Source organism: Cynocephalus volans, chromosome 12 (genome assembly GCF_027409185.1).
Source record: "Cynocephalus volans isolate mCynVol1 chromosome 12, mCynVol1.pri, whole genome shotgun sequence".
NCBI lineage: Eukaryota > Metazoa > Chordata > Mammalia > Dermoptera > Cynocephalidae > Cynocephalus > Cynocephalus volans.
Window position 1 is genome coordinate 63895677 of NC_084471.1, and position 136580 is coordinate 64032256.

General features: G+C 46.7%; 11 protein-coding genes across 27 annotated transcripts in view; 5 read left to right on the plus strand and 6 right to left on the minus strand.

Annotated features, from left to right (window-relative positions):
• The first annotated feature begins 3541 nt into the window (after positions 1-3541).
• Positions 3542-8928, plus strand: MMP19 (matrix metallopeptidase 19). 3 transcript variants are annotated; one of them, XM_063076045.1, is made up of 9 exons: positions 3542-3631; positions 3919-4004; positions 4977-5107; positions 5336-5551; positions 6027-6272; positions 6711-6839; positions 7451-7615; positions 7776-7903; positions 8085-8928. In XM_063076045.1, the coding sequence occupies exons 1-9, from the start codon at positions 3542-3544 to the stop codon at positions 8502-8504; spliced, it is 1611 nt and encodes a 536-aa protein (XP_062932115.1). In that variant the 3' UTR covers positions 8505-8928. The 3 variants fall into 3 exon arrangements, with proteins under 3 accessions (XP_062932115.1, XP_062932116.1, XP_062932117.1); XM_063076046.1 differs by having other exon boundaries at positions 3542-3628; XM_063076047.1 differs by lacking the exon at positions 6027-6272 and having other exon boundaries at positions 3542-3628.
• A 295-nt stretch (positions 8929-9223) lies between these two features.
• Positions 9224-13926, minus strand: LOC134360819 (transmembrane protein 198-like). 4 transcript variants are annotated; one of them, XM_063075639.1, is made up of 5 exons: positions 13702-13926; positions 12428-12687; positions 11275-11856; positions 10458-10636; positions 9224-10329 (listed from the first exon to the last, which is right to left on the minus strand). In XM_063075639.1, the coding sequence occupies exons 2-5, from the start codon at positions 12600-12602 to the stop codon at positions 10192-10194; spliced, it is 1074 nt and encodes a 357-aa protein (XP_062931709.1). In that variant the 5' UTR covers positions 12603-12687; positions 13702-13926; the 3' UTR covers positions 9224-10191. The 4 variants fall into 4 exon arrangements, with proteins under 4 accessions (XP_062931709.1, XP_062931708.1, XP_062931710.1 ...); XM_063075638.1 differs by having other exon boundaries at positions 10458-10639; XM_063075640.1 differs by lacking the exon at positions 12428-12687 and having other exon boundaries at positions 10458-10639.
• A 350-nt stretch (positions 13927-14276) lies between these two features.
• Positions 14277-21828, plus strand: DNAJC14 (DnaJ heat shock protein family (Hsp40) member C14). 6 transcript variants are annotated; one of them, XM_063075590.1, is made up of 8 exons: positions 14277-14403; positions 15187-15933; positions 16020-17446; positions 19373-19479; positions 19689-19808; positions 20161-20321; positions 20427-20529; positions 20722-21828. In XM_063075590.1, exons 2-8 carry the CDS (start codon positions 15669-15671, stop codon positions 20930-20932), a joined length of 2394 nt encoding a protein of 797 aa, XP_062931660.1. In that variant the 5' UTR covers positions 14277-14403; positions 15187-15668; the 3' UTR covers positions 20933-21828. The 6 variants fall into 6 exon arrangements, with proteins under 6 accessions (XP_062931660.1, XP_062931663.1, XP_062931662.1 ...); XM_063075593.1 differs by having other exon boundaries at positions 15187-15538; positions 15793-17446; XM_063075592.1 differs by having other exon boundaries at positions 15187-15345; positions 15793-17446.
• A 197-nt stretch (positions 21829-22025) lies between these two features.
• Positions 22026-24697, minus strand: ORMDL2 (ORMDL sphingolipid biosynthesis regulator 2). Of its 2 annotated transcripts, none has more exons than XM_063075597.1 (4): positions 24609-24697; positions 23448-23622; positions 23135-23286; positions 22026-22523 (listed from the first exon to the last, which is right to left on the minus strand). In XM_063075597.1, exons 2-4 carry the CDS (start codon positions 23619-23621, stop codon positions 22388-22390), a joined length of 462 nt encoding a protein of 153 aa, XP_062931667.1. In that variant the 5' UTR covers position 23622; positions 24609-24697; the 3' UTR covers positions 22026-22387. The 2 variants fall into 2 exon arrangements, with proteins under 2 accessions (XP_062931667.1, XP_062931666.1); XM_063075596.1 differs by having other exon boundaries at positions 23448-23811.
• Positions 24698-24976: 279 nt separating this feature from the next.
• Positions 24977-71225, plus strand: SARNP (SAP domain containing ribonucleoprotein). The gene is made up of 11 exons (XM_063075730.1): positions 24977-25053; positions 36557-36656; positions 39568-39614; positions 39802-39869; positions 43457-43508; positions 44360-44433; positions 44890-44918; positions 47792-47817; positions 49304-49372; positions 68560-68649; positions 70949-71225. The coding sequence occupies exons 1-11, from the start codon at positions 25018-25020 to the stop codon at positions 70988-70990; spliced, it is 633 nt and encodes a 210-aa protein (XP_062931800.1). The 5' UTR covers positions 24977-25017; the 3' UTR covers positions 70991-71225.
• A 6912-nt stretch (positions 71226-78137) lies between these two features.
• Positions 78138-84201, minus strand: GDF11 (growth differentiation factor 11). Its single transcript, XM_063076104.1, has 3 exons — positions 83769-84201; positions 79197-79594; positions 78138-78658 (listed from the first exon to the last, which is right to left on the minus strand). The coding sequence occupies exons 1-3, from the start codon at positions 84199-84201 to the stop codon at positions 78278-78280; spliced, it is 1212 nt and encodes a 403-aa protein (XP_062932174.1). The 3' UTR covers positions 78138-78277.
• A 14352-nt stretch (positions 84202-98553) lies between these two features.
• Positions 98554-101850, plus strand: CD63 (CD63 molecule). The gene is made up of 8 exons (XM_063075238.1): positions 98554-98670; positions 99240-99316; positions 100292-100480; positions 100681-100755; positions 100850-100942; positions 101051-101191; positions 101416-101499; positions 101693-101850. Exons 2-8 carry the CDS (start codon positions 99251-99253, stop codon positions 101756-101758), a joined length of 714 nt encoding a protein of 237 aa, XP_062931308.1. The 5' UTR covers positions 98554-98670; positions 99240-99250; the 3' UTR covers positions 101759-101850.
• Positions 101851-102797: 947 nt separating this feature from the next.
• RDH5 (retinol dehydrogenase 5) lies at positions 102798-105836 on the minus strand. The gene is made up of 4 exons (XM_063075883.1): positions 105527-105836; positions 105094-105352; positions 103397-103560; positions 102798-103099 (listed from the first exon to the last, which is right to left on the minus strand). Exons 1-4 carry the CDS (start codon positions 105834-105836, stop codon positions 102876-102878), a joined length of 957 nt encoding a protein of 318 aa, XP_062931953.1. The 3' UTR covers positions 102798-102875.
• Positions 105837-107270: 1434 nt separating this feature from the next.
• On the minus strand, positions 107271-110981 carry BLOC1S1 (biogenesis of lysosomal organelles complex 1 subunit 1). The gene is made up of 4 exons (XM_063075743.1): positions 110803-110981; positions 109993-110065; positions 107751-107883; positions 107271-107476 (listed from the first exon to the last, which is right to left on the minus strand). Exons 1-4 carry the CDS (start codon positions 110861-110863, stop codon positions 107366-107368), a joined length of 378 nt encoding a protein of 125 aa, XP_062931813.1. The 5' UTR covers positions 110864-110981; the 3' UTR covers positions 107271-107365.
• Positions 110982-117157: 6176 nt separating this feature from the next.
• ITGA7 (integrin subunit alpha 7) overlaps positions 117158-136580 on the plus strand; it is a 19823-nt gene continuing 400 nt past the window's right edge. The window contains exons 1-27 of one of the 6 annotated variants that reach the window (XM_063115483.1): positions 117158-117599; positions 121906-122033; positions 122133-122212; positions 123199-123454; positions 123956-124087; positions 124370-124489; positions 125410-125617; positions 125739-125932; positions 126300-126388; positions 126502-126629; positions 126787-126882; positions 127067-127128; positions 127274-127443; positions 127877-128026; positions 128685-128800; positions 129348-129540; positions 129622-129702; positions 129793-129872; positions 129970-130044; positions 130180-130282; positions 130817-130993; positions 131158-131289; positions 133507-133620; positions 133850-133948; positions 134036-134161; positions 134879-134991; positions 136284-136434. In XM_063115483.1, the coding sequence (XP_062971553.1) occupies positions 117394-117599; positions 121906-122033; positions 122133-122212; positions 123199-123454; positions 123956-124087; positions 124370-124489; positions 125410-125617; positions 125739-125932; positions 126300-126388; positions 126502-126629; positions 126787-126882; positions 127067-127128; positions 127274-127443; positions 127877-128026; positions 128685-128800; positions 129348-129540; positions 129622-129702; positions 129793-129872; positions 129970-130044; positions 130180-130282; positions 130817-130993; positions 131158-131289; positions 133507-133620; positions 133850-133948; positions 134036-134161; positions 134879-134991; positions 136284-136344 (3489 nt within the window). In that variant the 5' untranslated portion in view covers positions 117158-117393 and the 3' untranslated portion in view covers positions 136345-136434. Of the gene's footprint in view, positions 117600-121905; positions 122034-122132; positions 122213-123198; positions 123455-123520; positions 123785-123955; positions 124088-124369; positions 124490-125409; positions 125618-125738; positions 125933-126299; positions 126389-126501; positions 126630-126786; positions 126883-127066; positions 127129-127273; positions 127444-127876; positions 128027-128684; positions 128801-129347; positions 129541-129621; positions 129703-129792; positions 129873-129969; positions 130045-130179; positions 130283-130816; positions 130994-131157; positions 131290-133506; positions 133621-133849; positions 133949-134035; positions 134162-134878; positions 135001-136283 lie in introns of those variants that run through there. The other 5 variants (XM_063115485.1, XM_063115482.1, XM_063115486.1 and 2 more) reach the window with 5 other exon arrangements.
• Positions 135740-136580, minus strand: part of TMT1B (thiol methyltransferase 1B) — a 3786-nt gene continuing 2945 nt past the window's right edge. The window contains exon 2 of the mRNA XM_063115489.1: positions 135740-136580. This exon is cut by the window's right edge and continues 1171 nt beyond it. The gene's annotated coding sequence lies outside the window, so the exon portion shown is untranslated.

Below are 136580 nucleotides of genomic sequence, written 5' to 3' on the forward strand. Positions count from 1 at the left end.
GGTTCTGAGGGGAAAACAGGCCCGAGGCCACCACCACCCCCTCTCACATTTCTCTAGATTAAGGGCAGGGTCTGGCCAGCTCTAACTTGGTTACAACTCATGTTTTTCTCACTTTCAGATTCCAGTTTCAGGCCCTAAACTTGCCCTTTATATGCTAGGATGTCCAGTTTTCCAGACCACCCCATTCCTATTTCTCCAGCTTCTTCCTGCCCCCACCTCCACAGGCTAAGGTTGATGGTTTAGAGATTTGCTTTTCCTGGGCTTAGAAACTTCTACAAACTTTTGCCTTCCACCCATAGCCCCATGGCCCCTGATCATTAGAAAATAATCTCAGAAGCTTACTCTACGCCCTTCTGCAACAGTTAAAATATTTTAATTAAAAATATTTCTATACAGGGCTGAGCCTGTGGCGCACTCGGGAGAGTGCGGCGCTGGGAGCGCAGCGACGCTCCCGCCGCGGTTCGGATCCTATATGGGAATGGCCGGTGCACTCACTGGCTGAGTGCCGGTCACGAAAAAGACAAAAAAAAAAAAAAAATTTCTATACAAACTCTTCTGCCACAGTTTGTGGGCAGAGGGGTAAACCAGTTTGCCAGAAGGGAGCAGGAAGCCAAAGAACTCAGGAGTTTTTTCTCTCAGAATCAAGTTCTCTCTCTGGCACAGGCAGGCCACATGTTCTAACCCTTCGCACATATTTCCGCATCTCCCCCAGTGAGAGATGACAAATTCAGAGGGAAAAAGAGCTGGGTCAGCCTGGCTCAGGGGTTGGGGGCTGGTAGAAGAGCTGGTCATGCTGCAGTGGTGGGAACAGTTAGTCATGCATGTCCTTGCACAAATGTCCAGCCTGCAGCTCCTTGCTGTTGGGGATTGTATTTGGGTGCCTGTGGGAACTATGGGTGGCTGAAGAGTGCCATGCAAAGATCAGAGCTTTAGAGCCTGTGGCTCTGCTGCTTCCTGGCTGTGACCTGAAGCAGCCTATTAGAGACTTGGCACCCTTTTCTGTAAAAAGGTGATAATACCAGCTCACAGAGTTGTTGTTGAGATTTAAACAAGGTAAAGTATTTGGCAGCTTTTTTACTATTTTATTCTACCCTCTTCTGTCATTGCCATGTCTTTTGAGGCCAGAGTGCCTGCCCACACCTCACCTTACAGTAACTACCTTCTCTTACCATCTCTCTTGCTAACATACACTATTTTTTTTCGTACATGAAGCACCTAAGGAGAAGGAATAATTTGCTATCATATTCATCTTACCTTACTCCTTTCCCTTGCGTCTTGCTTGTCTGTGTCCTCCTCTCCCTTCACCACCCTCAGCTCTTGCCCCTCCCCCATTATCCTCACCAGTTCCTGTAACTTTCTCTTCCATCCCATCCACAGTTTCTTCCACTCCCAACTGCAGAGCCTGGGCAGGCAGAGCTGGAGCTGAACCCAGGTCCACAGACAGTTTCAAGTAAATGCATCAAAGTGTTACTAGTGGTTCACTTTTGGGTAGAATTTACTAGTGGTTTTCATTTTTCTCCTTGTTTATTTTGGTATTTTCCAAATTTATTACAATGAGTGATGGAGAGCTATTATTCAGAGAAAAACAAAATGGGAAAACTAGAATCAGAAAAAAATCATGTTTCAATTGGTCCATGTCCTTTTCTCAAAAGGAGAGGGATTGAAAGGTGGGGGTAGAAAAAGGAGAAAAAAGGGACAAGAAAGGGCCCTGCAGGGGGCTGAGAAGGAGCTGGTCCCCAAACTCCGTCATTTCCTGGGTCCACCAGCCTTGGTGATGGTCTCTGTCACTCATCACTCAGAAGCTCTCTGTCCTTTCCTGCCTGTCACTGGTCATTCGGGACTTAGTCACCCAATTGTCATGCAGTTGGGTGATGGGTGTTTCAGGGGGATCAGCATCACTGGGGGCAGCAATATGAGTCAGAAATATCCCCCACCTTGATCCTGGGGTGTGAAGGATTTCCCTGTGGCCTCCCAGCCTTTCAGCCTGGGGTATCGGGAAGGGCTGAGAACTGAGGTCTTACTGAGAACTTGAGTCCAGTAATCCTTTCCCTCATTCCTATGCCTACTTCACTGTGCACTTGAATGATATGCAAATGTTGTGTGATGATGCATAAATGATAGTGGAAACTTCAGTGGCTCCTAACCCCTTAAAGAACAGAGTTCTAAGAGTCAGTGTGGTGCATGCGAAGAGCATGAGCTATGGAGTCAGCAGAGGGATTTGAATATAGGCCAGGCTAGTTAGGAGCTCCATGTCCTTGATCAAGTTTCCTTCTCTGGGTCTCCATTTCCTCTTATAAAAAATGGCCAGAATAATTTCTCCCTCACAGGACACTTGTGAGAATTAATTGAGATAATATACAGAGCATCCAGTACACAGTAAATATTTTCAAATGTAAGTATTTCTTCTTTTTCCTACGTAGCATTCAAGGCCCTCTCTAAACTCTGGCTCCCAACCACTCTCCCTCCTTGGTTATTCATTTGATAAAGGTTTATTAAGCACTGCTTCTAAAGCACGGAGCTGGCCTGGGCCAGACACTAGGGATTCAGTGGCGAATGAAGCAGTCCCGACCTTTCAGATTTACTCTCTGAGCACAGCAGGTTCTAAGCTCTGCGCTTTTACCCAAGACCTGTATTGTCTGTGTCTCTCAGTGCTTTTACCCCCTCTCACTCTTAGCCAGCCTTCAAAGCCCAGCTCAAAGCCTGCCTTCTCAGCAAGACTCCCCTAGCCCTGTGACCCCTAGGATGGATTACCTCCTGCCTGGCATCCCAGCTCTGCTCCTTCCAGGTGCTGAGGTCTGCCTCATCCATCTATAAACTCTTTCAGGGCAGGCTCCAGACCCTTTACATCTTCATGCTCTTGTTAAACCCCACCTCCACCCACACATTCCAGGCTCATTAAATGCTTGAAATAATGACTTTTTATTAAAATAGACATAGTAGGCTTCAAGATCACTCAAATTCCCAACTTGGTTTTGGGTGAAAAGAAAGTAAGAATTTACCCTTGATTCCTTCATCTGAAACCCAAGCTACCTTTAGCTACCTCCCGCCTCTTAGCTTTTACTTTTTTCCCTGTTCTAGAGCAGAGAGGGAGACTTGAAGGTTGAAGCTGGAGAATTTGCTGGCTCAGGGTCCCTGGGGCCCAGGACTGTTCAACTCCAGCGCATGTCCATGGACCCTATCCCTAGTCTCTCCAGAGATTCTGCTTCTCATCCTGCCAGGATATCTACCCCAGGGCAGTATGAAAAGTCCTCCCACCTCTGTCAGAGGACTCTGAGGGAGGGGGTTCAGGGATCTTCCTGGCTTCTGCTCTCTGGTAGGGCAAGGGTTAATGGTAAATTGCAACATATCTCTGGGCTGAGTCACCTCCCTCCGCCCCTCCCCCCAATTCCCTTCAGTTGAAGTTTTATAAAGAGGACCAGAAGCTGGAGAGTGAAAAGAACTGGAGGTAAGAGTCCCCCAGCCTAGCCCTGCTCCCCCAGGTTCCCAGAAATATCAGGTCAGAGGGCACAGACAACCTCAAGAGCTCTTGTCTGGTGGGACCATGAACTGGCAGCAGCTGTGGCTGGGCTTCCTACTCCCCATGACAGTCTCAGGCCGTGCCCTGGGGCCTGCAGAGAAGGAGGCAGCTGTGGTGAGTCCCCTGGGAAAGAGAGGCCCGGGCCAGGGGAGAGGCAGGGGTTACTGCTCCACATCCCATCCAAGCCTCCCTGCTGACCTTAAACTGTCTACCTTCCTTCCTCTACCCTGCCCATCTCTGACTGCTTCCCCTTGTTCCACCTGAGCCCCTTCGCTAAGGTGCTTCTCCTTGAGTCCTTCCATATCTGTCCCCTCCTCTCCTGATGGGCTTCTTAGCTCATTTAGAAACTTTACCCAGAGACTAACCTTCTTTTTATCCTGCTTACCTCCAACCCATCATAGGATTATCTGTTGCAATATGGGTACCTACAGAGGCCTCTAGAAGGACCTGATGACTTCAGGTCAGAAGATATCACAGAAGCTCTGAGGTGAGAGGTCATAAGGCACATGCCTTCAGAGCTGAGGTTGCAAGGTCTTTCTCCCTCTTCACATCCCTTCCTCTCCAGCCCCACCTCTGCCTGACCAAAATCCATGCTGGGGATCTAGAGGATGGGTGGCTATCATTGTTAGGGTAGTGGGATAAAGGGTGACATGGGGATTCAAAGATGAGGAGTACAGTCATTGATCTTTCTAGGCCCTAAGTGCTCCTTTGAAGGCTCTACCCCATATCATATCCAAAATACTATTATTTAGTTATAGCCCAATGAAGCATAATTTATACATAAAACAATGAATTGAGTTGAGTCGAAGTTGAGTTGTTGACATGATATTATCTTTTGTGGACATTTAATTCAGCATTTAATAGTTTCTATTTTGTAGTTTTCTTTTATATTTTGGATGTAATAGATTGTTTTTCTTTCTGTTCTCAGATATGTTCAGGTCTTTTGAAAAGCACATAGGCCCTATGATAGTCCATAGGTAGGTGAAATTTCCCCAGAGCAGGCTGGGCTGGGAGGGGGATTCAGCCAAGAAGGGAGAAGGCTGAGGGAGGACAGGCCCTCAGATGGGAGCATTGGTGGGAGAATCTCCAGAGGATGGGGCTGGACACTTCCCCAAGAGCAGAAATTTAGAAATTGTAGTAGAGAGAAACAAAACAAAACAAATCAAAAAAAGAAAGAAATTGCAGTAGAGGAGAAAGCCTATACCTGAGGGCAAACTTAATCAAATAAAAGAGATTGCAAATGGGCAGATGAAAATTGAAGTGTTGCTGTTTCTGCAGAACAGAAAAGAAAGTCCCAATTACGAGGACTGGAGGCTGGAGTGACCCTGACAATTTCAGAGATCCTGTGCTGTTCTCGGCCACCACCCTGGGCAGCAAGAGGCCAAAGAACCATATCCCCAATTCCCAATCATTCCAGATGCCCCTGCCCAGGTGGACCCATCCTTTTTCCTCTTTTCAGAGCTTTTCAGGAAGCATCTGAGCTGCCAGTCTCAGGTCAGCTGGATGATGCCACAAGGACCCGAATGAGGCAGCCTCGTTGTGGCCTGGAGGACCCCTTCAACCAGAAGACCCTTAAATATCTGCTGCTGGGTGAGGACTGAACCTGGGAAAGGGAGGGAGTGGAGAGGGTGGTGTGGCTCTGGAGCGTGGGTGGCATCGGGACAGCCTGGACCAGCTTTAGTGTTGAATGGATGATCACCTGGTGATTACCTGGTTTTTACCTGCCTGGAGGGGTTGTGACTGCCCAGACCCAGGGGAGCTTTCTGGGGCTGGCAGAAGGATCTGTGTTTCTAATCTATTTTCTGATCCTTTAACCAGGCCGCTGGAGAAAGAAACACTTGACCTTCCACATCTTGAACCTGCCCTCCACCCTCCCACCCCACACAGCCCGGGCAGCCCTACTTCAAGCCTTCAAGTACTGGAGCAGTGTGGCTCCCCTAACCTTCCAGGAGGTGAAGGCTGGAAGGGCTGACATCCGCCTCTCTTTCCATGGCCGCCAAAGCCCGAACTGCTCCAATACCTTCGATGGACCTGGTAGGCACCTGTTCTCAGCTCTCACCTCACAGACCTCTGAGATTTAGTTAATTCCAGAGCCAGTGGCTCTGGAATTTTTATGTTTAGGTTGTCCTTTACGCCCATACACTCTCCAACCACTTCTCACATTGCCTCGGGGAAGAGTTGGTCTCCTACCTGGGGCCTTACCAAGCCTCTTCTTCGAAGCTTATGCCTCCTTCTCTGGCTTAAGTTCCCCTACTCAAGGTACACCTCAGAGAGGATTGGGCCAGAGAGGATGGGGTGGCTGTGGAGATAGTGGGACAGTAATGGGCATCTCCGAGAAAATTGGGTGATGACAGGGGAATCTGAAAGGAGAGGAAGAAGCATCTAAGAGACAGTGAATATAGCTGGGGGGCTTTTAAGGGAATGGAGTCATTAGAGTTTATAATAGGTGGGATATGCTCCAGCCTAGTGGGCTCTGACTTCCTTCCTATCCACCTCTGCCTTTTTCCAGGGAGAGTCCTGGCCCATGCTGACATCCCAGAGCTGGGCAGTGTGCACTTCGATGAAGATGAGCTCTGGACTGAGGGGACCTACTGGGGAGTGAATCTGCGCATCATTGCAGCCCATGAACTGGGCCATGCCCTGGGGCTTGGGCACTCCCGATACACCCAGGCCCTCATGGCCCCTGTCTATGCTGGCTACCGGCCCTACTTCAAGCTGCATCCAGATGATGTGGCAGGGATCCAGGCTCTCTATGGTCAGTCCATCTCCCTAGTGAGTGTGAGGGTCAGTCTGACCAGCATCTCTCCAGGCTTGAAGAGACAGATCTAGCCACCATGGAGTTAAATGGCTTGGCTTTTTTGCTTCCTCTGGCCCAGATGTTCACTCTTCTTCATTTTTAGGAACTGTTTTGATTCTTCTGAGTGTAATTTTCCTTCCAGGTCTCTCTCCCCTCATGTCCATTCTTGGAGGTGGAGAATGCACATTCCAGCAAACCTCTTTCCAGCTTTCTGGTGTCTCTCAAAACTAAAACATATCTCCTGCTGATATCAATATGAGCCTACCACTAAGGGAAACTCTTCTAGGACTCCCTTTTTCCCTCTCCATGGAGCCTCTGAGCAGAACTTACAGTAGATGGGTGGGGAGGCCATGCACTATGAGTTCTCTCCCTGAGCAGCATTACTTCACCTTGCAGGCAAGAAGAGCCCAGAGATAAAAGATGAGGAAGAAGAAAAGACAGAGCTACCCACTGTATCCCCAGTGCCCACGGAACCCAGTCCCATGCCAGACCCCTGCAGTGGTGAACTGGATGCCGTGATGCTGGGTGAGGCCCTTCTCCTGCAGGCTGTAGGCATGTAGTGGGGGCAGCCCGTTGATCCTGAGGCCTGGACAAATGGGAATGATGTGAGACTTTAGCATGAGCAATGGAAGTTCGACCCCAGGCAGAAGTTGTGACTATGTAAGAAGACATGTGGCATGGAAAGGGAGGATTCAGAGCCGAATTAAAGGTGGGCCAGGCAGGCACTTACCAAGGTTGCCACCTATAAGGGCCACTAGAACACATCTGGAAATGTAGCAAGATTGAGAAAACTATATTAACTGGAATGCCTATTGGAGAGAGTGTTGCACGTGGTTGGAAGGACAACTTGGAAGCCACCTGGAGGGGAGAGTGAGATTCTCCAAAGAGAAACAGATATATCTGCAGGGCTTTTGTTTTGTTGAGTGGACCAGAGCTGAAATACTCTTAACAACAAAGGAGAGGCTGAGTACTGGGTCTTCCTTCTCTGCCTTTTATTTTCTCCTTGAATTAGAATTGAATGAATTTTTGAAGAATTAGTCTGTGGGAGGAGGGCAAATTATCAGCCTGCCTGAGACATCCACAAGTATCTATTTGACTCCTGTCTTTTTGACTTGTTGACACACCTTTGCTCTCAGGGCCCCGAGGGAAGACCTATGCCTTCAAGGGGGACTATGTGTGGACCATGACAGATTCAGGGCTGGGCCCCTTGTTCCGAGTGTCTGCCCTTTGGGAGGGGCTCCCAGGAAACCTGGATGCTGCTGTCTACTCTCCTCGAACACAATGGATTCATTTTTTTAAGGGTAAGGGGGCTAGTTACAGTGTCTTACCTAAGGAGGGTCTAGTCTTAAAGAAGCCATAAAAGGGAGGGAGAGACAAGAAGTTTCTGAAAGAGTGGAATGAAGGGACTTCAAGCTATCACCTGAGGTGGAGGTGACTTGTTCTTTCCTCATATACTCTCAGGAGACAAGGTGTGGCGCTACATTAATTTCAAGATGTCTCCTGGCTTCCCCAAGAAGCTGAATAGGGTAGAGCCCAACCTCGATGCAGCTCTCTATTGGCCTCTCAATCAAAAGGTGTTCCTCTTTAAGGTATAAAGTTCAAAGCAAGGGCAAATCCCTTCTTATGAGAGGCGGGTTACCTCATACTGAGAAGCCAAGAGTCGCTCTTGAGGGGAGATCTTCTGCGGCTGCAGTGGGCTGGGGGTAGATCTCTGGGTGTCCCTAAGCTCTCTCCTCACCCTCCCTTTCTCTCCAACCACCCCATACCTAGGGCTCTGGGTACTGGCAGTGGGACGAGCTGGCCCGAACTGACTTCAGTCGCTACCCCAAACCAATCAAGGGGTTGTTTACGGGAGTGCCAGACCGGCCCTCGGCTGCTATGAGTTGGCGGGATGACCGTGTCTACTTCTTCAAGGGTAAAGAGTACTGGCGCCTCAACCAGCAGCTTCGAGTAGAGAAAGGCTATCCCAGAAATATCGCCCACAACTGGATGCACTGTCGTCCCGCAGCCCCAGATACTACCCCATCAGGTGGGGATACCATTCCTTCAGCTACAGGTACAACCTCAGATACCATAGATACCACCTTCAAAGCTGGCCACTCACCCAGACACAATCTTGGACATTACCCCTCAGCCACAGACACCACCACCCTTTCATTCCCTGTTAATGTCACCCTTCCAGAGGCCTAAAACCAGAATGAAATGTCTGCTTGCTAGAACTATGCAGGTGCTGCAGCAGGAGCATGAACCATAGACCTCGGGCTTCTAAAAGTTCCAGCTCTAGCCACCACTCGCCTGTGCTGTTTCCCTCCTGGGAAGTGCCCCACTAGCTGATTTAGCCCCCACCACCATCCATTTTCTCCCCATCCTTAGATAGCACTTCCAACTGTGCCTTCGACTGTCTGGAGGACAATGGTGGAGGGAGTTGTCAATCAAACGTTTAGCTGATAGGAGGCAATACCTGGGGAAGTTGGATGCCTGGTCCTGTTCTTCCTAGATAAAGTGCAAGAAAACAACATGGCCAGTAAAATGAGCAAGGGCTTTGGAATCCTGGAAAATCACACTTACTTGCTTATGACTTTGGGCAAGCTAATTAACTTTGTCGAACCTTGAATTCCCCATTTGTAAAATAAGATTAACACCAATCCTGCAGGGTTGTTGCACTGAATGAAATACTATATGTGAAGTGTCTGGCACAGTGTCTGGCACACCTGTGTTTAATAAAGGCTAACTCCATGTTCATAACAGCTCCTCCTCTGGCTATCTGACTATGTAACTCCTACAGTAGTCTATCTAATAAGGGTACCATATCAGACCTTTAGGGGACAAAGGATTTGTCAGTATGGCTAACTCTTTAATTTTGGGGTGCAGAGAAAGAAAAGAGCAACAACAGCAGAGGCCAGACTACCTGGTTTAGTATTCAATGCCATTTTATTCACGTGCTCCCACGTTCTTCCTCCCTCCCATCATAGCCTTGCTGCCCAGGGGAGGGATATAACTTCCTTCATGCTGTCTGGGGAACCAAGGAACAGATCTTGGGCAGGAGAATCAGAGGGGAGAGAGTCAGAATGGTTAAGTGGCTGGAACAAAGTACTGGTTAAGGAGGAAATTAGTATCACTCAGAATGGGAGGCAGAGAAGGCACTTGTCTTCCATGTAGCCCTGAAGACCAGGCTCCTTGGGGCAAAAGGGCAAGACTGTGGCATGCCAGCCAATGTTCTCTCCTTGGAGCAAGAAGTCAGCTTTTGGGGGAAGCAGGTGCTGAGGCAGGCACTGCCTTGTGGTCTCCCCCAGGTTAAGAAGGAGAGAAGGGGAAGCACCATGGAGGACAGTGCTCCTGACTGAGGTAGAAGGGGACTCAAGCCTATGGAGTCTGGGGGGAAAGGCCAACCAGAAACCCACCTATCCCCTAATGAGGCACCTGGGGACTGGGGGGATCCTGAACTTCCTCTGTACCCTTCTCCCCATCAAAAAGCTATCAAATGCCTTGGAGGCTCCCTGATTTTCTATAGGTCCTACAAAAACAAACCCCCTTATTTTACCATTATGAGGCACATTCAGGTGGGTAAAAGGCTATTTGGGTAAGGGCCGTCCTTGGTTTGGAGGGAATTAGGAAGCCAGTTTCTCTGGTGACTAGGGCACATCTATTCTTGGACAGACATAGGAACTCATAATTCCCTTCCTGCCCCTTCCCCACAAGATTCCCCTCTATCTGTCCCTGAAACATATCCCTATGGTTCTGGTCTGTGTTGGACCACAGATCCTATCCCCAAGTCCAAGAGGTGGAGAAATTTGTGTGTGGGTCCTGTGGGATCAGACCCTGCCCACCTAGTGTTCCTAGGCCCTCACTAGGTAGGGACATCAGTGGAGGTTTAGGCTTAGGACTGGATGGAACCAGAGGGTATGGTGAGGGGTACAGTGGAACCATAGTCAGAATCCAGGTCCAAGATGGTGTGGGGGGTTGTAGCCTGGGTGCCTGGTCCCAGTTGGTGCTCTCGAAGACTCTGGAGATAACTCTGGAGGGGCACAGGGCAGAGAGGGTGGAAGGAGGGGCCTGGGTCAGAACCCTCTTCCCACCCTGACCATCCCCATATGCCCTCTGCCCCATCCCCCCAGGTTGCTCCATCCCCACCCCCACACTCACTGGAGCCAGACTGTCCGCAGGGCTCCGAGTGTTGGAGGGGGGCTGGCGAGTGTTGGAGGGGGGCTGGCGTCGATAGCTGCCCTCACAAAGCCCCACCCCAGAGGGGGTCCGGTGCCACTTGGCCTCTTGCTGACGGATCCGAAGGAGTTGGAGATGCCTTCGCTGGTGACTCAAGACCACTGCTTGGGAGGGGGCAACACAGATTCAAGGAGGCCTCTTTAGACCCTGAATCCCACCCCTAAACACACTCACACTCTAGAGAAACCCATCTGACCTTCCTGTTAGATTCTCTCAAGCCTCATCTTTGCTCCGGTTATTCTAAAACAAACCCTTCTTTGGAATTTTCATACTCTTTCCCCCTGGACTTCCCTGAGATCCTTCCTTCCTTCCATTACAGTTCCCAATAACTCCTCCCTGCTTCCCCTGGCAATTTCTCTTCTCCTTCTTACCCAGACCTACTTTGGTTCCTTTAAAGAGTTAAGTTCTTTTAAAGGAACTTTATTTTTTTTTTAAAGGATGACCGGCAAGGGGATCTTAACCCTTGACTAGGTGTTGTCAGCACCACGCTCTCCCAGGTGAACTAACTGGCCATCCCTATATAGGGATCCAAACCCGTGGCCTTGATGTTATCAGCACTACGCTCTCCCAAGTGAGTCACGGTCTGGCCCTTAACTCTAACTTTTTTCCAATGCCCTATCCCATTCACTTTGAACATCCTCTCCCATCCTCCTCCCTCAAGTGTATTTCTCCCCTTCCCCTCCTCAAGTCTAGGAATTGGGGACAAATTGGCTGCTTCTGTACCACAGTACTAACTCACCATTGGCGTGGCTTCCATGTTCCTCAGCCATGAGCTTCCATTGGGCCAGGGCCCCAAGGGCCCCCAAAGCAGGCCAGGTCCCCAGTAAGACCCAGCTATACCAGCAGAGAGGAGGCAAGACTGGAAGTGCCTGCAGGCGTTGGCCCAGCCGACTACCCAGTGCCAGCCTCTCCAGGAAGTAGTCAGCACAGGCCACCAGCACTGCAGCACCAAGTAGAGCTGTGCCTAGAACTGTGAATGGACGTGGCCACCGAAGCGTGAGCAGGGCTCCCAGCAGTGCCAGCCCCACCAGCCCCCCAGCTGGCACCCAGGCTGAAGGTGGTTGGTAGATGGGCTCGGTGCCCAGCAGGGCCCCGGCACCTAGGGTCAGGCCTAGCAGAAGACCAGTCAGGAAGAGCCCAACACTGCGAACCAGCATGGTGACCAGGCCGCAGAGGAGTCCGATCCCCAGCGCAATGCCTGCGCTCACCTCCAGGCTCAGCTGTGTCTCCAGCACCCGTTCCTTGTGGCACAGAAGGAAGATCACCAGAGCTCCTGACAGCAGGCCCGAGAGAAACATCACTGCCTTGAAGCAGCGGTAGCCTGAGAAAGGAGGTAAGAGGCACTGAGAAGCAGAAAGGGGGTTCTATGGGGATGGCTCTTATTAACTGGGAAGGAGAGAAGTGGCTAACCAGAGGAGCAGAAGATAGGAGCAGCACACCAAGGGACCTCAAGGAAAGGGGCAGAAAGGGATAATCTCAAGGTGGAACTGTGAGGGAATGGGGAAAGTCAGAAGCCAAGATGAATGCATTGAGGGCAGTAGGTACAGAAAGAAGGTCTAGCCTTCCAGGGATGGCAGATGGGAAAAAATTAGCACAGGCTGATCCAGGTTTTTGGGGAAGAGTGCAGAAGGCTTGAGCATGGAGGATAATTGGGGAATGGAGTTTTGAGGTAGGAGGCAAGAGGAGAGCAAATGATAGATGCCAGAGATCGGAGCTGAAGGGCATGGGTGTGTGCACGGGCAAAGCTGGCACAAGCAACATGGACCACACTGTAGGTAGGCATCCCCTGGTAGAGGAGGCAAGGTGGCCCAGGAGCAAGGAAGAAGTTGGCGTCATCCTTGAGGGTGACAATCTTGGGCAGCTGCCCCCCAGGACCTTTGCCCTGCCCTCACCAAAGCAGCAGTAGATGATTCCAAAGCAGCAGCAAAGGGCACACACCAGGGCGGGTGCCAGTTTAGGATTGTCCTGGGGTTCCAAAACACATCTTGCGTTTGGAGGCTCTGGGAGTTGTTGATTAAAGGGCCTGGGGTCAGATGTCATAGTCAGGGGCAGCAAGGTTTCCTCCATGGTCGAAGAGAAGGTGGTCACAGAATGGGAGGTCAGTGTCAGCTCCCCTCATCCATCCATGAATGTCTTGAGGGAGTCGGGAAACCTACAAGGGAGTAGGGAGCAGAAACTCAGGCACCCATGAGTCTTGAAGACTCTGGGACTTCTCTTTCTTTTGAAGAATAGCAGATTTCAGGAGACAGCATGGCCCTATTGGGGTAACTGAAGAAATCTACAGGATTGGGTTGAGGGGAGAAGGATGTTTCTTTACCATCCTCTGAGAAAAGGACGCTAGGTGAAACTTGAACTTAAAAATTTCATAAGGTAATGAGCCTTTGTCTGCCCCCTAGATTTCCAGGGTGAGGGTGGGAGTAGTAAACCCTGGTTCTTTGGAGGGAGGGGCAAAGGGGCACTGATGGGACTGGGGGCTAAAGTCCCAGCGGCCTATTTCTGAAAAGAAAGTTTGCTCCACCTGCAGCTGGGACTCAGGACTACCCCCATTGGATTGGGAAGGGTGGAGTTAATAGAGAGGGGAGAGGGAGGAGGAAGAGGAGAGAATGAGCCATGGTGGGGTCTCCCGACAGCTGCTCCAACCCAAGGGAAGAAAAGGGGGTGGGGAACAGACACCGAGAAAGAGTTTGGGACAAGGAATTAAGTAGAGACAGTCTCACCCACAGTTTATCAGGGTTTTGAAGCCTCAGCTTCACGCTGAGACGGAGTTGTTAGGGAAAGGGGCGTCCAGCCACAGTCCAAATCCCTCGCCCCTCATGGAATAAGCAGGCGCTTGCCCACAGACATCGCACATCCTGGTAGCCACTTGCTCCTCCCCTCAAGACACTGGTGAGACTTTTGCTACCCCTCCCTTTCCCCAGGGGTGTCAGGGCTGCCAGTGGGATTTGAATTCAGATCCTGAAAGGAGAACACCAAGGACGGTCTGGCATTTGGGGCACTGTGGAAGTGGGGTGGCAGGCACTTTCCTCCAAATGCCTTTTGGACATCAAGGTTCTAACAGGCTGGAGAGTTGGCTTGAGGAATTCCTGGGGTTCTTCTCCTCAATCCACTTGGAAGGCTGGGGACCCTAAAACAAGGAGAGGTTGGGGAGGGAGTGTTAACTACTCACCACCCTGCCAGGGCTGAGAGGAGGGAGTGGAAGTGCTTCCCTAGTCCCCCAGCTGCATCCCCGCCCGGAGGTCCTAGGCGCCGGGGTGGCCGTCGGGGGTGGGCACCCCCAGGGCCACTCTGTTCGTTGCCCCCTAAACTCTTCCAAGTCGTAGCCCAATCCCTGTGAGCTAAATGTAACTAGCTTGGGGGTGGAGGAAGAGTACAGTGTGTGTGTGCGCGTGCGTGCGTGCGTGCGTGCGTGCGTGTGTGTGTGTGTGTGTGTGTGTGTGTGTGTGTGTGTGTCTTGGGGGGGTGACATCACGGGGCGGGCCCCTTCAACCCTTTCCCCTTGTGTGTGGGGGGAAACAGGTTGCCTACTGCTCTAGTCCAGGACGAAAGACCCCCAACCACAGCAGGGAAGGGTCTTAGAGGGTACCGCAAGAAATTTGAGGAAAGGTCTCTGAATATTTAGGAGATGACCCCAAAACTTGAAGCTCAAAAACCCCAACTGGAATCCAAGCGCCCCCTTAGCTCCGGCTTGGTTTCTTCCACTTCCCTGAGAATTGGAGTATTGTCTTCTTGTCTTCTGGAGAACCGGGTGGTCGGGATCGGGAACCCAGGGAAAAGGCTTTTACTGGCTTGGGAGCGCCGGCGGGGGGTTCACCAGTGGAAAAACTTGCGGAGCAAGACGGGGCCTGGAAGGGGCACTGACAAGAGCGCTGTAAGGCTAGAAGCGTGTGCAGAGGAGGGGACCGACAGAGAGGGGGTCCTGCGTGGGGGCGGGGGCGGGTGTAAACCAAAGACTCGGTATGCTAATGAGATGCAAAGCAGCATGCAGATGAGTGCAGTGTTCTTTGGCACTCCGCTACGGTTTTGAGCCCAGCGGAGCAATGCTTCCAGTACCCCGGCCCCACTTTATGACCTAGCCTGGGAGTTGCATCCAGAGGGGCGGATTCCGGGCCGTGGGAGCTGCGGTTATAATGCGCAGCTCGCCAGCTGGGTCAGGCCCGGGGGAGGCCGAGCTTTGCTGGGAAAGGAGAGGCAGCGCTTCGGGGAGAGAGCGGGGGTTAGCCCGGGGCACCCTCTCCTCTGCTCCACCTCCGCAGTATACAAGGGAGCTTCTGTCCTCTCTGGAGGCCGCAGGGAAGAAATAAGGGCGGTGGCTCCTCTGAGCTCCCTGGTTTTGTCTGAAAAGGAAACAACTGTGTGTGGTTAGGTGGCTGTTCTCCATCTCCCATTCTCGGCATAAGCCGGGAATATAGCCAGAGCAACGCTGAGTCAGCTCCCGGTCCGCAGGCTTGTTGCAGAGGCCACTTGCTTCGCTTCCAGCGGTGCAACCTGCGAGGATCCCATTCCAGCACGAGGAGGGAGGCAACAGAGGGCCCTTTAAGGGGCGGGGCCAGTGCTTCCCTAGGCCCACCTCCTCTGATTTGACTCAGTGCTTGCGGGACTGGCTCTTGGTTCTGCCAGCCGCTTTTTCTTTTCCTTCCCGTCTCTTCCCTAGTGACCCGGAAGCGGAAGTAGGTACAGGTCGGCGGCCGCGGCGGGGACGGAAGGCGGAAGCAGAGCGGGAGCGGGAGGCGGAGCCGGAGGAGCTGCTCTTGTGGCTCCGCCTGGCCCCAGGCCCAGCTGCTCGAGGGGGAGGAGTTACCGCCGCTCTTCAGTACATTACCTTTGCCCCTTCTATCCAGCCCGTGGGTTCCCTGGTTGTCTTTCTCAGGGGCAACTCTAAGCTCTGCCCCCAGGTTTTCCTTAAGGGCCGCAAGGTCTCCTCCCTTTTCTGGCAGTCTGCGGCCCCCTTTTCCGGCAGTCTTTCCCTTTTTCGTAAGAGTGACTCTTGGACCACACCCTTTGCGGTACCTTCCTCTTTCCCTGATTGAAGATTATAGCTTTCTGGGGAAAGAAAAAAAACTAAGAAGATTTGGAGGAGGGGGAGGGAGCAAGCATGGTGTGGTTAGTCTAGTTCTGGTTTATTGGGGGTAGCGGATGCCCCAAAAGAACCTGGGAAAAAAAGGGAAGTGGGTGCATAAGTATGTCCCCAATTTAAGATTATTTAACTCGTCTCTTGGTTCCATCCTTGACCATCCTCACCTTGATATCTTTGTTACAGGCATCAGAACATACCATGATGGGGCCGGCCCGTGGCTCACTCGGGAGAGTGTGGTGCTGAGAACACCAAGGCCCCGGGTTCGGATCCCATATACGGATGGCCGGTTCGCTCACTGGCTGACCGTGGTGCTCACAACACCAAGTAAGATCCCCTTACCGGTCATCTTTTAAAAAAAAAAAAAAAAAAAAAAAGAACATACCATGATGGCTGTGACCTAAAACCCTCAGGAAGCCCCTGGGTCATGGCCCAGAAGCACCCCGGAGAAAGAGGGTTGTGTGGAGCCCACCACAGGAGTGGTGCCTCCCTCAGGACTTCAGGACCTTCCGTGGACCCTGAAATACTTTCATTCTCAGGACTCAGGGACTCAGCAGGGAATGCTCCTAATGGTACCAGCTGCCTCACAGAGCACTCTGGTCCTAAGTACACACAGCCCCCAAACCCAGCCCACTGGTCGGATCCAAGCCATGGCCCCCCAAGGGGTCCAGGACCACCTAGGGATGGAGAGGAACCTGATCAGAGTGAGGCATCTTCAGAAGAAGAGTCAGGAGTGGACCATGAACTCTCAAGAGAGAATGAGGCTGGGTACCAGGAGGATGGGAATCCTTCTTTTCTTTCCATTCCATCTGTTTGCAACTGCCAGGGAGCCCTTGGAATCCCTGAAGGTCCTTACTCTGAGGGAGGAGATGGCTCTTCTAGCAACTTTTGCCACCATTGTACCTCTCCAGCCTTGGGGGAAGATGAAGAGTTGGAAGAGGAATATGATGATGAAGAACCTCTTAAGTTCCCCCGTGACTTTTCACGTGTGTCCAGTGGAAAGAAACCCCCATCCCGGAAACAGCGGCATCGCTTTCCAACCAAGGAGGATACTCGGGAGGGTGGACGTAGAGATCCCAGGTCCCCTGGTCGACATCGTCTGGGCCGGAAACGAAGTCAGGCAGATAAACGCAGAGGCCTGGGATTGTGGGGAGCAGAGGAACTATGTCAGCTTGGACAGGCAGGCTTCTGGTGGCTGATTGAACTGCTGGTATTGGTGGGAGAGTACGTGGAAACTTGTGGCCATCTCATCTATGCATGCAGGCAACTGAAAGGCAGTGATCTGGACCTTTTTCGAGTTTGGGTGGGAGTGTGGGCAGGGTGGCTGGGGGGCTGGGCCCAGGTGATGTTCCAGTTTCTAAGCCAGGGGTTTTACTATGGGGCAGGGCTATTAACCCGTTTTCTTAGGCTAATAGGTGCTCTGTTACTCCTGGCTCTGGCCCTCTTTTTGGGCTGTCTACAGTTGGCCTGGAGGTTTCTGGTGGGGCTGGGTGACCGGTTAGGCTGGAGGGATAAGGCCACCTGGCTCTTCTCTTGGTTGGATTCTCTGGCCTTGCAGCGTTGTGTGACTCTACTGAGACATAGCAGGCCATGGCAGCGGCTGGTAAGAATAGTTCAGTGGGGTTGGCTGGAATTACCTTGGGTCAAGCAGAGGTATAATAGGCAGGGGACTGCACCTGCAGCTAGTGGGCGCTACTGCCAGCCTGAAGAGGAAGTGGCTAGACTCTTGACCATGGCTGGGGTTCCTGAGGATGAGCTAAACCCTTTCCACGTGCTGGGGGTTGAAGCCACAGCATCAGATGTTGAACTGAAGAAGGCCTATAGGCAGCTGGCAGTGATGGTGAGTACTCTTCCCGTTTCCTGTCTCTTTTGCCCCCATATTTTATTTTCTATTCCAATTTTAGGGAGAGTGGAATAAAGGGAAGGCAGAGTGGAAAGTCAGCTTGAAGCTGAAGAGTAACATGTTCTTAGGAAAGTGTCGTGAAGCCTTTTTCCCCTCTGCTATGGGATCTGACCTTTCCTCCATTTTGTTTTTTGTCATAAGATTTTTTTGTTGTTGAATCTGGTATATCAGGCAGTACTGAACTAACTCACTCTGGAATATCTAGAAGTCCCTCTAAATAGGGTGGAGAAGAGTCCTCCTAGTCAGAGAGCATTTCAGCTGTTCTTCCCTGAACAAATGAGGGTTTTTTAAACATGGGGAAACCCAACTGTTTCTCTCAGAGAGGCAAATATGGACCTAGTGTGGGAGGGTTTAGGGAGTGCATGTGAGTGATTATTCCAGAACTAAGTAGAAGAAAACAGTCTATTTCAAGACCAGCAACCGAGAATAGGAAAGGGAAGGAAAATGGAACATAAATCATAGAGAAGTGTACGCATATGTATGTCATACATGAAAATATGGTTGCTTTTATTGATAAGGGGGTGTGTAGGTGGGAGTTGTAATGAACCATATGCTTGAGGTAAATAGTTTAATACAAGCATGCAGTCAAATTGCTATTAGGTTGCTATTATTAGATATATGATTGTTATTGCTATTTCTATACAAGTAAAACTATATTATGAATATTAGTAATGTGTGTAAATTGCATTAGAGGTCTATTTTTACTGAGTATATGGAGCTGGACTGGTAAAGTGTGCAAATTATCTTAATGGCTGCATCACACCAAAGAGGGAAGGGCAACCAAGGTTTCCATTAACGATTAAAAGTACAGTAAACCACCAGGCCTGTAACTTACCAAAGGACTCAATTAATTTGGTGGGAAATGCATGCCCCTTAGTTGATAGCCTGGGATATTCTTAGAGTATCAGCTGCTTACCCTCAAGTTATTACTAATAGTAGAGCTCTTTTCTCACTTTCATGTCTTTTAGCATACATCCTCTTGGGGATTATTATTCTTACAAAATTCTCAATTTTCAACTTCTCTTGGAGTACAGGTGTAGTTAAGTTTTCCCACCTTCAACAAACATACTTCTACCCCTACAGTTCTCTCTTGCCCTGGGCCAGAGTGTCTGTGGGTTTCTTTTATAGAACTCTTACTAGGCCCCAGTGTGAACATGACTAAAAGGCTGTTCTATTAGTTTTGGAATTCTGTTTATATGGCATTGTTAGGAGATTAATTTTATCTCTGTATTTTTTGAGAGTGGGGACGGGAACAATCAGAAGCAGAAAGGAAGAGCAGATATTATTTGTCTTTGGAGAAAAGGCTGAAAAGTGTATAAAAAGTCCCGGAGATCATAATAGTTTGTTTTATTTCTGGGAAGGAAGTTTTAGATATGAGAATTTTCTAGTTAGAAAAGAATGAGTTTGAGGATGTAACATCTTTGGGACTCTTACTTTATGACTGATAAAATTAAAAGGGGCTTAGTATGTATGTCAGGTAGTATGACCAACCATCCCTATTTACCTGGGATTGAAGGGTTTCCTGAGACTTGGGACTTTTCAGTACTAAAAGCAGGACAGTCCCAGGAAAACCGGGATGGTGGATCATCCTTGTGCCAGATTCTGTTCCATATACTTCATATGTGTTCTTATTTAATTTTCCCAGCAATCCCTGATAGATAAAATATTCAAGGTCACATAGCTAATAAGTGACATAGCTGGGACTTGAACCCAGATCTGTCTGTAGAGCCAGAGCAATTAATCATTAAGTTATATTGACTCTCCAGAAGGGTGATGAAAGAGAACCCTGTGATATGAGAATAGACCCAAGATGGGGAGAGGCTTGGAATGGATTTGTGATGAAATTTCTCTTTGTTTTGGTAGGTTCATCCTGACAAAAATCATCATCCTCGGGCTGAGGAGGCCTTCAAGGTTTTGAGAGCTGCTTGGGACATTGTCAGCAACCCTGAAAGGCGGAAGGAATATGAGATGTAAGTTGCAGATGGGAAATTATCAGGTGAAGCAAATGAAAAATCTTCAATAGGAGAGGCCCCTGGACTTGTGGGTGGAGGCCCTCTGAGGAAGAGAGAACTAAAGTTGTTTTTCTTTCTAGCTAGCCAGGGGTCTCAAGAGGCCATTAGATCTGTCTTCTCTTGTTTCTCTCTCAATATCCTGACTTACAAAGCCTTTCTTCTCTTAGGAAACAAATGGCAGAGAATGAGTTGAGCCGGTCAGTGAATGAGTTTCTGTCCAAGCTGCAAGATGACCTCAAAGAGGCAATGAATACTATGATGTGTAGCCGATGCCAAGGAAAGCATAGGTATGAAATAGGAGGGAAGGGATGGGACAGCCACAGCTCAGGGATTGGGTAACCAAAGACCTTCCTTGTGAATATTATTGGTAACTGTGGGACACAAATGAATAAAAAGACCCTGAGGTTTCTACCTATCTTTGCCTTACTGTCAAGAGACTGAGGATTTGAATTAACAGTAAGAAAAAGAAATTGGCTTTAAAGATAGAAGGTTGAGGACAGGGTGTACATAGGCATATGAAACAACTAAATGGAAATAATTTTAGATGTTTCAGCCATATTTGTGAGTAGTGAGACTACTAGCAATGCCCTAGGTAGGCTTGACAAATTATGAAGGAACTACCCTTTTGTTGGGTTGCAGGAGGTTTGAAATGGACCGGGAACCTAAGAGTGCCAGATACTGTGCCGAGTGTAATAAACTGCATCCTGCTGAGGAAGGAGACTTTTGGGCAGAATCAAGTATGTTGGGCCTCAAGATCACCTACTTTGCACTGATGGATGGAAAGGTGTATGACATTACAGGTACCCTTCTGTCCTCTACAAATATGGGCTTATTACTTCCTGATTTCATATGTGCTATGTGCTCTAAACTGTGGCGTTTTGGCTAATAATTTCTCATGTTTGCAGAATGGGCTGGGTGTCAACGTGTGGGAATCTCCCCAGATACCCACAGAGTCCCCTATCACATCTCATTTGGTTCTCGGATCCCAGGCACCAGTGGGCGGCAGAGGTAGGTGGTATTTTTCTCAATAATCTATCTGCTATTCCAGTTTTGAATATGGTTTCTGATAACCAGATGTTTAGGACACCTAGGTGCCTCACTGTCTAGGCAGTTTGGGAACTGACTCAGTATTATCTTTAACTTTGGTAACCATATGCTTCTAACATTTCTTGCCTTATTATCTCTTCTGTTTTCTCTCAGAGCCACCCCAGATGCCCCTCCTGCTGACCTTCAGGATTTCTTGAACCGTATCTTTCAAGTACCCCCAGGCCAGATGTCCAATGGGAACTTCTTTGCAGCTCCTCAGCCTGGCCCTGGGGCCACGGCAGCCTCCAAGCCCAACAGTACAGTACCCAAGGGAGAAGCCAAACCGAAGCGGCGAAAGAAAGTGAGGAGGCCCTTCCAACGTTGACACCCCTTTTCTTCTCTTTAAATCAATGTCAGGGAGTCAAAAGGGCTGTGTACAGCACAGGATGGAGTTTGATTTGTTTATTTTTAAATATTTTAAAAAGGGAAAATTTTAAGCTTAAATCGTTCACTCAGTACTTGTAAGAACCCTTCCCGCCCCCCTCCCCAGTACCCGGGAACTGAATCTTGTCTTCTGACAATACCAAAGAAATAGGGGGTGGCTACAGCAAAGAACCTAGGGCCTGGACCTGGGCTGGACAATATATCCCTTTGAGGTGTAGAATCAGTATTTCCTTGGGGTCTGTATGCCTTTGTCTTGTTGTTTGCTTTTAGAGCAGGTGATACTTCACCTTTCCCCCTCCCTTTTTAAAAAACAATGAGTCTATCTTATTTCTTGATCCATTTCAGGAGGGAGTCCCTTCCTTTACTATGATATACGAGAGAGTTAGAAGAGAGAACAAGGAAGCATGTAGCCCTAATTATGGGAGATGTGTGGAGTTCAGAGTGGAAACTCTGAATTTTTCCTTACTTTCACACTGTGGGTAAATCACCCAACTTCAAGCTTATTGCTAAAAGGAAGGCCAAAATTAGTAATTTTTTTTTTAAAAGATGACCAGTAAGGGGATCTTAACCCTTGACTTGGTGGTGTCAGCACCATGCTCTCCCAAGTGAGCCACGGGCTGGCCCTTAAAATTAGTAATTTTTAAAACACAGACTTATGCCCTCTGCCCTTGAGTGAGGGGAAGTGATAAGGGGGTTCCTAAAAGCCCCCTTGTGATCAAAGGGTATTTTTTTAGGTTTGTTTATATTTGTATGTACATATCTATTTAAAGCCAGGGGATTATCTTTCTATAAATATATAACTGGCAACCTGTATCTTCCCTCTCTTTGCCCATATAGTGGGAGCCCTTTTTCTCATTTGAGAATTATTTCCCTAAGTGTTTGCTTGAAAGTGAAGGGCACCTCCTACTGGACCAAAGGAGAGGGGATAAAAAATTGCTTAAAGCTTTGTATAGTAAGTCAGGATTCCATCTTTCTTCCCCAGCCTTATGAGGATATCTCCCTACCCTTCCTGCTGATCAAATTGCAGCCATAACTAAAAAAATGACCTTTATTATAAGGAAATACACAGCAAAACAGAGCTGGAAAGTGGTAGGTGTGGAAGATAGGGAGAAATGTAATCACCAAAGAAGCTGCTCAAGCGGCTTCCTGCTGTGGAGCAGCGTGATTTGTCCCTTACCTCACCTGTCTTTCCAGAGTCAAAGAAACTTGCCCCTAGCAGGGCTGGGCCTAGGATCCCCATTTTCCAATCTCTTCTCTTCCTGGGAGTTTGGGAAAAGTTGTACAGTTCTCTGGCTTTCAAAATATAGAAGACAGTATGGAGAAGAAGGGAAGGATGTTATAGCCCTTTGTTCCAATGCCTTCCCCATTCCTGTGGAGCTGTCCTCAGCCTCATCCCTCAGTATTTGTTGATGCCAAAGAGACGAACTCCATGGAACTGTGGCAACTTAGGCAGTAGTACACTGAGCAAGGAGGCTGTGTTGATGAGGAAGTGAGCAGCATCATACTTGGTGTAGAAGCTGGCCAGGAGGTAGCTGGAGAAAGAAAAAATTGGATGAGAATGGCTTTCCCTATCCATATTCATGCATTTCCAGTGACCTTCTCTTCTATTTTAAATGACCGGTTTTATTACATGTAGGATATCTGAAAATATTCCAGCTATGTCAACAGTATTTACTTTGGGGTTGACGAGATAATCAGATAGCACCTTTAACTGGAAATTATAAGTCAGTTTGTTTCTTAATTGTTAATGACATGGGAAATGACAACTGAAGCTGTTTCAGCCTGTATGACTGTTACAGTCCTTTTTGCTTCCACTCCCCACAGTTTTTGAAGATTAAGATCAGTTCTGCATTTATCTATTCACTTCTTTTGGAAGTGTAAAATAACTAGGTTTTACTTGGCATTTTATCTTTTCTCAGCCCCTTCTCCATTTCCCTACTACCAAGAAGGCAGCAGGGAATGCTTCTGAATACTGTCTTCTACTTTTTACTGATCTCTGTAGTCTCAAAACTAGTATCCCATAACATCTTCAAAGGGTCTTAGATGGCTAGTCTGCTTTCTTAAAGCTTCCCCATGGGCCTTTCTACCTGGCTCTTGGAGCGCTTTCTAAGTCAACCTCTCCCCTTATCCCTTATAGACTCACAGTACAATAGGAGAGATGCTGAGGAACTTGCGGGACGAGGTAAACTGGAGCCCATAGTCCATTTGTTCCCAGTGTGTCAATAGTCGAGCCTTTCCTTGGTCAGGGGTCTCAAAGGGTGTACCTTTTACCGTGTGGAGGAAGACATACATTGCCTGGGAAGACAGAAGTGTGAGAAGCAGAAAGTAGTCCTTCACCTCAAGAATTATGCTAAGATCCCAAAAGGAAGACATAAACCCCCAAACAATTGGTGACTTTATTTTGTTTTTGGTTGGGAAAAACCTGGGGTGGGTACAGGGTGTGATTTAGTGCTTACCAAGTTATGGATGACGTTGGTCAGGGTCCAGACAACAGGAATGCTGAAGAAGGGGATGCTGAGTAGAACCACATGCAGCAGTCCTACCAAGATGATGTAGGCCAGCCAGATGCCCCGGCTATTCATCACTCGAGTGTTGGGGTTTACTTCACTGTGTGCCACCCCCACATTCATCCTACCATAGTGGGGGATCAGGTAGGAGTCCAACTCAATTTCCTCTGAACCTCTCTTTGAGCTGTTCCCCCCAGTTGTCTCCTGAATAACCCAAATCTCCTGAATCTATTAGGAATGAAAGAACTTCCCCATCATGCAGAAGGGAAAACTGAAGACTTGGAAAAACTTTAAAAGGCAAGGAGAGTTCTCCCTACATTAAAAAAAAAAAAAAAAAAAAAAAAAAAAAAATATATATATATATATATGTACATACTATTTATTTTTATTGAGACATAATTGATTCTCCCTACATTTTAGAGACATGGTAATTTTTACTTCAGCTGTAAGATGAAAGAGTAAGCCTAGGTTTGGGGCACCCACTTAAAGGAGCAAAGGAAACAGGGGTATCTCACTTTACTTTCCTTAAGAAGTTAATAAGGAACCATTAAGAGGTTGCATACACCCAGAATTCCAGAAGGGAGTCATGGACTCAATCAAGGAACCACTAAGAAGAGATGAGAGTAAAGCTAACTCTTGTCCCCACCTTTTTCTATGGGATTTGTCCGCCCTGTCACCCTCTTGGCATGTAAGCAGCCAGCAGCCCCGTTCCTTCTCTCAAGCGTGGGACTGCAAGAACTTGCGCAGAGCTTCTGGACTGGGCTAGGAAGGTCCCTTCCTGAGCTCAACGCCTCGCGAGATGGACCCTAGCCCTGACCCCACGGGCGGCTCTGATCGTCTAAACTAGGCTCTTTAAAATCTAGCTCGAAAGCTGATGATGCCTAATTAGGAAACAGCCCTTCCTCGCCCCTCTCTACCTAAAATTCCTTAGACTCTGGTCCTGAACACGTCCCATGCTCCTCCCAGCTTCCCTCTCTCGTTCGTCGGTTCCTTTCAGGGATCTCTTCAGCGCTCCCCTCGCGGTGTTTTAACTCGCAATCTTCCCACCGCCCCTTTCACCTCCCACCGTTTTCCCTCAGCAACCTTTTCCAGTCTCTGGGCAGCCCCTACCTGCCACCTTCAGAAGCCCGTCCGGCTAGGGGCGCGGCGCTCGCTTCCACACCTGTGCTCTCTAGAAAGTAGCCGCCCCCATCTGCGCTCTCCCTCCAGGCGGAACAGAATCAGAGCTGCCGCCGCCCGTTGGTTAGCAGTCTGCAATAGGGACGCACAATTGGTTGCCATTTCTGTCGTTCGAACGATGCAAAACCCGCCCTTCTCCCTGTCCCACCCTCTGAGAGGTGAAGAAAGCTGCCGAGAGGATTGAGAGCGAAGCCAGCTACTGACCAATGGGAAGAGCTGTTGGTATAGGGTGGGAGTATGAGGGACTGCGATTGGCCGGCTCTGGTTCTCCTCGCCCAGGCGGGAGCCCCTGGAGGCGGAGGCAGCGGGCGGGAGCCCGGCGGGGTTGAGGGGCACCAAGATGGCGGCGGAGACAGTGGAGCTCCATAAGCTGAAGGTACCGTGAAGCGGGGAAAGGGCTGAGGCGGACTATTCTGGGAACTAAATTCTGCAGGGTGGCTTGCGCCTTCTCGTAAGTGTTCTCCTTGAAGGCTTTCCCACTTCGTTTCTCGGCTCTCGCCGTAGTTCTTTTCCTTTGTGCCTCCCTACCCCACTACGCCTTTCCTAATTTCCCATTGCTCTTCACGGCTTTACTGCTGTCTTTGTTATTTCGGCTTCCTTCTTCATCGTTGTGTCGTCCGTCACCCTTTCCAACCGGACTCTGTAAGTGTCTTCTACCAGTTATACTCTTCGTTTCTTCTCAGTGCTGCATTACGTCAGTGGTCCCTCCTCTTTGCCACAAGCCGCACCCAGGACCCCTTTTTCTTCCCTGGGTTGCTTTCCCGTCTGTTGTCCAAAGCTGAGAAGCGCCTGTTAACAGACGATGGTATTTTTGTGTATTTCTATCTGAATCGGTCCTAAACGTGATCAGAAAATGCTTCCGCTCCCTTTTTCTAGGTAGGGTTACGTCCCCGGGGCGAGTTTTGAAACCTGGGAAAGGCTCCAGTAGATAGGCTTCCCCATAGAAGCCTGGGGTTGAGGAGGCCTCAAGAATTAGTAAAATTACAGATACTTCAAATTTAAAAGTTTTTCGAATTCTCTCACGCGGTTCTCAGCCCGCCCGCTGACTTCCCCTAACGCCACTCCCTATCACCACCAGAGAGAGTACTCATAGCCGCAGTATTTTGGAAGAACGATTCCAAGGTTAGGGTTATCTCTGTCCCATTTTAGATCGCGGATGGACCCTGCATCTCTTGGTGTCACCACTGGGTGACACTACGAATCGTAGAAGCTATTTTAAGTTGTGTATTTGGGAATCTTGGTTGCTTTCTCACAATTATTTTCGTGGAAGAAGACAGTAGTTTCTTTTAGGGTGAATTATTAGAATATGTTGATTAGTTGTCTATTTGTGGTTTCACAAGTAGTTTTCCCATTAGATATTTTGGTCACATCATCTTGGGAACCTCGGACAAACCAGGCTGATTTAGCTGAAACTGAAAACTGATCCTTCAAAGCTTGATGAGCTTTTTAAGTTAAGGAAAGTAAGGGTAGGGTCCTTTCTTTAGTCACTTATTACTTGACACCAACTTATCTTTCTGTGAAAGCTGATATATTTCTTACTCTTGGATTCTAAACTGTACTAGTGGGTTTTTTTTTTTTTTTTAAAGATGACCGGTAAGGGGATCTCAACCCTTGGCTTGGTGTTGTCAGCACCACGCTCAGCCAGTGAGCAAACCGGCCATCCGTATATAGGATCCGAACCCGTTGCTTTGGTGTTATCAGCACCACACTCTACCGAGTGAGCCACGGGCCGGCCTTAGTGGGTTTTTGTTTTTCTAGAGTTACTGTTAACTTGGTGGTACTGAAATGTGTACATTAGATCAGTGGTCTCCTAATATTTATTGTGATGAGTAAAAAAAAAAAAAAAAAAAAGAGCAAGCACCACCATTGTATATGTGCTTATCACTACAAATTATGTACTTTGGTACTGTTACGTATGTTATAAAGCATATGAGGATGGTTCAGAAAGTTCGTGGAAAAACGGAATTAAAAGATAATATAAATCCTTCCGTGAACTTTTTGAAGACCCTCTCATACCCAAAAAAGGAATTTTTGAATGAATGAGATAAAAGGAAATATGAATAGAAGATCTAATGTTTTCTTCCTATTTGTCCCATTTTGGGGATCCCTGGAATAAGTCACTAGCTGCTCTGTGACTTGCCTGTATGGATTTTGTGTTGGTTTATGGATTTCCTCCTTCCATCAAATCTGTATTTATCAGGTCTATATTAAATTTGCATATGCTTGGATAAGTCACTTTTACTTAATGTCCTCTGATCAGGTATTACAGTCTAAGAGATGAGGTGCCCCTGACAGCCTAAAAAGGACTCACTCTTTAATCACATTTGCTTGTCTTTGCTTTTTCTCTAGAGTACTTCTTAACCTTTTGGAGGTCACAGATATCTTTGAAACTCTGATGAAAGGTATGGACCCTCTCCCCAGAAAAAGGCATGTACACATACTTTGCATGCGATTTGAGGGTCTTCATAAAACTATCTCATAGCCCTGAGGAGTCCATGCCTTTAATTCTGACTTCTGAAACAGTTAATGTTGGTTTTACTTGTGGTCTTTATGGAGTGATCCTGACTTTTGGGTTGACTTAGGGTTTTAATGCCTTTAAAAAATATCTTTCCACTTTTTTTTTTTTTTTTTTTCTTTTTCTTTTGGTGTTTGGTGAGCATGGGGATCTGAACCCTTGACCTTGGTATTATCAGGTATTTCCACTTTATTTATAAAGATAATTTGAGGCTTTCGTGTGGGACCTCAGAGGAAAGGAATAAACTTTGAAGTAGGAAGGGAAAATATTATGTTATCTATCTGAATTGATATGTAAGTCCATATCAACTGCAAATTTATGAAGATTTTGTAGAAATGCAGTCATTCTAACACAGTTGGAAAGAAAGCTTGAACTGTGTATGAAAATAACTTGAACTGTAACAGTACCACATTTCCAATGAAACATGAGAAAAGGGTTTTTGCCAAGGAGAGAATGAGAAAGATGTAGTGTTAGTGTTGAGAACAGTGAAACATTTGTATTATTGAAAGAAAAAGTGCATATCTGTTGGTAGTTTAAGATAGTTTGAAAGGAAAGTAGGTGAACCGTGACTATAAAGGTAAATTGGAGTGATATTTAAAAGGGCCTTTTAAGTTGCATAAGGAGTTCTGGCTCTTGTCATGTAGTCATAAGCAAGATTGGCAACCTTTGGAAATTTGAAAGAAGGAGCCTGATGTGATCAGTTTGTGTTCTTTTGGCAGTATGGAGGATGGGATCTGGAGGGGAGGGATATCACCAGTTAGATGTTTATTATAGTAGTCTGATTATTATAGTAGTCATTCCTCTGCTTAAAACCTTTTAATTATATCCCTGCCAATCTCTCAAGCTTAGTTTCTCACATTCCAGTTACAGTGGGCTTATTTTATTTCATTTCCTCAGAATGGCCATGTGCATTAATTGCTAACACTTACATAGCATTTACTATGTGGCAGGCACTGGTTGACGCTATTTACATATATTAACTGATTTAATTCTCACAATAACCCTATAAGGTGAATACATCTACTATTCGCATTTCAAAATTAGAAAAACGGAAGTTCAGAGAGAATAGTAACTGATGGAGTAACTTGTCCTATGTCACACGGGTATTAAGTGGTGTATCAAATCCAGGCAGTCTGTCTCCAAAATTCATGTTCTTAATCACTGTGTACCACCTCTCTCATCTCAGAATCCAGAACCTTCACAAATGCTGCACTTGAAGTTTTCTTCTGGCTGCAGTGCTCCTTGCCCTGCCCCCTTTTATCTAATTAACTTCTAGTCACTCTTCAGATAGTAGTCAAACACCGTTTACCCAAAGAAGCCTTCCCTGTTCTCCCTATCCACATTATGGTCAGGCCACTTTTGTATGCTTTCATAGGATCGTGTACTTTTTTTTTTAATCAGTTAAACATTATATGATCATTGATTGCCTGTTCTCCTACTAGATTATAAGCTCTGTGTGGGCAAGGACTCTCTGTTTTGTTCATGTTTATTTCCTTGTACCTAAGATAATGCTTGACACACAGTAGGTACTCAATAATATTTGTCAAGTGAATAAACATATTAAGACCTGAAGTAAGAAGTGGCATTAGAATGGGAATGAATTTGAAAGAAATTTTGGATGTAGAATTTTAAGTATTTATAGATCAGTTAGATGTGGGAGGAATGAAAGGTGACTTCAAGGTTTGGGTAGGTTTGGAGGAGGAGGAAGAGAAGCCAGTTTGTGCAGGAGAGATGACAAGTTCAGTTTTGGGCTTAGGTATCTGGGACATCCACTTGGAGATGTCTGATAGTTGGAAATGTGGGTTTTTCATTCAGGAGCTGAGAGCTGAAGAGAGGAGTTGGGATTTATCTAAAAAATAGTTATGGAGTGCCTGCCGTGTGCCAGTTACCATAGGTGCTAAGGATACAGCAATGAACAAAACAGACTTATAGTTCTCTCACAGACTTATAGTTTACTGGGGGGAAGGCACAATAAATAAAATGTATAGTATGTCAAATGGTGGTAATGTCTGTAGAGAAAAATAGGAAAGGGGTTAGGGAATACAGTGGGAAAAGTATTGTAATTTTAAATATGGTGACTGTTGACCTCATTGAGAAGGGAATGTTTAAGCAAAGACCTGAAGACGTGAGCCGTGTGCAAAATGTTAGAGGACTAGCACGAGGCCAGTTGGGCTTATCAAAGTGAGCAGTGGTAATAAGAGGTAATGGTGGGGGTTGGGGTGGGGGAGGAGATTGTGCAGGGCCTTGTATGTGATTATTAAGACTGGCTTTTACCTTTAATAAGGTATGAAACCAATGGATGATTTTTGAATAGAGGAGTGACATGTTCTGACTTAAAATTTCAAAGGATCACTCTGACTACTTTGTTGAGAATAAACTATAGTGAAGCAAGGGCTGAAGAGTTTTTTGTTTTCTTCTTTGCAGCTGGCCAGTAAGGGGATCTGAACCCTTGACCTTGTGGTAATAAGGGGGCGCTCTAACCAACTAAGCTAACTGGCTAGCCTAAGGGCTGAAGAGTTTTGGCAGTAATCTGTATGAGAGAAAGACCAGAGTGCTAAGTAGTGTTTGCAGTGTCGAGAGGAGATTAGATTCTGGATATATTTTGAAGATAGAACCTACTGAATTTGCCAATGATTGGATTCAGGGGAAGTGAGTAAACCTTTGATAGAAGTGGCATGAGAAGAGGAACAAAGAAGGAATCTTAGTGAATAAGGTTCACCAACCCTCATAGAGTTGGGTGGAAGAAGAGCTAAGAAGGAGGGTGAGGAGGAGAGGTAAGAGGTAAGGGTGGGGGGGAGAGAGAGAGCATGCACGTGCGCTGGCATATTTGCTCTACTATTTATATGCTATGTGATTTTAAGCAAGTTATTGAGTCTCTTTAAGCCTCGTATTCTTAATTTATAAAATGGCGTCATAATAGCAATCACATAGGTTTATTGTAAGGATTAAATTAATAATACATTCAAAGTGCTTAGCACTTTGCCTGGCACATAATAGTACTTGAAAATAAATCTGAGTTCCTATTATTATATGAAATGTAAAATGTCTCTGCCCTTAAAGGGTTTACTGTGTGGAGAGATAACAGATGAAAAAGATTTCTAATAAAGGTTTTAATCAAAATTCAAGATCAGCTTCTGGTCAAATAGACGGTTGCCAGTGTCACTCTCTCCCACAAATCAACCAATTTACTACTGTTAAAAAGCAACTACAGCCAAGCTGGGGTCACTGGAGCTTGGGGGAAGAGGAGGAGATACCGGTGGAGTTCATGAAGGCAGGAGAAGCCACGATGAGAGAAAGGATCACTTCTACCATTTTGAATTCTGGCTGCTTCAAGGCTAGAGCTGGTGAGCACATGGAGCAAGAGTCGGCAAAAGTTGCTGCTGTGCCCTTCCTCTGAAGTTGCTTGGAGGTGGCAGGGGAGGAGTGCGGGTGGTGGGGGAACGGGGCCCACTGGGGAACATCAGGGCACAGCATGGATAGCTGATCTACTCTCCAATCAGTGCAGGACTATTCAGTGGAGACTGGTCAGGAACATAGAACTGCAGGGGGAGCAGTTTGCTGAAAAGTTTCAGGCCCAAACCAGAGTTTCCACACAATCCAGGTGTACTGGATCTTATGAGACCCAGAAGTTGACAATTAAAACCTGAGCTGCACAAAAAGCCTTCCCCAGGGAATCAGCAGCAAAGCAGCAATTTAGCTCAACCACAGGGCTCAAGTGCTGGTCCCCACAGGAAGTTCTCCCATTTTAGAAGTAAGCAAAGGACAACAAATTAGTTCCAGTGTAGAGTTTAAGTGGTGGGAACAATGAATAATCCAACACAGAACTGAAAGAAAAAACAAAATATCCACAGACCAGAGAGAGAGTTTAGTTAATATCAACTAGTAAAGGTCTCACCAAAGAATACCTATGAGACCTAGAAAGACTGGAAGCCCCCTGGCCCCCAAGCCAGGGAGGGAGGAGGGTCTGGGGCCTCAGCCATGCCCCTCGACACCCACAATCAGCCCAGCAACAACCATCAAGCCACCTCAGGAAACACCTCGGGCTCCTGAGCCCGGGCAGTGAGGGGCCAAGGGCTTCGGCCACAACCCACCCCCCCAACATCTGCAAGCAGCCCAGCAACGACCACTGAATCACCACTGGAAGCCCCCTGGTCTCCCAGGCCAGGGTGGTGGGGAGCTGAGGGCTTCAGCCACACCTCTCTGACATTTGCATTTAGCCTAGCAATGACCAAGCCACTTCTGGAAGCCACCTGGTATCCCCTGCAGGAATGAGTGGGGTGCCATGGGCCTTGACCACGCCCCCCTCCTTCATCCTTCTCCCATCCTATTTCCTTTCCCCTTCCTTTCTTCCCCTCCCACCCAACTGCTCAGCAACAACTTAGAATATAAAAACAGATGGAGCTGGGGACTGACCCCTCCTCCCACGTCAAGGCACGCTCTGCTGCCACGGGGCCTGCCCAGGGTCCTGAGGTATGGAGCCAGAGCCAGCCCCTCCTCCACCAACCAGGCACGCCGCCACTGCCACAGGATCCACCTGGGGTCCTGAGGTAGGAGATGGGGACCAACCCCTCCTCCCGCAACCAGGCAAGGAGCACGACAAAAACACCACTTCCATGTAGGTGGCCCACGACAGCCACCACAATAGCCATGGCTGCTGCAAAAGCAGCTAGACACTACAACCACTGTGCAGATGCCCTCCTAGCCACTGAGTGCACTGACACAATGAGAGTCATCAGCAGAGACCAAAGAAAAGAAGAGGATGTCTCTCTCTACAAAGCCTCTTCCAGAGTGATAGAAGAAGTATCTTCTCTACAGTAATAGTGGGAGACCTAAACACACCTCTCTCAGCACTGGATAGATCATCTAGGCAACAAATCAACAGAGTAACCATTACTCTTTCAGAAGGTGAGAAGAAATCTAGGGTTATCAGAGGTGGGAGGAGGGAGGGAGAGGGGTGTGGGGAGAGATTGGATAAGGGGCATAAAGAATAAGTATGATTTGTAATCATATCTAAGGTGATAATATTGATTTGATCAACATATGTCAACATTGAACCCCCAAAATATGGATAAACAGTTATGATTCTATAAAAAATTTTAGAAAACCCAAAAAACGAAAAACCAAAAAAACAAAATTCAAGATTAGTAAACTAGAAGAAATCACAGGGCAATGAATGATTAAAGTCAAATGTACTGTGGGACCAGTAGATCTGTCTTTTTTCTCTAGGTTGTATAGGTAGAATGGAGAATGCTTCACTGATACTGGAAAAATAAGATTTTTTAAAGTTAATTTTTGAATAGATAATTCATGCGTACATTCACAATTCTAAAGGTAGAAAAGGGTATATGGTAAAAAGTTTCCTTCCTATACTCATCCCCAGCTAGCGTCCTCTTCTCAGATTCACTTAGTGTTAAGTTACTTGTTTCTTTTTCAGGCATTTTGTATGTATACATCATATATGGAGGGAATGTGTATTACTTTTTACGTGTAAATGTTAGTATCCTGTATCCAGTGTTCTATAGCTTGCTTTTTTAATAGCCTTATTGAGATATAATTCACTCAATATACCTTAAATACATTCTTTTAAAATATTTTAAAATCAAATTCATTAGAAAATGGGGTAAGCTTTATTATAAGTTCTATTTGAAGATTTAAAAGGTTTCAGTCCTACTACTAACATAATTGTGCTGAAATATATGTGAAAAGAATTACTTCATTTTCAGCTATTTTGTATTTTTAACTCATCTATTTACTTTTTAAAATAATGTGTCAGTATGTGAAAAAGAACCCACAGTATAATGAAGTAATACTACATTATGTAAAAACTGTATGAGGGTACTTTAAAAAGTTCATGGGAAGATTCATATTATCTTTTAATTCTATTTTTCCACAAACTTTTTGAAGTACGCTTGTATGTAACATTCTTGTTTGACCAGAGAGGGGACATGATGCTGATAGGACTGCTGAATGAACCAGACGACACTGGGGGTTAGGTATTGGGAACCACTGGGGGCTGAGAGAGACCTCAGTGACAGGCAATGGCAAGGTCATCAGTGACGGATGTTATCCATGCCAGTGGGGACCAGTTGTACTACTCTGTATGTCAGCTCTCAGTCTAGATCAGTTCATACTACATCAGCATCCTCTGTAAGAACCATAACTGACTCCATTTCTCTGTCACCTGAAAGACAGAGAAAGCCTATAAAAAAGGTTTTGTAAACTTGCCTATATCTAGGCACAATTTGGGGAAGAAGGAAAGAGAAGGGAGTAACAATACTATTAGAAAGCTGAATTCTATGGCAGCCTGGCTAGTTAGTTCAGTTGGTTAGGGTGTGGTGTTGATGGCACCAAGGTCAAAGGTTTGGATCCCTGTACTGGCCAGCAGCCAAAAAAACCAAAACAAATTTGTAAATGGCCCTGAGAATATCTTAACAATACTGGTCACGGTGAAATCCTGCAAAATAAGTTTCTGTAAGCTAAAGTTAATGAAAAATTATTTCAGAATGTCACTAGGTCAAGAGAAATTGTCAAACGTGGTAATTTTCTTAACTGAAAATGAGATAAGCAAAGAAATACGTTTTGAAAATATTGATGAGTTTGCTACTTTTAAAGCAAGGATAGCAAAATTATAATAAATTCTGTTTTGGTATAAATAAAGTATTTATACTTACGCAACTGCAAAAAAGGAAAGATGAATTCTCAATTGCCTGAATATTTACCAAAAAATGTTATTTAAATGGGGTGGGCTGGGGTGGGCAGAGTAATTGAGGCTTACGAGGAAGATCACGAGTTAAAGGAAATAAAGCAGCTATATTTCTTTGTGAATGAACAACCAACACAGCCCCGCCCCCCATGATATGTTTAAAATGTTAGGTGATCTCTAGGTGCTGGGATTACAAATGACTTTTATTTTCCTTTTACTTTTCAGAATTTTCTAATCTACAGTGAGCAGAGTACTTTTATAACAAACCAACAAAAAATTTTAAAGTGTAACTAGAATCAAAAGGCTGGTTCTCCAGGAAGCTGAAAGAAAATAAAGTACCAATGTGAGAAAGATCAACATTCTTACTTAAGAAATGGACCTTAAAGATCACTTAGAGTCTAGATTCTAGATTAATGTTATTTAGGGTATGGTCTGTAGGCCAGTGCTGGTCCATGAACTAGCTGTTACTGGTTAGTGATAAGTACAAAAAATTGAGAGTAAGCTTTAAGAAACATTTATAGCACTTTAATATCACTGCTACATTCAAGTGTGTGCTCATTTTTCTAATAAATGAGCACACACTTTTCTAATAAAAATCAATTATGATTTTTATTATTTTTTACAAAAGTATTGGTCCATGACCCAGTTGTTGGCATATTTTTAAAAGTAGCCCTATCAGCCTATGTATTTAAAAATACATTGATCTGTGAAATTCAGAAATCTGAGAATGAGTGACTTTGTCTAATCTTGTATAATCTCTTACCTAGTGTCTGTCTAACCCTACAAAGTACTTACTAGCTGTGAAGCACTGTTCTAAATGCTTTATCAATATTTACTGATTTATCTTCATAATAACCCTATGAGATTGGTACTGTTGTTATTCCCATTTCACAGGTAAAGATACCAAGGTGCAGAGAGGTTATGTTACTTAGCTAAGGTTACATAGCTGTAAGTGGTAAAGCTGGCATTTGAACCCAGATAATCTGGCTTCAGAGGACATGTTCTTAATAGTTTTACTTGGCAGTCATTTATTGTAGAAAGAAGCCTAAAAATAATTTTCAATGGGTGATTACCTACCATGTTTCTCAATAGAGGGTACTGTTAGCTTGTTGAATAGTACAGTTCTCTGCATAGCATCCCTGTCTGCCTGCCCCATTCACTAAATGTTCTACTTTCCCAATCATTGTGATATTTAAAAAATAAAAAATAAAAAAGGAAAAATAAAAAAGCTCCGCTCTCCATTTCCAAAGGCTCCCCTGGCTGAAAACCTTCTAGAGCTGCAGAGCATACTCCATAGTTGTAAAGTTCTTTCCTGTATAGGAATCTGCTTTCTAACATCTGCTGGATAGTCTTAGATCTGCGCTTTGAAACCAGTAACTTCTTTTAGACCAAACATCTTTTTGTGCACTGATCTGCAGATACGATTTTTGGATCCTTCCTTTTCCTGCTTGTTCTCCTTGGATCAGCATGTCATTATACTTCGTAAAATAAGGATACAGAGCCCAATAGTATCAATACATCATTTATTATGGATTCTGTATTTCAGTTACCTAGAGCTTAAAATTGTTTTGGTAGCAAATCAAACTGTTTAAACACTTAACCTAGAAAGGTATTTATCCTTTGAGTTACTGTTGAGCCAGATCTCCCTCATCCCGTTTTTATACAACTGAAGTTTTGATCTAAGTGTAGGATTTTATATGTATACCTTATTCCTTCTAAATTGAATCTTCATTTTGGCTCATTTTGTTCCCTGGAGGGTTTTTTTGTTTTGTTTTTTTTAAAACGCTTAATTCAGTCAGTAATACATCAATTCTCCCTCTTCCTATTGTCTATAAAGTTGATAAGCATACCTTTTATATCTTTAGTCAAGTTACTGATTTGAAAATCTTCAACAGAACTCTGTTGCATGCTATTAGATATTTCTTTCCATTTCGACATAGATCCTTTAATGAATTCATTGTTTGTTTTTTTTAATTTTTTTTTATTTTTTAAAAGATGACCGGTGAGGGGATCTCAACCCTTGGCTTGGTGTTGTCAGCACCATGCTCAGCCAGTGAGCAAACCGGCCATCCCTATATAGGATCCGAACCCGTGGCCTTGGTGTTATCAACACCACACTCTACTGAGTGAGCCACGGGCAGGCCCATGAATTCATTGTTGACATTAAACTAGGTAACAATCTACCTAATTCTATAGTGGTCAGACCTGTATGCATATGTATGGTAGATTATAATAAAGGATCTGGGCTAATAGGTGGTAAGGAAAGTCTACTTTTAGATCATTGAGTATTTTGCTCGAAGGTTCATTCTTTCCATGTACCAGCTAGCACTGTAAACTTTAGAATAAAACCTTTTTTCCCCTCAGAATTATTCAGAAATAGCTAACAATTTGTGATAATAAATAGGTACACAAATAGATCAGAATTTTGTTAAAGTGTGATATTTATTCTTCAAAACCTGTTGGAGAAGTTCTCTTGCATATTGGATATTGTTAGAGGAAAGAGGATCATCTCTGTGGACCTAGAGGTAGGATTAAGGGCAGTAGTTTGGGATTGAACTTTATTTTCATTATTATTATTATCATTTTCTTGTGAGAACTACCTCTTTTCATTCATTGGGGTTCATTCTGTTAACTTAGGAAAAGTTGTGTTTTTTTCCTCAGCTTGCTGAACTAAAGCAAGAATGTCTTGCACGTGGTTTGGAGACTAAGGGGATAAAACAAGATCTCATCAACCGGCTCCAGGCATATCTTGAAGAGCATGGTGAGTACTTTGTGGAGGCAGTGATGTGACTGAAAGGATTAATTTTCAGGCTCTGTCACTTAGAAGATTTCTTCTTTTTTTTAGGTCGTTGGTGATGTAAGCTCTTGATTAACAGTATCAGGAAAACTCTTGGTCATCCAAAAGAGTGGTTATAATGCAAAGAAATATCCCCTTTTTTAAAAAAGACGTAATTTTATTTCAGCATATTATTTGTTTTTGATGTTTTTAATTGACATAATTTTACATGTTTATGTATATAATTATACATATTTATGGGGTATGGAAATATTTTGATGCATGTATACAATGTGTAATGATTAAATCAGGGTGATTAGCATATCTGTCACCTCAGACATTTATTTCTTTGTGTTGGGAACATTCAAAACCCTCTCTTCTTGGCTGGTCAGTTCAGTTGGTTAGAGTGTGGTGCTGGTAACACCTAGGTGTGGGGTTTAATCCCTGTACTGGCCAGCTACCCCCTCTAAAAAACAAACAAAATCCTCTCTTCTAGCTATTTGAAAATATACAATAAATTCTTTTTTTTTTTTTTTTTTTTTTTTCTTTTCCGTGACCGGCACTCAGCCAGTGAGTGTACCGGCCATTCCTATATAGGATCCGAACCCGCGGCCGCTGGGAGCGTTGCCGCGCTCCCAGCGCAGCACCCTCCCGAGTGCGCCACAGGCTCGGCCCTACAATAAATTCTTAACAACTGTCATTCCAGTGTTATAGAATGCTAAAACCTGTTGTAATTTTATATCCATTAACCAACTTCTGCCTATCCCCGTCTTCCCCCTACCCTTCCCAGCCTCTAGTAACCACTATTCTACTCTCTACTTCTATGAGATCACTTTTCTTAGCTTCCATGTGAAGTGAGAACATGGTGTTATTTATCTTTCTGTGCCTGGCTTATTTCGCTTAATATAATGTCCTTCAGGCTCATCCATTTTGCTGCGAATGACAGGATTTCATTTTTTTTTTATGGCTGAATAGTATTCTGTTGTGTATGTATACCACATTTTCTCTATCCACTCATCTGTTACCAAGGATCTTAACCCTTGGCTTGGTGTTGTCAGTACCATGCTCAGCCAGTGAGCTAACTGGCCATGCCTATATAGGATCCGAACCCGTGGCCTTGGTGTTATCAGCACCTCACTCTCCCGAGTGAGCCAGCCCTATCCACTCATCTGTTGATGGGCATTTAGGTTGATTCTATTCCTTGGCTGTTCGGAATAGTCAACATGTTATTTAAAAGGTAGTGCGGTAATATCATTAGACTGAGTATTGAAAGACTTGAAGTGTAATTCCTTTTATGCCAGACATTTACTAGGTAACTTTGGACATTCACTGTTTGCATGCCTAAGAGTCTGTTCCTGATCTGTGAAATGAGACAAATGTCTGAACCCTTGAAATCTATAAACTGGGTAATCTCTTGTCCCTCCTAACTCTGACATTCTCCAATTCTGCCTTTTAAAAAATAAAACAAAAAAGCCCAACTTCTTTTAAAGCATATTATCATCCCAGGTTGTAGATAAGTTCCTTCTCTAATTTGTATTTATTCCCTTTTATTCCCATTCCTCATTTCACTTCTGCCTAACCTCCTTAGGCAATCATTTTAATGTGTTTGATATGTATTTTTTGTCTTTGTCCTTGTAAACCATGTAGTGTTGTTTGTTACAATATTTTCATTTATATAATTGGTAATGAGGCCATGGCCTTACTTTATTTCTCACTTTTTCACTAAGTACTAGGGTGTTGATTTTTTTTTTTTTTTGAGATGTATTCATGTGGCATGTGGCTATGTGGTCATCTAATCTATTGATATCAATTCCGACGTAGCCTTCTGTAATGTATAGCCACCATATTTTACTTAATTTACCCAGTGACAGACACCAATATTGCCTCCAAGTTCTTGCTACTATAAGTAATACTACTTATTATTAGCAATATTATACGTATTAGTACTATATGTATGTTATATGTGTAGTATACTATAATTATGAACTACTTCTTTCATGACCTTATATTTCTGTGAGAGTCTTACTGGGGGGGGGTGTGGGGTGTGTGTGTGTGTGTGTGTGTGTGTGTGTGTGTGTGTGTGTGTGTGTGTGTGTGTGTGTGTGTGTGTGTGTGTGTGTGTGTGTGTAGGAACAGTATTACTAATTACTATATGTTTGTAAAATGTATACTTAATATGGCTAAGCACCACCAAATTGTATTCCAGAATTGCTCTGTAAATCTGTACTCTCATCAACAGTGCATGAGGTTTCTTGTGTCTCCACAAACCTAAACTTGGCACTATCCTATCAAGTGGCCTAATTTTTGCTAATTTCTTGGTTGTTTTAATTAACATTTCTCTATGAAGAAAGTTTAAACATCCCTTGTGTTTGTAGTTCTTTGGATTTCTTCTTTGCGCATTTTTCTGTTGAGGTTGCCATCATTTGTTTATTGGCTTACAGGCATTTTTTCTTTTACATTCTAATAACTATTCCTTTGTTGATTTTAGAAACAGTTATCTTTGTCATTTGTCTTTTAACTTGTTCCATAGAAGTCCGTAGTTGTGAAAAATCTTAATTTTTTACCTATTTCTTTTGCTTCTGGATTTATTTTTGAACAAATCTTTCCTCACCAGCAAATCTCAAAGATATTCTCCCACATTACTTTTTAAATTAATTTTGTAGTTTGACCTCATCACATTTAGTTCTTCAGTATAGCTGGAATTCAGCTTTCTATTAATGTTAGGTAAAGATCTAGTTTTATCTTTTCCAAATGTAGCAAATTTTATGAGTATCAGTTCTGCTTTCATTATTGAATTTTATTTTGGGAAAGGAAAGTGAGTGTAATTTTAGCCTTAGTACAGTGATCAAGATGGTTTTGAAGCAGGGCTTGACCTGAATATTTTAATATTCTTTAGCTGAAGAGGAGGCAAATGAAGAAGATGTACTGGGAGATGAAACAGAGGTAAGCTGGGGAGAGTAAGGTTAGGTAATGTGTCACATTGTTTAGCATCAGTCATTGGAGTGCTTAGATGCTGATTTATTAGAGGAGCATAAGAGGGGAAGAGTGGTTCATTTTGAAGTTTTGATATTCTTCTATTGATGAGTATTCTTTTGATTTATGATAATCATCTTATTTTATTTGATTTTAGGAAGAAGAACCAAAGCCCATAGAACTGCCTGTCAAAGAGGAAGAACCTCCTGAAAAAACTGTTGATGTGTAATTATCCCTTTTTTATGATCTGAGTACAGAGTGGATAGTTCTATTTTTATTGAGTTTAATGTTTCACTCTTATTTATCTCTCACACATTCCCCTTGGTCTTTTCATTTCTGATTAGATTGTACATTTTTAGAAGGGTCTGCTTCATTCCAAGTACATGGTCCCAGTGAAGCAAAGCAGTTTGTCTCTGAGTTATGTAATAGATAATTAGAACCAGGTGACTTCAAGCCCAGACACAGTTTACTTCTTCTAACCTTTGTTCTTTTCTAGGATTACCACAATAGACTATTCTGTTACTGTATAGAGATTCTGTATGATTCTCTATATGGTGTAAAACTCTAAACTCTGCTACTCTTTATATATACTCTTTACTTTTCTGTAAAAGTGTAAAACCATATATAAAGAGTTTTCTAAGTAGGAGGTTGTTGGACAGAGGTTATGTCTTTAAAGTAACACTGTATTCTCTCTCGCCTTTTGATTTACAGTGGCTGAGGGGAAAGCAAAGTACTAGAGTGGAAAGTGGATCTTGATTTCTTTAAACTGTCCCACAGGGTTGACCATAAACATCTTTTATCTGGGGCTCTTTCTGCAAATGTCTGGCCAGTTTGTACTGTAGCACATTAAGAACAATTGAGTCCCTATTAACATTTTTGTTCCTCATAGCTATATTAATGTATTTAATTATAAAGGGCTCTGTGTACAAGTAAAAGTCAAACAGTATGTAGAGGAGTATATAAAGTAAAAATCAAGTATCCCTTGGATCCACCTGCATCTGACTTTCTAGAAGTTTTTAGTACATTTCTTTTGGAGTATTTGATATATGGGGTCTGTGTGCATGTGTGTATGTGCATATATGTATGTACATAAGTATGTATGTGTATGTAGAGATGTGTATACACACTGTGCACTCTGTTTCTTGATTTTTTTCACATCTGGAGATATATATCATCATCATCATTGTAATGTCCTTATTTAAATGTTAGTTACATGCTAGACATGGTTGTGTTTTAGATAAATTCTATTTAATCCTCCCATCAAACTTATGAGGTATGGATAATTATCCTAGTAAGTGGTAAGTCTCACTTTTTTACCTTCTTATTGTGGGAAATTGCAAATATATACAAAAGTTATGAAAATAGTATGATAGACCCTCAAGTATCCATCACCTAGGTTTAGTAGTTATCACTTAGAACCTTATTCTTTCTAGCAGCTAATAGTACAGTTGGCCCCCTGTATTCATAGGTTCCACATCCATGGATTCAACCAACCACGAATTGAAAATATTTGGAAAAAAAAATTGCAACCATACTGAACATGTATAGACATTTTTCCCTTGTCATTATTTCCTAAACAATACAGTATAACAACTATTTACATAGCATTTACATTATGTTAGGTATTATAAGTGGTCTAGAGATGACTTAAAGTATGCAGGAGGATGTGCATAGGTTATATACAAATACTACACTATTTTATATCAGGGACTTGAGCATCCTTGGATTTTGGTATCCGTGGGAGTACCTGGAACCAGTCCTCCACAGATACGGAGGGATGACTGTACTCCATTCTGTGGATGAACCGTAATTTATTTTACCAGTCTTCTGTTGATGGACATTTAGATTGTTCATAAAAGCAGAAATATGTAGTGCTTCATGTCCTAGTCTATTTTTATACTTATGCAAGTATGTCCATAGGATAAATTTCTAGCAGTGCATTTGCTGCATCATGAAGGATATGCATTTTACATTTTGATACATTCTTGTCAAATAGCACTTTCTAAAGTTATTTAGTTATCTTCTCATCATAGGAGGTTTATGATTAGTTATACAGTAGTGCCTTGAGAAAATGACTTAGTGGGATAGCTTTAAAATAGAGATGCTTTGAGGACTTCTGAAACAGGAAGGAAGATCAAATGAATACAGTGATAATTGACTTGTGTGAGTTAAAAAATAATGTTTGAGAGGGTTGGGGGCGGGGAAAAAATGTTTGAAAATTTGAAGAAGTTCATTATCCATAGAATATATAAATTATGTAGTTCTCTTGTTTGGGCTTTAGTTCTGTTAATGAGTTTCGAAACAAGGAAATTGAAAGTGTGTGGGTGGTGGTAATTTTGTTTTTTAGAGGGAAAGTTGTGGTTGGACTAAAGTATATAAAAAGTTTATTGGTCTCTTAGTTTGGGGAGTGTCTTGTATGTGACTGTGTGTAGGAGAGAAATTTTTCAGTGAAGAGTGGAAAATTCCTGTGAGTCCCAGAATGTGATGTGTATTTATTGCTGGAGTTTAATTGTGCTTAAGGGAATTGGAATAGAGCGGAAGGAAGCTTCCTCTCTGTGGTTCCCTTTCTTTCATGAGGTGTACTGCAATGATTGTGTTTCAATATGGGAATGTGGAGGAAGTCATTAGCCTGGGGTTGACAGAGAGAACTGCTCTCTTAATGGCATTGGACTTCAAGTAAAACATTAAACTTCTGTGGCCTTTTGTGTCTAAACAAGACAGAAGGGATTGGAGAAGAGTGGCCAAGAAATAAGAATTTAGACATTTTTTAAAAGTGAGAATACTCCGGACTAATTTAGGTTGTTTGAATATTCAAAAGGAGTTCCCCTTGTTTCATCTTTAGCCTGAGGTTCTCCAAGAATAAACCTCTCTAGTTTTATTTTTTTTCAGCCAAAGCAGTTAAATATTGTAAGATTTAGTTATGGTCAGCAGGGGGCACCCACTGCTTGTCTGTCAGTCCAGGGACCTCCAACAAAAGGATGGAGGACAGAGTATGAGTTCCTGTTCAGAATTGCTTCCTCTGAAAATGTCATTAAGCCATTACTACCTTTCAGGGCATCAAATGGGAAAACTGTCCGGGATATTGGAACAAAAGCCGCCCATGTCTCTAAATGAGGGACCTTAATGAGACTGGTTATGACCCACAGTTTTATGGGAGTTGTTTGGTGGAGGGTTAATGCCCTTCCATTTATCCTGGGTACTTCCGAACTTTGTCTCCCGCCCCGATGGTCCCCTCTCTTTTGTTTTCTCTTAGACCTTTTGACCAGTAACTTACCATGTTTTCCTAATTCAAACTCCCCTCTGCCTTTTATTTGTTTCACTTTGAGTGTTTAAGCTGGAGCTACAGTCCCCATGGGAGAAATAAGGGATTTGTAAAAGAAAGAAACCAGAGCTTGTAGAGCACTCGTTAATTGTTGTGATGAAAATTGAGAGCTGGTATTTATTTAAATGAGGATTGGAGGGGTAGTCATTAGTCCAAAAGTAAATTTAAAGTTCCTAAAAGCAAATAAGATGGTTTCTGATGTCTTTTGAGAGTTTCCCTTCGGTTCAATATATTTAACCAGACTTCTTTCCTGATTAATTTCTTATCCCCTAGCTAAAGTAGCTTAGTCTGTTATTTGAACTTTTTCTTCTCAGTACATGACAGTTTGAGGAACCAAAGTTCTAATGGACTTCATGTTTCTTTGAACTAAGGGGTGGCAGAGAGATATGGGGCAGAGAACATGACTCAGGTGAATTCTTATACATTTCTAAGGTTTTGGTTTAGAATATCAGTTTTTCTGATTTTTAAAAATCTCTTTCTTCTTTTCCAGGGCAGCAGAGAAGAAAGTTGTAAAAATTACATCTGAAATACCACAGACTGAGGTAGGTGTTCTGCTCCCTAGTAGAAGAACAGTCTCTGCATTTCTCTCTGTTTCTTACCCTTTATTCTATCTGCATCATCATTAAAAAATTTTTTTTCATAGGCAGAAAATCACTATTGACAGATTTTGGTGTTGTTATATTTCTCTACCAACTATTCTTTGGAAAATATTTGGGCTGGCATAGTAGGTAGTCACCTTTGCAGCTGTAGTCTTTTTGTATGTAATACTATGGTTTTGATGATAACCCTCTTTAAGATGTTTACAAACCTAGGATTAGAGTTTGGGAGGATTGTACCTTGAAAAAGTAATGGTATATGTCACTCTAAAGTAGCTACTTGCTAGCAGGTGAGATTGGAATTTTTCTGGATTCCGTATCAAGATCTGTGAAACCAGGTTCCAGTTGAGATCTTGTGTTTGGTTTTGTGCCTTGAAAGTGGAGAATTATTAAACTCTGTTAGGATGGCATAAGACAACACTGCCTCATTTCTAATGGGAAGAGTACCACTAGTACTGGAACCAAGCTGTTCCTTTGATCCCTTTTCAAAGGTCAACCAAACACAGCTTTTGTCTTCTTGGCTTCATGCAGAATGTGGGTTTTATTTTATTTTATTCATCCCTTTCGTTTTTGAGAGCTGAATGTAATAATAGTCTTTTTGTGTTTGCTTTCTGGAAAGGGCTGTTGAGTTAAGCCCTAGGATGGACACAACCTGATATCCTCCAAGAGTGCCAGTATTTTCACTTTAGACCTTAAGAAATTACTCTTGATGTTCTTAAGATACCCCCCTCTAACCAACTTTTTTAAACCACAAATTAAATTTTTCTCTTCCCCTTCTTTTGCCTATTATCACTTAGAGAATGCAGAAGAGGGCTGAACGATTTAATGTACCCGTGAGCTTGGAGAGTAAGAAAGCTGCTCGAGCAGCTAGGTGAGTGTCCCCAGCCTTTTGGACCTGAGATAGTCATGGTATGAGGGTGTGGCAGGGTGTGATCCTAGGTTTTAGATATAATTGTTGATTTTAAGTAGAATAGAGGTCTTGCTGAAAAGAAACGAACACCTTTTTTGGACCTATTCAGAACATCTCTGCTGATTTGGATATAGTAGCTACAGATTGGGCTGTTATTGAGCATGGTTTTTATAATAGGTAAAAGTCAGGAACTGACTGCTACTCCTAATTCTGATAAGGCTTCCTTTTAGCTTATTTTCTGGACTCTTGGTGAGAAGGAGAGTAAACTGAGCCTCTTTCATGGGGTTGTTAGAATTAGCTAATGATTGCAAGGCTTGAGATCACAAGCGAGAAGTGTGATATGTACGCTTGACACGGACACAGACAACTAGAAGTGTGAACAGCTTCCTAAAATTTAGCTTGCTTTTCTTTCTACAGGTTTGGGATTTCTTCAGTTCCAACAAAAGGTAGGAGTACAGAGACTTCTGAGAAAGTTATCTTTATATTCTTTCTGGCACAACAGATTTCATTTCTCCAAACTAAGGTAAACTTGTTAACTCTAGAAGCCCTAAAGAGTTTATAACATTCATCTCTTTGCTTTAGGTAAATCATACTTAAGCCTTCTTGGGCAATTAAGAGAACATACTGAAGTTATGAGAGGATGGGAGGAAGTGCCAACATTTGTCTTCCTTTTCTTGGACATCTTCAGAGATGTTTCTACTATTTTGCTTAATATTCTAGTGTCTTATCAACATAAAATTATTATGTACCTATCCAGTTTTAATGCTGGCTAATATACATGATAAAAGGGAAAAGAGTATCTTTACCTTAACAATTTTACTTCTAGGAACTTAGAAGGAAATAATCTTGGATGTGCTTAAAGATTTAGCCATGAGGATTATCACAGTATTATTTATAATTATCAATAACTACAAACAACCAAATATACAATAGAGAATTGATTAATGTGTGCTATAGTATGTTGAAGACTATACTATGTTTAAAATGATAGTGAAAAACATTTGTTCGAGAGATACTAAGTGAAAAAAATAAGTTACAAAATTATATTAACAGTATGTTCCCATTTTAGTCATAAAAGAGAACATGTATGGATAGGAAAAGAGATCAGAAGGATATATACCAAAGTGTTAGTACTCATTATCTCTGGTTGCTGGAATTTTGAGTGACTTCTTTTTGCTTGTTTGCGTTTTAAAAATTCATACAATGAATACATATTGCTTTTGTAATAAATTAGTAAAAGTTATCAGTTAAAAAAAGAACAAGCTAGGGCCGGCCTGTGGCTCACTCGGGAGAGTGTGGTGCTGATAACACCAAGGCCACGGGTTCGGGTCCCATGTAGGGATGGCCGGCTTGCTCACTGGGTGAGCGTGGTACTGACAACACCAAGTCAAGGGTTAAGAACCCCTTACCGGTCATCTTTAAAAAAAAAAAAAAAAAAAGAACAAGCTAGCTGGTTAGGTCAGGTGGTTAGAGTGTGGTGCTGATAACACCAAGATCTGGGGATCCCCTGTACTGGCCAGCAGAAAATTAGAAATAAAATAAAGAACACATCTCCTCTCTTCAGGGACTTAAAATTTAAAAGTAGTCTTCTAATCCACTTCAGTCTTCTTGGTGACTTGTCAGTTGTTTTAAGTGTGTTAAAATGTCTCCAAAGGTCTTGTGGTGTTTTGCTGTGCTTTTAAAAAGACAAGAAAAATTTTGGCCACTGTCACTTAAGTGTTTTAGAAACAGTATTTTCTGGTTCTTAGTTATACCAGGAGAGATATAAAAGTAGAATTGGTTAAGGACAACAGAAATGATTAAAGATGGTACTATTTGAGGAAAGATAAAAACTAATAATCTGAAAATGAAACCTTACAATAAAATAATGTATAGATAACATTTGCAGTGTTATTCATATAATTCTGAAGTCCTAAGAAGTACAGAATAAGAACTACAGAGTTACCTCTTAAAAGAGTAGAATTTGGGAACATTTAAAAAGAAGTATTTTTTTTTTTTTTTTTTTTTTAAAGATGACCGGTAAAGGGATCTTAACCCTTGGCTCAACCGGCCATCCCTATATAGGATCCTAACCCATGGCCTTGGTGTTATCAGCACCGCACTCTCCCGAGTGAGCCACAGGCCGGCCCAGAAGTATTGTTTTTTTTGAATGAGAACATACATGCACCTAACAGTTCCTAGCCCATGGGTCATGGTAAAAATTGAATCCATACCTGAATGTTTATAGTGGAGAGTTAGGGAACCACTTATAAGGTTGAGATTGCTTAAAATAAAATTCTGAAAAGTTTCAAATAAATAATTATTGACTAGGTTAGTGTTGGGCCTCCAGACCAATTTACTACTTGCTTCTTGGTGATTTCAGGATGATAATTTCAACTTGCTCTGCTCATTTGTCCATATATGATCGCTCTCTCTTTCTTTTTTTTTTTCGTGGCTGGCTCGTACAGGGATCTGAACCTTTGACCTTGGTGTTACTGACACCATTCTCTAACCAAGTGAGCTAACCAGCTAGTTCTCTCTTTTTTAATAGCATTACTGAGATACAGTTTATATACCATTTAATTCATTCACTTAAAGTATGTAATTTATTGTTTTTTAGTGTGTTCACAGGGTTGTACAGTCATCATCAGTCTAATTTTAGAACGTATTCATCACCTCCTAAAGAAACCGTGTGCCCATTAGCAATTTTCCCCATCCTGTTTACGCCCCCCCAGCTCTAAGCAACCACTGATTTTTTTTTTCCCTATATGTAAATTTGTCTTGATATAAATGAAGTCATATAATATGTGGGCCTTTATGACTGGCTTCTTTCACTTAGTATAATGTTTTGAAGGTTCATCCACGTTGTGGCATGTATTACTACTTCAATCCTTTTTATTGCTGAATAATATTCCATTGTATGGATATACCACATTTTATTTATCCAGTCATCAATTGGTGGATGTTTGAGTTGCTTTCACTTTTTGTCTAGATATGAATAATACTGCTGTGAACATTTGTGTACAAGTTTTTGTGTGGACGTATGTTTTCATTTCTCTTCGGTATAACTAGGAGTAGAATTGCTGGGTCATATGGTAACTCTATGGTTAACTTTTTGATACTGCCCAGCTGTTTTCCAAAGCAGTCTTACCGTTTTATGTTTCACCAAACAATGAATGTAGACATGATCTCTAGATGCAATTTTCTGCCTTTTCTTTCTCATCATAAGATAAAGGACTTTTTTGTTCTATATACTGTTTTTATGCTAATTTTTTTTTGAGGACTGTCAACTTCCTTTGTGACTTTTAGAAATATTAAACTTTTTAATTTTCTTCCTTAGGTCTGTCATCTGACACCAAGCCTATGGTAAGAAATGTTTTTTTTATTCCTTGCAGGGCCAGATCTTTTTATTATTATTATTTTTTTAAAGGTGACCGGTAAGGGGATCTTAACCTTGACTTGGTGTTGTCAGCACCAAGCTCACCCATTGAGCTAACCGGCCCATCCCTATATGGGATCCGAACCCGTGGCCTTGGTGTTATCAGCACCACACTCTCCCAAGTGAGCCACAGGCCGGCAGGGCCAGATCTTAACTTTAAAACTAACTAGTTTTAAAGTTAGAGACTTCTTGCCAGATCAGAGGAAACTCTGAGATCATGATTTTGGTGACTGTTTTTAGTACAAAGTTGTATGTCCTGAATAAAAAAAAAAAAATTGAGCGAGGGCTGGCCCGTGGCTCACTTGGGAGAGTGTGGTGCTGATAACACCAAGGCCACGGGTTTGGATCCCTATATAGGGATGGCTGGTTAGCTTGTGGTGCTGACAACACCAAGTCAAGGGTTAAGATCCCCTTAGCAGTCATCTTTTTTAAAAAAAAAAAAAATCGAGCTATTGAGAGGTCAGGAAAATTACCACATTTTCCAAATTACTGCAGACATTTTCCTACCACTTCTCTTTTTGAAAAGGTGAATGGATTTTGTTAGCTAGAGAACAATCCGTATATCCCTTTGTCTTATGGTACTGGAGGTTTAGGCCTTGTCCAGTGGCTTTAGATAATAGCTAATTCTTAATTACCACACGAGAACCTATGGAAGCAACTTATGAATTATTTTTGTAAATACTGTTATTTTTTAACCCTATCTATTAAATATAAAATCAGAGAGTAAAGAAGATAGAATAAGAATGGCCTTCTGGGCCATTGTGACTAGTGAGAATGTTTTTAGAAAAGGAAAACAAATGCTGTGGTGAAATATGTTCAACTTTATGAAATCCTGCTTTTTGAGGTTACTGTTCAATATTGTAAGTGAAAGTGAAATGTTATTATTGTTATTAATGAAAATGTCCTAAACATCTTTATGATAACAGGTCTCATATACCAAGGATTCCAAGAAAAAGGAGGGAAGAGAATTGAGTTGAGTAGTGTGGTAGATTTGTCTTCTGAAAAGGGGAGATTCTCTTTGCTTGGAGATAAGAGTTAAGGACTACTTGCAGAAACTATGCAAAGGAATTAATGTTTTTGGACTGTGAATGGTGGACTTGTTTGCAGGTGATGATTTAGACATATATTTGCTTTTTCAAGTAATGTTTAGCCTGCTTTGATCTTTAACCCTCCTTAGGCTTTCACCACCTTTGATGAATGAAGGAGACAGTGCTAAATCTTTTGCTGCATTCCAGAAGAGGCCATTTAATAATCACTGGGATGATTGGGTGCTGCCTACTTTCCTAATTCGACACATAGGATATCTTTGATGTTATAGGCTTATTTGAACTTATAGCTTTGGCCCATAGTTTCTACCTTTCTATTTTCTGTTTTGATTTTTTTTAATGTGCTTCTTTTTCTATGTTTTTTTAGGTAAACCTGGATAAGCTAAAGGAAAGAGCTCAAAGATTTGGTTTGAATGTCTCTTCAATCTCCAGAAAGGTAAACGTAGATTAGATGGAAGTGCTGTTTTTGCAACATTAGAACAGCTAGGGGGTGGAGGGGGGTGGGCAGGAGAAGGCTACATAGGCTGGAAATGACCCTCCTGAGAATTGTCGCTGGCTACTCAGCACTTAATTTCTCACAATCCTTTGAATATCACCTCCTCTCACTGGCTATTGATTACATTATAGGAATTGTTCCGCAAGCTATTTTTTTCCACAGATCGTTTTCATAGCTTTTACTCAGGCTCTTAGAGTATGGTCTATATTTCATTCTGTAAAGATGTTGAATACAGTGATGTTAAAACTTTTTACATCTGCTTTAAATTTTTTATTTTTTTTAATAGAAAGATGACGGGTAAAGGGATCTTAACCCTTGACTTGGTGTTGTCAGCACCACGCTTACCCAGTGAGCTAACCAGCCACCCCTATATGAGATCCGAACCCATGGCCTTGGTGTTAACAGCACCACACTCTCCCGAGTGAGCCACAAGCCGGCCCTGCTTTAACTTTTGATATAGGCATAATGAAAATTAAATAATAATAAGAAGATCCTGTCTTTAGGTCAGAAGTAACTAGAAACAAAACTCAGAGGTTCTGTGGAACAGTAAGAAAGTTATTTCATTCCTTCTGCCCTTCTGCTAACTGATACTGTTTAGTTTGCTAAGCAAGATGACTTTGTTGACACCGTGCTGTGTGAGGTAATCAGTTTTCCAGGGCATAGTTGTCTTTGGAGTTTTGCTAGGCACATTGGAGAAAATGATAAGAATTCTACTGTTTGCCTAGGGCAGGTGGTCTCTTACTTAGTCTTTGTTCTTTAAAGCTCGGAGCACATTTCTTGGTTGTTGAAGTGGTAGCAGAGTATTTCAAACCAGTAAAACTATCATTAAAAAAATTATTTCTGACTTGAGTATGGAAGTGTTTAGCTCTTTAGAAAGCCATTGGAAGAAACTGACCTGACTTGTTTATGTTTTTTGCTTAGGAAAAAAACATTGTTGTGCCGCTGTAGAACACATGACCTTGCACACAACTGTGCTCCATTTTTCTTCCCTTTAGGTTACATTTTTAATGTTTACCAAAAATATAACATCAGGCCCGTGTGTCTAGCATGATTCTGAGACCATAGGTGCTCAGTGGGAATACTTGCTCATTTATGTGAAATAAGAAAAAATAAGGAGTTGGGAGGTAGGCAGAGTACGTGATTCTTAAACCACATGCAGCTTAATTGGGAAGAACTGTTATAAACCAAAATAATTTGTGTTGTGATAGATGGCCAAGGAGAAGGGTACCTTTGATCTATGGCCCTGGTTCTTATCTGTTTACTTCTTTTGTACATGAGAACCCCAGCAGTAACTTTACCTCATCTTCTAGAGAATTGTGTGTGTTTGTTCCTTCAGAATTTACAAAATTGAACATGATATCTCCTACTTAGTTCATCTGGACATATTCCTGAAAGGAATTTGTCCATCCTACCATACTGTATTCCTAAGTTATTTTTTATAGTATTTCATTATAGGAATATTAGCCCTTTCTCTTCTCTACCCTAGAATCTTTCTCCATGTTTGACCTACTTTCATTTTTTGTGCATGGGAAGCTGAGTAAAAATAGAGATAGATTTATGAACTTTGTGACCCTGAGCAAATTACTGAACTTCTTTGATCCTCATCTGTAAAGCTTAGAGTAATACCTAATACCCTGGTTGTGAAGAGTAAACAATTGTATATTTGAAATTACCTAAATTGTGACACTTCAACCCTCAATAAATGTTAGGTTTTTTTCCTTAGTTCATTTCTGTCAGTAAACTGGCTTTATTACTTTAATTCAGTCAGTTAACTTCCGTGTTTTTGTTGATTACTGATAAGATTTCAGTTCCCATTTTAAATCTCTAAGGGATTGTAATCCAATAATGGTAGTTGGCAAAACTCCATGAGTGCCCTTCTCTAATTCATTGTCAAAGTATATTATGTATTTTATATATATATAATGCTTCTCAAATTATCTGTAGCAAAAGACTAGTTTTTAAAATTTCCAATCCATTGCAGATTGATACTTTTGTAAAATGTGTTTAAAATGTCACAGCAATGTTAAATTACTCTGGAAGTTTCTTAATTCTTTCAGTTTCTGGACTTATTGCAAACTGCTAACAAACAGTTTAGAGACCAGCACTAGGAGGCAGACCACATTTTGAGTAGCATTTTACTGGAATATATGTGGTTTCTTCCAGGGGCTACTTTGCTTGGAGGTTTGTGACTTTTTGAGATATACTTTGAGTCTTGGTCCCATTTACACTGATCATAAAAATTTCAGTTTTTCAGAATCATCCTGATTTCAACAGTTTGCTCTGATCTGCCCTTTAAACCATTACATTGTCCCAGAAATACTGATATTTTGCTGTCTGCACGAGCCCTGTCCAATAGAACTTATTGTAAATGGCCACATGTAGCTAGTGGCTACCATATTGGACAAATCGGGTCTAGCTTGTATCTCTCACACAGCTTTCACACTTGGAAATGGTGTAGAAATCCTTTATCAGATCACATATTTGGACCATTGTTTCTGTAGCCCAGAATTTTAAAAATATTTGTAGAAAAAAGCAGTTTCAGAGTTAATCTGTGGAAGGAGAAAAGTTGGAGGAAAGGGAGGAAGAGAAAGGAAAAGGAAGTATTATTTTTTTCATGTAACATTTTTTTCTAGAACTTAGTATTCTAGACCCAAATTCTGAAATTGCAACTGGTTACATTCTCTGGCGAGAGTTGCCTGGTTCAGTCTTGTGCTGAACTGTTGTCTATCACCAGAGATGAGTTGCTACCTAGTAATTGTTTGGTTGACTGAGGTTAATGACATGATTAGGTTTATATTTATGGAATAGTCAGATGAGCATACTTTGGTCCACCTCATTCTGGAATTCTCGATTCCAATATAACCTCATGTATAATTCGTTCTCTTGTCTTTAAGTTTTATAATTTTCTAGGCACAGATTTCATTCAGTTTGAAATGATGCAAATAGTGGAGGCTAGTAGATAGTAAGGATATGCCTCTTCTCCATCCTGCTGTTCTAAACAGGACAATGAGAAACCCACCTCCTGTCATCATGATTGCACAGAATTTTTGTTTGCTTGATCCAGCTTAAGGGCCTGCTTGCTTGCTGATTTTTCTTCTGTGGACTTGGCTTCAGACTAGTGTATATGAATAAAGTCAGATAGAATGTGAGTACACATGAGACATGTATCAAATAGTGTTTATGACTGATTTATTTTTTTAAGTGTCACAATATGTTCATCTCCTCTTTATGTTTTTTTTTAAATTAAAAAAATTTTAGGGCCAGCCTGTGACTCACTCAGGAGAGTGCAGTGCTGATAGCACCAAGGTCATCGGTTTGGATCCTATATAGGGATGGCCGGTTGGCTCACTGGCTGAGCGTTGGTGCTGACAACACCAATCCAAGGGTTGAAATCCCCTTACCGGTCATCTTTAAAAATAAATAAATAAATAAATAAATAAAATTTTTATTGAATAATAATTGATTATACATATTTTGGGGGTTCAATGTTGACATATGTTGGTCAAATCAATATTACTAGTATATATATTGTTACAAATTGTACTTATTCTTTTTAAAATTTTTTATAAAAAGATGACTGGTAAGGGGATCTTAACCCTTGACTTATTCTTGTCAGCACCATGCTCTCCCAAGTGAGCCAACCGGCCATCCCTATATAAGGATCCGAACCCGTGGCCTTGGTGTTATCAACACCACACTCTCCCAAGTGAGCCACAGGCCGGCCCTTGTACTTATTCTTTTTGTCCCTTGCCCAATCTCTCCCTATCCCCCTCTCTCTCCCCTTCCCACTACTGATAACCCTAGATTTCTTCTCTCCCTCTGAAAGAGTAATAATGGTTACTCTGTTGATTTGTTGCCTAGATGATCTGTCCAATGCTGAGAGGTGTGTTCAGGTCCCCTAGTATTATCATAGAGCAGATGTTTCTTCTGTCACTCTGGAATGGGCTGTGTGGAGAGAGACATCTTCTTTTCTTTGGTCTCTGCTGGTGACTCTCCTTGTGTCAGTGCACTCTAGTGGCTGGTGGACCATCTGCATGGTAGTTGTGACATCTAGCCACTTTTGCAGCAGCCGTGGTTACTGTAGTGGCTATGGTGGGCCACCCACATGGAGGTGATATTTTTGTCATGGTCCTTGGCACTGGTGGTGTGCATGGTTGTTGGGGGGGGTCCAGTTCCCGGCTCCATGCCTCAGGTCCCTGTGTGGGCCCTGTGGCACTGGCAGTGTGCCTGGTTGTGGGTGGGGGATCTGGTCCCCAGCTCGACACCTCAGGTCCCCTGGCAGGCCCCCCAGGCGCTGGAGGTGTGCCTGGGCTGGAACTAATTTTTTGTCCTTTGCTTATTTCTAAAATGGGGGAACTTCCTGTGGGAACCAGTACCTGAGCTGTGTGGTTGACCTAAATTGCTGCTTTGCTGCTGTTTCCCTAGGGAAGGCTTTTTGTGCAGCTCAGGGTTTAATGGTTGACCTTATAGGTACTTTGGGCTCTCCAGAGACCTGGTACACCGGAGTTGTGTAGAAATTCTGATCTAGGCCTGAGTCTTTTCATTAAACTGCACCCCATGCAATTGTGTATTCCTGACCAGTCTCCTCTGAGTGGTCCTGTGCTGTTGGGGGGGGTGGATCAGCTGTCCTTGCTGTGCTCCAGTGTTCTCCAGTTGGGGCCGTCTCCCCCACTGCCAGTGCTGTAAACACTTCCCATGGGATAGGCCCTTTGCAGGTCTCTTGCAGTGACTCACTGGCCTCTGAATGGCTCCATTTTCCCAGTTGTTGTGGCTCCTCACTCCTGTGTGGGTCCATGGGAATCCTATTAGTGGTCCTTGTCCTGAGGGCCACCAAGACCCCCTTCTCCCCTGCCACCTTCAAGCAGCTCCATCCGAAGGGTACAGCTATGGCTTTTGCCAGCTCCTGCTCCATGCTCTCAGCAGCTCCAGCCTTAAAGTGGCCGTGGCCCGAAATGCTCTGTGCAGTTTTTTCTTTCTCTCATCGTGGCTTCTCCTGCTTTCATGAACTCCAAAGGTCTCTCCTCGTCTTCCCCTGAGCTCTAGTGGCCCCAGCTTGGCTGTTGTTACTTTTTCATAGTTGTAAATTGGTTGATTTGTGGGGGAGAGTGACGCTGGGGACCATCTATTCTGCCATCTGGACCAGAAGCCTCTTCTCCTCTTTATAGTTTAGATTTATAGCTTGGTCATATTACAAATTTCATGAAACTTAATCTCTACTGTTCCTAGGCTGACTTTTGCACGATTGCTTCTATATTTTGGTTTTCAGCTCCACTAGTATACTATACACATTGGGTACTACACAGAAACTTAAATCTGGCTTCCCACTCCCCCCGCCCCCGCATCCCAAATCATCTTCCCCTTTTTCCCTGCCCAAGAAAAGTCTGTTCACTCATGTTTCAGTTCAAGTCTCAGTGAATAGAATCCTGTTGGTTTAGGATAATGGGAAGTGACAGGGCAAAGAATGGTACTGGCATTTATAGACATTTTTTACACAAGAGGCTGTAAATTGTCCCCTCCAACTCTTTGGACTATTTGAGGACAGACTGGCATGTCTTTTTTCATATAAGCCTCATGGTGACTATGGGTTAAGAAACCTCCCACCCCCTCAAACAAAACAAAACCCAGATAAATAACATCTGCCTGGTTGGTTCTGATTGATCACCAGCTAGGTTTTCAGAAGTCTTGTGTTTGATTGGTTGTTTTCTCTCTGTCAGTTTTCCATGCCTCCCAGGAGAAGTAGTGTTTGGGTCAGTCTTCTTAGTAAAGGACAGTACTTGGCCTGGCACATAGGAAACTCATCTTTGAAAGGAGTGAGAGACAGATAGAGGGAATAAAAATGCGAAGCCAGCTCAGTTAAATGCATGAAGGTCAAAGGATATTATTAGTTTTGGTAAAAACAAAGTCTGGGCTTAGAATTGTAGTGTTAACTGATGTAGCTAATTTAAGTGGATTTTTTTCCCCCAAACATTGGCACACTTGGGGGAGGTGAAACCCGATACTTTCAGAAGTTATAGGAAATCCATCTAGGTAGGTAGTTTTTAAAAAAACAAAAACTAAGCCCAGGCACTAAGCAAAAAACTGGAGTGTGGTTGATACTTTTCTCCCTCCCCAGGAATGTGAGGGGCACGTCTTACTGATTCTTGATTAGTAGTAGAAGATATAGGCATCTTGTGTCCCTATTGACTTTAGTACTTTTTCCTTTTTTCTCTACTAGACTATTACCAGGTTTTCCCTGCTTGTAGTTCGTGTAACTGTCGAAATGAGTTTTTTTAAGGCATACATATACCCTGAGGGCTACTTTTCCTAGGTTTGTGATTTTTGCTTATTTTCGTTCCTGATGTTTGTGGTCTGTTACTGGGTCAGAATATAAAAAGGCTGAAAACAAACTAAATATTCCTCCACTATCTTTTTGTTGAGGCTGGTAGCTAGAATATTCTTGGGTAGCTGCAGTGTTTATTTTCATGAGCCTTTTTATCATCATTGTTGTGGATGAACCACTTCAGAGTGAGAGGGATATTAGTCCTGCCTTATTTTTGAGGATCTTGTCATAGAAATGTGTTGAGATATCAAAGAGGAAGCTTGGGACAATGGGTCAATTCTAAGCACATGAAAACATCAGTGTCTGCCAGCATACAAATTTCATTGTGGCTGACTGATGGCAGGCTGGTTTCAATTCACTGTCTTCTGGAGAGCTTATTTGATTCTATCTTGATTTCCTTCCACCACCTGAAATAAATGAAGGAATACTTGTTTGTTTGTTCTGCCCCTTCAACACTTGTTAGTGTAGAGAGGTTAGCCATTGTGATGTGGAGGGAAGGAAGAAGTTCATATTATGGATTTAGAAGTTGATCACCAGCCTTCTCAGAGGGTCTGTAATTAGGATTTGTTAATTTAGGTATGATTGTACAAACCTTTTTTAGAGGAACTGTGGGGCCATGCGTAGGACACTGCCAACATGGAACTTTTGAGAACCTGAGGATCCATAAGATATGGTTGAGGAGTTTGGTAGGATATATTTAAAAGGGGTAGTGGTAGAAGAATTAGATCCCACGATAAATTGGCTAAGTAGGTTTGGATTCTATCCAGATATATACTCAAGCCTCAGTGCCTAGTCCAGGTGCAAAACTAATATCTTCATTCCCCTTTCTCATGGGGCCTCATGGGACCAAGAAAAATGCAAATAGTAAGATTATCAGGGGGCAGGGGGGACTCAATGTAGGCCCCTTTTAGTTATTGTATCTCATTGAAGGGCTTTTGGGGGGAATTTCTCCTCTCCATCCTAGATTATCAGTTTAACCAAAAATGCTTCTTCCACTTGAAAAATTGTATTCTTTTAACTTGAATTAACCAGCAAGAAAAGAAATGAGTTGCGCATATATATATGTATATATGTATGTGTGTGTGTATATGTATATATATATATATATATATACATATATATATGTATATATATATATATATATGGTAGATAGAGATAGCAATCGAGAGTGGATATCACAGAAGATGAATTTCAGGAGAAGCTAAAACCCACCCATCATAGTCTTCAGGATTTCCTGGATAACGTTTCTAGGAGCATTTTAAGGTTCAACAAAAATTTAACTGCTCCTTTAAAATCCTTTCTAATTCATAATGCTTTGAAAATAAGTATTTGGCCTTTTCAAGGAGAGACACAATGTGTAATCCTATATCAGTTTTTTTCTTCTCTGCCTCTTCCCCTTTAAGATAAAAACATATATTTCTCTCTACCCGCCCAATGAAACAAACCTTGATGGAGTGGTGAAGGGCTGTTTAAAGAGGAACAATAGGGGAAACTCTCTGACCTCAGTTTATCCCGTCATCTGGTTCTTCATTTGTCCCTGCTGAGGAACAGAACTTGTCTTTTGTCTGTAACACAAATACATTTTCACCTCCCTCCCTTCCCACTTTCCCTCCACCTGCTCTTCTCACTCCCTTCTATTATGGTTCCAATCAATGATGTCATTATGTTTGCCATTCAACTGCTGTTGAACCACTTGGCTATAGGAATTTGGAAGAGCAAAGAAGCAGAATGGAATTTTTCTCTCTTTTGCCTAGGGCTCTTGAAAATGTATTCTAATTTTAACTAGAGAAATAGGAGTCGAGTTGGGTTTTTCTTTGCTCAGCTTCTACTATGCCCTAATCCTCAGACACACACTTTTTACCTAGCCATGTATGAGGTAAAAATTGGACAAGAAATGTTAGGAATATAAGTTGAACACTTTAAGAAGAAAAGTTTTTAAAATTTGGGAATCAAGGTGAAATTTTTGATGCTATGTCAACATTTGTGGCTGGTATTTTGCCCTGTTAACTATAAACTGGATATTTGGTAAGTTTCTGATAGAGGGTTAGACTTCCGTAAAGGTACATGGTTGAGACCACTAAGATCTTGTACCTTTTATTTTTCTCTCTGTGGTTTCATTCATTGAGTTTGAACCTGAAGAACTACAGGTAAGAAAAATTTGTAGTAAGAGAAAAACTCTTTTCTATTTCCCCTGCCCAATACCCCACCCCCACTAATGTCTTTGCATTCCTTCTAACATGTCAGAACTGATGACTTTGATAAAAAACACGTTTTATGCCTCTTGGTGGTTCCCCTGTAGTCTTTGCCTCAAGAATAAACACAGCCTGGAAAAGGAGGGGAATGCTGGATTCTGTTGAATCTGTCTTACTTTTAAATACCTTCACTTGTTTTAGCCAGCCAAGTTCTTGGGGTGGGATCATTCCCTGAGTGATGGTTTTTTAAAAAGTGCTACTCTCCAGTACATAAGAAATTATTTTTGAAATTCCATTATATCTGGCTGTATGTCTAGTTGTATGTCTAATTTTGGGGTGACCGATAGCTAGCCTGGCTTTTCTAAGTACAGCAATATCTATCCATTTTTTTACTTTTCTTTTCACACTTGGCCTAAGCACTGCTGCTTGACTATATTTGGATAGAACCCAAACCTACTTAGCAGGCTACTTTTCCATCTTATCCTTGGATTTAATTCTTCTACCACTACTTTAAATGTATTCAACCAAACTCCTCACTATAGCTCATGGTTCCTCAGGTTCTTAAAGTTCCACGTTGGTAGGGGCTAGTGGGTTAGCTCAGTCAGTTAGAGCTCAGCCTTGTAACACTAAGGTCAAGGGTTCTGTTCCCTCTACTGATCATACCCCAAAAAAGCGTTCCACATTGGCAGTGTTCTATGCATGGCCTACAGTCCTTCATTTGGAAAAGGTTTGTACAGTCATACCTACACTAACAGATCTTAATTATAGACCATCTGAGAAGGCTTGTGACCAACTTCTCACGTTTTTAAAAAACAGTGTTTTAGGGCCGGCCCCCCAAAACAGTATTTTACCCAAGTCTTACTTTTTCATTGCCAGAGCAGATTCTTAAGAGAGGAATAGAAATGTGTTTTCAGTGTGTTCCACATTTGGAGTTTATATCAAATATCGAACCCTTTTTTTTGAGCGGCTAGCCAGTATGGGCATCAGATGACCCCTTGACCTTGGTGTCATAACACCAGACTGAGTCTTTAAATCCCTAGTAGTGGAGACGTGTTATTGAGAAGGAGAGTGTGTTTGAAATGCTTGGTCTGGACTTTAGAAACTGTTTATTGATGGGGAGTTTTGGGGGTATATAGTAGAGGAGGCAGGTACAGAATTCTCAGTGTCAGGCCCATGCTTAGATATGAGAAGGTTGAGAAGAAGGAACAATTGGGAATGAACAGAGCTATAAGATGAGAAGCCTTATAAGATGGTCTCTTTAGTGCTCTAGATGAATAAGCAAAACGTGAGCCTTAAGAGAAATCCTGTTTCTCCTTCCCCCATTTTGTTGATATTCTTCCTCTTTCTCTGTATCAGTTCTGTAGAAAAAAATGCCTTTGCGTGCTTGAACTTAGTTGCCTCCCTCTTTTCCTCACACACATGAGGTGTGCCCTGATCTTGTGTTGGCATGTTCTTCCTCTGTTGAACTACTCTGGAAGGCAGTAAAACAGGTGTGCTACTCAAAGTCCTCTGTGATTCCTTCATAGCTTTCTATTTACTTTCAAATCCCTGTACCTGAGATAGCCTGTTTGTAGGAAGCATAAACTTTTTTGGAAGGCCTCTAGTGTTTGTGGGAGGCGGGGATTGGAGTGGGATGGCAGCCTTATTTGGACTTGATGGGAAAATTGTTTTTAAGTTTTTGTCTGTACCTTGTCAAAGATATTTGCAGTTGTTCCCAAATGTGGCTGCACATAAGGATCACCAGGACACTTTAAATAAAAAAATACAGCTCCGTAGGCCTGCCCTTTGGAGATTCAGATTTGTTAGGTTAGGGTGAGAACAGCAGTCTGCTTTTTTTTTTTTAAAAAAAAATTAAATTAAATTAAATTAAATTAAATTAAATTTTTATTATTTATTTATTAATTAATTAATTTATTTTTAAAGATGACCGGTAAGGGGATCTTAACCCTTGACTTGGTGTTGTCAGCACCACGCTCACCCAGTGAGCAAACCGGCCATCCCTATATGGGATCCGAACCCGTGGCCTTGGTGTTATGAGCACCGCACTCTCCCGAGTGAGCCACAGGCCGGCCCAGTCTGCATTTTTAAATACTCCGGGTGAAAAGAAACTGTTTTCCTAGTGCTCATTCTATATATCTGACTGCTCAGGTAACTCTCCTTTTTCGTTCTCTGTATATTTTGACTAAGACAGCCAAAACTGCTCAGAAGTTTCAGCTTCCCTCTGCTGACTTCTTGACATTTCTGCCAAGCTTTGCATCGCTTACCCTTAAAAGCAGCAGCTTCCTGGATTTTAAGGGAGGGAGATGGGGACTTTTAATAGAAACTTGGTTTCCGGGGGTCTCATGTGTGAAGCCTTCATTTTCTCCACCTGCCTTGTTTTGTCTTACAGATAGCTAGAGCAAGACCGAGACGACCTCCTCTGGGGTTGCAGAGGAGTGGGGGTTGGGGAAAGAGCTTGATTTAGACAAGAGAAAAAGTGATGGAAGCTAGTGAGTCAGAAGATTGCTTGGTTCTGAGCTGACTGTGTTCATGGGCTTCAAATTCAGTGAAGATAGGAAGAGATAACAATTCCTGGTGGTCTCTAATTCTGGCGTAGCTTTGAAGTTCCTAGCATCCTACTGGCACTAGAAAGTTGGTTATGATCTCACAGTTTAAGGAGATTGCTGAGAGTAGGAAAGATGGTTATATTGGGGAGGTGTGTTATATGTATGTGTGTGGAGAGTGTTGGAGTATTTTACCATCAATTTGCTAAGGTGGCGAACTTGTTGCTATTCTAGTCCTTTACCTTTGTTCTGCTCAGGCTCTGTGCATTGGTTTTTGGTACCATACTGTGTTCTCTGGTCTGGCTGGCATAAAGGCTCAGGAATAAACAAGTTCAGATGAATTTTGAAACTGGGGCAGGGAGGTGACAGCTGTGTGTTTAAGCATTCAAGTGTTTCTGAGAGAAAAACCATTAGTTGCTGTCATTCACCCCGAGAGTATGAAATTGGAAGCTCACTTACCCTGGAGTGTTTCATAACCTTTACCTCTGGGAAGTCAAGGCCATGTCATCATTAATCTACCATCGCCTGAAAGCCCCTAGGCTCTGCTTTTCATCCTGCCATAAGTCACGTGGCAGTGAGATTCAGGGAAGTGACCATAAGGTTCCCCCTTTTGCTTTTTGCTTCTTGCATTCCCTTAGAAAATCAGATTGGCCTGAAAACTGTTAACGTCTTAATATGGTAATTTATTTACATAAGGGGGTTGTTATTTGTTATTTTAGCAAAATAGGACCATCTTAGCTGACCATCAGCCTCTCTTCTGTCACTTCAGGGAAAAGACTTCTGAGGGAAAAAATACAAGGGGTCTTCAAAAAGTTCATGGAAAGATTAGTATTTTAATTATATTTTCTTTTTTTGTTTGTTTTATTTTTATTTTGGTTTTTTTGGCAGCTGGCAGGTTTGGGGATCCGAGCCCTTGACCTTGGTGATACAACACCGTGCTCTGAGTGGGCTAACCAGCCAAGCTTTAATTCTGTTTTCCACAAATTTTTTGAAGTGCCCTCGTAATTGCAGTATCTGAACTTCTCTAAAATGCTCCTTTCTACTTCTGAGGATATATCTTGAATTCTTTAGATTGGAATTTCTGTTTCTCATACATCATACAAGGAACGATGATGGGTGAGTAAGCTTGTTGCACTAAGCAGGAACGATGCCTGGCCTGGTTAGTTCTTTTGGTCTCCTCAGAGAATTAGTGAGGATATTTCTTATTTGAATCCAGTAAATAGTCTTGCTTTGTGTTCTTGGGAATTGATGAGTTCAAATTCTTTAAATATGCCTGAGTTACACTTTGGGTCACTGTTTTGTTTCTCTTAGTTTCTTTTTATGATTCAAAGTGGCACTGGTAATAAGATTGAAGAAGGTGAATGCTTTCAATACACAGACCATGGCGTGCTAATTAAATCAAATTGGACTCCTTTTGGTGGAGCAAATAGCCCTAGTACACAGGCTAGGGGCAGTATTCTTTATTGTATTCAGGATAAATTTAGTAAGTTTTTTTTTTTTTTTTTTTTTTTTTTTTAAAAGATGACCGGTAAGGGGATCTTAACCCTTGACTTGGTGTTGTCAGCACCATGCTCACCCAATGAGCTAACCGGCCATCCCTATATGGGATCCGAACCCGGGGCCTTGGTGTTATCAGCACCGCACTCTCCTGAGTGAGCCACGGGCCGGCCCAAAATTTAGTAAGTTTTGAAAAATGTTCTCTTGAATTTGAATCTTGAAGACACAAGTTGGGTTTGGAAAATAACAAAGTTAGAACTCCATTTTGGGTAGAGATTAACATTGGTACTGTCATAAATAAAAAGGGGGCAATCACTTTAGAAAACATCTATGGTATTCAGCTGCCTATTGTTGCATCTGATCTTCCATTTGAGCTTAATTCCTGGCTACAGTGTATGGCATGGAAACCATTACCAGGAGCCCTTAACTTAAAATTTCTAGTTACAACCTGGTACCTTCTACTCCTCTTTTTCCTTCTCAGGGCATTGAGGTATTTTTAAATAAATCCTATTATATTTAGAGAGAAGTAAGTTCTTAAGGGACCAGCAGCAACCCTGTAACTAACTGCATTTCATCTTGCTTTCTCAGCTTCTACCTCTGGTTCTGGGTGTTTGATCTCTGTCGCTGGATATCATGTTTCTCTTTCACCTCAATAATTTGACCTCTCTTTTCTAATAGAAATACAGATGCTTCTTGATTTACAGTGGGCTTATGTCCTGATAAACCCCTCTAAGTTGTAAGTCAAAAATGCATTTAATATACCTAACCTTCTGAACATCATAGGTTAGCCTAGCCTACCTTAAACATGCTTAGAACATTTACATTAGCCTACAGATGGACAAAATCATCTCACACAAAGCCTATTTTATAATAAAGTGTTGCCTATCTCATGTAATTTATTGAATACTATAATGAAGGTGAAAAATATAATGATTATATGGGTATTTGAAGTATGGTTTCTACTGAATGCATATAGCTTTTGAACCATTGTGTAGTCTAAAAATTGTAAGTTGAACCGTTGTAAGTCAAGGGCCATCTGTATTTTCAAAATCACTTGCCAGAAACAGGCCACACCTTTGGCTCCAAACTTTATAGCAGCCAGTAGAGAGAGAAAAGCACAGTTGCACTATTTTTGGTGATTCACATGGTTCACAAGGTGAAAACTAATAAGTTGCTCAAGAAAAACAACTATTTTTTGTCTGGAGACCAGAAAGAAAATTTCCTCATGGGTCCTCATAATATAGTAATGTAAGGAACAATAGACCATATTATGATAACTTAGTGGTGAATTCATAAGGATCATTCATGAGGTTAAAGGTCTTTATCTTATTCATTTATGTATTTCCAGAGACCAAAACAGTGCCTGACCTAAAGTAGACACTCAGTTGATAATTTGAATGACTAGTGAATGAATGAATTTTATAGTTGCAATGCTTTTACAAACATTTTAAACTGATGTCACATAATTCATTGAAAACAATTGCTCAGGGGCCTTTTGTGTACCTCAGATTGGATCTACATAGATAAGAGGTTAGATCCTAGCTCAGTCCTCTCAGATGTTACTTATTTATGTAGATCTTTTTTTTGTAGTAATTAATTATTAGGGTTGATGAAATCAGTAAAGCCTGGCAGCCTGGGTATTCAGGGTCCCAGAAAGAAAAGAAGGTGTTTAATAATACCTGGTAGAGAAAACTGTGGTTTTGTCCATTTACTACTATGCTACACCCTAAAATTTAACCCTAAATCTAGTCATCTGTCCAGATACATACTCATTTCTCTTGCAGCCAATGTTTCCTTGTTGTCTTGGTGATGTATCTGATTCTTACCAACCTTTGGTGATTTCGCTTTTCATCTAGAAGAATGAATGACATTGTTAGCTTTGAGATTTTGTTGGTGGTCTCAGACTTCATTTCAAATCAAAGACCAGGAGGAATGTGGCTATAAAAATAATAGCTGGGGCTCGCCAGATAGCTCAGTTGGTTAGAGCGTGGTGTTATTACACCAAAGTCACAGGTTTGGATCCTTGCACTGGCCAGCTTCCAAAAAAAGGGCTAACATTTATTGAATACATCTTATATGATAGTTCCTATGTGCAAAGCACTTTCACTCATGTAATTTGTATCTTGGAGCAGCCTTGAATTTCTTTTTCCTCAGCAGGTATCATTTTCTTTATATTGCCTGAGGATTTTCCAAACATAAAAGGGAAATAAGGAGAGAAGTGAATTTTGAAAAGTTGAGGATGTTTTCTTTTTCTTTTCCTTTTTCTTTTTAAAATTATTTATTTATTTATTTTTCTTTCTTTTTTAAAAAAAAAATTTTTATTTTGTCTATATACATTGTGGCTGGAGGATGTTTTCTAAAGGGCTCAGTTTGGAACTGTCTTTATTCCATAATGGAAAATACGATGACATTTATTCATGCGGGTATTTAGTTTTATTAAATATAGATCATGCTTTCTGTCCTGTTCTCATAAGGGTTGTCTCTTGCACAATTCTTTCTTATTTTTGTAAGTGAGATTTTAAAAAGAAAGCAAACAAAGCAGTTATTGAATACCATGAGGGTTGTGTATGCTGAAATTATTGTCATCAGTCAGTTAGTTGGCTTCGTGTTTTAAATCTTGAGGAGCGAAGGGCTGGCTTGTGGCTCACTTGGGAGAGTGCGGTGCTAATAACACCAAGGCCACAGGTTCGGATCCTGTGTAGGGATGGCCGGTTGGCTCACTGGCTGAGCGTGGTGCTGGCAACATCAAGCCAAGGGTTGAGATCCCCTTACCCGTCATCTTTAAAAAAAAAAAAAAAAAAAAAAAAACTTGAGTGAGAGGATGGGGAAGAGAAGAATATGGATTAGTTTGAATATCTGATGCCTGTGTGTTTCGTCTGTGAGGATAGGTTTCTCCTCTGGTTTTAGATGCAAGTTTTATGTTTTGAGAAGTTTGCATTTGATTGGAAATAAGGGCACTTAGGAGTAAAGCAACTTTTTTTCCCACACAGAAATATGCATGGGAAGAAAAGAGATTTATTAGTACTTGAGGGTTTGGGGGAAGGAAGTGGGGGAGGGATGAAGAAGGGAAAGGTTTGCAAATGCATATGACACTGAGCTAGAGGGGTCAGTGCTGCCTGCAGATGCACAACCCCATTTGTGCACTTGAGCATGGCCTGGGGAGCATTGGCCTGATGAATGCAGAGAGAGATGCGTTTTGATCGAGGTAATTTCCCTCAGATGGGTCTCACCATCCCATGAATCAAAACCTGTCAGCAAGGAGTTAAAGATGGAGTGAAGTTTATTGTACATTTGTTTCCATGAGGCACCTTCACGCTAGAAGGGTCAAGTGAGAGAGATCATTAGAACAGTGTTGATTTACTGGGCCTGTTGTGCACTTTCCCTGCAGGGCTAAGAGGAAAGAAGCTTTAAGAGGGGAGCTGAGGGGTGCTGTGTGGGGAGGGAAGGGCAAGCTGTTTGTAGGGGGTGGGAGAATCTGGCGTGTGTGTGTGTGTGGTGTGTGGTGTGTGGCGTGTGTGTGTGTGTGTGTGTCCCCATCCCCACTGGAGCCCCTGATGGGTTTGGAGCAGATGCTCTGTCTGGACTCTGTCTGGATCTCCAGGAGAGGCACCAGGATTTGATTAAAAGGGGAAACTCATGAGGAAATTTCTGATACTAGTCTTAGTGGCTAGAGAAGTATCTCTGCCTTCCCCTGTCCCCTTCCTTTTCGTTGTTCTTTCCTCACTTTTGAGCTCAAAAGATATACATGAAATTTAATTTAGAATTAAAATTAAAGGGGCATAGCAAAATAAAGAGCAAGGAGAAAGAATGTCCCATACATGCCAATGAACATAGGTTTTGTGATGAGATTTGTGAAGGGAGTAGCCTCAGGGTTTGTGCTGAGATAATAGCTGGGTTTCAAAAGCAGCATCTCCTTCTCTGTGATTTGAACTTGCTGAAGTACTCTTAGTACTAAATTGAATGAAGAAAAGGTTCATAGTGGTAGTTCAGCCACATATTGGTCTAGTACTGCCTCTCCCCCAAAAGGGATGCTCTTTTTATTCCCCCTGAAACAGTTTCCTACTTGGCCAGGAGACTTATGGGAATAGAGAAATATCATCTAGAATATTCTAGAGGTTCTCATTTTGATATCTCCATTTGTATCCCTTATTCACTTTTGTCTTGGTGGTGGCAGACAAAATCAAGAAAACTGCTCCCCTGACTTTGGTAGTGAAAAATATGGTGAGACTGTGTTAGTTAGAAACCCTCCTAATTCTTTTATTACAGTTCAACAGATGGAATAGCCAGTAAGCCAAAGTTAGAGATAAATTCAGCTGTGAAAATTTTTAATATGAGATTACTAACTGGAGTCCTTTCCTTAGATCCCTAGTGAAGGCATATGGTGTGGCAGAAAGGAGATGGGATCCTTTTATTGACCCAGTTATTTGAGTGATGTCGAAGTGATTAAAATAATTTACAAATACTATTAGCTAAGGGGCCTAGTGATCCTTCTGCTTTGGTTAATTCCTTCATTCTACTGTGCTTCCAAAGAAATGCTTGTGTGAGATACCTGAAGAGACAGTAAAGTTAGGAAAGTGGGTCCTCGAGTAAAGAATACTGGGTTCTACTCCTGGCTCTGCCACTTATTACTGTTTGTGAGACTTTGGGCATATCTATGAAATGAATTTAGCCATAGTGCCTACTTCATAGAATTGTTACAAGAAGTAAGTGAGATATTGCATGTAAAGAACTCCACACAGTACCTGGCACATAGTAAGCACTCCAGTGTTAGTGGCTATAATATTATTATTTTAATTTATTATTATTAAGGAGAAGAATACTTCTTTTTTTCTTGGAATCTGGCTTAGTGTTTTATAGTAGTTTAGATTACATTAATTAGGTGCCCACTATGGATTTGCTAATGGTTATAATGAAAAAGGTAGGAAAACTATGTAGGCAATAGTTTATTCTAGTATTACACTGTGATTAAATGATAACTCATGTAGGATTCTTCACTCCTTCATAGCCACCAACCTTTCTTAGCTCCCTTCCTACTCACTAGAAAGCAAGTGCAGCAAAAGGGAGAAAATTAACATCTTTCTCAAGCTGGAAGAGTCAAAGTAAGACTGAGACAGTACTTCTGCCTGTTATTTCAGAGAGGTGGACTAGTTAAACAAATTGAGCACAGATAGCTCAATAGCTGTCCTGCCTTTGACTGTAGAGGTGGCTGCTGTGGTCATAGGGACAAAGGCAGTTCCTTGGTTGGGGTTGAAAGTAGATGTACTGAAAAATACCTGTTTCTGTAGGTCTGTAGATTGCCTTTCCTTTAGCCCTTGTGGTTTTGGGACACCCAGAAAGAAATAGACTATAGACTGTAGGAATATAAATTCCTTGGAGTGTAAAAAAAAAAAGACACCTCAGAAGCTTGTTTAAAAGTTTGTTTGAAAGCTTGAGCTGGCCTTCTGTTGGGTTACCTTTTGTAAATAAAGTCGAAGAAACTGTCTTACCTAGTGCTGAGGGTGGGTGTGCCTGTATGAAGTAGATGGTCTGTTGAGATTATCATAGGATGGGATCTTTGTAGAGGTGAGCCAAGTTTTAGAAAATCCTTCTTGGGGGAAAAAACACATGGGGAGCCTGCTTGATTTCAGATGTTTACTAATCCTAGAGCTGAGCTTTTGATTACTGGTGACTGGGTGTGAGGGCAAGGTGGAAAGGGAAAAAATAACTGGTTAAGTGGAATAACTAAAGCAGTATGGTTTAGGTCCTGATGGGACTATTTACCAGACTCTTATATTGAACAGTGTTGTATATGAACAGTAGCTCAATCTTTAAAACAGCTACAGGAGAATGGTTGGATCCAACTCATAGTAAACTGAAACATTCTAATTATTAGGCAGACATCATAAGTCTCACGGATGCTTGGAAAAGGTCCAGAGCATCTCTCTTTTAGAGAAATGTCACCTTGACTCACCTTTTTTCAAAATCATTTCGAACTATTCACAACCTTGTGTGACTTTGCTGGGTATTTCAAGCAAATAAGTTCTTCAGAAACACCACTCAGGCCCTCTCCCCCTCCCTTCCTTGGTAAGTAAATGGAGCTTGCATGCAGTGCTCAACAAGTAGTTTGGGTGCCTTACCAACCTGTTCTCTGCAGCTGTTACTCAGTGAAACGTCAGTTTTCCATATCTGAACTGCCAAAATTTTGTGAGCACATAAATTATTGGAGTTTCTTAAACTGTGTTTTCACTCTACTTGTCTTTTTTTTTTTTAGTGGCAGCTGGCTGGTACAGGGATCGAACCCTGTACCTTAGTGTTATCAACACCACTCTAACCAACTGACCTAACTGGCCTGTCCCACTTTACTTATCTTATGAGTATTGAGGCCCTACTTAAAATTAAGTTTTTAGTCATTCTAGGTACCACATGCTGTAAGCTAGCTTATTCAGTTTCTTATCTGTCTTTACTGTTTGTGTGATCCTTAGTTTTTGGCACAAGGTTAGTTGGCATATTGTGACCAATAATTGTTATAGTTTCATTCCCATTTATGTTGTGAGTGGAAGCTAGCTTGTTTTAACCCTTTTCTTTGTCTCTGAACAGTCTGAAGATGATGAGAAACTAAAAAAAAGGAAGGAGCGATTTGGGATTGTCACAAGTTCAGCTGGAACTGGAACCACAGAGGATACGGAGGTAAAATATACCCAGAATGCTTCATAGAGTCTTGAAGGGAAATAAGGGTGAATAAACTGAGTGGAGAAACGATCTGTATCCCCAGCCTATTTCTTAAATGCCCGAGTTACAAGATATTTTGCCTTTTGCTTGTTAACTTTTTCACTGGATAATGTGGCCACGCTGAATTCCATTAGTATACTTACTTCAGTGTTAGACTCTGTTGGCCTAGTAGTAAAGAGCACAAGATTTGGAATCAGGTAGGCTTGGACTTAAAAAGTGGCTCTGCCACTTAGTATTACTTATAAGTTATAGTACTTTCCTGAGCCTCAGTTTCATCATCTGGGAAGAGGAGATAATATACCTACTTCAAAGTGGTATTTTAGGGCTGGACAGTTAGCTCAGTTGGTTAGAGTGTGGTTTTATAACACCAGGGTCAAGGGTTCAGATTTCTGCACCCACCAGCAACCAAAAAAAGAAAAAAGTGGTATTTTGAGAATGAAATGAAATGATACTATGTAAAAAAGGATGGTTCTATGTAAAATACTTGGAATGATTCCCATCATATTGTAGTATTCAGTAAGCAGTAGTGTCTATTATTATCTGCTGTGCATATTTCCTTACATCATTTAAAATGAAGGTCATCTCCAACCCAGACACAAGTATAGTTGTGCCTTACTCTCCTCTGGAATAGGACAGTGGACCCAAATGAGAATTCTCATTCTTATCATTTTGTTTACACATAGTTGTGCAAAATGGAAAGGTGGCTTTTTTTAAAGACTTGTGTTCATCCGTATCTTAGGTTCCCCTCGGGTAACTCACATTCACCAAGATTAAGCATTGACAGATAATGTTGATTTGCTGATTTGTGTCTGTAATGGAGACAAGGTGTCACCTAGAGTGTACATAAAGAGCAATTAAAATAATGATTATTTTAGAATTATAACAGCTTCTTGGGTGGAAAGGAATTTGCTTCTATTTTATCCAAGTTTACTTCTTTCCATCTACCTCTGGAGATAGCTTCTAATTATCTGTTACCTTACACACTCAAAATCTTGTAAAGTGTTTTTAATGAGTAAATGTTAGAGTCAGTTTTGTAAATAAATCCTGAAAATTTTAGAGTCAGATCAGTTTACACTCTCCACTAGGAAAAAAATTAAAGGAGTTTGTATTCTTTGTGCTACTGAAAATAAAACACTACCTGTTATAGGTATCCGTTTACTTACTGACTTACCAGAACGAACTAGAAGTAAACTTAGGCTTACTTTAATTCTGGTTAAAATTCCTCCCTCCTTGCCAAGGAAACTATTGTTAAACCAGGCATGCTCAGTAAAAGGTACTTTTGGCCTTTCCAAGTTAAGGAAGATGAGGTTTGGTTGGGTGGCAAAGAACAGCAACTGCTTTTGTTGGGAGAGTCATTGTATGTAAGGGAATAGTAATTTTTGCAGGTGATGTAGTTTACATAAAACAGATGATTTTTGTTTGATTCTAGAGAATTGTGTTGTAGTCCAGATGGAGTGGGCTGGGCTTATGTGCATTTGGCTTTCTTTTTAAATCTATATTAAATATTCTGTGTGAATGGGATGAAAGTAAGTTCCCTTCTTTGATGGGGACAATGGTTAGAATGAGAATGAAGGACTCTGCTGTTTTGTGAGTCACTTCCAGAACAAAAAGGTCCATGTCACACTCCCCACCCCGGTTTTGTGCCTTCTCTCCAATGCCTCCTCCCTTGATAGATCCATGACAGGGACTCATCCACAAAAAATCCCTCCTGCCCAATTTATTCTGTTGGCATTGAAGATTTATATGCTTCTCTGGATTGCAGACCTGAGGAGTAACTACTGCCTGGGCCAGACTGCTCAGAAGGACATCTCCCTCACCTTCTTTATGGATAGCATTGATTAACCCTTTGTCTTTTGAAATCTCCCATCTTCCCACACTAACTGGAAGACTTTCCCCAGCCTGCTTAAGAGCCCATTGTTTCCAGGCTAGCTTGCTGTAAGGCTGTAGACCTCTCTCCTTCAGGAATCTTTCTATTTTCTATTACTATTCTCCTCCTGTCCCACCCACCCCCCATAATCTACTTTCTTCTTTACCATCTTTTCTTTCTAAAGACACACGCACACATGCACACGCACGCACGCTGTAACTGCATAACTGGAGAGATTCAGGAACAAAATCTTTGGCTGCCAAGCTTAAGTCTGACCCATCCCTCCTTGGACCTTGTGACAGCCCATGTGAGTTTGGATTAAAGCAGCCAGAAAACCAGGCTGCTGTTTTCTTGCAATCTAATTTTTTTCTTTTTGCTTCTTCCTTACAGGCAAAGAAGAGGAAAAGAGCAGAGCGCTTTGGGATTGCCTGATGAAAAGTTTTGATACTTTCTATTTTCCATTGGTTTCTATTTCTCTGATTCTTCTTGGTCACATATATATATTGTAAATGCAGTCATGTGCCTACATCCTGCCACTCAGTGAGGGAGCATGTACCCCAGGTACATCTGTGAACTCTAGCAACAATTTTTGACTTATTGCTGTTCTAACTTTAAGGTTGTTGTGTTTTTTTGTTTTTAATTATTTTGCTTGTTAATAATAAAAAAAAAAATAGAAAAGAGAACATTGTGTTTTATTAGGTGCTCTTTTTAGTTCTTGGAGTAAGATTAGAACAGATAAGGGGAGCTTCAGGGGGCAAATATTATAGAGAATTAGCCATAATGCTTTTATCCCTTAGAAAAGAAGACAAGGAAGAGGATTGAGTCTACCCTTTAAGCCTGTTTATTCACTTCTCTCATACTCACTCCTTTTACTTTCTTATCCTCCAGGTTACCCCCTAAATCTTTGCTTCAGCAGGTTGGAATGACTCACTTAGATAAAACAGGAAAAACACGGGAAGTTTTAGGAGGTGCAAAGGATAAATACAAGGGCTAATGAATAGTAGTCTTTTATTATTAGCTAATAATGAAGCCTTTTTGTTGGATAAAGTGGAGTCCAGAGTCCCACATTAAGAAGAAAGGCCCATGAAAGTAAAAAAAAAAAAAAAGAAAGGCCCTGTTTTCAAGAGTGGCCTGATGTGATACTGTCTAGTTCCAGCAGAAGCCAATATGTGGGATGTTGTTGGTTATGCAATTTAGGAAAGTAGATGGCTGGATACCCCTCGAAGATGAAGAAAGGTAGGTTCAGAGCATGACAGGATGACAGAGATGTTAAGCATTATTACTAGATCATTGGGAACATAAGCAGTGGGAGTGGAGGCTTCTACTTTCTAATCAAGCCCTGTGCTACTTCGTCCTCTTCTGTTGCAGAAAGATGCTATTGCAGTTTTGGTGGTAACATTGCTTGGATATTACTAAAATTAATTTTCCTTGCTCAACCTCTTACTTAGAGAAGGTTTGGCTCTCCCTAATCAGGCTGTTTGTTTGCATTTGAAGTTTCATATAGATCCAAGACCTGCTACTTAATCTTTTTGGATGTGTTAGTGTAGGGTTTCTCTTCTTAATCTTTATATCTGGGCACCTGTATAAGTTTGGTTTTTGTTTGTTTTTTGGCAGTAAAACTTAGGAGCCTGGCACCTTACCTGAGGACTTTGAGACTGTCCTTTGTCCTTATTTCTAAGAAAACCTGCCTGGTTTTGCGATTCTTAGAAAGGTAATGATTTAATCACCTTCCTAACATGAAGAATCTTTTTATTTCTGCAGAGTCTCTGGTTGGTGAGGATGGCAAGGACTTAAGTTTAGACACTTTAGGAAAACTGTGCATTGGAGAGCAAGCAGATCCAAAGATTGCCCATTTGTTGTGAATTTTGCCCCATGCTGAGACTTTGGAGAAATGAACAGAAAGGAAAGCTGGTTAAATTTTCACATCTTCTCAACCAAATAAACCTTACAGTAGGAGAGACCTTCCCTCTCTTCCTGCTGTCTTTTCTTTCTGCTTCCCTTTTTTTTTTTTACTTCAGGCTCTGATCTTAGAGCTTGCTTTTCCTCTGTCCACTCTGTTTTCATCTGAAAACAGAACCAGAGAGAATAGTTCTGTTTTGTAACTTGAGAGAGATTATAGATTCAGTAAGGGTTTCTACTCCAGAATGGTTAGGAAAAAAAAAAAAAAGAAACAAGGGAATAGAGCAGATGTTGCTAATGGAGTGGAACAATCATTCCTTCAGAAGTTTTGATCACTTTGTCTCTTTATCCTCTCTAACCTTCCAGAAAGGTATTCAGCCTTACTCCCCAGGATCTCTTCTTGAAGCCTAATCTCCTCATCTCACTTTCCCCAAATCTTTGATACAGTATTTCCTAATTTGGCAGGATTTTTTACTAACCTTTTTTATCCCATTTCAGCAGCTGTCCACATGTTGGTTGGAAGTCTGTAACCTCCAAGCTTGATCACCAAATCCTCTTCCTATGTCATTGTAGTCATTCCACACATACTTTTTGAGCATGAATAGATCAGGATGCCTGTGTCTTTTTCCTAAGTCAGTCTTAAAATAGTAAGTCCATTTGGAGACAAAACAGACATCCAGGCTTATAATTCTTTATCTGGGATCCAAGTATCCTTCTTTCCTATCCCCCAGTCTCTCTAGTGTAACTGATCCATCATCCAGATGTGGTTAGCTGACTCCAGTCTTTTCCTTGTCCTGAAGCTGTGACATTCTCTGCATACCTGGAAGCTCTTAATGAGGGCGTCTATAAAAGCTGTGGAGGGAACTAGCTTCCTCAGCTGTAAATCTGCACCTTTTTATGGTTCTCTAGGATCATTCTCTTTTTCTCCACCATCACTCGAAACTGCCATTTCCCTCCACCTCAACTTAAGAACTGCTGAAGGTAGAAGGCTAGAAGCTTCTGTGGGGCTGAGGGCTACAGGAAGGAAAGTGTGAATAAAGGGGGAACTTGTTGAGTTGAGTCCTGTTTCTGTGTCTGACATAAGAAACACAGATGAAGGGGGAGGAAGGAACTTAAAGAGGGATAACTTTTTCATCCCATTTCAGCAGTTTTCTTATATGAGGGCCTCTGACAGGCAATGCCACTTCTGATTATTGAAATCCCCCCCAAAATGTAACCTCCCCTTCTCTTGCTGTATCCAGACTTTTCTTGTTTTTCCCTCCAAAGGAACTGAAAAATGACAGTTTTTGATATGAACTGAAAAATGACCCTTACAGACCCTTTGAATCCAAGGTGTTCCCAACTTTCTCATTATCTCTTTCCTCTTTGTTGTCCCTGGAATAGATTGGAATATAATATTGTGTATCAACAACTTAGGTTTAATTTCTTGTTCTACCACACTAGCTCTGAAACCCTGGGCAAATTATTCTGTAATTCTTTCCAGACTCTGTACCAGTAGGAACCCTATTGTGAAGGTTGCTGTCAGAATTAAGTGATACTATATTATGTACTCAGCATAATTTACTTATCATATTCACATAGTAATCATTCAATAAATACTAGCTGTTAATTTTACTAGGTGATAAGGGTACAGTGGAAATATTTTTATCCCCTGAGTAGGTTCCAGCTAGATGGTAGGAGAAAGAGTAGACTAGTTTGAGCATGTGCATATGTGCATACACCTGCTTATGCAGTTGTATTTGGGGGTTTGGAGACCAGGAAGAGATGGAAAGAATCCCAGTAGCTTCCTTAACTCCAGGTTACTGGCAGGAAAGCTGTAAGTGCCACTGCCTGCTGCTTTTTAGCTTGGGGCCCCTGATACCCAAAATATGGGCAAAGGCAGCTTGTACGATAGCTGCTCGTGCACTGGGTTGGAGAAAAAACCCAGTGCGTGAGAAGCTTTTTTTTTTCCATAAGGAAAAAAGACTTAAAAGTTATCTTGTAATCTCTTCTGGGTGTCCTCTCAACACAGGAAACAAATGAGCAGTAGAGGGAAGAAATCCATTTTTGGCTCAGGCCAAAAGCTAGGGGTAGTGGTTGATAAAGCAGTTCCCTTGCGAGGATACAATACATAACATTTTGTTACTCACCCAGTCTCAACCTAACTCAGTCCCAACCTGTCTTGTAGTTGGTCTGGGGTGGGGTCAATATACTGATAGAACTGACAGGACAAAGCATGGTGGCACATTGAACTCTCAGTAGTCCTGTCCCCTATTCTTAGTCAGGTTGATGTTACAGGAGATTTCCTCATTTTTAAAAAAATATGAGGGAAGATTCTTTTGTCACTCTCAACTCTTATGCCCTGGGAATTGTGTTCTTGGTACGTGTGAGAATTTTTGACAGTGGACTCACTCAAAGAATATTTGAGATGCTTAAACACTCTTATTACACTGGCAAGTTGAATCTGTGTTGGTTTGGTTTATGGATTTTGGTGAAACTTAGTTGAGGAAACCTAGGATAAGGGACTTCAGAAGAATAGGAGACAGACATTAGCTGGATCATCTCAAGGCAACTTTTAGATTTTCCATTCTTTGGAGGCTGGGAGAGGGCTTTTGTAATCTTTGGGACTGTTTTGGATCAAGCTCTCCAGAGAAGAGTTGTTCTGGGTTCCCTCCTTTGTCCATCCTCTCTTGGACTGCATATCCCAACCCTCATCCCACATGCCCATATTATTTTTTCTCTTTCTCTAAAGACCCCATCTTCTCAGCCCTTGAGTACAGGTTTCCTCTCCCAGATCCTCTTCAGTTCCTGGTCTCCAATGTATAAATGTGGCGCTTGGTTAGGGAGAAGAGCTCAGCACTGAATTCTAAACTCTTTGCTTTTATTTTTCTTTTTTCAGGTTCAAGTGCTGAATTGTGTCATGTGACCATCCCAAAACTCAGAGCACCCTATGGCCATCTTTGCCCTCTGTCACATAACTTGAAAACTGCCTGATGGCCTTTTTGCAATGGTCCCTCCAGGAAGCCTTGATCTCATGAAGAAGTCCTTTTCCGGCATTCCAGTGCCCCTGTCAGCCCCGTACTCCTCAGACACCCTTAACAAACAAAGGCAATCGCACATACGATGTAACAAATACACAAAGTAAATAATAGTTACACTAATAATGATATGTTCGGAGGGGCACTGGCCAGGTCCACACATATCATAAGGTGGGAGGGGGTGCTAGCTCCCGCTGGGTTGCTGGGATTTGCCCCCAAGCCTCTTTACCCCATGCCTCTTTGGGAGTAGGGAGGAACAGGGGAATGAGACTTCAGCTTATGGATTTCTGTTTGTAAGAGAAAGACCCCCCCCCAAAAAAAAAGGTCTTTATTTGGTGGTATTAAAGGGAAGTGACCCCCAAGTTCAATGCCCCAGCTCTCTAGATTCTCTAGAGGGAAGTTACCTGATGCCCATTGCCCAACCCCCACCCTGTGCCAAGATCAAGGCATTTGACCTTGGAGGGAGGCATTCTTCTGTTCTTCACTTCTCTGTTCATCTACTTCCACCAAAGAAATGTGAATGGTGTTGATGGTCAGGTGTGTCTTGTTCTCCAAGATTGGGGTAGAAGGAAGGATGAAGAACAAGGCAAGAGAGGCTTGGGGTTAGCATAGCTGGTATATGGGAGAAAGCAAGTCCCTGCCCATTCCTCTACTGAAATATTTTATCTCACTTTCTCACCATGAGAATATGAATAAGATGTTAAGCTCACCAACATCACCTTCCCAAGGGTGGTCACATACCTTTGCCCCTTGCAGCGTCTGGGCCAAGTGGGAGAGTCATGTTCTCGGAAAGAACAAGCCTTCCAGATCTGTTGTCCAGCTCGGGCTTTACTCTAGTTCAGTACTGCTTGTATCAGACCCGTAACTGCTGGCTGTACTTAGAGTGATCATTTTGCTGAAGTTCTATCCCCCTTCTCTCCTGATATCCTCTAGTCACTTGGGTGGAGCCAAGAGGTCTGGTGGTGAGGTATGGATAGGGTGTAGATCTGGAAATTCTCAACTCCTTGACTTCAGGCACTGTCCAGCTGGGAGGCAGAGGGGAACTTGTATTCTGAAGCCTGTGACTTCTCTAAGCCTCACATCTCTTCACCACTACTCTGGTGCCCTGGTTATCTGTCCCACAGCGAGAGGTATTTTATGTCCATAAAGTGCCCGTGGTAAGTGCTCAGAATTCGTCTCTTGGCTGTGGCTTGTGCTGCTATTTCTCTTTCCATCGAGGGGAAGAAACTGAGGCACAGTGAGTCCAGAGGAGGTTGGGTCAGGATTGTGGGAGGAATGAATGGGCCCAGCTAGTGACTTGACATGGCAGCCAGTCTCTGCCTACTTCCTAGCCTTCCAAACCAGGGAGTCTCCATCCTTCCCATCCTCTGCTCTAAGTGGCCTTGTCAGATGTTTTTCCCCACTGTATTATCCCCTCCCTGCTGCCAGGTACTGCTAGATTCCAAAAATAAAAGATAAAAATAATTATAGACACTCTGCTCCCTTGTTCTCCCCGCTTCCACCCTGAGCTTTGGGTTTGAGGAACTAAAATGTCCCCCTTCCAGAATCCCTTCCACCTTGGTCTGCTGGCTATATTCCCTAGCCCAGAGCAGTGATTTGGATTCAAGTGCCCTGTAACCTTAAGCCTCACTACTCCTTTCTTGACCCATTCTAACCTCTCCCAGACTCTGGGGGACTCTGGGATCTCTATATTCTTCTTCTTCTTTTTTTTTTTTTTAATTGACCTGAAGATAGAGGCTGGGAGCAGGGGCATTCCACAGGCTCTTTGGTCTTTCTCTTGGCTGAGGGAATTTGGGCATAAGCAGGCTGCACCCTCTGGTTATTTAACTCAATACCATGAGGGTGGACCTGAGGATTACTTTAGTGGCTTTCATTATATAGATCCTGGATGCTGAGGGCTTCACCCTCCCCACCCTCTCCCCCCCAGCTCTTAAGCCCTGACCTCACTGTTTCCATGACCACTGGCTTCAGTTCAACCCATTTGGCTCAGGAAGGTTGAGTTAGGATGATTATGGGTTAGAAACTTCCATGTGTCAGCCCTCTTGCCCTTTACTCTCATTCCCAGCCCTGGAGACTTTATACAAGTGCTTAAGTGGGTGGGTATTGGGGGAGAGCAGGGTTTGGAGAATAAGGGACAAACAGGGCACAGTGGGCAGGGGCCCTCCTATTCCAGTAAAGCCAAATACCAAAAGAAAAGTCACAATAAATAAATAAATAAAATTCCTCAAATCCTTCCTTCTGGCCTTGCCCTCGCTTCCCTTCCCCTGGCCACTGTTGGAGGAAGAGAAGGAAGAAGCTAAGGATTTTTCTTTTTTCTCTCCTACTGAGTAGTCAGGGGATTACCCCAAACTACACAAGCCTGTCACCTTGCCAGTGGAAGAAAGGAGGCTTGGTGTGGGGCTTTCATTTATTACTCCAAGCCAGTCTCTTTCTCTGGGTTTGTCTCTGCCTAATCTGTCTCTTCTGCTTCTCTACCCTTTTCCTTCTAACTGCTGCTCTTTTTGTTCCTCTGTCTCTATCCCTCTGTCTCTTCCTCTGTCTCTACACCTCTCTGTCTTCTTGCCAAACCTTCTCACCTACAAACCTCAAACACTCCCCACCCTGACCATGCCCCTTTCCCCCAAACCCCTCACCCCTCAATCCCCACCTGCCTCCCTCTGTTGTATTGCACACTGCTTGGTCAGGGAACAAGGTTTGATGTTCATGGGAAGAGGTGGAGGGAGCTCTAGGGCTTGGGGGGATGGGGGTCAGGGCTGGGGGTCTTGGGTTAGGGCTGTGGGGGAGGCATCCTCTGTCCCCCACCTTAGGAGCAGCCACAGCGGTCCACCACCATGCCAGGAATCTTGCCGTAGATAATCTGCTGTTTGTCATTGAAGTAGAGCATGTTGATTGGGGACATCTTGGTGGGTGTACAGCAGGGCCCAGCAGAGCCTCTTGGGTTGGCCTGTTGCACCAAGTGGGTGTGCGGATACTTTTGCATGAACATGTACTCGCACTGGCCAGAGCAGTAGTTGGCCTTATAGCGCTTAGGTGCGATGATCCAGTCCCAGCCAAAAGCCTCAAAGTCCACTGTGAGGGGGTATCGGCAGCAACGTGACTCGCTTGAGTGCTCATCGCAGTCCAGACCCAGATTCCGCCGGGACCGTTTTGTGTTCTCTAGGACTCGGAGCTCCATGAAAGGATGCTGAGGATCAGGGAGAGAGAAGAGATGTGAGACAGCCCTGAGCAATTCCTCTTCCCTATTCCTTTCCCACCTGCCTCTCAACAGGGGCATCAGAACAAAGACCACTGACTTTAAGCTTTTCCACTGCTCCCACCCCCAGACCTTATCTTCTACCCACTTTTCTTGCCAGCTAGCCCATCTCTCCTTCAACTCCCCAAATTCTTCCTGTCCTTGAAACCTGACCCTCATCAGCTAATTGGCCCAGGGCCTCATTAACAGCCAGTTTTTTTGTTCCCACGGATCTCCTGTTAACTGGCTCCTTCACCCCAAATCCAGTTTTCAGCTGTTCTGGCTTGGATCTCTGAAAAGTGATAGTTGCCACCTCACTCCCCACCCCCCACCAACTCCTCCTGTAGAACCAACTCCTGGCCCCAGAGAGAAAACGCTGGTCCCCAACCCTCTTCATATTCCTGGTCTAGCTTTTCCAACAACCCCACCTCCTCAGGGCCACATATCCTCAGGCCCACATATCCACCACCATGTCAGGCCCCCTGCTCACCAGCCCCTCAGCTCCCGGCCCTAGGGAGGTGACAGCCAGGTCTGTGCCACTGGGATCAAAGGCGTTGATCTCGATGCCCCAGTTGCTCTGCGGCTGGCGGAACCAGCTGTGTAGCACTTGCTTGAAGTCAATGCTCTGCCAGTGGCCAGAGCGTGAGTGCAGCTCAATCTTGAGTGAGCGGATACGGATGTGACGCCGGCCTCCACCCCCTCCCCCTGTGGTCCCTTCTCCAGTTAGGGGTTTCAGTCGCAAGATCTGCAGGTAGACTGTGGCTGGGCGGGGCACAGGCCGTAGGTACACCCACAGCTGGGCCTTCAGTACCTTTGTGAACATCACCTTGGGGCTGAAGTGGAAATGACAGCAGAGAGGGCTGCCATCTGTCTGTACTGCAGGGTCCGCTGATAAGAGAAAAGGGGGCACAGCATCAGCAGAGTGTTCATGGAGGGGGTCAGCAGCCTTGGGTGGAATTGGTAATCTGGACTCTGCTTTCATTCCAGCTCCTCCCAGTTCCGCTGCCTAATTTATTAAATCATGTCTCCAGTGGACAGGAATATCTATTCTCACTCTAGATAGGAAGAATCAGGAATGAGCTTCCAGAACCATGTAAGTATGATCCGGTAGTCCAGGCCTTTATGTATCATTCCCAGATCTGCATAATTATGGAGGGCTTCCTCAACATCTGTTGTCTCCCATAAGCACTCCCCAACCTACTCCCCAGGAGAAGGGGGAATCTGCAATAAGATGGAGAGGAAAGTGCCTAATGATCTTCATATATTCAGGTCATGATACACAAAGTCCTCCTGCAGCTTCTTTTTTTCTTGATTTTTCTGAGGTCCGAGGGCTCTGGTAGTCCTCCCAGTTACCCTACTGGCTGGAGTTTCAGTGATGGTGCAATGGAGTAGGGTTTGGAGAGTGACAATTCAGAGATTAAGAGAGTAGCTGGGGTAGGGAAACTACTGGTGACGAGGGAGTGACAAGCAACAACCCAAATTGCATAGTATGCTTAATTTTCATGTAGGAATTGTCTGTTTTCTTTGCTTTTTGTGGGGTGGCTGGCTGGCAGGTAAGGGGAACTGAACCCTTGACCTTGGTGTTACAAGGCTGTGCTCTAACCAACTGAGCTAGCCTGCCAGTCCTTAGGAATTGTCTATTTTCTTGCCATTAGGTACTAATCTCCATGATGGTGGACACTGTCTGTTGACACTGTGTATATTTTGCTCATCATTGTAGCTTTAGTGCCTCCCGTAGTACCAGGTAGTTCTCAATAAACACATGCTGAATGAACTCCCTAAACTCCCAATCTTAAAATATACAGGCAAGTGCCTGAAAGTTCTTCCTGGCATCTAAACTCTGTTCTTTGGTTACAATTGAAGTAGGTTTAATCACTGCCTGACTCCTTGCTAACTACTATCAGACCTTACCCACTAATCTTCTCAGTGTGATACAGATAATAATTCTTGCTTCACTGGAGTGCTGAGCATTAAATAAAGAATGTGAAATAATAGTAGCTTCTCAATAAATGTTGGTTTGCTAGTTTTCTAATCTGTAAATATACCCCCCTACCTAAGCTGACCCAGGGTTTTGAAGTGAGAGACTGGGCAACAAGGGCCCCGTCCCTCTAAGTCCTTGGTTCCTTCAGACAGCCGTTCCCCATCTCCACCCCAGGTTATCACCATACACTTCTCCCCTAGTGGATATGGGAATAGTCAGTGCTACAAGGGGACAGGACATAAGGAGAAAGAAAAGGGACAGGGGAAGAGATGGGAGAGACTAGAGATGGTGAGAGAGATAAGAATAGAGAAGACTTAGGGATGAAGGCAGATTAGAGGAGACACAGAAACGGAGGCTAGAGTAGGAGGAGAGGGGAAGATCATGGTAAGAGGAGAAGAAATAAGTTTGGGAGTTGGAAAACATGGGGGTGGGGGCAGAGGGACATAGCAAGGAGTGGGTAGGGGGTTAGGAATCTAAAGGTGGGATGGAGCTAAACCTAGTGGGGTAAAGAAGGGAAAAAATAGAAAAGGTACAGAGGGAGGAACAAAGGAGAAGCAGGTAGAGACACAGAGGGAAACCAGGCTTGAGAGAGGCTCCAATGCACACATAAGCTCAGCTTCGGTGGGGAGGGGAAGGAGCCACATCTGTGTTGGATTGATCAGGTTGGTGGTAGGCAGCAGGTCAGGTTTAGTAGGCTGCGCTGATGGGGGAGAGAGGTCATTGCACTATTTTCAGCAAAAGCCCAACCCCCCTCCCTGCGCACCACCTCTTCTCCCTCCCCCGCAACCCCAACACACACTCTTCCAACCCAGGCTGGAAAGCCTAGGGGCAGGAGGTTGGGCTGAGAGGGCAGGGGCCTCTTGGTATGGGGAGGAGAGAGAAACTGAGGGGCTGGGCTTGGCTCCCAGAAGGGCAGGGGGCTGGGTTCCCAGGATGAAGGCTGGGGTGGGAGTGCCTGAGAGGGTAGAGGGAACTAGGGCAGGCATAGCAGCCTAGGAGAGGTGGGGGCTGGGGTCCAGGGTTGAAGGCTGGGGGAGGGGAAGAAGGGGGAGGGGAGCGGAGGCCATCTCTGCTGACAAACACCTCCCCCGATTAGCAGAGCACAAGTCTCTTATTAAAGCGGGTCCCTGGGGATTAGACTATAAAAGTCTCTTTTTCCTTTTCCCCTCTCTCCCTCTCCTCCCCTCCGCTCCCCCTCCCTGTCTTAAAAGCTCAGCTAGGCTCTTAAAGGGGACGTACAATACCTGGCCAGAGACCCAGTTACCTAGTTATACAAGTCCTAGGGTGGCACGGTAGCAGAAGCTGGGGTGGGACTCCAGCCGCTGGTGTCCTTCCCTCACCCCCAGGCCTAACCTGCACTGCCCAATCCATGCATGCAGGGTCCGTTCACTTCCTGTTTCCCCATTAACCAGAGCTAACTCTGCCTGTTGGTTAAGGGATGCTAGGGATAGTGAGGGGCTAAGGGGCAAGGGGAGGTCTACAGCCCCATTACCCATCCTGGAAATCCTCACACACACTACACCACATAGACCAGAGTCTCTTTTCCTTCTGTACCTTCATCTTCCAGCAAACTCTTGGTGGAATTCCTCTACAACTCTGTTTCCTAGAATCCCCACCCCCACCTGCACCCTCAATCTCAGACTGCCCTTCGCTTCCATAAGTAGCCTTAAGAACAGAAAAGAGACTGAAGAATCCAAGACCAGATCCCCATGCCTTCAACCCCCACCCATCCGCCAGCTGCCAGTTAGTTTCCTGGTTTCTTTGAGTTTTTTTACAGCCCTGACCAAGTACTATGAAGTTGAGGTCTGCAGAAATACGAATGGCAGTATGAGGCAGTCAGCCTCCCAGATGCACACCTGGGTTCCTGTGCCTTTCCCATGGAGGTGGGCCACTAGGACTCCCCCCAGCCTCCAGCTTTTTATGACCCATCTGCCAATAAACCAGCCTCCCCCCTCTTCTGTTCAGAGCCATAAAACTAAACAGTGTGTGTAGGGGGGAGAACTTGCCAAACCACTAGGGAATAAGAGAGGGCCTGGTTCCCTGGAGTTAAGAGGAGGGGAGACCTCGGTGGGGGAGGGGAAGAAGGAGTCACTTGACCCTAGGGAGAGCTGGGGGGTGGAAGGGGCAGGGGAGATATAGTATTGGCCTGGATTTTCCAGGCCATAAAATTTCAAAGCAGCCCATGTCTATTAACATGTTCATCTTCCGTTTGGCCAGGGGCTTGGATGCCTGGGTCCCCCCACTCCTCCCCTCCTCATCTATTTCTTTCTCTTTCTCCTTAGGTCTATCTCTTTCCTTAAGTCCAGCTGCGGGTAGGGGCGGGTGAATAAGGGATGGAACGCTAAGGTTTGAGTAGCCAAATGGGTGTCCTCAGCCCCCAGCGCAGTGATGTTGAGTTGTCTGAGCTCAGTCAGTATCAAGAAGGCAAAGCTTTTCCGGCCCCTTGGGATACCCGGTGTGAGACAAGGCTCAGGATGGAAAGAATGCCAGCTGGGCTGCCAGGAGGGTTACAGGGCTCTGGGATCCTATTCCTGGGAGAGGAAGAGGAGCACTCACTCCATTCTCTGCAGCCCGGTGGGCCCGTTGCGGAGCACGGAGTGAGGAATTGGTGCCAGAACGGTTGGGAGGCAGAGAGCACTGCAGCCCAGCTGTTACTGCGGGGGTCCCGCAGCCTCCCGATTCTGTTCTCCAGTTTACCCACCACAGTCCTTCAGCATAGAGTCGCTGCCCTGTCCCCTCTGCTGTGGGCCCCAGCTTCCCCTGACTCCTTCAACACCGATCTTTTTCTCACGCCGGAGGTGGGAGGCAGTATCTCGAAATCCACCCCCGGCGAGAGGCAGCATCTCGAAATCTGCCCTGTTTGTCGCCCCCCTCCAGAAACGGGGCGTGCACACAACTCCGCAGCCCATCTCCAGCACTCGGAAAACTTCTATAGAGTAGCCCCCGCTCTCCAATCAGTCAAGTTTTTGCAGAAAAGGCTTCCCGGCCGGGGCAGCTAGGAGCGCCCCGCTTGGGAGCAGAAGGAGCCCTTCCCGGAGCCGGAGCCAGCACCCCATCGTTCACGCCCCGCAGACCACTTACTCTCCTGGGCCATGCTAATGACGGTCTCTGTGGTGGCGTGGTACTCGTCCTCCTCCAGGAAGTCCTCGGGCTGCAGCGCGTCGCCCTGAAAGTCGTGCAGGTCCAGGATCTGCTGCAGCGGCGGCGCCTTGGGCAGCAGTTGCTTCACCACCTCGCGGCTGATGTTGGGCGCCTCCTTGAGCCGCAGTTTGCTCAGGATTTGCGACTTGATGCTCTCCAGGCGCAGCTCGCGGCTGTGCTGCCGCCACACGCACACGGGGCAGCCGTCCGGCTCGGGCGCCACGGACGGGGCCGGCCGGCTGGAGCGCTCCCCCCCAGCCCCCGCCGCCGCCGCCGCCGCCGCCGCCGCGGGGCCCTCGGCCGCCTCCCCCCGGGGCCGCAGCTCCAGGGCGAGGAGCAGGAAGCCCAGTAGCAGCGGGGCCGCGAGCACCATGCTGGAGGGGAGGGGAGGGAGGACTGGGGGGCGGGGACGCCGGAGTCCCGCGGGGAGGGGGCGGAGGGAGGAGGAGGAGGGGGTCCGGGCGGCGCGGGATTGGGGGCTGCCCGGCCGAGGGGGGCCCGGGGGGGCCGCGGGCGGCGGGCGCGCGGGCGGGGCGGGCGGGCGGCCGGGGCGGGCGGCTGGGGGGGCCCGAGCCCGGGCCAGGCCCTTTATAGCCCCGGCCCCCGTGTCGTCAGCGGCCGCGATTGGCTGCGGAGCCAACAAAAGAGGCAGCGCTGTCATCCGAGGCGAGAGAGGGAGCCGGAGAGAGCGGAGGAAAAGAGAGAGGGAGGGAGCGAGGGAGCAAGGGCCCAGAGAGAGATGAAGAGACAGAGATATGGGGGGAGGGGGAGGGAAGTGATAGAGAGGGAAAGTCAGATTCAGAGAGACCAAGAAGAGACAGGAGAGACGGGGAAGAGGAGGAGAGAGCGAGAGACAAAGGAGGGAAAAGAAGAGTCATAGAGGGGAAGAGACAGAGGGGGAGAGACTTAGCTAGAGAGACAGAGATTGTATGTTGGTGGGGAGACACAGAGCCAGAGAAGGAAAAAGACTGGGACAACTAGTGGGAGAGTTAGAGTTGAGAGAGTCAGAGACAAAGATAGGAGAGAGTCCAGAGGTAGGACTCTCTGGTATGGCTAGATGGGTGTGCGTGTGCGTGTGTGTGACTTAGCTCTACACAGCCAGACCACAAGAGATGGGGGGCGGGGGGGGGCATACAGATTGGAGCAGGAGAAGAGGAACTGATGTGTGGGACAGAGACCAGAACCCTGGGAAAGAGAGAGTGGGACAAACATCATACAGAGACTGGGAGGTATCAAGAGAACCCCCTAGGAAGCAGATGCAGAGGATCAAGGGGAAGGCAGAGATTCCTGAGGGAAGGAGTGACAGCCACAGGAGTCAGCCTTGGTGGGAGCACAGAGAGCCCAAGGGGAAGGAGGTGGCGAGCTTGAGCACAGATGAGCCACAGCTACCAGAGGTAGCCCAAAGAAGATGTTTAAAGAAGCCATGGAGGGAAGCGCAAAGCTAGGCTCATCAGAGGGCTCAAGAAAACTAGGAGAGGAAGAAAGCAGGGATAACCTGAGAAAGTGGAAAGGTGATGGGAAACACTGAAACAGGAGGAAGACTTAGAGCTGGGAAGATTGTGAGCCTGAAACTGGGGCTGAACAGGGGTGAGTCAGCATGCTGGAAAAGGCAGGGGTTATGGGCCATTGGGGGATGAGTGGGAGAAGACAGGGCTGGAGGGCACAATGCTTAGAGAGGAATCTAGACCTCTAGATTTCTAGCTATACCTTTAGATCTGCAGGGTCTTAGAAGCCTGAGAAAGGGCTTGAAGTTGCAGTGTTGAGGAAGGGAGAGAGGTCTGACCTCAGATGCCTGAGCTGGAGAGAGCAAGTTGCAAAGGGAGAAACCCAGATGTGGGCCCAGCCCTGCTTTTCAGGCGTGATCCTGGGCACAGCCAGAGGGCCAGGTGGAAGAGTGTCAAGGTGGTAAAATGCTTTGAAGGCGATTAACTTCTGATTCTGGACACCTCTTCCCAGACCCCAGTTTTTCCTGGCTTATTTCTTAATCTAAAGCCCTAGAGATCGATAGACAAACTGAAGATGTTTGAGGGGATCAGGTCTTCTCGTTTCCCGGCAAACACAATGTTGAATAAATGAATGAATTTCACTATTATACTTCTCAGACAGAATGGAACGGCATTGGTTCCCTCTCTGGAGTTAGAACCAATAAAATATCTTAAAGTTGGCTTGGCATAGGCATAAGGAGCAGCAGGCATAAGGGCAAAGTTGAGCTGGGGCGTTGGAGTGGGACGAGGGAAGAAACTGGGGGTCTAGGTGTGAGGGGAGAAGGTTGGGTAGATGTTACGAGAATCAAGCTGGGGAGGCTTGAAAAGGCCATCATTTCAGTGGGGATCAGGAACTCAGATCACAACGGAATGGAACAAAAACTTAGGCAGCTTGTCCCCTTCCTTGCTTTACATGGGCATCTCAACATTTCATCAAGTTTCTTCATCTATAACATGGGGATCACAATGCCTACCCTCGACTGGAAGTAAGGATTACATAGGAATCGATCAATACTGGCCTTCGTGGGGTCTTCTCTTTCTTCATGATTCTTTTCCTTTCCGTTCCTTTCTTTTCTTTTTTTTCTGGGGGGAGGCTGGCCAGTACGGGGATCTGAACCTGTGACCTTGCTGATCCCACCACCAGGCTCTCCCAAGTGAGCTAATCAGCCAGCCCCTCTCCCTCCTCTCCCCCTCCTCCTCCTCCTCTTGGTGGCTGGCTGGTACAGGGATCTGAACTCCTTTCCTTTCTGATCTCTCAGAGCAGTGATTGTCTTTACCACATATTCTGGCATATCCTGTTCTCCAAAATGTTTCTCTGATGTCATTTCCTCAGCCAATTGCAAATGCCTTGAGATCGGAGTTGGTTTCACCTCCTTCTGCTCCCTCAGAGAAGGTAGTATGGCCTTCATTTCCTCACTAAACATGTATCTTATGGCAAGTGCAAAGACAGATGAGTTGTGATGATAAAAAAGACTCAGCTTCTTTCCGCAGGAAACATATAGAATAAACAAGACACTAGGTAAACAGTACCAGCCAAAACTCCAGCCAGATGCCTCCTGGGTATCTCCATGTGGATGTTCCAAAGCACGTTAAACATCATAGGTTAAGTACAGTATTCCTTCTTGCCTCCTAAAATGTGCCCCATCCTGAAGTTTTTCATTTTAGTGAATGACATTCAATCATCCAGGCTAGAACTAGCATCCTACTCATTCTCTTGATAATTTCTGAATCTTTGCATGGGTTGTTTCTTCTTCCTAGAACAACTCCCTTCTCTCTATCTTCACTCCCTCCCAGCCTGCAATTCTCTTGGCCAAATTTACTCTTTCCTCAGCTCTCAGTATAGATGAGACTTTTTCTTTTCTTTTCTTTTTGTTTTTGGTGGCTGGTCGATATAAGGATTGAACCCTGGAACTTGATGTTATCAGCACTACACCCTAACCAACTGAGCTAACCAGCCAGCCCCTAGATTTTATTTTATTTTATTTATTTATTTATTATTATTATTATTTTAAAAAAAAGACGGGCTGGCCCTGTGGCTTACTCGAGGGTTGCGGTCTCCTTACCGGTAAAAAAAAAAAAAAAAGATGACCGGTAAGGGGCACCCACTTTCCCAAGTGTGCTAACCGGCCATTCCTACATAGGGATCTGAACCTGTGGCCTTGGTGTTATCAGCACCACATTCTCCCAAGTGAGCCACAGGCCGACCCTCCTAGATGAGATTTTTGACATGTCATCCAGGAGTTCTTTCCTGACTACTAAGTTTAGAGTAAATGTTCCTCCTATATATCTGCATCATTATGTGAAGTATGGAGGTTAATCACATAACTTCTAGACTAGAGCTAGGCTGCCTGGGTTCAAATCCCAGCTCTCTCCCTTTTCTGGCTATGTGAGCTTGGACAAGTTATTAAACATCTTTATACTTCCGAATCCTCATCTTAACAATATTGAACCTATTTCATAAGGTTATGTGGATTAAATGTCTGACACACCATTCTAAATGCATTAGTAATTACTACTGTGTTACTCCAACTTATAACCCTCATACCACGAAAGCCAAGAGAACAGGAACTTTTTCACTGAAGTATTCCTCAGCTGCTTTGAATGAAGAATGAATGAGTTCTGCTAAATGGACCTGGGCAGAGTTGGGTGGGGTAGAAAAAGCTGAGTATTTTTGTCTATGAGGGGTTACCGGTGTCTGCCAAATATTAGGGAGTTAAGAGTCAGGAACAATTTGTGAGACAGTAAGTATTTCCACCTTCTGGCTTCCTCCCCACTGTTTCGAGGACTGCACTTAATCCAATAACTGGACAAGACTGTCATCTGGTGGTACAATCTGGAATGTCATCTCCATGGAGGTGGAACTAAAACCACGGTTTTTGTCTTTATATGCTTTGCATATCTTCACTTTAGACTTCTAGTCCGAGAAGTACTACATCATAATGCATTAAGTCTCTTTTCTCTCCAACCTCTCCTGGATCTTGCTTCTTCCCTTGAGTTCCCTTAGGCTTGGTCCTGTTGGATTCCCCTGAGTTGTGGGAACTAACCCCTAAGAGGTTTCTTTTAGGAGCTTCAGAACTCCAACTGCCCTGGACCCAGTACTGAGGAGGGGGCCCTAGAAGCTTTACAGGAAAGCAATTGGGAGATATCTGGACATTTAGGTCTTTCCTTATCCCAGTATGTGCTAGCCAGGGTTTGGGCCCTGCCCACTGTCCTAGTCTCCCTAGCAACTGTCTTCATGCCAGGGGTGCCCCTTACCCTTTGTTACCCAGGAAACCTTCAGGCTCGCCTCCTTCAAGGTCCTGACTTGTTCATAGCAAATGTGGGTGGGGGCCTAAAGAAAGCATTTTTGTTTGAAGAGTGTGAGCGCTGGAGAGAAGGAGGCAGTGTTCCAGGGGGAGGAGATGAGGTTTCTGGGCTTGCTGGAGGGAGAGAAGTGCTTGTGTAGCCTTGGGTAGAGGGTCTGTTTCAACTTCAGGAAGAGGAGCTGCAGCTCCTGGGAGCCCATTGCCAGGGTTGGAGCCCAGAGGTGCTTGGGCCACTCACAGAGGTGCTGCTAGCAGAAGGGGGAACCAATGTGAGGAGGAGGGACTCCTGTTATCCTGCATCCCCACCATGCAGGCCACGCCCCACACCCAAACTGCCTTGTCCATCAGGGCTGGGCTCAGTGGGGAGTAGCTATCTTTCTCCCATCCCCAGGGACGATTCCTAATCCTATCTCCTCTCCTCTTTTACTCCTAAAGGCTTTATTTTTGGGGTCAGTGGACTCATTCGTTGGCACTGCAGGCCTTCTTAAGGAGGGAAGGGGCTGGTCCTGGAGATGTAGCAGAGGAAAGAGAGGCTTCCCTATGAGGCTGACTTCCCCCACTCCTGCCTTCCCAGCATGTGCCTCTGGGGATGTGGGAGGCTATTCTGGGCTGGGAGGTGGTATGCTAGTGGAAAGGACTCCTCCCAAGCCTCTGCCCACAAACCCTGCAGCCTCCAGAGAGGAGCTCACTGTGTAATTACCATCCTCTCCCACACCACCTTCTAAACCCTATAATTATCTTGCCTGGGTCATTTGGCAGCACTGTTAACCTCTTTAGCCCTAAGGCCCTCTAAGAGAAGTTGGGTGTTGGGAGAAGAGAGCCAAAAAGTTTGTGTTTGGGGGTGTGGTGGTGGTAATGTAGGTGGGATACAACCGAGGACTCTAAGAATCATTTGGGGTCATGTCTTCCTTTGCCTCTGGCCTCCTAGAAAAACCCTCACCCCACTCCCAATCAGTCTGCCCAACACTCTTTGGGCAGGCCAGCCCTCCAACTCCACTGGGTGCACGCTCTTTCCTATTTTCACTCTTGGTCTCTTCAGGCCTCTCCACCTCTTCTCTGCCTTCACATATTTCTCCATCTTCAGGCCCAAGGTGGGGTCCTTACTGCAGGACCTGCTGGGGGTGGAGCCGAGGCTGGCTACATTGCTCAGCTATGGCAGCAGGAGGTACCACTATTCCAGCTGCAGCTTAAGGAAAAGGAGGGGTCTAAGTGCAATGTCTGCCTCTCCAGCAACATCAAAATGCTGCCAGTAGGCTGATCCAGGAGGTGACAAAGCATGATCTGGGTTGACAAGTGAGGGGAGCTGGTGGTAAGCAGACAGGAGCTGGAGGCAGGAGTGTTCAGTGGGATTCCAATCTCAAGAGGGAAGAAAGGAAAGACCACAGTGTGATGAAGGTCAAGGTTATTGCCAGGCAAGGGCAGGTGTGTGTGTGTGCGCGTGTGCCTGGGTACATCCCCCTTCCATTCCAACTCTGCCTTTTCTCCTCATCCCTAGTTCCCTAAGCTGCAAGACCACATCTGTGGGGAAAAATCCAGCCAGTTTGAGATCAGCCTGGGTAAGTGCCCACCAAAAGGCCCTCAGTCCTCAGCAGGCATCTCAGGTCCTTCAATGCTCCGCTGCATCTCCCAGCATGTGCTAGGCAGCCCCCTGCGTCCAGGGCTTCTCTTTACATAGCCCTCACCACAACTGTGTTCTTTTTGGCAGCTGGCCAGTATGGGGATCTGAACCCTTGACCTTGGTGTTACAATACTGCACTCTAACCAACTGAGCTAACCGGCCAGCCCTCACTGTATTTTTTTGTCAGTGCCTACAAGGTTGTAAACACCTTGAAAGCCGGGTATGTCTTACTCACCTCCATATAGTCCCAGTGCCAGGCATGTTTAGGCTTCCAATACATTGATGAATAAATGAATGAGTTATTTCTCAGCCCCTGCCTAGGACTCTTGGCCTTTCAGTCCCAAGGAACAGAAACCTGAGATAACCACCCTGCCTCCAGCATTGCCTCTTTCTCATTTCTCCGGGGTTTGTCTCTGCTCCATCCCAGGAGAAACTCTAATTGTGAGGCTCTGCAACTCTCAGGGATACCTCTGTGCTCCTGAGCTGGGTCCTAGACCAGAACCACATGGCAGCTAAGATTCTGGTCAAGCCCTGAGCCTGGACAAGGCTCCTAAACTGGAGGGGCTGGAGCTGCCCACCCTGCCCACTCCCCCTCCCCAGGTGGGCATTTGGGATTGACCCCATTGTTAATGTTGGCGTTGTCTGGGAAGAGTCTGGGACAGGAGCCAGGGAAGGTTGGGGAGAATGAGGGGCCAGAAGTCAGGGACTGGGGTCCCAAGGAGAAGAGAAAGGAATGGAGGCAAACCCCTGAGGACAAAGCCTGGCAGGGGTGGGGTTGGAACATGAGCTGGGCCTTGGGGCTTGAATTGGGGTCTGGGCCAAGGCCAAGGTGGGTGGAAGGGGCAGAAGGAGGTTGGGTTGTCCCTTCCAGCTCCTACCTTGTCTACCTCAACTGGGGTCAAGTATCCCAATATTTCTCAAAGTAAAATCATTTTAATTCCCATGAGTCTAAAAACAGGGTATAATAAAAGCTTATCAACTTTAAATTAAAAAAATTAAATCCCCTTCATTTCTTCTGTGATCTTGACAACTGCCCTGTAAGATGGGGAAGAGAATTCTTTTCTCCCTACTCAACTGTGAGGAAGGTGAGCTTTGGGGAGGGTGAGAGTTTAGCCAAGATCAACACACTCGTGAGTGGCAGAACCAAGTCTCACACCAGGGCTTCTGGACTTGGGGAGCTTCCTCTTGGTGGCAGGTATGATGGACACAGCACTGGAATTGGAGTTCAAGATCCTGGTTCTCACCTGCAGGTTGACCCGGAGTGAATGGCTTCATCTCTCTGAGCCTCACTTTCCTTGCAGCAAGGAAAAGTATAAGGGGACTTTGGCAATGTGTTCTCCTGGGTACCACAATGACCCAGTTTTGCTCATCATTGAAAGTATGGCCTCCCCAGACAGCTGGGGCGGCCAGAGCTGGCTGCCCACAGTGACTGGAGACTCCCCTCTATGCCCCCAGACTCTACCAACCAGTACCTCAGTGGTGATGCTGTGGTGGAGCCAGTGCTTGCCCTCTCTTGCCCTTGTTTTGATCTAACCTCAGAGTCTGGGAGCTGCCATGAAACACTCATGCCTCCCTCACTATCTAAAGCTGGGGCCTCTGGATTTAAATCTCAAGCCCCCGGTTCAGACCCAACCTCTTGACCTTAAGTTTCAGCCACCACTTTTCCTATCCTCCCTGGGTGAGGGGAGAGATGGCCTTGATGCTGATGAACCCGTTTCCTTCCTCCCTCCCTTCCTTGTCTCCACCTCTTCCTTCTCTCCACCCCTCTCCATCACATTTTCCTCCCATATCTCCATGTCTCTCACCTTCCCCTACTCTCCCCTGTATCGCCTCACCCCTCTCCCGACTCTCTTCATCCCTCATGTTTCTCCATCTCTTCTCTTTCCTCCTCACCTTCTCCATGTCTCCTCACCCCTTTTCTTATCTCTCCCACTGGCCTCTGCAGGTGCACTGGGCCTCTCCTATCATGGCACCTGCGTCTTTTCTCTGAGCTGCACCCCCCTGTAGTCCTGCTGTGTGGAGGGGAGAAGGGGTCTGTGCAGCAGGGACTGGGCTTCCTGTGTGGATCTGGATTTCAGGAGGCCTCAGGTGCTGGCTACAAGCTGCTGTGCATGGCACTGGGTATGGTTGATGCCTATGTGTTCTCAGAAAGTAGCACCTTTGCTTGGGACACCTTTGGCCCCCATTCCCTACTGCTGGCCCTGGGTGGAGGTGTGGTGGAGCTGGAGGGCAGCCTGGCTTTGCTTTGTGGGCAGGAGCAAGGGTTCTCATCCCAGCACACCTACCGCCAGCCAGTGCCAGGTACCCAAGGGGCAGTAACCTTGGCCAACCAGGGAAGCTTGGTGTTATATCTGTTTGCCAGGCACTTGGAGCAGGTTCTGGAAGCTCTGAAGGATGTGATGTGAAGGGCCAGGTCTGAGGTCAGTCACCTTCCCACTGAGAAGCCCCTCTGCCCTGGAGGCCAGCAGATACACAGGGCTCTCTGTCAACTTTCCAGGGTGTAGGACTGGGCTAGTCTTTTTTTTATTATTATTGTGGTAAAATATATATAATACAGAATTTACCATTTTAATAATTTTTAAAAAATGTAATACCCTCAGGGCCAGCCCGTGGCTCACTTGGGAGAGCGTGGTGCTGACAACACCAAGTCAAGGGTTAAGATCCCCTTACTGGTCATCTTTAAAAAAAAAAATGTAATACCCTCTCCCTTCCAACTCCACAAAGTCTTGCTCTCTGGGGGTCTCCCTGGCCCTATCCTTTCTCTCCCTATTGCTTTACCAAGTTGTTGCTGTACTCTGCATCTGTCCCAGCATTCTCTCGGCCCCTTCCCCGGGTATTTCCAGGAAGGTCCCATTCTCCTGACCTTCCCTCAGCTCTCCTTCTGCCCACTTGGGTGTCTCTACTTCCCTCACTCCTCTGCCCCAGCAGGTGCTCCTGATACTGCTCTGGAGAAGGCCACCCCACTCACTGGCCTTATCTTGCTTCTCACCCAGGTTGACTCTCTACACTATTTGAGACTTCTGGCCACTGCCCCCTCCTCTTGCTTTGAAGTCCTCTTTTCTCTTGGTTTCCTAGGGAGAGGTAAAAAAGCACAGGCTTTGTAATCCCCAGAAATCTGGGTTCAAATCCTGACTGTCTTTCACTGGCTTGGACTCTGGACATGTTACTCCATGTCTCTAAGCCTCAGTTCCTTTATCTTTAAAACAGGTAAAATAGTACTGACCTCACAGGGTTGTCATGAGGATTGAGCTGTGAGCTAATGGATATAAGTGCTCAGCACAGTGCCTGGCAAAGTGCAGAAGCCCAGCTCTGCAAGGTCCCTTTCCATTCAGCCTCTTTACTGGCTACTAACTCCTACTCCCATGACCTTTAAACATGACCTTCCCTGAGGCTCTTTCTCTTCTTCTTCTCTTGCTCTGACCCTCACCCATCCATGGACTTACATAACACTTTTATCTCTAGTCTGATGCCTCTCTCCTGAGTTTCACATCCCAGTCCCTGGTAGGATGTCTCCATCTGGATGTCTCTCACATGCCTCCCTCCCTGGGCATCCAGATGATAGCTTTCATCATCTTTCCCTTGGACAGTGGCAATGATGTCTCAGCTATCTTCCAGGGCACCTGACATTCATTCCTTCCCATTTCAGTGTAGACCCAATCCCAAGATAGCGTCACCCTCTAAAAGCTTTCCACAACTTCCTATTGCCTTCAGAACATACTCAACATAGCCTTCTAGGTCCCCAACTGTCCTATTACCTAGACCATTTTCGTTTTGTTTCAACTATTGTTTTGTGGAGTATTCCAAACCAAATTACGGACATGGCATTTCACCCTTCAATATTTTAGTATGTATCTTTAAAAAATAGAGTAATTTCCTGTATTAGCCCATTTTTGTTGCTTATAACAAAATACCTGGAACTGGGTAATTTATAAGAAAATGAAATTTGTTGCTTACAGTTTCAGAGTCTGGGAAGTCCAAAGTCCAGGGAACACATTTGGTGAAGGCCTTGGTGGTGGCAACAGTGACCCAGGGGTCTCACATGGCAAAAAATGGCAGAGCAGAGAGAGACTCTTCATGTTTTCTCCTTTTAAAGTCCTCAGAATCATGCCCCAGACCACCATTATTAATCCATTCACTTCAGCACGATCCTACAATCTAATCACCTCTTCAGAGACTCACCTTTCAGTTACCATAATAGGACTTCCCACCCTCTTAACACTGTCATGGACCGAGCCCGTGGCGCACTCGGTAGAGTGCGGCGCTGGGAGGGCGGCGACGCTCCCGCCGCGGGTTCGGATCCTATATAGGAATGACCGGTGCACTCACTGGCTGAGTGCCGGTCACGAAAAACGACAATTAAAAAAAAAAAAAAAAAAAAAAAAAAAAAAAAAAGACAATGGCTCTGATCCACTGGGGGGTTGAGCTTGTGACTGAATAAAGCATGCCAATCTTGCCAATGGCCCCAGTATTAAAAAAAAAAAAAAAAAAAAAAAACAAACAAACAAAAAAAAACACTGTCATGGTGGGGCCTAAGCCTCTACATATTAAGTTTTTGGGGGCACACAATTCAATCCATAATATTCTGCCCTTGACCCCCCAAACCTGATGTCCTTTTCACATACAAATACATTCATCTCATTCCCCAAATCTTAACTTGTTTCAACTCAAAGGTCCAAAGTCCAAAGTCCAAAGTTCGATCTGTGAAATCAAAACAAGTTATCTACTTCCAAGATACAATGGTGGGACAAACACAGGGTACATATTCCTATTTAAAAAGGGAGAAATAGGCCAAAACAAAGGGTTAACAGGTCCTAAACAAGTTGGAAACCCATGCAGGGCAGGCATCAAATCTCAAAGTTGGAAATCATGTACCTTGACTCCATGTCCAACATCCCCTGCATGCTGCTGTGGGGTTTGGGTCCCCAAGTCCTCAGGCAGCTCCACTTCTATGGCTTTCCTGGTCTCGGGTGATGTGTTAGCTCGTGCAGTTGATTGCATGCTGGTAGCTCCACAATTCTGGGGTCTTGATGGTGTTCACACTTTCACTGCTCCACTAGACATGGCACTGATGGGATTTCTCTGCTGCCACTCTGATCCCATGTTTCCCCTAAGCATTGCTCTAGCGAAGGCTCTATGCAGTGACTCTGCCCCCATGACAGATCTCTTCCTAGGCCCCCAGGCTTTTCTATACATCCTTTGATATTGGGGTGGAGGCTCCCAAGCCTCCATAGCTCTAGCATTCTGTGAGCCTGCAGACCTAACACCATATGGATGCCACCAAGCCTTTTGGTTTGTATTTTCCAAAGCTGCGGGTCCAGCCACACCTGGGGCCAATTTAGCCACAGCTGGAGCAGCCAAAACAGCTGAGATGCTGGTGTGGGGGGCAGCATCTGGCGGTGGCCCTGGGCAGTGAGCCTGTGGAGAATGCCTTAGGCCTGTTCCCTGAGACCATTCTGTGTCCCTGGGCCTCTGGGTCTGTAATGGAAGGGTTGACCCCAGAGGCTTTTGCAATGCCTTCAGGGCCTTTCCCTCCTTCTCTTGATAATCCCTTTCTTTTGTATTAATCTTCTTAGCACCATTGCATTTTTCTCCTGAAAATGTTCTCTGCTTCTCTACCACATGACCAGGCCGCAAATTTTCCAAATCTTTACACTCTCCTTTCCTTTTAAATTCTGGCTTTACGTCATGCCTTCGTCACCATTACTCAGCATAGGCTGTTCAAGTAGCCATGGAGCTTCCTGAATGTTTTGCTGTTTAGAAATTTCTTCTGCCAAATATGCTGCTTCACAGCTCTTAAGTTCCAAGTTCTACAAACTCCAAGGGCATGGACACAAGCAGCCCAAATTCCTTGCCAGGTCATAGCAAGGATGATCTTTGTACCAGTTTCCAAAAAGCTCCTTCTCATTTACATCTGAGATCTTGATATGGCCTTTACTGTTCATATTTCTATCAGCATTCTGCTTACCACCATTTAACCAGTCTTTAAGAAGTTCCAAACTTCCCCGTTTTTCTTGTCGTCTAAAACTCCCACCAGCAGCTAGGCTTTTTCTAGCCTGCTCCTCCAAATTCTTCCCCCTCTCCTCAACACCCAGTTCCAAAGCTGCTTCCACATTTTCAAGTATTTGTTATAAGCAACACCCCACTCCTGGTACCAATTTTCTGTATTAGTCTGCTTCTTTTGCTTATAACAAAATAACTGGAAATGGGTAATTTATAAGAAAATGAAATTTATTGCTTACAGTTTCAGAGGCTGGGAAGTCCAAAGTCCAGGAAACACATTTGGTGAAAGCCTTGGTGGTGGTGACAGTGACCCAGGCGTCTCACATGGCAGAAAATGGCGGGGCAGAGAGACTCTTTTTGTGCTCTCCTTTTAAAGCCCTCTAAACCACACCCCTGACTACCATTATTAGTCCATTCACTTCAGCATGGTCATACAATCTAATCACCTCTTCAAGGCCTCATCTTTCAAATACCATAATAAGACTTCCCACCCTCTTAACATTGTCACAGTGGGGCCTAAGCCTCCAACACATTAAACTTTTGGGGGGACACAATTCAATCCATAATATTTCCCTACATAGTCATAGCATTATCACAGCTAACAACATAATTTTCTCATGTCTAATTCTCAGTCCATATTAACATTTCCCCAGTTGTTCCCCAAATGTCTTTTGCAGCTACTTTGTTAAAAGATTCAAAGACCAAGCATTGTGCTTGGTTATTAGGTATCTAAGGTCTCTCAATCTTGATCTTCAGACCACTTTCCCACCCATCTACATCACATCTTTCCTGACTCCTTTGATCCAGCCATCCCCAACCTGCCATGTACTTTTAAAATGCTTTTTTTTTTTTTTTTTTACAGTTGACTGTTTCCCTGTCCCTGGAACAAGACCTTGCCCCTTTATTCTCCAAGGTCACCTTGGAGAATATCACCCACCTCTTTGAAATCCATTCTCCTCCCTGGTCCCTCCCTCTGAGCTCATCCAGCTGCCACCAGAGGCTTCAGTCTTTCTTCACAGTGTGGACAGAACCTGGTTCTGCCTGCTAGCTGAAGAAGGCAGGGCCACTGCCTTCCTCTCCTTGCTGCCCTCATGGCTAGCACATGCCTGGCATCTAGTGGGAGCACAATAAGGAAAGTGATTAATACTCCTTTCTTCAGCATCTTTGTTCCTCCTCCACAGCCTGCCTGCCATGATAAGCAGAAGCAAGGTCCAGAACGGACTTGGTGTGTCCCCCTGGAAAGTCGTGATCCTGGAAACTGGTTCTCAGCCCAGCCCGGATCTCCTTCCTTTTGCTCTTACAATTTCTTCCCTTCTTCGTGTACACACAAACCAAGATTCAGGAAGTGGTGACTGTAAGAGGTAGAACCATAAGAACCTAAGGGGTGGGGCCCAGGCTGGAGACGTGGGGGTATGAGGCAGGTCTTATCCTTGGACCTATTCATATCAGCTTCTGGTACCACCAGTGGCACACAAGAGAGGGAGGCAGCTTGGCTTTGTCTTCTGGGATGAGATGGGAGAGTCCTGGGGATATAAGCCTGGCCTGCCGTAATGTCCTCCCCTACGTCCCGTCCCGCGGTAAGGGGCTGATCCAGGAGCGATTCACACAGACCTTGTCAATCTTCCCCCATAGGGAGGAGCCCGATTCTGACATATCATGATTGACTGGATAGTACGGCCCTGAAGAAGGGCTTGCTCCCCTTTTCTCAGCCCAGGAACCCTGGAAAATGGAGATGCCGCGCTAACAGAGGGGGGCCGAAAACCCCCACTCTCCAATGTTAGGATACTCCCAGGATGTGAGGCCAGGGACTTTCTGGAAGTGTTTATTCTGACTCCACCCGATCCCAGGCAGACCACAGCTCTTTCTGCACAGTCGGGGATGGGGGTAGGGGCTTGAACTGACTTGGAACCTGAGGAGGGGGCTGGGCTCCGGGTGACGCCTCCCAAAGACCACATTGTCACCTTGCCTCAGCTCTGCCCTCCAGGCTCTCAGAGGGTAACTTTGGGCCGCCCATTCCTCCTTTGGCTCTCCACGCCTCCTCCGATTCCCTGAACCAGAGCAAACGAACCAGGCGGAGCTCGGTTCCGCTCTCCTACCCGGAGTTGGCATGAAGCGGGGGGCGCCAGAAAGGCCCCAGGCGCCCTGAAGTCCTGCCCTTGGTGCCTTCCCTTTGCGGGGGTGGGCGCCGTCTTCCGTGTAAGGGCCACGTGCCCCCTGACCGGGCGGGGGCTCGGCCCTCCCCTCGCCGGCCCCGGTGACTCAGGCCGCAGCTGTTCCCGCGTCACGAGGGAGGCCGCCGGCCACCCGGAGGGGGAGAGGCTGTGGCTGGAGCCCGGGGCGGGGCCGCGCAGCAGGACGGGCGGGAGCCGGAGGGGCACAGCTGGAGAGCCCCAGAGCCGCGGCGGGAGAGGAGCGCTCAGCCTCGGGGAGCCCAGGTGAGGCCGTGGGGCGCCCGGAGGACGTGGGCGCGCAGTGGGAGAAGACCATTGGGAGTTCCCTTCTCCAGGGGCTCGCCCTGAGCCGCTCCCGAGGCCCTCAGGCAACTTTGCTTCAAAGTTCCAGAAGCCGGGGCGGGGCGGGGGTGCTGGCCGCACTTTTTTTCGGGGGAGGAAAGGGTTCAGGGGAAAGTGGCTCTCAGAAGGTCGGGTTTGGGCGGAGGACCGTTTTTCGGGGCTGGTTGGGCGGGGAAGGGGTGTTCGACGCCTGGAGGCTGGCGGGTCGAGGGTCGGTGTCGGGCTCCAGCCCCTGCGGGCGCCCGTGGATCTGTCCCGGGCCCCGGAGGCGGCGGGACGGAGTCCGGGCCTGGCGGCCGTCGCCCCCACCCATCTCTTGCCAGGGAGGAGAGGGGGCTGGGAGACGTGGATCTGACCGCGGGTTTCCGGGTGGGAGGGGCCGGGAATCGGGGCCGGGCAGGGAAGGCCTCGAGGGCCGGCCGGGAGCCCGGAAACTGAGGTCCCCCCCCTCGGCCGTTCTAATCCCCCTCCCGCCCTCCCCTGTGTCCCAGGCCCAGCAGCCATGGCGGTGGAAAGAGGAATGAAATGTGTCAAGTTCTTGCTCTACGTTTTTCTGCTGGCCTTTTGCGTGAGTGGGGAGGGGGTGGCGAGGGCGCGCTTGCAGGGTGCGGGAACCCTGGCTCTGGAGTGGTGAGGGCTGAGGGACCAAGAATGAAGGCAGCTGGAAGCCAGATGCGGAAGGAAACCCTGGGAAAGACAGCGTGGCCACCCCCTCCTCCAGCTTTCGTGGACCCCCGAGGCCTGTCTGGACCAAGAATGGCCATTCTAGATGTCCAGGCCTCCCACCCCCACCCCTGCTGGCCCTTCCTGTCTGGTGACCCAACCACTTGTGATTGGGGTAGTGGGGCAACTAGCCAACGGCCTGATGCTATCTATCACCACCGGGCTTCTCATCCTCCCCTACCCTCTCTTCCTCCTACACCCCCTCACCCCTCTTCCTTCCCTCTCCTCCATCTCCCTTCTCAGCTGCTTGGGGTTGAGGAAGGGCTATACCCACCTCAATTTGCTCCTACCCTGGCCTCCTGGCTTAAGAGGCTACTGTTTGTCCAGGGAGGGGCACACTACTCTCGCCCCTATTTCTTCCTCCCTTCTCCTCCCTGGCCCAGCTGGACTGAGGAAACTTAAGTCACAGCTGATGTCCCTGGGGTGGGCACTGGAGGATAGGGAGGGGACAGTTCTAGGAGAGGGCTGGGAGCCCTAGAAAGTACTACTCTCCTTCAGGAACTTGTGCACTGAGGTCAAGGCTTTCTGGAAACTTTTCTTTTTGCATTTGGTCAATCCCCTAGTTGAAAAGCTGCTTGAAGGAAAGCAGGCTTGGCTCTTGACTCCCTTCTTCCTGAGTGCCTTGAACATTTCCCCAGCCTTCACTGTGAGAACAAGGATCGGTCATCCCCCTCCCCCAAGTCAAAAGTTTCCCAGAGGTGTGAGAATTTCTCTGTCCAGGATAGGGTCAAGTCTGTGTCTTGGATGCACCCCCTGCCTTCTGTCATGGAGAACTGCTGGGTCGTGGGTCTGGCCTAACCCTCATTTGCATTTCTCTTAGGCCTGTGCAGTGGGATTGATCGCCGTAGGTGTAAGGTTCCATCTTGTCCTGAATCAGACCATAACCCAGGGGGCTACCCCTGGCTCCCTGTTGTCTGTGGTCATCATTGCAGTGGGTGCCTTCCTCTTCCTGGTGGCTCTTGTGGGCTGCTGTGGGGCCTGCAAGGAGAACTACTGTCTTATGATCACGGTGAGTGGGGTGTGGGACCAGCATGGAGCCTAGGACTGCTGAAGGGCATTTCTATGTTTGGGGCTCACGAGGGTGGGTGAGGTGAGGTGAGGTGGGTGGCTGAGGAAGATCTTTGTGAGTGTTCCAGGGACTGGCTGGGCCAGAGCAGACCCCTTTCACCCATAGACTCCAAACCTGACTCCTGTCCTTTGCTCCTGCAGTTTGCCATCTTCCTGTCTCTTATCTTGCTGGTGGAGGTGGTTGTAGCCATTGCTGGCTATGTGTTTAGAGACAAGGTAAGCAGGGAATAAGGGAAGGGTCCTGCCTCAGGCTGCACTGGGATCCAGGTACCTGAATTCTGACCTCAGCAATGCTCCTCCTTACTCTCAGCTGCGGTCAGAGTTTAATAAGGACTTCCGGCAGCAGATGCAGAATTACTCAAACAACCAAACGGCTTTAGTCCTAGACTGGATGCAGGAACATGTGAGTGGGGTTGCTGAGAGTGGGCATAGTGGGGAAAGAGGATTCTCACTCCATATTGAAGGTGGAGGTTCACTTAATAGCCTCCTCCCCCATATCTCTCCCCTCCAGTTTAATTGCTGTGGGGCTGCTAACTACACAGATTGGGAGAACATCCCTTCCATGGCCAAGAACCAAGTCCCTGACTCCTGCTGCATCAATGTCACTGTGGGCTGTGGGACTAATTTCAATAAGGAGGCAATCCATAAGGAGGTAAAGAGGAGACAGATAGTGTGGGACTTGGGAAACCTGGGAAATGTTTCAGGAGGCAAGAGAGACCTGGGATGGAGGTGGATGGATCAGGGATGGGGAGGGGGTCTGGGAATGCTAGGGGTGGGGTGAAAGGTACAGAGGGCAGGGAAGAGACAGATGGACCAGAGGAGGTGGGTGGGGAGTTTCTGATGGTGCTCTTGCCTTGTGTGTCTGCCACCCTTCAGGGCTGTGTGGAGAAGATTGGGGATGAACTGAGGAAAAATGTGCTGGTGGTGGCTGCAGCAGCCCTGGGCATTGCTTTTGTGGAGGTGAGTGATGCTCTTGGCAGGGGTTGGGACTCAATCCAGGGCATCTGAGGAGTAGGGACAATGAGGGGGAGGGTGCTGGGCAGGAGGTACTGGCCTGGGGAGGGCCCTGGCTGTGTCTGGGGTCCCACTGGTGGGTCTGGGGTAGCTTGCCCTTCTGACTCTACTGCACCCTCCTCTCCATCTTTCCTTCTAGGTCCTGGGAATTGTCTTTGCATGCTGCCTCGTGAAGAGTATCCGAAGTGGCTATGAGGTGATGTAGGGGGTCTGGTCTCTTCAGCCCCCTCATCTGGGGGAGTGGAGTAGTATCCTCCAGGTTTTTCAATTAAACGGATTATTTTTTCAGACTGAAAAGAGAGATGGTCTCAGTTTGTATTAAAGAGTGATACTTGATCCCTTCCCTCTCCTTATCTATGTTCCCTGTCCTCTGAGACCTTGCTCTATGTGTACCTCTGGGAAAGGCAGGACTATTTTGGGGGGTGTTTGGGAAAGGAGGAGTTTGCTGAAGGTGTTAGTTGGGCCAGCAGTGGCAGAAGCAGGAATCTGGAAGAGGCGTGGCCCAGTGCCCTCCCTGTCCCCTAGTATTATGCTGCCATCTTCAGTGCAGGAACATTCATGAGGCCATCTCCTGTATAAGTCAAAGGGATTCCCCACAAAGGTCCTACCTGGGAGAGCCCAGCCCACATATACCTTGGACACAAAGGTCCTACCTGGGAGAGCCCAGCCCACATATACCTTGGACATCTTACCGCTGGCCTCTGTGCACCTCTGAGGGCCCAGCAACTCCCTCCCGCTCCAATCCTCAAGGTGTCCTAGCTCCTGTCAGGGTGGTGATAAAGTTGCCTTGACACCTGTGTGGCTATTGTCCCTCATTCTTGACTTAGATTAGATAGTAGGAGAATTTAAGTGAGTATTGCCTTTTCTTCCATGGAAACCACCTAGCCTGGCCCTGACCCCTCTTCATCACCTTCCCTCCTCCCCCAAGAAAAACAGATAAAGGTCATTCCCAGTACAAACACTGAACTGCAGTCCTGTAGAAAATAAGGGAAATGTCCAAAAGGGCCATTTGATGGCCACTCCTCCAGGTGCAGCTTCAAATATCACCTACAGGCACAAGACAGTTCCCTTGTACCCCCCAGTGAGTGCTAGCTGTTTTGCAGGCACTAAATAGGCCAGAGATCTTGGGCAGTTAAGTCAGCTTAGCTGGCACATAAATGGGGGTCAGTCTCCCACTGGGCACCTTCATTTCTGCCCACCTGTTTTTTTTTTTTAAACAATATACATTTATTGAATGCCTATTTTGTGCCAGGCACCCGGCACTACCGGGCAAGGACAGAAATAACAACCTTGAAAAACAATCTCTTGCTAGAAGGCTGGATTCAGTAGACTGCCTGGGCATGCTTAGGAAGGACCCAGGTGAGCACAGCATCCACCAGGCTGGCTGGCAGGTAGGAAGCAGGCAGCCAGAGCAGCTTGGCGTCCCAACCTGGGCTGTAGCGGGTTCGGGGATGACGAGCTGTCAGGGCATGCTCCAGGCACCTGCTCACCTTGGTTAGGTCCGGGTCACAGATCAGATTCATGACGCGCCGCTGCACTTTCAGGTCTGCAGCCCCACGGGTAGTTGCAGTCAGTGTTCCTTCCCTACTCCAGCCCACCTTAGGCCCTATCTTTTGGTTCCTGAGGCTTGTTGCCCAGGAGAGGTGAGAAAGATCCTTGATCACCTCCTCAGTTTGGGGCGTGGGCAGGTTCCGTGTGGTCCAGGCACTCTCCTGTGGTATCCATTCACCCTCATCCCCTCCCTGGCTGCCCTGCCCACGTCCTCCCAGCGGGCTGATGTGGGCTGGCCTTTCTGGCACTCTCATTTCCCTTCATCTGCCTCTGTATGGGCCCAATTACTCACACTTGGTGAGGAAGTCCTCCCCATAGTGGGCCCGTGTGTCTGGAGGTAGCCGTGTCCAGCAGGCCTGCAGGGCGTTTTCCATACCCTCCAGGTTGGTCACAGGGGTTCGGAAGAAGCCAGGCTCCACGATAGAGACTTGTATCCCAAAAGGAGCCACATCCCGCCTGGAATGGGGACAGAGGGAGGTTTCTGGGTTCTTGCCCTTTAGGGAGGGGACTTTCAGGGATACAGGTGGGGGAGCCAAGATGAGAAAGTTGTCATAGGCCTGGGACAGGAGTCCTGACAGTAAGGGAGAACCCTACTGTGCTGGGATAAGGGGCAAGTGGGGCAGAGGGAGGTAGGTGTATTCGAGGTATGTTTTCCTTTATATTTTATTCTATGATCTAAAGCAGGGGTCAGCAAACTTCTTAAAGGGCCAGATAGTAAATATTTTAGGCACTGCAGGCCAAGAAACAAAATTAATGATACTATTAGGTACTTATATTACTATTTACAATGTAACCACTTAAAAATGTGAAAACCATTATTAGCTGGTAGATGATTGGCCGGATGTGGCTGGATGTGGTCTGAGAACCACAGTTTGTCAGTTCCTGATCTAGAGGAACCCCATTCCCTAGCTCCCATAACAGGGTTGAGCCCTGAGTGCTAGATATGAAGGGTATAGGCTGGTATCTGCTGGGGGTAATTTGATGGGGAAAGTGGCAATACATCCCTTCACCTGGCATAAATGCAGAAATCCAAGTGTTAAGTATGTGTTCCATAATGCTGACTGGAAAATTAAAGACCGAGGAATAGATACAAAAATAGACATTGAAATTCTTTGCTGAGTGATGGTGATGAGGGCAGGCTTCCTTAGAGGATAGGCCCAGCTTGGGCAACTTGTATTTGAGCTCAAAATTCAGGCCCTGCTTCTGTTTGTCCTCATCAAGCCTTCTTTGTGCTCCCATAGAATTTTGAACATTACTGTTTAATGATGAGGGTGAGAACATAATGACCAGGCTCTATAGGTAAGCAGACCTGGGGGTAAGTCCCAGCACTTCCACTAACTAGTTGTTTAATACCTACCCTTACAGGGTTGTTGGAAGAATTAAATGAGAAGAAAATGTTACATAAAGTTACTAGCTCACTGTAATAGTATTAATAGTAGCGTGTTTCTCTACTAATAATGATAGCAGGCTTTTTTGAGCATTTATTATGTGCCAGGCACTGTTGAGTCCTTACGTGTGCCTCATTTCACTCACGACACTCATGAGGCAGGTCTTCTCATCCTGACTTAACAGATGAGACAAAACAGGTAAAAAGAAGTAACTTACTTAAGGTCACAAAGCTTGCATGATAGAAAGCTGGGGTTCAAACATCCATGAAGTCTAGCCCTAAACTGTCTCCTCTTAAATATTCCATTATTTATTTATTTATTTATTTATTTATAAAGATGACCGGTAAGGGGATCTCAACCCTTGGCTTGGTGTTGTCAGCACCACACTCAGCCAGTGAACCAACCAGCCATCCCTATAATATAGGATCCAAACCTGTGGCCTTGGTGTTATCAGCCCCGCACTCTCCCGAGTGAGCCACAGGCCGGCCCTTAAATATTCCATTATGCTGTGTCTTAATTATCCCTCTTGGCCCATGTGTGCAGGCACTAATTTGTTTGTTGAGTGGGCTGTCCTTGGAGCCTGAAGCTCTGCACCCCTCACCTCAGGCTGTCAGAGAAAGCCTCCAGGCCAAACTTGGAAACACAGTAGCCCCCGCCATTGGCTGCCAGGCGACCCAGGACACTGGTGATATTGATCACCCGGCCCCGGGCCTGCTGCAGCAGGGGCAGCAGGGCAAGGGTGACCCCGATGGGACCCAACGTGTTCACATTCAGCACCCGATGGAAATCATCCCGTGTCAGCCATGGTGTGGGTCCGATGACACCAGCCACACCAGCATTATTCACCAGACCAAAAAGCCCTGTGGGGAGATGAGAGACACCAGGGATAGAGGAGGCATTCCTACAGGCCCCTCTCCTTCCTGGGAGGATCTATCCCTTCTAGTTTTCCAAAGCTCCTGCAAGTGACTCCTGGGGTCACCGGAGGAGATCAGTAACACCCCACACCATGTTCCAGGAGGCCCTACCATACTCACCTGCTTCCCTAACATGTGTCTCCACCCACTTGGCTGCCTGCTGGACACTCTGGGGATCAGTGACATCCAGCAGGGTGGTGTGGAGGCGGGAGGAGGCCACCTGCTGTAGGTCCTCTGCCCCTGAGGGGGTCAGGCAGCTGGCCAGGACTCGAAAACCCTTCTGGTCCAGTCGCAGTGCTAGAAGGCGTCCAAAGCCTGAGTCACAGCCGGTGATGAAGACGAAGGCATCACGGGTGGGCAGGCTCTGCTGGTCCCTGAGCAACCACAGCACTGCCCAGAGCAAGGCACCCAGCAGCAGAAGTAGCCACATGATTGGAGCCCAAGTGACCTGCAGGTGGCAGCCTAGGCTGGGTGGTAAAACTTGTCCAGTTTACTCCAGCCCTCAAGTTCTTGCCCCTAATATCCTCCCTAGCTGGAAGTGTCTGGTCTGAGCAGATTGAGAAATTTCCTGCTTGGCAGATATTTGGCAAACTATGGCTCATTTATGCAAAGCAAAGATGTGGGCAGACCTTATATTTGTGGCTAACATCTAAAAGCAGATGAGCTGGGTCCTGTGTGCAGACTTGCTATATGGCAGCATAGGGATCGTCTTGTTTTCTGTCATATCTTCTCTCCTACTAAACCAGGGACACCTGAACCCTCTGAACGTAACCTGGGCCTTGTTTTTGGAACCATGTACAGGGCCAAGAGCCTTGCATTTTAGTCCTGGTGCCCCAAATTTGCTGTGTGATGCTGAGTATCTCACTGCATCTCTAAACCTGTTTTCTCATCTACCAAGTGGGGCTAACACCCACCAGGCCCATTTCAGAGCTGTGGAGGATCAAAGGGGATAACATGTTAGGAAGCACATTAAAAGCTTCAAGCTTTGTTGTCAATACACGTAATATCTAGCTAGTCTTCTCATAATACCCCCAGTTCCCAGTGTCCCACTTACCTCCGCTGGGGAAAGCTGGCAGGTACTAGAACGCCTGAAGCTTCTTTTTTTGCTTTTGTTTGAGAGGCTTTGCTCCCAGTCTTCCCAGGCTCCCACACTAGCTACAGATAAAGCCAAAGTCCGGAGTGGGTGGACTTGGTGCTGGGAGTATTAAGTGTTTGTGTGATGGGGTGGGGACAGGGCTGAGGAGGAGGAGCCAGGGTGGCTGGAGCCTGCCTAGCTGAAGCCTAGGCTTGGCAGAGACCAGATCTGCCCAGGACCCTCCTTGGCTGTCTTTCTCAGCCTGAGTTCCTAACCACCTATGTCATGGACTCTCAGGAACGGGGAGTTGTCAAGGATGGCTGCTGACCCTCTCTGTTGGTGGCCTTCGACCTGTCATTCCTCCCCCTTCTCAGCCCTGAAGTGCCCCCACACCCAGGGATTAATCTTCCACCTGGCCCAGACTCATGACACTGCTTAGTGCCAGCCTGGGAGAGGCCATGAGCACGTGGAGCGGCAGAGAGCCAGAGCTGGGACCAGGCCTGCTCCCTGTCTTATTTCTTCTCCTTTGCAGGAAACTGAAGTTCCTGAATTAGGAAGCTGGGGGCAGGGGCCACTAGGACCTTCTATGGAGAGGTTTGGGAAACTCCCACCCTCTGCTTATCCAACAGACACCTGCACCAGACCCAAGGAGAAGAGAGTTGGGATGGTAAGAGGAAGCTGGTTCCACCTTCTACCCAACAGGTACCTGTCCCTCAGGCAAACAACCTTTGAATCTTCCACTTCCACCCCCAACACTGGAGCTAGTAGCTCCTTGAAACACAACTCAGAAACGGAGGCTTGTGATTTATTCTTGGCCTGTCAGCCTCCCTCCTGCCCCTGTTAGTGAGGTAGGAGGGGTGAGGTAGAGGAGGAGGGAAGAGGGGTTAGGAAGAGGCAGACTGTAGCTGCCCTTTGTAGACATATTCCAGTGCGGTGGCAATGGTGCGCATGTCCAACTCGATGCTCCGAGCCCAGTTCTCCACGTCCCCGATTTCCTGGGAATGAGGAGGGGGTGGGAGCCCAGGAATCAGGGTGAGTAGAGTATGTCTCCCAGTCTGGGGGCACTTTTCATCCATCTCCTGGAAAGGGATTTACTCTGACCCACCGAGTGCTTTTATTTTGTTTTGTAGCTTCTCTGATACTGGGGCCCTAGGTGGGATTTCTGGGACCATCTCCACTTTCTCCTTAACCCCAGGCCTGAGATGACCTGACTGGTGACAGCCAATTGGGAACCAGGATGGGGGTAGTGATGTTTGGAGTGTGGCCCACCTTGAGTGCCTGGTTGAAGTTCTCCACCATCCCGATCCACTGGCCTGTCTGCTTGGCAAATTGGGCAGCCTGGATCTGTAGGGTCTTCACCTCATGGTCCAGCTTTCTCTGGTTCATGTAGGCCTGGGCCACACTAGGGTTTGGAGGAGGGAGGAGGTCAGCTCACCCAACTAGTGGGGAGTGGTCTCCAGGACTAATAGTCCATTGCAGTAGTGGAAGGCAGCCAGGAGTCAGGGCTGGCTGGGGAAAACCTCCTCGGGATTTTGGCCACTCTTGGATGTGATGCAAATGACTACCAGTACATGCAAATGAATACCCTCTCTTTCTTCACACTCCCAGGATTCCCAGGAAAGCCAAAGTGGGAGCTGATTAGAAATATACCCTCTCCTACTCACAAAGGAGTTCCTGCAGCTGGGTGGGGGAAGGAAGGGTTAACCTGGGGGATATCCCCAAGGAAGAAGCTAGGAAGGAAAAGGGGGTGTGGCAAAGCTGGGAAAATCCAACAACAGGGACACATCTGGCAGTGATTGGAAGCCCAGGGATATGTGCAAGAAGTTGTGAAGGGAAGTGGGACCTCTCCCTGAAACTGGAGTGAGATGGGAGAGCAACCCCCTCCCCAGGAACCCTGGGTCAAGAGATGAAATCCCAGGGGTTTCTTCTTGGCTCTCAGTCTCTCTCCCAACCCTTCTCCTTTCGCCCACACAGATGAATGAACCTATACACACTCCCTCCCTTCTGCTGTAGGCAATAGTTTTTCTTTTCTCTTCAATCAAGGTACTGGCTGCAGCTACCTTTACCTACTCTGCCAATATTTTTTGCCCCTCCCCCCCAATAATTGTTCTCCTTTATTGGCTAATGAATCTTTCACGCTCTACCCCAAAGCTCTAGGTCAGCCAGGAGATTCCACATCTGGTGCTCCCACCTACTGGAATGTGTGGGGGCTGGAGGGAGCAAGGGGTTGGGGAGGGGGTCAAAAGAGTGGGCAGGACACCTGACAGCGGCTGAGATAGACTGAGCCTTTGTTTTCCTTTCTGGAGAATTAAAGGAGACGTGGGAAGCAACACAAAACCCTTTCTAATCTGGCTTTAGCTTAGCTGCCCTCTAAGCTGAAAGTGGGGTGGCTTGTAGCAAAGGAAGAGAAGCAGCCTGGGCCAATCTAACAAATGGTGTGCATGGCAGAGCCCGGGAGGTGCCAATGTGGGAGGGAGGAAAGGGGGCCGACCCTGTCCGTTCTCTTTGGAAGACAGCTGGGCTATCATAGATGGTGGGTTAGGAGCTGAAACATTAACATTAAGGGGCTCCCAATGCCTCCAACAGATCCTGCTGGGAGTTCCTGAAATCCCAATTTTCCCTATTAACCTCCTGTTTCTATTGTTTATGCTGAATGAACAGAGCCGCTTGGAGGGAAAAGAGATGAGAAGCTCCAACCACAGCCCTCTTTTCCCCTAAACTCCCCACACTATTGATGAGTAATGAAGATGGCCCCAGCTCCTGCATGGCTCACTTGGATGACTCAGTCTCTGGATTCACAACCAAGCTGTTCTACTTGCCCTGGGATGGAAGGCATCATACTGCCTCCTTTCTTCCAACAGACTATCAAATTATCTGTGCACTCTTCTGGGTCACTCTCAGGTTCAAGAGACAAATTCAAGATTTGTGGCTTCTTCACAAATCTTTGGCTGTTACTAGTATTCTCATTTAGGGCTGGGGCACGGGGTGGCCCCTGGAGACCAGAAGGAAAGGAAGAGACAGCATGGCTCTGCTGTAGCTCCTGGCATACGTTCTACCCTCACCCCCACCAGCTGTGCCATCTCTTTCCTGCCAGCTGCTCCCCAGGCTTCCCAGAGGGTGGGAGGAGGAGAAGGAGAGGGTGGTAAGCTATGGTGAAGGAGGGTGCTCTCCCTCCCGCTGACGTGACAGCTGGACTTGGAAGGGCAAAGGGAGGTGGGCAGATGGCATGAAGTTCTAAGTGCCAAGGAAATTAATGTGGGGAGGGAGAAATCTGGCTGCTTCTCCAACCACTGCAGCTGCTCCTCCCTTGCCCAATGCTAGGTGTCAGAGCTGACTCAAGCCTCTCTCCATAAAGTTAAGCTGGGGGGTGGATAGGTGGCAGGATGGTGGAATGAACGGAACACCCCACCCCTTTCAAGAGCAGTCTGAGGGCCAGACCTTGCCAGTGCCTAAACTTGGGCGGGGTGGGGTGGGGGACTGGGAACTAGTGTTGATGGAAAGAGGTTCATACCCCACATTGAGGTGGTCCACCAAAGCTTCTGTCAGGCAGGTCGCTGCAGTGATAGCCTCTCGCCTCCTCTTCTCTGCAGGGAGGGGTAAAAGGAACGGGAATAGACAGGGCTAAGGTTTCCCACTCATTCGTTTCTATTTTGCTAGTTGCCGGCACATCTCAAGTAATCTCAGAACGCCAGAGCTGAAAAAGACCTAGCAAAATTTAAAGCAATCCCTTTCATTTTAGAAATGAAGAAATGAGGAAACTGGACTCAGAGAGGGGAAGGGACTTGCTCAGGGACGTCAAAGAGTCAGTGGCAGCGCCCAAGACTTTTGACTCCCAGGCATTATTTCTCTACTATCTTGGCCGAAGGATCGGTAACTCTGGTAACTCCGGGATTCACAGCGGGACTCAGGAAAAAAGTGCCCGTCCTCAATTTCGGCGGTTTCAGGCCTCCAAAAATCCGGTCTCTGGGCGGTTCCCAACACCCTCCTCCTCCCTTCAGGGGCGTTCCTTCCACTTCCAGGGTAAGAGGCTCCCTGGACCAATAAGCACAGCGTTCCATAAGCGGGGGGCGGGGCCAGGATGCGGCGAGTGGGGGATTGGGGGCGTTGCCGAGGGGGACGAGAATGTTACCAGAGGAACAAGAGCCCGTTGGCAAGGGAACGGAATTCCAAAAAAAGCCGTCCCCTAATTCCCTCTTCCCCATGTTTGTTGCCCACTAGCCGGCTCTCTTCCTTGGATCTGGACAATTACTTGGGGTCCAGGCTCCGGGCTGAAGTTAGGCCGCGGCCGGAGAGAAAACAGCCATCGGGATATTCGGCTCACCCTGCAGCTCCTTGCGTTCATTCTGCTTGGCCTGGTGCTCTTTCAGCAGGCGGGACAGCATGGTCGCGTCGGGCTGGGGGTTGGGCACGCCGGGCTTCCTCTGGCTCCAGAAGCTGGAATGCGCACCTCGGCTCCCGCAGGGCCGGGGTCACGTGACCGCTGTGTCACGTGAGGCCAGGAACCGCCCTCTTTTTGAGTCTTGGGGTGGTAGGTAGTGAAGATCCTGGCGGGGAAGGGAGGTGGAGGGTTGAGGGGCGGGTAGGCTCTTTTCTTTATTGGGAGCTCACTTTTTGGCGACTATGGGTAGAAGTTTTCTTTAGTACCTATATCCTTTGGATCTTAGGCTCCCGGGAGGGTGGTTGTTACCAGGCCGTCCATCACGGTTTGGCTGTTGGGGTAGCAGAGGCTCCCTGCATTCATTGAAATTCTTTTCCTTCCTTCGCCTTACCCCCTGGCAGTGCTGGCGGGTTCTCAGTTGATTCCCAGCTCTCTCCCTCTAGGAGAGACTGCTTTCCTCTCTTTTCCAGTCCTCTTTCTTCTCACTATGCCACCGAGGTCGCTGAGCTCTGGGTGATCATTGTAGAGAAGCATTTAAGGCACTTCAAGCGGCCTCCTAGGGGAGCCTTGCTAATTCGGCAGGCTATGTGTGGTAAATGCACAATTCCATCTTTGTCCTTTTGTGGTCAGGGAATGCAAACCCATTTCAGTCTTTGCAGAAGCATAAGTGCTGCTGCCAAAGTAAAAGGTAAATTATATAACGCCTATCTGAACTAAAGAGAAACGCTTTCGGGATTAACTCCAGCAAGAAAAATTATAAACATCAATCAACATATTCTTGCTATTGCTACAATCTCTTGGTGCACCTTGCACTAATATGCTGGATGACTTTGGGCAAGTTGCTCATCCACTCTGGATTTTAGTTTTTCTATTTAGGAAAATAAGAGGAGTGGATTAAATCAGTGGTTCTTAATTAACCCTAGCTAGACATTGGAATCACATGGGGGAGCGTTTAAAAATATCTTGGCCTTAGACTAATAAAATAGAATCTCTGAGGGGTGAAACCCCAACATCAGTACTTTTTAAAAAAGCTGTTCAAGTGATTCTAATGTGCATCAAAGGTTGAAAATCTCCAGACCAAACCGTATCTAATATTGTTTCCAATTTTGGCATTGTCTCATTTTGTGATTCAGTGGCACAGTTAAAATTGACTTCATCATATCTACTTTCAGGGGAGGAGAAATAGGTGACTGAGTTGGGATAAAAATTCTTGAATTTTCTGACTAAGAGTTGAGAATTACTGATTGATTGATTCATTCAGCTATCTGCAGAATAGCATCTTAAATCCTGAGAGAGGTACCACCGTCGTAGGATTAGTGAGAAGAAGCACATGAAATGGTTAGGTGGCAGCATAAAACAGAGCATTAAGTGCCCAAATAAAAATTCTAAATAAAAATGTTGAATACTGTGTTATGTGTCTATACTTATATGCATACTATAACTTTTTTTCCAATATTTTTTGAGTACATTTGACCTTTGAACAACATGGGGTTAGGGGTTCTGGCCCTACTGCACAGTAGAAAATCCATGTATAGCTTTTGACTTCCCCAAAACTTAGCTACTAATAGCCCACTGTTGGCCAGAGGCCTTACTAATAACTGTCAATTAACACATATGTTGTATGTTGTATGTATTATATGCTGTATTCTTAAATAAAGCAAGCTAGAGAAAAGAAAATATTATTTAGAAAATCATAAGGAAGAGAAAATACATTTACAGTTCCATACAGTATTTACTAAAAAAAAATCCATGTATAAGTGGACCTTTGCAGTTCAAACCCGTGTTGTTCAAGGGTTAACTGTACTTACCATAGGTCAAGCACTTTACATGTATTAATTCATTTAATCTCGAGAACAATCCTGTGAAATATTATTATTGTCATCCCCAATTCGCAGATGAAGAATCTGAGGTCCAGAGCAGTTAAGTAATAGGGCTCATAACTGGTAGAGCTAGGATATAAATCCAGGCCATCTGACTCCAGAGCCTGAGTGTAATCACTGTATATTGCATAAACCATGGGAGATATCCCAGGAGGGGAGACCTAGAAGCACTTTTTGGAGGACTCCCTATCTCTTGTCACTATGCCCCCCTAGCTTGTTGGACATGAGCTGAAGGGAATCCTGGCAGGGGAGGAGTGTTTGGGAAGAGGTTCTGCTCCAGAAAGGGGCTGATCAATAGAAGTGGGAAGAGTGAGAGCATCACATGGCAACCTGGCCCAGTCCTCCCCCATCTCTGACTTCAGCTTCCAATTGTAGTGAGCAAGCAAAACAGAGGCAGCTTGGAAGATGCCTGGTGCTTTACTCCAAGAGCTGTGGGGCCTGGGAAAGAAGGGCATGGATTGGAAAGGGTGCCAGAGAATGGTGACATGGGGCAATGAAACAGAAGACAGGGGCTAATGAGGGGGGTTGGTGTTGGGGGATTCAGGGGTGAGTCTGCTAATGTTAAGAATAGGCTGACTCAGGGGAAGTTCAAGCCCATCCTGTTTTACCTTCACTCCTCTTGGCACAACTGCCTGACATTTTCACAATCACTATAGAGACTGCCAGGATTCTGCAGACATCAGCCCTGCCCTCCTCTTCCACACACTGGGTGCTCCTTTGCCCTAGAGCTGGGCAGAGGACTTGGGGTACCTGTATCTGGGGACCCCAGCCGATCTTTTCAGTGTTATCCTTTATCTGTTCTTCTTCTGGACCCTTATTATTCATGGTATAACTGCTGTGGTTGAAGCTCAGCTCCACTTGCCTTTAGTAGAAATGGACACAAGTTGCATACATATTTGGAGAATGTCTGTTGAAATTCGAAATCTCTGTCCACCTTTCCATAAAATTTCCCACCCAGATTATTTTCCCCTAGAATGAATGAGTGCAACTCCGTGCACCTTTTCTCCACTCATTTCCTTGTTCTTTTGAAGTCTCTTTCAGATTTAGCTTTAATTAGCAAGCTCCAAACTGACTGTGCCAAACATCAGGGCTGGAGGCTGCTAAGTTCTTAGGGGTTGAGTGAGGACTGAGGGAGGACATGGAGTAAGTGGAGAAAGTTTCACATACTGGGAAATATGGCTGGGCTTCAAGAGAGGGGGCTGGTGGCATATGGCCAAGTTCCAAATGTTGGCCTGAAGTCAGTGCTCAAAGAAAAGGGGCCCTCAAGACAGTCCAAATGGTGCCCTGTGGGAAGTGACCTCCAAGTCTTTCTCCTCAAGATGCAAGGGTTTCTCTTGGATCCTCAAAGACCAGAGTGGTCAAGCTATTTCTCCCACTGATTCCCCTCAGTCATGCTTCTATTCTCCCAGCCACTCCCACAGTTGAAACTTTAGCTACAGCCAGAATTCAGAGGCAAGCAGAAGGATTCCAGTGCTGGAGAGGTGGGTGGAATGAGAAAGTCCTCATGTTGTGTGTGTTGGGGAGGACAAGCCTGACCCTGGGACATGTGCTCCAAGCCTCTGTTGCCAGATGAGGTGGAGGGAGAAGTTAAGCCCGGAGTGTGTGTTCTGGAAGTATTTGCTTGTAAGCTAGAGACAACAGCTGGAAAAAGTGATCTGGGGGAGGTGAAAAATAGGGATCTTGGATGGAAGGGAAGAAGGTGTTAGGGAGGGAAGGGGCTGGAGAAAACCTCAGCTTCCACTCAGACGAGGGCTAAAGTCTTTGCTGGGTCTGGACATTTCTCAATTTTTAAAAAGTTTTGAAATTATTTTGAAATAATTATAGACTCAGAGGAAGTTGCAAAAATTGTACATGAAGTCCTGTGTACCCTCCACTCAACTTTTCACAATAGTGACATCTTATATAACTGTAGCACAATATCAAAACCAGGAAGTTGAACTATTAGTTAGCCTGCAGGTCTTATTCAATTTTCACTATTTTTTTTAACATGCATTCCTCTGTGTGTGTATAGATTTGGATAACCACCACCATAATTGAAATTCAGAACTCATCACCATGAAGGAACTCCCTTGTGCTGTCTCTTTATATTTGTACCCATCCCCCTCCATCCCTGTCTTCTGGAAGCCACAAATCTGTTCTTCATCTCTATAGTTTTGTCATTTTGAGAATGTTAGATAAGTGAAATAATACAGTATCAGTATTGGTTTTTTAACTAATTCCCAAGCTCTTGACTCAAATACAAGAAGTTCTCTGGAGGGCTATACAGATTATTTATTTTAATGTTGTGCTTCTTCCATTCTCTGGATCCCTCCGGTTTCTTCATTTCCCTTTTTATCTATAATATTACTTTTCACTCCAACATTCTGGTCTCATTTCTCCTTTAGGGAAAATCTACATGTCTAAATTTACTAGGCTGGTCTAGTGCTCTCGTGTTCCCCACACTCCTTGCTCCACTATTTATAGATAGGCTAATTTTGGGTGGACTCTCTCTTCTTTCCTGTTCCTTCCTCCTGTGGCGGGTGAGGTGACTTCTCAAATATTTGGACACAGGAGGTCAGAAGCAGATTCTTGGCATTTGATTTCAGCCTCGGATTTATCAGAAGTCAGTGGAATGGAGATGAAGGCAGGCAAAAGCTGCAGGTGCAGAGAGGAAGGCAGCTAGGGCTCTAACGGCATTTTGACCCAGGTTGGAGATCTGAGCTGGAGTTGGGAGTCTCAAGTTCTATCCTGATTTTGTTATTCTGCATTCTCATATCAGTTCTTCTCTACTGTCTGGGGCTCTGAAATAGAAAAGGTTGGAGAGGGCATATCTAGGGGTTAATGAAAGTAGAATCCTGGGGCCAGCCTTGCTGGCAGCATGTGTTTCCTTCACAACATCTGTTTAAAGGTGCCTTGGAGGGGAACTAATGCCCTGGAGGGGATGTCCACAGGTGTAGTATTACGAAAATAGAAGGTTAAACCTTCAAATGTATGTCAACTTACCCAGGGCAAGGATTGTCCCAGAGCCAGCAGAGAACCCATCTGTTTTTTTTCAAACAAGTATAATTCTAAACAAAGAAGTAAGAGACAAAGGTAACATGGGAAGAGGAATTAGGTAGGACACATACGGGAATTTTTAAGAAAGGGAAGGAGAAAAGAGAATCATAAGAATATGATAGTGTTTGAGGGGCAGAGACAACATGAGACACTGAGAAATAGTCTGAGAAAGATGCCAAGTGTGACAGAGACAAGGAGGGCAAAATCAGAATTTGGGATGAGACAAAACCAGATAGTGAGAGAGAAGGGAAGAATGGACAAATGGATATACACAAGACCAACACCCAGTAATGCAAGTAGGAAGGGGAAGTGGGAGCAAGTGAGTCTCCTGTTGTGCCAGATTATTTCCTATCTCTCCTCCTGGCCCCATTTCTGGATTGGAGTTATAAATAGCAGAGAGTTGGAAAATGTCCTCCTCCCTCCCTTTGCTTCTGTCCCAGCTTGGGAGGAAGGGAGAGGAAGAGGGACAGGCCATCAGGTCCCTGTGGACATCCCTTCTCAGTCCCACCCAGATCCTGCCAGAGCCAGCCCAGGACTCTGCCTCCTCCAGTCTCCTCTTTTGACGGATGGGAAATGTACAGTCCTGGAAAGGTCTAGTAGTGGGAGACGCCCTTTCCATCCCTTTGCCTCTTGGGTCCAGGCTCTTTCATCTTTGCCCTTCTTTGACACCCTCATACCCCCCTCCCCCCACCAGCTCACTTTCCTCTTCCCGTATCGCCCTCATTTTTTTTTGTTTTCCTCTTCATTCCATCCCTTGTTGATCAAAGTCTTGCCCTTCTTTCTTCCTCTCCATTCCTTTTCTTTCTCTGTTTCCCCATTTGCTCCCCTCCCCATGCCCCCCAAGTTTTTCTCTCTCTTCTTGCCTCTGTTTTTTCTTCTGGTCCCTTGAATGCTGACGATGTGGCTAGCAACGCCATCGTCATTGCCGAGCTCTGGGGGGTGGGATGGAATGGGTGGAAAGTGGTTGGATTCAAACATCGTAACAGGTGCTCTATGTGACCACGGGGAGGTGGGAGCAGTAAGGGACCACACTGGACCGGTCCCCTTTCATCTCCTCTCTGTTTCCATCTGTCTCTTCCCAGGTTGTCCCTTGGCCTCTCCCACTTCTCATCTCCTACCCTCCTTTCTCTTTGTTGGCCCCTCTCTTTCTGTCTGTACTTTTCTCTCCCTCCACATTCCTAGGCGCCGCCTCCGCCGCTCGCCCGCTAGGGTGGGGGGAGGGGAGGAGAGAGCAGCGCGGGGGCGGGGCGGGAGCGGGCGCCGGGCTCCGGGGTGGGGTGTGGGGAGCAAGGCCTGTCCCCAGCCCGAGCTGCGGGGCTGACATCCCACCTGCCAGGGGAGCGAGGGGCGGGGCCGAGGGCGGGGCCTGGATGGCGGCCCCGGGAGAGGAGGCGGGAGCCGGCGTGGACGCCCGAACTGCGGCTGCTGTAGCTGTCCTAGTGGGTGCTGGGGCGGAGGAAGGGCTGGAGCCGGAGGGGTGGCGGGGCGACAGATCGCAAGACCATTGAAAGACTAGCGAGGAGACTTCGGAGACCAGAGACGCGCCTGGGGAGACCTGGGACTCGGGGCGCGCGAGAATTTCCTTGCACTCGCGGGCAGCGCGCGCGGGATTCGTCCCATGGCTGGGACTCGGAGCCGAGGTCCTTGCGGGGGGCCCGGGATTTGCTACCTTCTTGGCTCCCTGCTCGCCGGACTGCTCTTCCCACGAGCTGTCGCCTTCAATTTGGATGTGATGGGCGCCCTGCGCAAGGAGGGCGAGCCAGGCAGCCTCTTCGGCTTCTCCGTGGCCCTGCACCGGCAGTTACAGCCCCGACCCCAGAGTTGGTGAGTCACCGCACCCGCCTAGAGTCACCATGCCCGAGCCGCAGATCGCCCCCCATCCCCGCCACCTCATCTCTCAATCTGCCAACCCCACCAACACTCAAGCTGCCCACAGACATCCCACACCCCAACCTGGAGCTTTGCCTCATCCGTCTTGGGTCTGGAGAGACGTGCCCCCAGGCCCCGAGACCCAGGATCTTGCTTTGGGGACGAGTTGGAGAGCAAGGTTCCTGTCTTGGCAGGGAACTATCTCTTTCTGCCTTTCTCCCCAACTTGCATCCTTGCTCCAGCCCCAGGGTCTCTGGCTCCCCTCCTTCTTCAGAGGGCTGAATTCCCCCTGGGAAGGAGACTGACACTTCTGTCTTTGCTTAGGGCAGGAGGAGAGGGAAAGGACAGAGAGGTTGAGGATGCCCTGGGAGGGATGACCGGTAGACTTCAGAAATAACTTCCTGCCCCAGCATTACCATGGGATGACATGAGGGAAGCTGAGCACTGGGAGGCCAGGAGGGAGCTGCCACTTCTGTGGCTCAGGACCATGGGAAGATTGGGAGAACACCCGGGAGGGTCTGGCAGCCTGCAGTAGGTCGTTTGGTGATAGACCGTGGAAGAAAGCAGAACCCCAAAGTAGCAGTAGTAGTAGGTGCAGCAGCAGCGGCAGGGAGAGAGACCAGGAAGGATGCTGGCCCGGCTGTTCCCCTTCCTCCTCCTTAGGAAATTTCCAACTCCAGGAATCCCATCAGTAGGGAAAGGCGGGGAGGAGTGAGGGGCAGAGGACAATTCTAGTTCTTTTCTAATCAGTTCAGGACCCCTGGGAGATGGACACACTTTTGTGCGGGGCGTGTGGCTGGTCACGCTTCCTCTGCCTGTGGCTCTTGCTACATGTATGATTGTAAAGAGAGAGGCGAGAAGGGGAAGAAAGCATCCCACCCCCTCCTGTCGGGGGCTTCTCTCTCCTCAGCCAGTGCAAGCCACGTTAAGTGTCCATTACTGGGATCAATGCTACCCACTGGGACTGTCTTCTCCCTCCTGCTATTGGCCTGGGGGCAGGAGCAGAGGGCAGGAATAAGGGCTCATTTCTCTCACCCCATCGGGGACGGGGATTAAATCTACCCTTTCTTCTTCCATTATCACCATCATCTGGGAGCAAGGTCAGCGGTCCCCAGAACGTTGGGAGAGATAGAAAGCGGCTGACTCCACCTCTTCTTCAGCCTGCTATCCGCTTCCTCCCTCATTTCTGTCTCCTTCCCTCCCTCCCTCCTTCCCCCATCTGCCAGAGTTCCAGGACTGGAGGCCTTTTTAGGGCATGCTGAACTCTCTGAGCTATTTCTAGGCAAATTCTAGGTTATTTTTAATAGCTTGGTCTCTTGTCATTTCCCCCTCCTCTCTGAAGGTGGCCCCTGATTCTGTCTCCCAGAGCCAAGCTGGGGACATTCCCAGAGGAGCCCGACTGCCTAACCCAACTTTTGCTCTGACAGGGGGCGCTCTGCTGCTTGGTGGCATGGGAGAGGCCAGGTACCTTGCTCAGTCTTAGGTTTTGAGTCACAGGTCACCTTCCTTAGGATTCACTGATGGAAAGACCTTCTCACCTGTTTTTGATGTCTTTCAATCTAGCCTGGGGATGAGACTTTGAGGTCTAATCATCTTTTTTCTGTGGCTTCAACTTCATTTATTTCCTTCAACTATAAAATGGAGATAAATGACAGTTGTTGTGGGGATTAAAAGGGTTCTCAATATATGTAAAATGTGTAGAATAGTGCACAGCCCATGACGAGTGCTATGAAAATGTCAGTAGTACAGTTATTCTTGTATTGTGATTCATAGAGCTAGAGAATAGCTTTAGTGTCTTACATCTATCTTGGATCCAAAGGCTTGGCTAGAGGGCTCCCCAGTCCGAGCCAGCCTTCCAGGCCAAGCATTCTCCCCAGAGGGCCACCCAGATTGAGAGAGGTCAGGGAGGGGCTGGGTTGGGGCCAGAGGCTTGGAGCGTGTGTGGATCGAGAAGTGCAATGGTAGTGGGCTACTCCTTCGTCTCCACTTAGCCGTGCTCCCAGGGGGGTCCCTCTGCCCCCAGCTGCCCACACTTTTTTGCTTTTCTCTCTGCAGTAGCTGCAGTTGTGGCTACTGTTCTGACTGGAGGCCTGGGGTAGCAGCGGCTCATGAGATGAAGCCAGGAAGGAGTGCGTGGTAGGGCAGAGGTGGAGAGACTGGAGAGGCTGCGTGTGGTGCTCTCATTCTAGGCAGGATTGGCTGGTCTCTTCTCTACCAGAGTGAGGCTGGGTATATCTATGCACTCAGCTTCTTTCCTCCATATGGCCCCTCTCCTCCTCCCGGCTCTTCGCCTCCAGGGGAGATGTGAGCTTGGAACACTGTTAGCTCTCTAGGTGCTTAGCTATGTGCTGACCACCTGAAGCACTGGGTGTCTTTGTGAGACCACATAAAGTGTGGATTCTTTAAACGCATCCTGATGCTTCCTGTGGGGCAAACACAAAGATGAATAAGACAGCTCATCCTCCAAGAGATGGCCACCTCTGTGTGTGGAGGTTGCGGGCACTGCTGACTTGTCTGAAGGGTGGCACTTGTTTGCACAGGGCTGTGTCTCCCAGTTTCCTTCTCTGCTCAGGCTACTCTCCCCTCCCCTTCTTCCTCTTCCTTTTCTGGAGTGGTCTCGGTGTTCTGGAGATGGGCCAGTCATTGGGTGGAGTGACAAAGTATTGGAGTTAAGTGATGTGATTTGAATTCCAGCATTGCTGCTTACTGGCTTTGAGTGAGTTTCCTCATCTGAAAGACAAGAACCCTTATCTCGTAGGATTATTGCAAAGATTAAATGAAAGCTTACCAACTGAGCTGCACAAATCTGCCACGAAGATTAAATGAGATAATGCATGTAACTTGCCTAGCCTGGTGTCTGGCACATATGTGGAGATGATGAATGTTAGTTCTTCATATCCCCAGTGTCTAGCTGAGGGCCTGACCCATAGTAGGTACTGAATAAATATTACTTCCTTGTCTCATCAGTGCCTGACACAGGGCTTGGTGTATGATGGGGTCTCAATAAATAGTTGTTAAATGAATGCTGAATATACGTTCTCTTCCCTACCACTCCCCATCCCCCTCTCTCTTGACACTGGCTCTGACACGGGATGACAGCTGCTAAGAGATGAGGAGGAGCTGTTGGAAGGGAGAATGGCTCTGTGCCCCTGCACCCCACCCCATCAGAGCTGGCGCGGTGCCCCACAGATGCCTGCCTGTAATATTGCTTGACACAGTTTTGGGTCTCAATCCTAGGAAGGGAGACAAAGGAAGAGTGTGAGAGAGGCCTTGAGGTTTGTTCTGTTGGCACTTTGAGTCTCTCCTTCTGCAAAGAGAGGATACATATAACCAGCGGGTGTCAGTCACCTCACCTCACCCTCTCCTTCATTCCTGCCCTGGGGGTTCAGCCCCAGGGAATCCAGGCAGCCTCCATTCCCAGCAAAGTCCTCCCCTGGGGAAGATGCCTTGGCTGTGAGCATGGAAAATTGTCCTGCCAAGAAAGTTGTAGCTGGGAAAGTCTGAGGAGGAGGTAGGAGAGAAGACTGGGTGGGGGTGGGGGGTAGGAGAAGAGGAGAAAATCATGGATGTGGGGAAGAGAAGGATGGGGAAGGGGATTCAGGATGTGGGGAGGAGAATGGGGGTAGGATTGGAGACAGAACGAGAGACTTGTCCCTACCTCCATGCCAGCCAGAGTGACTGATAGAACCCTGGGCTGGCAGAGCTGCTAGGGGGGTGGGGTCTTTGTGGGGTCCTAAATGAAGGGGAAGCAGGCCTGTATCTATCCTCTTGCCTGGCCTCCGAAACCGGTCTGTGAGCCACACTGGTGCCAGTCTGGGCTCCTGTCACGTTTACTCCCAGCATTCTTGGCATTTCTGGCAGGGTTTCAGCAGCACTGGGGTTGGGAAGGAGGGCAGAGCTTGGGGATGAGGCCAGGGAGAGGGAAGGGGAGGCGTGCTCACGAACAGGTGCTGGGAACAGGCGGTTCTTTCAAATCAGCCGTCTGGCCCAGGCTGCTTGGGTAGGTGTCTTTGTGTACTTGGGTGTGTGTGCATCTACTGTGCATGTCTGTCCCTCATCCAGATAGTGTGTGCAAATGTACCATGATGATTACATGGCCAAGTGGATTAATTTGTCCTTGCCAGGATTTGAGACAACTGATGTTTGCCCTTTCTCTTTAGTCCTTGAGCACTCTGCTTGGAACTGATGGGTTGAGCTTAGGCAGCTCTGGGGAGGTTGGAGCACTCTGACTTCTAACTCCTGCCCTTGCCCAATTGTGCAGGCTGCTGGTGGGTGCTCCCCAGGCCCTGGCTCTTCCTGGGCAGCAGGCGAATCGCACTGGAGGCCTCTTTGCTTGCCCCCTGAGCCTGGAGGAAACTGACTGCTACAGAGTGGACATTGACCGGGGAGGTACGGCTCTGTGGGGGTGGAGTGGGGGAACACCTGAGGAAGGGAGGAGAGGACTTGGCTTCCTTTTCCCTCCCCTAATTCCCAGTGTCCTGTCTCCAGCTGATGTGCAAAAGGAGAGCAAGGAGAACCAGTGGTTGGGAGTCAGTGTTCGGAGCCAGGGGCCTGGGGGCAAGATTGTTGTAAGTACTACTTCTTGTGACTGAACGCAAGGGTGGCGTGTGTGAGTGTGTGTGGTGTGCCTGTGCACGGGGTGCTTACAGAACACAAGTTGGGTTCATGGTATGATTCCCAGGATCTCAGATATAAAAAAGTATAAGACATGGTCTGTCCCTGTCCTTATACATTTAAAAACATCTAACCATTCATCCATCCATCCATTTAGCAAACACTTAATGAGAACCTTTTAACTATCAGGCATTGTGCTAATTACTGAGAGAGGATATATAAAGACAGGGAAAGCCTGATCCCTGCCAGATAGTTATGGAGAGCCTCATTCTCTCTTTTTCTGTATCTCTCTGTTTCTCTCCTTCTGTGTCTTTCACTAACATGCATGGATACACAGTTACCAATACATGTCACTGTGGGGCAGAATATGGTTACTTTTAAGTGAGTAGTCTAGTCCCCAGTCTATAAAAGCCCAGAGGAGTGGAGAGAAAAGCCTCCCGCAGGCGGGGTGATTTGAGCCAGGCTTTCAAGTATAACTAATACTTAGGGAGTGAAGATGGGAGAAAGTTCTTTGCAAATGAGGTGGTGGCACTTACAGAGGTCCGGGGGCAGGACCAAGCTTGGCGTGTTGGAGGATCGTCACATGATCAGGGAGGCAGGCATCTTTTGTGTTGGTTTAGTCGCGCGCGCGCGCGTGTGTGTGTGTGTGTGTGTGTGTGTGTGTGTGTGAGCCCAGTCAGAATGTGGAACATGGATGTCTCCATGAGAGGGCAAAGATACAGGGTTGTGCATGGAGCTGCCTACCACTGGCTGTGGGTGGTGCTCAAGTGATGCTGGCCCGAGGGGCGTGTGTGTGTGTGTGTGTGTGTGTGTGTGTGTGTGTGTGTGTGTGTGTGTGTGCGCGCGCGCGCATGCGCGCGCGCACATGTCCCACTGTCTGTCAAATATCTGTATTCCTGGCCCACACAGTGAAATGACCCCTCATCCCTTCCTCCCACAGACTTGCGCACACCGATATGAGGCAAGGCAGCGAGTGGACCAGATCCTGGAGACGCGGGACGTCATTGGTCGCTGCTTTGTGCTAAGCCAGGACCTGGCCATCCGTGATGAGTTGGATGGTGGGGAGTGGAAGTTCTGTGAGGGGCGCCCCCAAGGCCACGAGCAATTTGGATTCTGCCAGCAGGGCACAGCCGCCGCCTTCTCTCCTGACAGCCACTACCTCCTCTTTGGGGCCCCAGGAACCTATAACTGGAAGGGTTAGTCACTCCTTGGGGAGGGGAGAAGGGGACAAAACCTCTTACCCGAGAGATGGGATTGGGGTGGCACATGGCCAAGCATGACCACATGTTCATTGCCATATAGCCCCGGGGCTCTGCTGTTCTTCCACCCCCACTGTGCTAGCACACACATGAATGGGGGTGCCCTCTCCTTCGCATGGCCAAGTGTTCCTCAACACGCTGGCATGAGCCCCGACATGCACGGTGGGGACTGCCCACCCACCTGGGGCCTGCATGCTGCAACACCAGCCCACCCTCATCACTGCCATTCCCGTCTCCGCACGCTGCCACTGGCTGAGCTGACACTCGGTGAGTGTGATGCCAAGTCTGGGGACCCCAGGAAGCTTGGGCTACAGAGAGGGTGGAGATAGGGCTGGAAAGGAGAGGAGGGGCTTCCCCATGTGCCTGTTGAACTCAGTGTCCGGCCTGAGGGGTGCTCCTTGCTCCCTGCCCTGAGCACTAACAGGATTGTCCTTGCAGGCACGGCCAGGGTGGAGCTCTATGTGCAGGGCTCGGCGGACCTGGCACACCTGGACGACGGGCCCTACGAGGCGGGGGGTGAGAAGGAGCAGGACCCCCACCTCATCCCGGTCCCTGCCAACAGCTACTTTGGTAGGGACCCCTCCTGGCCCAGAGTTGCTCTAACCCTCTGCTCCTCTCTCTTGTCCTCCCCCTCCGTGTTCCCATCCTTCTGTCTCTGTCTCTGTCTCTCACCCTTTCTGTCTCTGACTCTTATCTCTGTGGTTGCTTTGTCACCCATTTTCTCTCTCCACCTCTTCCTCTTCCACCTTCTTCTTCTGGCCTTTCTGTGTGGCTCTGTCTCCCTACTCTGTGGTCCTTCCTCTGGATATCCCTTCCCTGGTGTTTCCCCCACTCCCCACCTGCCCCCCACAGGGTTGCTTTTTGTGACCAACATTGATAGCTCAGACCCTGACCAGCTGGTGTATAAAACTTTGGACCCTGCTGACCGGCTCCCAGGACCAGCCGGAGACTTGGCCCTGAATAGCTACTTAGGTTTGTAAGCTCCCACCTCTTGGGCCCTTGGGGCTTGGCACTGGCCTCCCCTCCTTCCCCAGGGAACACATCTCTTCCTACCCAGCCCCTCTCCTCACACCCAGGGAAACTCATGTTGGCCCCAAATTACAGAGAAGAGCTGGGCCCAGTGACCAGGCCTGAGAAGAGGAGGCCCCACAGATGGTAGCCTCGGGGGCTGTGAGGGAGGGTCTCCATGGGGGAAGATCCAGGTGGAATGAGAGTGACAGGGCTGAGACCATCCTGGGAAGGACAGTTCTGACCTCTGGGGGGACTTTCTCAGAGGGATGGATGGGGGGCACAAATGGAGAATGGCTCAGCCTTGTTGGTAAGTCCCTCTCATGGTCTCATCTGCGTCCCACTGCAGAGGAGGAGGAAGCAAGGCCTGGGAGATGTTTAGGTGAAGGAAGCTCTTCCTCCCTCCCCCTTGGCTCCCCCCTCCATGTGAAGACCTCTTCTCCCTGCCAGGATGGTGGGAGTGGGGACGAAGAAGGTGCCCTGGATGGGAGTGGGGCCTCCTAGAGTGTGTAGACGGGAGAGGGACCAACCCTTTCCCCTGGTTCCCTGGCATGGGCATGTGTGGTGCCCCAGCCCCAGCTCCTGCCACCATCCTCAGCCTCCTGCACAGTCACCTGGCCTTCTCAGTCATTGCCTTTCTCTCCCCACCACCGCCAGTCCCCGAGGCTGACCTCATCGCACGTCTCGTGCCAAACTCCTGTCTCTGGGACAGGCGGGTGTGGGAGGATGGCCAGGCCCCCTCCAGCTATGGTGATGATGACTTGGGGTCACCTCCACCTTTTGGCCCTGGACCTGTTGGGAGGGGGCAGGAGTGGGTGGGCTGTGGCACACCCTGCTTTCTGAGTCTTGGGGTAACACTCACTGGTAAGTCATCCTCCACCCAGGTTTCTCCATTGACTCGGGGAAGGGTCTGGTGCGAGCAGAGGAGCTGAGCTTTGTGGCAGGGGCCCCCCGTGCTAACCACAAGGGGGCTGTGGTCATTCTGCGCAAGGACAGTGCCAGTCGCCTAGTGCCTGAAGTTATGCTGTCTGGGGAGCGCTTGACCTCCGGCTTTGGCTACTCGCTGGCTGTGGCTGATCTCAACAATGATGGGTGAGAGTCAGCAGACGGGAGTGGAGCCTGGGGGAGGCTTAGTGCAGGAGGTATGATTTGGCATCCCCTCCTGACTCTGGCTGGAGAGGACTCCACGCTGATTGTTGCCCTTTCTCCCTAGCTGGCCAGACCTAATAGTGGGTGCCCCCTACTTCTTTGAGCGCCAAGAAGAGCTGGGGGGTGCCGTGTATGTGTACATGAACCAAGGAGGTCACTGGGCTGGGGTCTCCCCTCTCCGGCTCTGCGGCTCCCCTGACTCCATGTTTGGGATCAGCCTGGCTGTCCTTGGGGACCTCAACCAAGATGGCTTCCCAGGTGTGATTGGGAACTGGAGAGGCTCAGCGGAGGGTAGTGGTGGGGCAGGGGTGGAGGGGCCCTCAGAAGTCAGGGGGGGTGGTCTTCTGAGGGCTCAAGGAGAGAAGAAACCTGGGCTGACATCTGAGCTTTATCATTTATCAGCTTTGTGACCTTGGGCAAATTACTTAACCTTTCTGAGTTAGTAATATCTTGAGGAAGTGGCTGAGGGGATTAAAAATGATGTATGTAAGGTGCCTGAGACTTCGTAGCCTCTCAATAAATAGAAAACATATTTTCTAGGACTGAATGACTGAGGGAAGGTTGGGGCCTGGATCTTGTCCGCCATCCCCCAGCCAGTGTGGTGCCTTTCTCCTGTGCCCCGCAGATATTGCCGTGGGTGCCCCCTTTGATGGGCATGGGAAAGTCTTTATCTACCACGGGAGCAGCCTGGGGGTTGTAGTCAAACCTTCTCAGGTGAGGGGTTATAGGGATGAAGGAACAGGTGTGGGTGGAATAAAGGCAGCAGAGGGCTGGGGAGGCGGAGGCCTGGGGGACACAGGGTTGGGGGCTGACAGCTGGTCCCCCAGGTGCTGGAGGGTGAGGCCGTGGGCATCAAGAGCTTTGGCTACTCCCTGTCGGGAGGCCTGGATGTGGATGGGAACCATTACCCTGACCTGCTGGTGGGCTCCTTGGCTGACACTGCTGTGCTCTTTAGGTGAGCCCCTCCCTCTCCTCTGCCTTCTCCCTCCCTGAGGCCATTAGCCCCTCCCTGTGACTCTGACCCCTACTCCAGTGCCAAATCTGAAGCTGAAGAGTCTTTCCCAACCTGTTGTTCTCATGTTTCTTGCACCCTTGACTCCCTACTCGCCCAGGGCCAGACCCATCCTGCACGTCTCCTATGAGGTCTTCATTGCTCCACGAGCCATTGACCTTGAACAGCCCAACTGTGCTGGTGGCCACTCAGTCTGGTGAGGCGGGACGCAAGCGGAGGGCTGGGGAGGCCACCGGGGCTTGGTTCCTTCCCCATCCCCCCCCCACTGTTCTCCCATTCTCGTCCCAGTCTGGTGCTGGGGGCTGGGGCTGTGGCAGGGGTGGGCAGGGTGGGGGGTATGTGGCTTTGTTTGGCTCAGGAACCCCCTGTTGCCCCCACAGCGTGGACCTAAGGATCTGTTTCAGCTACACTGCAGCCCCCAGCAGCTACAGCCCTATTGTGGGTGAGTGGGGTTCCCCCCAACTGCTCACCCTGTTGGGTTTCCAGGGCAGGTCACTCCAAGGTGGAGAGAAGGGCACTGTGGGGACAGGGTCAGATGGAGCTGTTGCCCAGCTCACTGGCTCATCTCCTCTCCCCACACGCCACAGCCTTGGATTACGTGTTGGATGGGGACACAGACCGGAGGCTCCGGGGCCAGGTGCCCCGTGTGACCTTCCTGAGCCGTAGCCCAGATGATCCCAAGCACCAAGCCTCGGGCACCGTGTGGCTGAAGCACCAGCATGACCGAGTCTGTGGAGACACCATGTTCCAGCTACAGGTGGACACTGACCCCTTGGCCTCTGATAGTCATTGTCATCGCATGATATTTTTCCCTTGATTCTGCTTTGCTGCTCCTTTCCTCGCACACTCTCACCTCCTCCTGAGATCCAGACTTTGGGGAAGCCTCCCTTCTGGGTTCATGTCCTCCTTACCTGCTGCCTTCTTGTGTCTCCTGTCAAGTTCTGCATTCCCTAGAGGTCGAGAGGGCAGGTTCTGTTGTCATATCTGGTCCTCAAAGCCCTAAATCTTGGGTCTCCTCCCTTCTCTATCCTGGTCTCTCTCCCTTCTCCTTGCTCAGTTCTCCACCTCTCTCCTTCATCTCCCAAAGCTTCTTTCCAAGTTTCAGGATCTGTCCTAGGTCTGGTTGGGGCTTTGGGCAGCGCTGGGTCCTGGGGATTGTCCCAGTGATGAAAAATCTTTCCTCTTCCCAGGAGAATGTCAAAGACAAGCTACGGGCCATTGTGGTGACCTTGTCCTACAGTCTGCAGACCCCTCGGCTCCGGCGACAGGCTCCTGGCCAGGGCCTGCCCCCAGTGGCCCCCATCCTTAATGCCTACCAGCCCAGCAGCCAGCGGGCAGAGGTGAGCGTGGGTTCTGGTTTAGCCCAGAATGGGGAGCTGGGAGGGGCAATGATCATGGTCCCTTATCAGTGACACTGTTCGTGGCTTGCAAAGGTCTTCCACATATGTTATCTCAGTGGTTCCTCATATCTCTAGGTGCTGTAAAAAGTCAACCCCCAAATGTAAAATGGCCCAGATGACCACGTGTTCCTAGTCAGAGGGGACAGTGCTCTTCCACTCCGTGTAGTCATTCAGGAGCCCACACTGATGGGGGTCTGTCATCTTCACACATGGCCTCTGAGGTTCTTAAGTTACCTTCATCCCATTCAGCTAGAAGGGGGAACATGAAGCTCCTTGCGTGGTTCTCATGGCCGGGCAGAAGTGGTGCCTAAATCAGGAATTCAGTTGCATGTAGCGGGGCTGAAGAAATGTGGTCTAGCTGTGGACTAGCCTGCTAGTCTATACCACCTCATGTAATACTTCCCTCACTTTACTGATGACAACACAGCTCAGAGTGGTTAAGTGACCAGCCCAGTATCACACAGCTAGTAAGCAGCAGATCTGAGAACTGAACACAGGTTGTTATACTGTGATACTCTAACCCACCAAATGCCTTGGTGACACATTCACCCCATGCCTCGTCCCCTGGGAATGATCCTCTCCCCAAATCTCTCCCCAGATCCACTTTCTGAAGCAAGGCTGTGGTGAAGACAAGATCTGCCAGAGCAATCTGCAGCTGGTCCATGCCCGCTTCTGTGCCCGGGTCAGCGACACAGAGTTCCAGCCTCTGCCCATGTGAGGGGTGTAGGGAGTGCGGGGGTGGTGGTGGTGGCAAGAGTTCAAGGAATGGAAGGACCAGGCAGAGGGAGGGGCTGAGCCTGCAGAGAGGGCAGAAGGCTAGGGAGGACCTGCCGATGATTCAGAGGACTGCCAGATGAGGGTCAGTGATGGGGCCATAGGCTCCCTGTGAGGAATAACAACCCTTCACAATACTCATAGTAGTACACAGTTGTCATACATCTTATTGTGTAGTCTTCACAAGTCTGTGAGGTTGGAATTATTACTAGTCCCATTTTATAGATGGGGAACTGAGGCCTAGAGAGGTTAAGTTACTTGCCCAAGGTAAGTAAGTGGGGGAGTGGGAATGAGAACAGAGGTTTCCTGACTCCCAGTCATGCTTTGAAAGATCTGAGGCTTGGATTGTTCTGTGATTTGAGGGCCTGGGGTGGGAGGAGAGTCTCTGGGAGAGGAGGGAGGCAGTGTGCCCTGGGGGAGAGGCTGGGAGTGGGAGAGGCAGGGGAAGGTGTTCAGATCTTAGAGTGAGTGGGGTCTGACCCTCCAGGGATGCAGATGGGACGACAGCCTTGTTTGCACTGAGTGGGCAGCCAGTTATTGCACTGGAACTGATGGTCACCAATCTGCCCTCGGACCCAGCCCAGCCCCAGGCTGATGGGGATGATGCCCATGAAGCCCAGCTCCTGGTCACCCTCCCTGCCTCGCTGCACTACTCAGGAGTCCGGGCCCTGGACCTTGCGGTGAGGACCTGGGGAAGGGTGGGGTGGGGTCTGAGGGGTTCCAGTAACCTAAGCTGACCTCTCCTTCTCTCCCCACTCCAGGAGAAGCCGCTCTGCCTGTCCAATGAGAATGCCTCACATGTTGAGTGTGAGCTGGGGAACCCCATGAAGAGAGGTGCCCAGGTTGGCGCGTCTGCCCTTATCCCTATCTGAGTGGCCCCCCCCAAGCCCTAGCCCTCCCCTGACCCTCATCTTGTTCCACTCGTGGCCCAGGTGATCTTCTATCTCATCCTGAGCACCTCGGGGATCACCATTGAGACCACGGAGCTGGAGGTGGAGCTGCTGTTGGCCACGTGAGCCTGGTAGGGCTGGGGTGGGGGGAAAGTGGAGGCAGTTGGATTGGCCTCATCTGACCCCTTGGGGGTGCCCGTGCCCCTGTCCACATGCCAGGATCAGCGAGCAGGAGCTGCACCCAGTCTCTGCCCGAGCCCGTGTCTTCATTGAGCTACCACTGTCCATTGCAGGGTAAGCCCTGCCCAAGCATACACCTCTGCTGGAGGGCAGGGGCACTGTCACTCCCAAGACCTGGCCTTACCCTCGACCCTTCAATCAGCTGGGCCCCAGGCCGCCTCAGCCCCTGTTCTGATCCCTCCATGCCAGGATGGCCATTCCCCAGCAACTCTTCTTCTCCGGTGTGGTGAGGGGTGAGAGTGCCATGCGGTCTGAGCGGGATGTGGGCAGCAAGGTCAAGTATGAGGTCACGGTAAGTGTCCTGGGATGTGTCCCCTTCTTGGCACAGAGGAGAGGCTAAGCCGTACCCCAAGGGCTGGGGCTCTTTTCTCATGTGGCAGCATGGTGGTCCAGTGAGATTGAGGCCTCTGCCCTGCATCTGGACCTTGGCTGTGGGCAGATGTTTATTCCGGGGCCTTAGCTGACCAGTTTTTGGTCATTTCTGACTGGCCAGCTCACCTACTGGTCTGAGAGACCATGGGAGCTCAGAGAAGCTTCTCTGCTTGGGACCTCAGCTGGAGGATGGGAGCATGGGGACAGGGTTGATGTCTCTTCCTAGAACTCTGCTTTGCTTGGCTGGGGCCTCCCCTCACACCTACCAGGGACACCTCCAGGTTTTCCTGGGTTTGGTGTGGGGAGACAATGGTGTCTGGTGGGGTATAGGATCCTGAGTCTTTATTTTAACAGTGGTTCCTAAGACCCTCCCCTCAGCCCTGTTCCTCCATCTCTGTGGATTCAGGGTCCTCTCGGAAACTGACTCTCTCCCTTCATACTCTTTTATCCACAGGTCTCCAACCAAGGCCAGTCTCTCAACACCCTGGGCTCTGCCTTCCTCAACATCATGTGGCCCCATGAGATTGCCAACGGGAAGTGGCTGCTGTATCCCATGAGGGTGGAGCTGGAGGGCGGACAGGGGCCTGGGCAGAAAGCGCTCTGTAACCCCAGGCCCAACATCCTCCACCTGGTGAGACTTAGGCAGGGTTGGGGGGTTAGACTTTGGAAGAGATGTTGATGGGGTAGGGGTAGTGTGTGTGGGGGTGGGCCAGGAGAAGGTGGTGGGAGGAGATGTGACCTCAGGATTGCTGCATTTGGAGGGACACTCACTGGACCCTTCCTGCCCATGTCTAGGATGTGGACAGTAGGGATAGGAGGCGGCGGGAGCTGGAGCAGCCAGAGCAGCAGGAGACTCATGAGCAGCCAGAGCCCAGCATGTCCTGGTGGCCAGTGTCCCCTGCTGAGAAGAAGAAAAACATCACCCTGGTGAGGGTAGCTCAAATGTGGTGCAGTGAGACTAGAGGATGCCATGGGGGCGCGGAGTTTCAGGGTGGTGGGTGTCAAGCCAGGGTGGCCTGTCGAGATGTGTGATCATTAAACACCTGGGGCAAGTTGACAAGACAGTTCACATCACAATACGCGGGAGGTGGCACCTGTGAGGGGCTGTGACACTGCAGATCCCTCCCCTCCCCAAGTGCTTGCTCCAGAGCAGGGCGCAGGCCCTAAAGACAGCCAAGTAATTGATTCTCCTCACACTTATATAAAATGTGACATGTTATAGGACGGGATGGGCGTTAACCACCTTTGAGATCTGTATGTTGTTCTTTTGAGCTCTTATAGGACAAAAAAGTCAATTTGTGTAGGGATACCTACTTGCCTTTCACAACGTCAAAAACACTACGTTTAAAAAGTTCTAATAATTAAAATTACAGAATACTATATGGGATTCATTAAGTCTATCCCTTCTGAGCGGTATTACTTCTCCTTTTTCTACTTGTTTCATGTAGTTTTGTTCTTTAGGTGGGTTTATTGAGCAAATTGACACATGCTCTGTGCTCCAGGATGTGCATCTTCCTGGTGCTGGCAGTGAGAATGTGGTGGGGACGTGGATCAGGGGGTATGTGGCCTAGTTGTAAGGAGGTGGAGGGGAATCCCAGGGATGGAAGTGTGAGCAGCAGAACCGGGGGGTCGAGGAGACCGTGTGCAGCCGAGTCTACCGGCCCTCTGCAAGGGAGCTCCATTGTCTCACCCCAGCCCTCCTCTGGGCCCTTAGCTTCCCCACTTCCCTGAGAGCAGGGCCTGAGGCAAGCTAGGGAACCTCAAGGGACATCTCCACCTATGTTAGTGCTGCTGCTCTATCCTATGGTTTGTCCTGCCTTCTCCACATGGCTGATTTCCTCTGAGAGGCCTCCTTTTTCCATAAGACCTTCAAATAGATTCTTTTCCAAAAAAATTTTAAATTTATTTATTTATTTACTTATTTATTTAATGTATTTACTTATTATTTATTTACTTATTTAACTGGCAAATAAAAATTGTATCTATTTATCATGTACAACATGATGTTTTGAAATATTGTATACACTGTAAAATGGCCAGATCGAGCTAAATAACATATGCATACCTCACTTAACTTATTTTTTTGTGGTGAGAACACTTAAAATCTTTTTCTTAACGACCTTTCAAGAATATAACGTACGGTGATTAACTGGAGTCGCTATGCTGTGCAATAGATCTCTTGAACTTATTCCTCCGTCTAACAAGCTTTGTATCCTTTGGTCGACATCTCTCCAACCCTTCCACCCCCCAGACCTAGGTAACCACCACTCTACCCTCTCCTTCTATGAGTTCGGCTTTTTTAGAGATTCTACATATAGTGAGATCATGTAGTATATTGTCTTTCTGTGCCTGGCTTATTTCACTTAAAATAATGTCTGAAATAGATTCTTTTACATAAAATTAAGGCAGAAGGCCTTGCTTTTAGACAAATTGACTAACAATTCTTGAATTGCTCACAAGTGGCAAAATAAAAGACAACTTAAAGAATTCAAACACTCTCAAAGCCATTCTTCTGTATATGGATTGTGGTGTGATAAATATAACATAACTTTTAGGCAAATAGTTCATTAGGCGGTGATTGGGCCAAATGGATTTAGGTCAGGCCCGGAAGGAGCACAGTCTGAGTCCCTTGTCCCCTCAGCAGCTTCTGGGGCAGCCTCCTCCTCCTTCAGTGAGTCTGGGCTTAGTGCAGGGGTGTGGCTTGGCCGAATATGGACCTGAGTTCAAATATCTGCTCCACCACTAACTAGCTTTGCTAGCTCTGTGACCTGAGTCTCCTTGGGCCTCAATTTCCTCATTTGAAAAATGAGGATGAGAATAATATGCACCTTGCAGGACTGTTGTGAACCTTAAATAAGTGCTTGGCAAGTGGCAGGTGCTCAATAAATGGGACCACCTTTAGGTCACATAAGCATCAGTTGGGGAAGCTGCTCTGCCTGCTGCTGTCAAGCAAGAGATCCCCTCCATGCATCCACCCCCAATGCATTTCAAAGACAAATAGCTGAGATTTAGGGTAGGTAGCTATTTTGGACCACAGGATTAGTTTGGGAAGACTTTCTGGAGGAGAGGAGCTTGAGGTTGGTGATGGCAGGTGCAGCAAGGTGGGGCTCAGCAGCTCAGAGCCCTGCCTGTCCCTGTTCCCAGGACTGTGCTCGGGGCACGGCCAACTGCATGGTGTTCAGCTGCCCACTCTACAGCTTTGACCGTGCGGCTGTGCTGCACGTCTGGGGCCGCCTCTGGAACAGCACCTTTCTGGAGGTGAGGGCACCACTGGGACTACAGACTGGGTTTCTTCTTCCCTGAAAACACTCCCGGACTCACTTCTCTGTCTACCTCCTCCCTGTCCAAATGCAGTGTACTCTTTACCCAAGCCAGGCAGAAACACCCTTTGTGTTGGGCACCCTTCCATTTATAATTTCAGGAGCTGGGGGGAAGAGGGGGAAATATGGGGCATGTAGGAGGAGGGTTTCCTTCCTTACGCCCTTAGGAGTACTCAGCTGTGAAGTCGCTGGAAGTGATTGTCCGAGCCAACATCACGGTGAAGTCCTCCATCAAAAACTTGCTGCTCAGAGATGCCTCCACAGTGGTGAGCTGCAGGGCTGGGGGATGGGTGGGGGACTCTCTTCTCTCCTGCTCTGTCCAGCTCTTGCTCCATTAACTCCTTGATCCCCAGATCCCAGTGATGGTATACTTGGACCCCGTGGCTGTGGTGGCAGAAGGAGTCCCCTGGTGGGTCATCCTCCTTGCTGTCCTGGCTGGGCTGCTGGTGCTGGCGTTGTTGGTGCTGCTGCTGTGGAAGGTGAGGCTTGGGGAGGGGTGCGGCTGGTGGGGGCTGGGCTTCATGGTCAGGTGGGCAGCTTTTTGTAGTGTGGTTCTCTCATCCACCCACGCACTCACATACTCAGCAAATCTGCATTGAGCATTTACCCTGCATATGCCAGGAACTCTGTCAGGCCCTGGATGTTTCAGAGATAAGTCAGATGTAGATCTTAAGTTCTCAGGGATTTTATAGTCTAGTGGGGGTGGTGAGCCTTGTTGTGAAGGACAAGGCAGAAGGTTTTGAGTTGAGAAACTGCAGTGGAAGTTCAGAGGAGGGAAGGCTTGAGAGGAGGTGGCTCTGGAGCCCTGAAGGTGGGGCATAGGGTCTGGATATGAGTCGGTGGGATAGGTGGGGCCTGAGCCTTCCAGAAGGAGGATGGTAGGCAAAGTCACAGAGGCAGGGAAGGGCAGTCTGATTTAACTAGAGTGTGGCAGTCAAGGCTGGAAAGGAAACTGTGGCCCAGAAGGCCAACAAGTGTGGAGAACTACTTCTAGGAAACTGCCTCCAGGCCTGAATTGGGAACTTCCACATATCAGCCTCCACATGGAAATATTCTAGTACACACACAGCTGTATACAGAATCACTGGCATCTGGGGCTCAACATTAGAGCATACACAGGCTCATGTCAGTACCGGGAATTCCTCAGTCTTCCCATCCTCTGCTTCCTTTGCCCCCCTCCTCCCTCAACATCCCAGTGTGGCTTCTTCCATCGGAGCAGCCAGAGCTCATCTTTTCCCACCAACTATCACCGGGCTCATCTGGCTGTGCAGCCCTCGGCCGTGGAAGTTGGGGGTCCAGGGACTGTGGGGTAACTTGTGTATGTGCATGTGTGTGCGTATGTGTGTGTGTGGGTATGTATGTGTGTGAGTATAAGTAGAGATCCCAGCATTCAGAGGATCGGGAATGTGCAGGGTGAAGAAATGAGATTGCATGAGGGGGAATGTGAGTCCTAGGAACTGAAGTGAGAGCTAATTTGAAGACTGAGGTTATGGGGTGAGTATACACAGCCTGGGACATGCACAAAGGATTGGGTGGGCTCATGGAGCGTTAGCATGTGGGTGTGTGGGGAGGTGCCATGCATGTCTTTTCTACGGGCCTGAGTGTGCAGAGATGAATGTGCAAGGCAATGCCATGCAGTCTGAGTCTTGGGCAGTCCTGAGTGTGAGCGTGCAAGGGGCATATTACCTCCTTCATATGTAGGTCCAACATGGTCATGATTTAGGGAGGGGCTGGACTACTGTATTCACGGATGAGAGGGCTCTGCTCTAAGGGGATGCTTCCCAGCATACAAATACACAGGGTGCACGTGTATGGGACTTGAGAGGCATTGTTCCAGGTATGCAGGGGTCTAGAAAGCCATTTTCTTCCTCAGATCTTGTTCATGTTCTGGGGGACACTATTGTGTCTCTTAAGAAACTTGGGTGGGTGGAAACCTTTGGAGTCAGAGGTCCCCTTCTGGTCTCTCTCTTGCTGTGAATGAGAACCTGGCGACCCAGCACCGATGGTGGCTGAAAGGAAAAACCCCGGCCCGAGCACAAAATAATACACACCAGGAGGCAAGGACTCAACCGAAGTGTATTAGGCAGGCAAAATGAACAAGCGGGCTGCCCTCTCCAGAGTGGGAGCAGCAGCAGGGAGAGTCAGGGTGGGCCTTTTATATCCAGTTAGGCTGAGCTGGACTGTTCCTATTGGCTAAGAAGGAAGGGGAGGCAAGTGAGTGGGGTTTAAGCTGAGCTGGGACTTTCTTATAGGTGGGGAAAATCGCATGCACGGGAAGGTGACGTGGCAGCTGACGTGGCAGCTGGGGGATTTTTCTGGGTGGGGGTTTTCCGGGAAACTTTCCCAGGCACCATTTTGTGTATCTCGGTCTTTAATGCCATTTTACTTTTCTGGTGGAGGGTATAATAGCCAACAGTGGCACTATCAGTGCCACCGATGGGGCTACCCGCTGCACTAGATGCTGTTTAGCCTGTCTTTTCTGCTGCAGCTGGTTCTTTCTGTCCCAGGGATGGTGAGGGCAAGGATATGTGCTGTGCTGGGCATCTGCTCCAGGGACCTCAGCCCTGCAGGCTCCTGATGTCTGGCTTGGTGTCCTTACAGATGGGATTCTTCAAGCGGGCGAAGTATCCTGAAGCCGCAGTGCCCCAGTACCACGCGGTGAAGATCCCGCGGGAAGACCGACAGCAGTTCAAGGAGGAGAAGACGGGAACCATCCTGAGGAACAACTGGGGCAGCCCCCGGCGGGAGGGCCCCGATGCTCACCCCATCCTGGCTGCCGATGGGCACCCTGAGCCAGGCTCTGATGGGCACCCCATGCCAGGCACTGCCTAGCTTCCTTTGTCCCAGCCTGGCCCATGGGCCCCCTCCACCCCTTCCCCAGTGATGGCCCCTCAGCGT

Coding starts and splice junctions, on each gene's coding strand:
- MMP19 (XM_063076045.1), top strand. CDS start 3,542: ATGAACTGGCAGCAGCTGTGGCTGGGCTTCCTACTCCCCATGACAGTC. Junction 4,005..4,976: donor GATATCACAGAAGCTCTGAG/GTGAGAGGTCAT, acceptor TCCTCTTTTCAG/AGCTTTTCAGGAAGCATCTG. Junction 6,840..7,450: donor ACTGGATGCCGTGATGCTGG/GTGAGGCCCTTC, acceptor CTTTGCTCTCAG/GGCCCCGAGGGAAGACCTAT.
- LOC134360819 (XM_063075638.1), bottom strand. CDS start 12,602: ATGGAGGAAACCTTGCTGCCCCTGACTATGACATCTGACCCCAGGCCC. Junction 11,857..12,427: donor AATCATCTACTGCTGCTTTG/GTGAGGGCAGGG, acceptor CTCCTTTCTCAG/GCTACCGCTGCTTCAAGGCA. Junction 10,640..11,274: donor ACATGGAAGCCACGCCAATG/GTGAGTTAGTAC, acceptor CCCCCTCCCAAG/CAGTGGTCTTGAGTCACCAG.
- DNAJC14 (XM_063075590.1), top strand. CDS start 15,669: ATGCCCCAAAAGAACCTGGGAAAAAAAGGGAAGTGGGTGCATAAGTAT. Junction 17,447..19,372: donor ATAGGCAGCTGGCAGTGATG/GTGAGTACTCTT, acceptor TTGTTTTGGTAG/GTTCATCCTGACAAAAATCA. Junction 20,530..20,721: donor GGCACCAGTGGGCGGCAGAG/GTAGGTGGTATT, acceptor GTTTTCTCTCAG/AGCCACCCCAGATGCCCCTC.
- ORMDL2 (XM_063075597.1), bottom strand. CDS start 23,621: ATGAATGTGGGGGTGGCACACAGTGAAGTAAACCCCAACACTCGAGTG. Junction 23,287..23,447: donor CCAACGTCATCCATAACTTG/GTAAGCACTAAA, acceptor CTGTCTTCCCAG/GCAATGTATGTCTTCCTCCA. Junction 22,524..23,134: donor AGCATCTCTCCTATTGTACT/GTGAGTCTATAA, acceptor TTCTTTCTCCAG/CTACCTCCTGGCCAGCTTCT.
- SARNP (XM_063075730.1), top strand. CDS start 25,018: ATGGCGGCGGAGACAGTGGAGCTCCATAAGCTGAAG. Junction 25,054..36,556: donor TGGAGCTCCATAAGCTGAAG/GTACCGTGAAGC, acceptor TTTTTTCCTCAG/CTTGCTGAACTAAAGCAAGA. Junction 47,818..49,303: donor CATCTGACACCAAGCCTATG/GTAAGAAATGTT, acceptor ATGTTTTTTTAG/GTAAACCTGGATAAGCTAAA.
- GDF11 (XM_063076104.1), bottom strand. CDS start 84,201: ATGGTGCTCGCGGCCCCGCTGCTACTGGGCTTCCTGCTCCTCGCCCTG. Junction 79,595..83,768: donor CATTAGCATGGCCCAGGAGA/GTAAGTGGTCTG, acceptor TTCTCTTATCAG/CGGACCCTGCAGTACAGACA. Junction 78,659..79,196: donor GGCCGGGAGCTGAGGGGCTG/GTGAGCAGGGGG, acceptor CCTGATCCTCAG/CATCCTTTCATGGAGCTCCG.
- CD63 (XM_063075238.1), top strand. CDS start 99,251: ATGGCGGTGGAAAGAGGAATGAAATGTGTCAAGTTCTTGCTCTACGTT. Junction 99,317..100,291: donor TTTTTCTGCTGGCCTTTTGC/GTGAGTGGGGAG, acceptor CATTTCTCTTAG/GCCTGTGCAGTGGGATTGAT. Junction 100,756..100,849: donor GCTATGTGTTTAGAGACAAG/GTAAGCAGGGAA, acceptor CCTTACTCTCAG/CTGCGGTCAGAGTTTAATAA.
- RDH5 (XM_063075883.1), bottom strand. CDS start 105,836: ATGTGGCTACTTCTGCTGCTGGGTGCCTTGCTCTGGGCAGTGCTGTGG. Junction 105,353..105,526: donor GACACATGTTAGGGAAGCAG/GTGAGTATGGTA, acceptor ATCTCCCCACAG/GGCTTTTTGGTCTGGTGAAT. Junction 103,100..103,396: donor GGAGGACTTCCTCACCAAGT/GTGAGTAATTGG, acceptor GTGGGGCTGCAG/ACCTGAAAGTGCAGCGGCGC.
- BLOC1S1 (XM_063075743.1), bottom strand. CDS start 110,863: ATGCTGTCCCGCCTGCTGAAAGAGCACCAGGCCAAGCAGAATGAACGC. Junction 107,884..109,992: donor GTGGACCACCTCAATGTGGG/GTATGAACCTCT, acceptor TCCAAACCCTAG/TGTGGCCCAGGCCTACATGA. Junction 107,477..107,750: donor ACTTCAACCAGGCACTCAAG/GTGGGCCACACT, acceptor CCTCATTCCCAG/GAAATCGGGGACGTGGAGAA.